This window comes from Zosterops lateralis (assembly GCF_965231275.1).
Source record: "Zosterops lateralis genome assembly, chromosome: 2".
Classification (NCBI taxonomy): Eukaryota; Metazoa; Chordata; class Aves; order Passeriformes; family Zosteropidae; genus Zosterops; species Zosterops lateralis.
In genome coordinates, this window is record NC_139763.1 from 92,076,490 (window position 1) to 92,220,668 (window position 144,179).

The 144,179-nt window shown below is 43.4% G+C and overlaps 3 protein-coding genes across 4 annotated transcripts; 1 reads left to right on the forward strand and 2 right to left on the reverse strand.

Annotated features, from left to right (window-relative positions):
- Positions 1–6,531: 6,531 nt before the first annotated feature.
- On the reverse strand, positions 6,532–23,049 carry MAB21L3 (mab-21 like 3). Its single transcript, XM_083854641.1, has 6 exons — positions 22,392–23,049; positions 17,946–18,086; positions 13,062–13,353; positions 10,532–10,713; positions 9,572–9,766; positions 6,532–6,832 (listed from the first exon to the last, which is right to left on the reverse strand). Exons 1-6 carry the CDS (start codon positions 22,437–22,439, stop codon positions 6,599–6,601), a joined length of 1,092 nt encoding a protein of 363 aa, XP_083710767.1. The 5' UTR covers positions 22,440–23,049; the 3' UTR covers positions 6,532–6,598.
- Positions 23,050–30,864: 7,815 nt separating this feature from the next.
- Positions 30,865–68,880, reverse strand: SLC22A15 (solute carrier family 22 member 15; the record flags this gene model as incomplete). 2 transcript variants are annotated; one of them, XM_083854639.1, is made up of 12 exons in its annotated part: positions 30,865–39,101; positions 42,092–42,280; positions 44,820–44,892; positions 45,774–45,894; positions 46,775–46,860; positions 47,610–47,750; positions 49,092–49,307; positions 50,998–51,127; positions 52,167–52,331; positions 53,370–53,502; positions 56,621–56,833; positions 68,794–68,880. In XM_083854639.1, 12 exons carry the CDS (start codon positions 68,878–68,880, stop codon positions 39,015–39,017), a joined length of 1,641 nt encoding a protein of 546 aa, XP_083710765.1. In that variant the 3' UTR covers positions 30,865–39,014. The 2 variants fall into 2 exon arrangements, with proteins under 2 accessions (XP_083710765.1, XP_083710766.1); XM_083854640.1 differs by lacking the exon at positions 30,865–39,101 and having other exon boundaries at positions 42,222–42,280; positions 44,804–44,892.
- A 48,139-nt stretch (positions 68,881–117,019) lies between these two features.
- On the forward strand, positions 117,020–118,419 carry NHLH2 (nescient helix-loop-helix 2). The gene has a single exon (XM_083881691.1). It carries the CDS (start codon positions 117,103–117,105, stop codon positions 117,532–117,534), a length of 432 nt encoding a protein of 143 aa, XP_083737817.1. The 5' UTR covers positions 117,020–117,102; the 3' UTR covers positions 117,535–118,419.
- Positions 118,420–144,179: the final 25,760 nt, after the last annotated feature.

Genomic DNA, 144,179 nt, shown 5'->3' on the forward strand with positions numbered 1-144,179 from the left:
TAAAACCCTTCTGCTCAAAACTGAGCAGGGAGACATGAAACAAATCCCCTCAGGCTCGAGCCTCCACAATCACTTTTAACCCTCCTGACCACCCCAAGCAGAGGCAACTCTGCACTGTCACACAAAATTAAACTTTCTCTTTATTCTCCAGTCTAATCTCTGTCTCTACAATATGATCCTGAGGTTTAATCTGATTATGATCCTTCATATCACACTCTAACAAATGGCCCCAGCTGCAAAGCTAAGCAGTTTAATGAGATACTGTGTTGGTTATCAAATGAAAGGCAGAAGAGACACTGTAGACGAAGGCATTGCCTGCTCAGTCCCATGCCCAGGATGTGGGCACGGGCTACAAGGAAACACTCATGCAATTAATGTTGTGTCTGTTCTCTAAGAGGAGGAGACCTGGCTTTCTGCAAGAGTTTTGATGGAGAACTGTGCTCTATCAGGCAGGGTGGCAGATGCTCCATGACTGGCAGCTGTGAGATGTGTTCGCAATGTTTTCTGGCCATGAGGGTCTGAGTACGAGATAGACCAAGTTTGTCTTTGGTCAGATGTTATTACATTTGATCTAAACATAAAAGCCCAAGATGTATCACATGGCAAATCAATATAGTTGTTTGTTAATCCAAATGCAATCAGGCATCTTTTTTCTTCCTGCTTAGATAAGACCCACCCTTCCCCCTCAGAACTGCAGCCAAAACATAATTCCCTCTCTGTGGCTAATGGCATTCATAAATTATGCTCAAGATCCATTGTTCATTTAATCCTTTTTGCTGTTATTAGCTCTGGTCACTGGTCTGTTGCCTCTCCAGTCCATGGCATTTTAATGACACAGCTAGAAAACAGCCAAACTCTTCAGCTTAGTGGTAAAAGCTGGATATGTGTTACAAGGAAGAATGGTGTCTACCATTAACTCAAGGGGAAGAAGTGTGGGAGAATTACAGGCCAGAGCTGATTGTTGCCTGGGGAAGGCAGGAAGGAACAGGCTGGAGCAGACTCATTGATTTTGGCCTGAGCTCAAGTCTTATGGAAATGATGAAGCTGTTGGCCCATGGCCTCAGGAATATGGTTCACTTCCAAGCCAACCAGACCATGGTGAGCCATTCAACCAGCCTAACCTGGTTTGCCAAGGAAATCATTGATGATAGTTGCTCCTCCTTTGAAGCTGCAGTTGTTTTTTAAGGGAACTTGACCTCTGTGCGTTCTTTCCTCTTCCATACTACTGCATGGATTAGTATCATCAATGTGACATGCCATTACAGGAGATACTGATGAGAGTCCACCTGAAAGGCTGCAAACCAGCCTGGTTATCTGTGCAGAGATGAATTACACTCAGTGTAGATCAAGACTAGAACAGAGGTTTTATCAGAGAAAAAGAGTTTGGCACATCTAGTCACACTCAGCTAAAGGCAAGGGAGCTTATGATTACCCTTGTGATGGTTGCACAGACAGCAAACCCCATGGAGGGTGAGCAGCAGCTTGCTCTGGTACAAACCAGACTGCACTGGCTGTGAACATATCTAGGCTGAAAGTTCAAATAAAGCTCCTAATGATCTTTGTGGGTCTGAAATAATCTGCCTGCCTCGGGAGCCAGGGGAAAAGTATCTACCTACCTTTGAAACAGCTCTTGGTTAATTTGGGAAAGGACCAAGAAGAGCAGCAGATGGATTCAGTGGATGATGACATTCCTCCCAGCTATGTGTCATGACCCTTTAAAAATGGGATCCCAGGTATTTGATGTTCATTTCCTTAGTAATTTTTACCAGGATTTTTAAAAAATTTCTCTGAGCTGCATTTTTGTTTTGGTTCACTACTAACTTGAAAGCAGACTTTCTTAAGCTCTCCTGAATTAACCAAACTTTCCCCCTGGAATGCATTAGCTAACCTCCAGGAGCTGCAGTGCATGCAGCCTTGCCCTTCAGGTCCCCCAGCTGTGTTGGTGACAGCACAGTCACCCGAAGGGGCTCTGGCCTGCCCTCTGCTGCTGGGATGTGCTGCAGAAGCAAATGGGTGTAAGGTTGCCTGAGGTTGTGGCAGAAGAGGTTTGGCTGTTAAAGTTGCTGCATGACTCGATGGTACCCATTTCCTCCAAGGCAACAGGAAAAATGTGCTGGGTCAGATGCAACTGAGCCATGGCTTGGGATCAGGCTCTGGACCACCCTGCATGTAAAGTGGTGCCCTCCCAGGCTGAAGCAGACTCAGTTCATGCTTCTCAGAGCTGCTGGCCTGTGTTGCTGCCGATTCCAAGAGTGGCTTCTCTAAGAATGGAAACGAAAAGATATTAAGATTTTTGGTCCAGAAATCTTTAAGTGGCACAAGCCACAGTTGTGCAGCTGGTAATTACCACTACCCAGGGGAGCCTAGGAAGATGCCATTTTTTTTTTTTTTTCTAATTACTACAAAGCCTTTCAATCTGATTAATTCTTTCCTTAATGCATTTCCTTGTAATTCGTATTTGTGAAAATGTTAATGGTAAATTAGACAATCTTTCCTGTGAAAAATACATTCTGCACTCTCCATAGGCTTGGTGTCTGGTGGTATCTGTGCATTCTTCATCATCCATCCAGGAGATGCTTTCAAAGCCAGGTGCTGGTCCTGTCCTTTCTTTCAGTTTGAAGATGTTGCTTGGAGCAGAACTGACAGATACATGTAACATAATGAAAGTGTTGTCCACTTCTTTGTGCTGCAGTGGTCTGGGTCAGAACAGGCTAAAACACATTTAGCTGTTTAATTTTCTTTGAAATTGTGCATATTATTCCAGCCAGTCAGACCTCAAAGGGGTGAAGGGCACCACAGTCTCTTACAGTAATGGCAGAGGTTGGCCTGACAGGGTGAGTGGGATCTCTTACCATGATGTGAGCCTTGGCTGCTTTGTCACTATCTCATGTGACATTGCAATCCCTCAGATGAGTGTTGGGGGTGGGGTATATAATAACAAAAAATATGTTTCTCCTCAAAACCAGAAGTCCTAGCCTTGGTAAGCAGAAAAATATTTAGTGTGAAGGCAGAACTATCCTACCTATCACTGTCCATGTCCAAGCTTTGCCCAGAGAGACCAGGCTGCACCCACTGGGAACGTAGTTTGCAAGATGATCTAACTTCATTGCTGGGCACCATTTCAAACTAAAGATGGAATGTGAGGGTGAGTAGATGGTCTGTAATGGCCTCTGTGTACATCTCGGTCCCATGAACTAAAAGAGAGTTGTTGTGCACTGAAAAATGACTATTCCCACAAGAGCCAAAGGGGTGGCTTGTTCCAAGAATTATTTTTTTTTTTCCCTGGAGGAGGGAGAAAAAAAAGAGGGAGACACAGGAGCCTGAGGGGTAGGAACACATAAGAGTCATGGCCTAGCCCCATGGAGAGAGGGCAGGACCCTAATGGAGCAGGGGAATGGGTATTCCTGCAACTTCTCTCCTTCCCAGAACCCTGTTTGCACTTTTTGCTTGTTGGTGCTTTCCCAATCGAAGGCTGTTGGGAATTACTGCAAGACCATCAGAAACAATAAATCCATATTCTGGCTCTTAGAGTGGTTTCCAGAATTTAGAGGCTTTTTACCCAAGTCTTGCTATTTATTAGAAAGCTCTCCCGTGGTCTCTTCTCTCCTTTTTGGCAACAGAATTCAGCATTAAATTAATCGAGCTCATTTGTATCAGCTCGATGATAGTAACAAGATGCTGATTTTAAGAGCAAGATCCTGGATCGGTGTCTGTGCTTCAGAGAAACAATGCCCTCTAGTGACTAGAAGGCAGGCTGCGTAAAAATACTAAAAAACTTCATGAGTTTTGTACAGTTTTATATGGCGGAGCAACATATTCCATTGAAATTTCTGACAGATAGAGCAATGCTGACTGCAGTGAGGACTGAGAATAGAGCAAATACTCATGAAAGCAATGAAAAAGAGGGAGAGAAAATGGTCATCACATTCCTTCCAGATGTTCTGAACATTTGAGTAAACCTATTTCAAGAAAGTCTGTATTTGTCCAGATGGTCACTTTTAAAAAAGAAAAATTATAAATATAAAACATAAAACTTACTGTGTAGCCAAAACACAATGTGGTATATCTTTTTGGATGAAAATCTTGGGGTCAGACCATGATTTTGTAGCCAAGCTTGGTGTATAACTGAAAAGCTATGTGCAGAGAGTTTACTGTAGTAAGAAATGTGATAAATATATTTGGCAAGTTTGCTTTTTTAATAAGAGACCTCCTGCACAACTCTCCCACAACCACAAAAAAAACTGCCTCGCAACAAAACCCCACACACCCAAGCAGACCTGCATGAGATGCTGTAAGATAATGTCTCAAATATGTCTCTGAAAGGAATTAATTCTTATATTCAACTGCTTCCATGAACACGTTAGTCTTTGCCAGTGGCCAGCTGTGTCACATCTTGCTGTTCTGGAGAAAAAGCTGTGGGATGGTTCCTGTGTCTTTGTGGTCAATGGTAACGTACCTTCCATGTTATAGTGGTGACAAGGATACTTTCTGCAGCAGCATATGCTAGCTGATGCATTTGTGTAAACAAGAAGGTAATAGGGCAAAAACTGATCAGACTTGGCTCAAAGCAGGGGTCCATCATTCTGTGCTTATTTCCTGGCTTTGCTGAGTCATTCCTGGCTGTAAGAGGCTGCCACTCTGGCAGAGCAGCGGAACGTTCCAAGTCATGGCTGTGCAGCACACAGTGTATGCCCATGGTTTCACTTCACAGCAGGCTGTGAACCCCAGCAGCTGAGGACTCTGATACACAGCTGCATTCAAGTTAAGGTATCACCACCAAAACATTTTTTTTCACCCAGCTATAAAGAGAGATAAATTCTTCAACAGCCACAACTAAATCCCAAAAGGATCATACATCAGAGCAGTAAAATATCAAATATGGGATTAACAGCTCTGAATGTTTTGCACTGCCCATGAACAGTTTGAACTGTTTTTGCCCTCCTCTAACTTCAGAAGCCAGCTCTCCAACCACAAGACAAAATCAAGATGAAACAGGAGATACTACTTCATTGCAACAGCTGTCTGACTCTGCCTGGCAGACTGGCATCTCCTTGCACTTTACTGAAACAGCTCAGCTCACAGGAAACAGAAAAGCCAAACTTGAACAGGAGGTGTCATCATGAAACTGACACTTGTGCCCCATTTGGGGAGCCTGGAGAACAAAAGTTTAGCAAGAGAAGTTAACTGATCAAAACAGCTCCACACAACACACTGCGGAAAGGCGACTTGGAGAGTATTCTGAGGATCTGAGCAAAGAGGGTGCCAGCTGACATGGTTGGATCGGGTCTATACGCCGTGAGATCTGATGCAGGAGACACAGGACTACAGCCAGACCAGGACCACACAGCTGGATCCTTGCTGACCCGTATCTACTCAGCTCAAAACCTGCAGCAGACAGGCTGCTCCAGGGGCGGAGGCTGCGCTGGAGACGTGGCTGTACCGCAGTCTGCCACGACGGGGAGACGCCGCACCACGGATGTGCCCTCCTGCAGCTCCCTGGAGCGCCGGATGCAAATCCCACCTCCCTTGGCAAAGGACTGACTTACTTTCCTGCACAGATGTGACAAAAAACCCCCCACCAAACCAAACTCCAAATCCCCCCTTATCTTGGTTTAGCCTCAGCAATTAAGTAACATGAAACCCTGCATTCTTTATGTTAATTCTAAAGCTCTGTTCTTTTGAAATACTAAAATCCATTTTCTTTTGAAACATCCACAAAATTAAAAGCACTGGGGGTCTTGGAGCTAAGAGCCTTTGAAGAATATTCTCCTTCGGCACTGCACAAAAAAATACGTGGGTGCTAACAACTAGGAAAAGACCTGCTCCTCGTCCAGCCTGCTGGATAGAGCCAGGGATGGGAGTGAAATCTGCCCTGCCAAAGCCCCCTGACTGTACAGCACTAACACAACTGGCAAAGGCAAACATGAAAAAGACATACTTAAAGAATTTGGAAGAAAAATATAAGTGGAGGAGAGAAAAATGAAGAGACAAAACCCACTGTTCCTCTTCTTGCTTCTATTGAGCTCTTCAACACCAGTAGCATGGTTAAATTCCTACTGGATCCTACTGGAGCAGGATCTCACTGAGCTGAATTTCCTCTGAGAAAGCTTCCAGCTTCAGAACACCTCGGGAATGTTCCTCTGCCCCTCTGCAGAGCTGGCCTGTGAGGTAAACAGGCAATTAAACCTGCTGTCCTTGTGAGAAAGGCAATTGCAGCAACAATACAAGTGCTAGGTTACAGAGGCAGCCGAGCGAGACTCCTTTGCACTGCCTTTCAGCTTAGGTGCCACAAGACTGGAGACACAGAACAAGGCAGTTGCCTGCTCTGACTGACACACAAAGTTGGGCTTCACTGGCTGTGGCTTCCAGGCAGGCTGTCACTGTTGAAAGCAAATTAGATCAGCTGGGCATCAAGTGATACCTCCCATCAGTTTTCACCGCCCACCGCTGCCAGCTCGACACTTCTCTTTCGCGCTGCATGTGCCAACTGTCTCACAGAGCCAGCTGCAACATCTACTGGAAGGACACAGAGAGCAACCACAGGTGGGGAGAGGAGCTGGGGGATTGACTCAGGGCTGGGGAGAGACCTTTGCCTGCCTTAGTCCAGGCAGAAAACGGGGTTCTCCAAAAAGACTGCGAGCTTGCTGGCCACCAGGTCCAGGTCACTGGTGTTGGCATATTTGAGCAGATTGGTGTTCTTGAGAAAGTAGTGCTTGAGGAAGTGCTGGCTTACACACTTGTGCAGCTTCTGTACCAGCCTCAGAAAGGCTTCAGGGAAGCAGCGCCAATCCTTGGTGCGTGGGTATTTTTCACACGTCCAGAATAGCACTGTCTGCAAGAAGCAGATGGGAGAGAAGATGTGTTAGAGGTTCTGTCGAGGGCTCACACAGCTTACTAAGGCACTTTGAGTGCTGGTGAATGGCTGACAGCCTTGGAAATCACAGAGACTCACACTGCTACCTCCCTGTGTTAATGTTTCAATGGAGGGATCCCAGCTAAAGTCTGCTCTGGGCACCAGGAAGAGCAGCTCGGAGGTGCCTGGTTAGGATCTCTCCCCAGAAGAGCCACTCTCCCCTGACTGAGCCAGGAGCCCAAGGAAAATGATCTTGCTAAAATAATCTTGGCCTATTTGCCATCCTCCAGCAGGAGCCTCTGTAGAAATGCCAGGCATTTTAGGCCTGTTGTGCAAGGGTAGAAGCCAGAAGATGCAAAGAGGGACAGAGCATAATGAGATTAACATAATTATTTGTTAGCTTCAGCTGTATTTGTGCTGAAGATACACACAAAGATCTGCATCCTAAACAGACTGAGATTCCAAGAAGCTATTGCAGGTGCAAGGCTTGCTCTCTGGTCAAATGCTGCCTGTTTTTTTCTGACATGTGATACTGCATGTCTTATGTTCTATTCATCAAACATTTTTTAATGCAATTTAACATTTGAAAAATACATAGTTAAAATAACAAAATGCATATGATTATTGCTCTTACAGTATTATTTTTACACTGCCCATGCTGCATTTTCTCAGACTTTCCCATGACTGAGAAGAATTTTCTCGGGAAACTTAGACTTACTGTACCAAAAAACCACTCCTGACTGCCTTGGTCAGCCTGAAATAACTTTTTAAAGTACAAAATCACCTATCCTGTGTTCAATAATTCTGCTAAGTCCCTTAGTGTCCTCTGAATCCCAATTTTATTTTTCAAATTTGGCTACCCAAAAAGAGACTCAAAGACATTGTGAGAGTTGGCAGAACCACAGCCTTCAACTGGTCTGTTTCTACAGAGGTAGAATTTCATCTCTAGTTGTACTGCTGACAAATTTCTCCTCAAACAGTTTTTTAAATGTGATTTTTTTTTGTTCATAGCTGCAATAACCACGAACCCTTTTCTTGAATGTCACCAGGGAACAAAGACATAGTGAGGAATTCAAGCTATAACTCTCTGAGAGCTGCTTCTTGAAGATTTGCAGAGCAGCTACCTTCTGACAGACTAAAACTACTTCAGCAGGCAGCAGTTGCAATGAAGTTTCTGGAGGCAAGGAAAACAGTGCTGCTTTTTCAGTCAGGTGCCCAAATAAGTGGTCTATCCCCAGCATTTATGTCCCTAACTGCCAGTTCTCTACCAACAGCACAGAGATGGCTTTCAGAATGTACCTAGATTTTGTTGAAATTCCAGATATCAAACTCCATTCCTATGCAGGTAAGCCAAAGAAGGGCAGTTCTGTGGTCCCCTCTGGCTTTCAGAGCTTCTGGGATGCAGATTTCCTCTGTCACAGAGGGTCTTGTTTAATCCTAATTGTTGGATACCTCTAACAGGGGGAACCTGAGAATGTGAAGCAACTGCCAGTTCAACTGCTGGTTTATTCACTGACTGTTTCTCTCATTTTTCTTTTTATTCCCCTGTTTTTCTTTTTAATGTGAGCAATTTTGAAAAGTTCTTTTGGTCTGGTAAACCAACCCTCTCTTGCCGTAAAATCAAGAAGTACAGTTACAGTAAAGAACTGAAGAGCTTCTAAATAGTTTCTTACTTTGGTCAAGAGTCCATGCAACAGCACTTCTGGCACATCTGCTCCTTGAGCCAGGGAAAAACATTGTTCCTAATGGTTTAAATGGTTTTCCACTTTGTCTTATGTATGATAGTTTTCCTACCATGTTGTTCTTACAGGCACTGAGGAGTTTTGCATTCAGCTAAGCTATAATCAGCCTCATCAATATTTTTTTTACTCCATCTTGACTTAGAATAGTCCCATGACTGTAGCAGCATTTGATGGTCACCAGATTTTTCTTTGGGAGAAATCTTAGCATTGCATCTGGTTTTGGACACCAAAAGATCAGTAACTATTGTAGGAACCTAATGGCTTGAGGCTTCAAGGTGGGAAAAGTACAGCCTCTCCCTGGCAACTACAGGAGGATGGAATCCCAGAAAACAGGATTTTTAATCTATAATGTAACAAATGGCCCATTGGTATCTGCAGCTGTCAGATGTGAGGGCACAGTCATAGCAGAGTCTTCTCTCTCTTCTTCATAGATCTTGTTTGAAGCCATCTTGAACTCTGAAATAGGTGCCGGGAGGATGCCACCACCCTTTTAACTCTTTCTTCTTTTCCTACTCCAGGTGAAACACCACCAGAACTGTAGTTTGCACCTGATCCATTAATAATGCTCACCTAAGACAGTTTTGTTTGGTGCATATCCACAAAGAAAAAAAGCACCATCTTCCACCAAAGAGACAGATGGATATAGATGGCTGGGACAGTCAAGAAGCAGGAAGTTAAGGTGCAAGTACAATCAACAGTACAATGTGAAGTCAAAACAGAGCAGGGACCTTGACTCTATTTATGTTGCTGCAATCACAACATTCCTACAGGCCTTAGTTTCTTATTGACGTTTGGAATACATATTTAGTGAACTCCTTGCCACCATAAAGCAATGAAAAGGTACAAGAGTTTTGACAGTTACCTTAGAGGTTACGTAGATGCTGCACTGATTTACACCATGACATTCTGACATTACTGGATGGAAGCCACTGCAACAGATCCCATGACTGTGCGTTGGTATCAGGGTGATGCCTACCTGAAGGTGATAAGCTGTGATGACAGGCTTATTTCCAGCACACCAGACATCTTCCTTCATCTGCCTCATGACCCTGAAGCACTTCATGCGACAGCCACCATCTTCATCAAGTCCCTCCATGAGGATGTGCTCGGCACGGGAGAAGCACAGCTGCCAGTGATAATTAGAGCGGGCCAGGAGGTCGAAACCCAGCGACTGTGAACAACAGGGGAAGTGTGACAGCACATCAGAGGCAAACTTCTCCCAGCAATGCAGAGAGAGGTTACAAAAGCATGTGTGACATCCCTCGAAGCCTGTTCTAAACAGGGTTAGCAGAGGCAGCGAACATTTGGAGTGCTCCCATTTTAATTCTTAGCTGAATAAACATGCTTTTTGCATTGTTTCCTTATGTGCTGGTATCAGTTACTGCAGGGAGATCCTGTTCTAGATCCATCAGGCACAGTACCAGCAATGCCACTGAAGCAGAGGTGCAGCTCTGCAGGCACTCTGCTGTGGAGCAGGAGGTTGTGCATTAGAGGGGAGCAGGACTGGAAGGTGGATGGGACCTGCAGGAACGTGGCAGCTGGGGCTGAGCTGAAGTGCCAGAATCTAGCCTTGAGTGCTGTAGGGAAAGGTGGGATTGAGTTGGAGGGAAAACTGCAAGACAGCAGCCCATTTGCTGAAGTCTTACATGAGGCAGAGCAAGAATGATGCACATCAAAGCTGTGGGATGCAGCAAGAGAGACACACAATAAAAAGTTAACTCAGATTTTTTTCTATAGAATTCACCACTGTAAGGAGGGGAAAAACAAAATCCAAAATGAAATGACAGAATATTTTGAAACATTGCTTCTCTCTTTAGAGAATACATCATCTAACCCTACTGCCACCATCATGCAGCTCTTCTTTTGGGAAAACGCTGTCAGACAACTGAGAGGTAAATTCCATCCCAGAATTATGGGTGCTTTTTGCACTGTTTACCTTGATGCATTGCACTTTTTCCTGAGAAGGCCAACGCTTAAGGCAACGAGGCCACCGGGCTTTCTCAGGCCAGCAAGTTGGAATCTCCACAGCAGGAACCAGCTCCACCTCAACTTGGGATTCTGATGTCTCCACAGCCACCCGGACCACTGAGCTGAAGCTCTCCAGCACTGTCACTTTACCTGTGAAAGAAGAACAAGAGAAGAAAATATAGATTAAAAGGTCCTTTTCCACAAGCCAAGCAAGAGGCTGTCTAGAACCCTGCAGTTCTAATGGTCTGTCTTAACACTTTCTCTTCAATAACACATGAAGAATAGAAGAAAAATCTAAATCTATAGAGGTCTATCCTGGAGAACGAGAACAGGAAGACGAAAGAACAAAGTTCTTAACTTTACACTCAATTATCCTGCTGTTTTTTGTTTTTTTCTTTGTGGGTCCTCTTAAATCCTAGGATCAGCTTCTTAAAAATAAAGCCAGACAAGTGATGCAACCTAACATTTCTAGTGGTACACTACAAGATCACTGCAAATTGGAGGGACCAGATGAACCACTTCCTATCTAAAGATGTTCTTCTTTCTTCAGAGAACCTGAGATCAGACCCTTGCCAGATCACACTCACTGCCAGTTATTCAGAATGTTTTGTGAGGTTTGTTTGTAAGGTTTGTTTCTGGAGATGCACAGAAGACAATACCAGAATTTATGGTATATTATGCAGAGCAGTCACACAGAAAAGGCTAACAGCTACATCACTGCAAGTCCGGAGTGCTAAGAAGAGTTAATTCCAAGGTGATGTGGAGGAAAGAAGTTTCCTCAGTGTTAAAGAAGAGTGGCTTGTCTCCAGGAACAAGATTGAAGAGTACAGAAAGGAAAGAAAGCTGCAATTAATGGATTTTGTGGGATGTTTCCTATTGGTGCAGTTGAGTTCATGGAAGAAGTTTCTGTCCTGGTCACTCTGGCAGGATCACTGTCCCTTCAGTTCTGCCATCTGAGCCAATTGCATGTTCATCTTCTGACCCACTGAAGTGAAAGTTTGAGCAGATATAACATAAGCAGTTTAATGAGCAGTGTGTTATCCCACCTCATTTTGATTGGCATGGGCTAAGGTGTAATTCATGGGGTAAATTACCTTGCAAAGAGTAGAGTTCATCCCAACCAGAACTTCATAAACCTCAGAAAATCTATGTGCTATTTCCCTGCTGAGCCAAGCCTGGCATTAAAACATGAACTGTTCTGTTCCCAAGCTCTCAACAAGGACCCCTAGCAGTCCAGAAGTGTTAGAGCAACCACTGTGTCAGCTGTAAATATGTTCATGGCATTTCCAAAAGCATTACAATGCTTCTAACTATTTTTCCACTAAGGAAAAGAGAGACGCCTCAAAAACTGATCTTGCTGGTGATGAAATAATTAAAAAACAGGGAAGCAAAATAATCAGTGAAGTTTTCCAGCCATACTGTGGGATGAAGGAATTCCATCCTTCACAGAAACAAACAAAGATGGTAATTGCTTCTCCTGACTTCATCTTAGCTCATCTCCTTCCAGCAGACCTTACAAAAAAGGCATCAGAATCATCAACCCAAACATCACTCTCTGGGGTCCTTGCAAGCACCTTTCCTGCAACACTCAACTTTCACTCAAAAACTTGATGTGACTGCTGCCCAACACAATAACTTTCACAAAAGTAAAGCCTCAGAAGCAAGCCCCTTGCAGCTGGTCTTTCTTGTGAGCCTCAATGGTGAAATTTCATTCCTATCCACATTTCCATTCCTATGATAACAAGTATTTCCTGAAAAAAATGCCATTATCTATCAGAGTTTAAACTTTAACATGTTTGTTTTTTTTTCCTGTGACTCCAATTTAATAGTGCAGACAGATGAGTGGAAATAGCCTCTATTGCTCTGAAATACAGAAGACTCATTAGGCTACTGATGAGTAAAGTCATCCTGGAAACATGCTATGGAAGAGGGACCACAGGATGGCCTGGACACTGGGGAAAAGAGCACTAGTCCAACATTGCTTCAGTAGAAGTCCCTCTACTTAGTTCCCACCATCTCATGCTGGAAAACTGTGGGCAGCTAAGGTTTCCCCAGAGCATTATCTGCCCTATAAATATCTTCAAACACATTCTCCTCAGACTTTCTCATCTTTCTGACATTCTGAATTTTCCTATACTACCTTCCTTGATAATCCAAATTTTCCCATACTACCTTCCTTGATAATCCAAACATATTGCAGGTGCTGTAGTAAAGATTTTTTTCCCCAGACAAATTCCTTAATGTTCTAAAAATCTGGGCTGCCTCTTACTGAACTGTGAGGGTGATGTTGCTAGAGACTCTACCCAAATTCCTAAGAAAGGAGTAACATCTTGGGTACAAGAACTACTGAATTCTATCCTCAATGCAGGTCTGTGCATGTCACTACAATCACTTGAAGGCTTCCTGGTTTTGGAGGGTTTTGTTCAGCCTCTGACCACACCAGCCAAACACTCTGTGTGTGTGATGGTTGCCTTTACACCTGTCCCCACCAAACTCACTGGAGAGGTTACAGGAGACGATCGACTTCTCCACCAGCTCCCGGAACACGATAAGGACTTTGGCTGGAACCAGATCACCTTCGATGTTCACATCGTTTTCGTGCCACTGCTGAAGGGTTTTTGAGAACTGCTCCACCTCCAGCCACTGATGCAATTCCTCAGGGTCTCGCACGGAGGAGAGGAGCTTGGCTCCATTCACGGTGTAGTAGCGCCAGTGCCGTACCTGGCATTCCCTGTAACCCGTCAGGCCACGCAGAGGAACTGTGATGAGGAACTGGCTGGGTGCTAAGACCTAGGAGAGTTCAGAGAGATTGAGAGAGGAGACAAGGGCAGATCCATGAGCTAAAATAAGAAAAACAGGGTTGAGGAAGTACTAGGTAAAAATGGGGGCTTTGAAAAGAAGGAAAAACCATGGTATGATGGGACTAACTGAACAAAGCCAGGACCTGTCTAAGGGTTATCTTGGAGGCATGCAGACTAAAAGGAAATTGTCTTAGAAGGTGTCTGATGTGAAGCTCTTAGAAAATAAGAGCTCATGGGTTGATTTGCCACCATACCTGCCATGCTTTCTGCCTTTTCTTGTTATTTCTACTCTGCAATTGCATGAGATGTAATAACCAGCAGCTTCCAAGGAGCAGGAAGGCATGAGAGAATATGGTTTGAGATCCAGCCAAGGGAAACCCGAATAGTGCTAGTTATTATCTCAGGATTGTTACTTGAGATAAGCCCAGAGTTCAATACTAGTAATAATTGTGGCAGAATGTGCACCTTTCTGATCTCTTTCAAAGTCCACTACAGACATTATTAGCAAAAAAAAGGCTATGGCCCATTAATTTTACAAGTGTTTCACTCTGACCGGCCTTTAAAGAGACAGGGACATAAGGCAAGTGACATCCCTGAGCCTACAGAGGCAGTGTCACTCTCAGAAATAAGTCCAGGTCTTGGCCAGCTGTAATGTATGGGACTGCATCTCCTGATGAGCATGACAGAAACTGTGTAAGGAAGGAGGCAGCAGCCAATGGACAAGGAAGCCTAAAACAGGCTTGCTTGCAAGCCAGTTAATTTACTTCACTTGGGGAACAATCATTTTCCAATAAAACCAGTTCTGAAGTAGTATTTACAAGGAAAGAATAAGGTGACTCAAATACCACAAAACATCATCTGTCTGGCCCAGGGCATAGCCAGACATGTCCAAGTGCTACTTTGGAAGCATCTGGCAGTTTTGGCTCCAGAAAGGGTGTTCAAATTCCTTCAGATTTTTACCATGTTGGCTCAGGAGCTTTTCAAGTCCACTTGCTACCAAGCCTAACTTACAGTGGCATAAGTAAGGTGAAGCTGCTGCATGAGCAGGATGTGAAGTGACAGCCACTGCTGTGAGGTGTTTACACCCATGGTGAATGAAACACGCTTGTCACTCTCCTGTAATAATCCAAAATACCAATCCCGGTAGCCTTCCTCAGCTCAGCTCAGCTCAGCTCAGCTCAGCTCAGCTCAGCTCAGCTCAGCTCAGCTGATTTAAAGTATTACCACAGAGGTGCCAGGGCCCTGAGGGCACTAACAGGCTTTATTGTCCCTAAGCAGCCTTTCTGGGACTTCTACCCACACTTTCTGCTCATGGGTCTGGGAGCCCCATTTCAGGTTAGCCCTGGGCTCCAGTGAGTGGGGGAGTGGCTTGACCTCAGACCTGACTTAACAGCAGACTTTCCTGATGATCCAGACTCTTGGCTGACCCAGCTGCCCTCCTTGTGTCTGTCTCACTCAGGGGCCATAGGGCAGGGGCTGCCTTGCTGCGCTCACCTCCTGTCTCTCTCTCTCTCTCTCTCTGTCACACACACAGAGGGAGCAGCTGGTCTTCTCTGCTCCCTAGCAAGAGATTTGGAAAACAAAAGATGGCCAGCCAGAAGCACAGAAATAGCAAAGAAAACACCAGGAAGCTGCTCTTTTGTTAAATACCATAAAGACAGGAGGACATTGAAAGAATGACATTGCAGATCAAGCTGACCTGCGCACATCAGGTTTGCTGGGGCTGAGAAATCCTGTGGGCAGCTCAGAAACCGAGTAGTAGGCTCCATAAGGAAAAAATACAATGGCTGTCATGCAGTTGCTGCTCCTTTCACTGCCTCAGCCACATTTGTAGGTAAACAACCATTCCCTCCCATACCAAAATGTTGGTTTGTATGCACTGGCACTGAATAGATTGTAAAAGGAGGAGCTCCTCATGTTATGTGAGTGCCTGCAAATGCAAATCACACAGGTCCTCCACCTGGGGCTTACCAGAAACCAACAGAATACAGAAGGCCTTGGAATAGCACTGTAAAGCTGGGCAGTTGGTGTCTTTTTGGCCTAAACAAATCCCAGTCCCACACCTATGCTCTGTCACACAATATCCATGGTCTCACATGCTATGTGCAGGCCATAGGCCCCAGAAAGCCCAGGGTTGAGCAAAGGTCTCCAGTTCTGGGGGGTGTAACTTGTGGCCAGTTCTGTTGTATTAAAATCTTGTCTAGAATATGCTGGGCAAGTTAAATACAATCTCATTTTTGTGAACATGGCCAGGCTGTTCTAGGGAGGCAGAAACATTAGGCTAGAAAGAAAATAATTATGCTTTGAGGAAAAGAAAAAAAAAGCAAATCTCTTGTGCAGGGGACAAAACAGTCATGGAAAGATCAGTTTGGTGGGTGAAGTTGTCTGGAGAAGAGGGTGTGCAAGGAGGAAGCAGGCACAGGGATTGTCAGGCACCAGGAAGGCTTTGTACCTGGATGGATGGGTGGAATGGGCGCTTCCTCCGAAGCATAGCTGACCACTTGGCCAGTAAAGCTGGCTGATCCTGAGAGAAGCAGAAAGGAAGACAAGAAGTATACAGAACAGAGAGAAAGCATGTGCTAGGTCATTCATTCACAGAGCAAAGCTGCAAGCTTCCTTGAATGCTTAGAGTTTGTTAAAGGAAAATCCTCCCATTTCCCCCATCTTGAATAATCACTTGGCAATGCCATTGGGCAGTGCAGTACCAGTGATTGGTCTGGACCTCTTCATTATAACCTTACTGAAGCCTCTACAGCTTTTGCATCAGCCCTGCACAGTTGACAGCTCCAAAAATGGTGGACCACAACAAAAACTAACACTTAGAACTTTTAAAAATTAAATAATCTGTTTTGTTAATGTGAACTTCAATTCAGTTTTTTCATTAAAGCATGACTTTTTGCTGTGTGGGTCACAGGAAAATACTGAATACCTAAAGACTTTCCTTAACTATTGTCCACTCAGCCTTTCATATTTAGAAGGGAGCTTGAGGCTTCTCAACAAACCTAGATCTCTCACCATGTTAAATTGATTCCTTTTAGCCAGAAGCTGGAAGTTCTGAAAAATCACTGTAGATTTAACTGTCAGGAAAAAAATTTTGTGAAATTAAACATGGAATAATGAATACATTGACTTTCCCTGGACACAAGTCTCCTCTATGTTGAAGTAGGTCAGCAACAGTATTAAAGTTTCCAATTTTTGGAAGTAGACAGCCCAAACCAAAATATTTTCTCATCAACCCACTCTTTGCTCCCCCATATGTAGAGGACAGTTAGTCAGGTCCTCCTAGTGTTACTTCCATGGATTTGTAACACTGGTTCCAGTTAAGCATGAACAACAGATCTGCCACTTCTAAGGAAACAGATTTTGAGGATTTCTTTCAAGCAGAATTTGTTCAGATCTGCATACTGTAACACCAAGTTACTGGTCATAATAGATTGCCTTGGTGGTTTGGTTCTGCTTTGCTTTCCAGAGCAACAATTTTACCCTGACCCTGGTCCTGTCAGGCCTCATTAGCCAAGCAGGTTTGCTCCAGCACAAGAGGTGGCTGGCAGAACCAGGATGTGGCACTGTTTTACATCACTGTGGCCATACTTATTGACAAGACCACATGCTCTGGGATACACAAAATTCAAGAAGAGCTGTGAATCTGAATGTCTTTGTCCCCAGAGCAACAGCCACATTTCAGACTGGGTGATTATATTTTGCCTCCACCTCCATACCCTTCCAGCAGCTTCATAGAAAAACTTCTTCCCCTTCAGTCCCTGAGAGCTGAAAAAGTTGCCTCATGCTTTCATGTATTTGCTGTGTTTTGATCTGTAAATGGCTGTGGTTTAGTACCATGGTTGACATTAGTATTTCAACTTGTTCGGTTGAAAAAGATTGTTTTCATCTGATGTTGCCATTGCTGGGGTTGTTTGTTATGTCTTTGCTAGTTACTTTTGTGTAATGAAGTCACAAGAAATAAGTAGCTTTCTTCTGTCACAGCTGGGACAGGGCATTATTATTTTCTGAAGGTCTAAAATGGGGAGGTATTTCACTTCTCCCACTAATAAGCACTTTTTTCCCAATAAAAAAGAACTTACGATCCATGACAAAGAAAAAATATATTTTTCAGAAGGAGCTTTCTAATGTTCATAGCAGAAGAAGGACTTTTAATTTTTTTTTCTTTCTTTCAAGTAAGTTGACAGCTTTTCCACCTGTGAAAAATATGAGTCATAGCTCATGAAGGCATGAGCATTTTTTTCTTACGTTACTGCTGCATAAGTTTTTCTTTCTGTCTCCCAAAGAGCTTTGGCTTCTGCTTGTGGGTTGACAGCTCTGGCAAAAGATGCTCTTTGTAAACACAGCAGCTGTAAGAAGAGGCTCTGCCTGATTTACCCATCTCTTTTTGATACTCCTCTGGCTGTGAGGTGTCATGAGTGAGTGCCAATGACCCAGTCACTAGAACTCCACAGTGAAGTGTCAGCAGAGTCTGTGGTGTTTGGGTGAGGTACCTGCCCATACAAACACTTACGTAACAGAGAAATCACTTTCTGGTTGCCCACAGGCTGCCAGAGAGTGCATTAGAGCTCTTGTTCATACCTTAATGTTCTCATTGTGAATGCCAGAGTTGGAGATAGCCTGGAATCGCACGGCCTTGTAGCTGATTTCTGCAGTCAGCTGCTGGATGATTTTCTGCACCTCCTCCACTGCTTTGGAAACCAGGTAATGCCGCCGTTCCACCTGTCAGTTCCAGGAAGGACACTTCATGTCACAGGTAATTGCAGTCTTTGTCTCCAGTGGGAAGCAGACAAATCAGCTTAAAGCATCCCGAAACATTTGTGCCTGTGCTGCACTGGGAATAAAAATTGTTCCCTGTGTATTGCAACCAATTTACCATGAGACAGAACTGTGAACACCACAGGGTCAATATTCAAGGCTATTGAGCATTAATTGATATTTCCATGCCAACACCACTGGATGGAAGGAAAGGAGTTCATTACACGGATAAATTTGTCATCAACTACAGCTACAGTCTCAATTCTTTATCCATTTGATGTAGAATACCAGCTACTCCCCTGAAAACAGTAGCCATTCTCAAAGCCAGGATATGTTTCATTCCAAGAACTGACAGGACATCAAGAGTTACAGATCTGTCCATTAGTCAGATGGTAGATTTATGTGGCATCATTTAGATGCCTACCTTATACACTGAAAGTGTCCACTGTCCTTATGGTTGAAGTACAGATGAGACTCTACTCCTAGATAGTGTGAAAGCATCTTTCCAAAGCTGGTCCCATTGGGAACTGGGTGTTTGTGTGACTTAAAGGGTAGTTCTTCAGTTCAAGAAGTAGTAGCATAATGAATTATTGAAAATTATTTCAGCAAAATGTCTGAATCTTGGAAAGACTGAGGTGAGGGGTGGACAACTCAGAAAAATAAAAGATGAACCTTCACTTATGACTGAAAATGAAGGGAGCACAGGGGACTATCACAATCTGAACAAGAAGATTCAACAGAAGGAACATAAAGGAACCATGTTGGTGAAGGGCATTTAATATTTTCCAAGTATCCTTACACATTTACCAAAGTGAGGAGATTCGCCCACTGTTAATTATTTATTGCTTACTATTCAGCTACTTATAATTACTTATAGTAACTTAATTTGTTCATGACTTATACTACCAGAATTACTTATGAAGAGTGAAATATTAAGACTGTTTACTGTTCTTTCTTTGGTCCAATGCTTCATCTCATTTGGTTGTAGCTTTTTTCCTCACAACTTTCTATTAAATCTTATTGTTTGCGGGCAAGGAAAAAAATCAGAAACAGAGTTCGTCACTTGGCTAAAGTGAATGATAAAGCATAATTGCCACAGTCAAACCTAATTGCCACAGTCTTTTGTTGTTATCAAAGACCAAAAGGAAACAAAAGCATAAGTTAAAAATAAGTTAAGTACTGTGAGGATGGTGAGGCCCTGGCACTGGCTGCCCAGAGAAGCTGTAGATACCCCATCCCTGGAAGTGGTCAAGGCCAGGCTGGAGGGGGCTTTGAGCGCAGGTCTAGTGGAAGGTGCCACAGTCCAAGGCAGGGAAATTGCACTATATGATTTTTAAAGTGCTTTCTGACCCAAACCAACCTCTGGCTTTCTAAAACTCCTGTGTCCTATTTACTCAGCATCTTCTTCAGCATCTAAACAATGCTCCTTTTTCTTTTAAAAGAAGTATCACTGACAAGTACTTCTTTAAAAGTCTTTTTGGATATTTTTGTGTTGAATGTTGAACTATCAGCCAAACACACTCAAGTGTGTTGAAATGTGTCCCCAGGTCCTGGAAGGGGACAAATAGTTTCACTTCTTCACAACAAGGGACCATTAAATGGACTAAAGTGGACAGTGCTTGCCTCATATCCATTAACCAATGAATAAAGCAATTGACTAATACTGAACTTGAAGATCAGCAGAGTTTGAATATTTTCCTCCCTCAGACAACAAAGTTAATAGTACTTTTACTAAGTCTGAATAGCAATTGGAAGTGGGAAATATGTCAGACAGCAGCACCAAATTCCCTTCACTGGGCTCTCATTCACCCTGGACACCCTGTTTCTTTGCTATCTTAACACCACATTGTCCTTTATGTTTATATAATGCCCTTTAATTTCCCTGGTAATTCACCCTCCTCCTCATTCCAATTCATCCTTTTCTCTAAGAGCAGTTTTAGCTACTTACATCTACTTTAAAAAAAATCCCACACTGAGAGATTTTACTCCATGTTCATTTTCACCACCTCCTCTCAGCTTTCATTTATGGCACTTCTCCATCTGTATCTATACTGTATCTATTTTCTCCACCTTATTTTTGTTCATCGAGAACAACTCCTTAGAACAGTCCAATAAGCTTGTCTTGCTCAACAAGATACCTAATGGTTTCTCCAGCAAGCGAATGGTGAGCAGCAGAGAAAGTTGTCCATCTGTAAGAGCTTTTAGACAAAAAAATGGACTTTTAAAAACTGAAAAGTATAAAAAAGTATACAATCTCACAGTGGGTCAGCTCAACAGAGACCCAGAGTGCCCTCTGTATGCATTGCCCATGCTCTGTTCTCTCTAAGGAGCACCTGCTGGAAACATTTTTTGCCACCTCCAGTATCCAGGGAGAATCCATTCAACCCAGCCTGGCCTCATTTAATTCTGCCTTCATCACCTACTGGCTAGGCTACAGCAGTTGTTATGAATTCTTTATAAGAGTACACATTCAAAAAAACAGTTGAGGGAGTACCACTAAACATCTCTTTCAATGTGTACTCCTCATCACTGGAGCAGGGATAAAAAAACAATGGGCATGTGACTGACAGAGTGTGCTCACTATAATTAGCTAACCATAATTAGCTCCCTAATCATCCTGTTGGAAGATACAACCTTCCTACAGAAGGGAGGGCAAAAAATCAGGAAACAGAATGTGAGTCTGAAGAGCCAAAGCATTTATCTCAGATACTTCTAGTACCAGCACAGACAAACTGGGAGAAGAGATATCATAAGGCCTTTGCTGGACAGTCACTTCAGGAACCAACTGGCATTCCCCTTACCAAGTCTTAACTTGGGGAATTGTGCCAAAACAAATGCACAAAACCTGAATAACAAGGTTGATTAAGGTATCTTAAGGGGGAAGGAAGCAAGATTGGGATTTATTAGGAACTGTTAAGAACATATGGGTTTTCTCTTATTTAGCCAGCATCCTAATTTTTCCTTTGATGAGTGGCTTAAGGATGAAATCTCTGGTATTATAGAGATTCATTGCACCAGGTGATTGACCTATTTCCAAAAACAGGCAGCATTTGACAAGCTTAAATGCCTGAAGGTTAGGCAGCATCTCTTGGACATCTCTCAGGAGCAGGCAGAAACTAAGAATCCATCAGAGCTGGAGGGCTGCTAGAAAACACACTTTCAGTATAACCTAAAATACTGGCAACTATGAGCCTCACTTCACTACAGTCTGCTTCTGTTCCTTGTACTTATGGCTGTCATATGAGCATCTTCCTGTGCATGGCTTCCCTCTGTTCCCTCCTTTGTAGCTCTGCTTTTTAAATCTTCAGAGAAAGCATTCACTGTTATAGCTCACTGAACAGATTCTCATGGAATGATTTTCCTGTGCACAACACTGCATGCCTGAAGAAGGTATATTTCTGCGAGAACTTTCATACTTGCCACCAAAACATTTCCATAGAGAAAACAAATAGAGAAGGGGCTTTCTTACCAGCACCTTCATTGTACTAGAATATGTCATCCTTTACAGAAAATAAAACCTCACATTTTCTGATTTTGAAATTATTTGTCACTTTGGTATCTTGCATTTTGTTGGGTAAAGTAGACTATAAAGCAGGATCTTGCTAAGTACTGCCATGAAACATGTCAGCTTTAAAAAATGTTATGGCTCACTTAGAGCTTTTATTAAACAGTATTGTTTCACAGAGGATTTTATTCTGTTTTATTTCATTTCATAATGAGGGAAAAATTGAGTGCTGGAATATCTTGTAACATAGAAAATGAGATTCCAGTCTGCATGTGCTAATGAGACATGTTATTTTAATCATGGTATATAGAGAAATATCCTAAGCTGAGGTGACAGACTGATGACTGAATTCTGACAATATTGGTCTGTCTCTGCAGTTCCTACATCTTTCTTAGAGGCAATGCCTGGTGTTGGTCTTGTTTTGGTCAAGCCAAGACCACCAGACAGAGAGATAGGCAAGAACGTTTCCTTAGATTTAAATGCTGGCAATTACAGCTAGTGTCACATCTGGAATTCCAGATCAGGAACAAAATTCAGGATACCCAGGAGAAGAGGACAAGCACCTTGAAAAATTAGGCTACCAGCAGATAAGATTCTGCAACAGAAACCTAGAAATCTCATTAGAAATACAGTTCTCATGAAACTTCACCCAATCTTGTCTCAGAAATGAAGACAGCAGGCGAGCAACTAACTGTCAAATTTGGCACCCTTCAGAATCAACACCTACTGTGGGAGACAGAAAATCTGGTCAGATAAAGTCTTACCTTGCTCTGGATGTAGATTTCTACTTCTTCATCTGTGAATGGTTTCATGGCAAGATGGTCTTCGCTGCTCTTTAAAGTGTGAATTCACTCTTCTCTCCTTCACCTGCCTCTGGAAGTAGAGGAACATTCAGAGAGAGCTGCTCAGAGCCTTCTTGCCCTGTGAAGCTCAGGTCACCTAATACCTCTGTGGATGAATAAGAGGAGAGAGAAGCAAAGAAGTATGCCTATTTCTAATAATTTCCTTTTTCTGGTCTGAGCTACAATGGTGACAACCAGCTCATTCAGAAAACTAGCTCCAAATATTATTCCCTAAGTTCAATTGCTATTATTCATCTTACTACTTTTAAATGGTGGATCTTGCATGCAGGCATACACAAAAATATCCCAGGAACTGCTCTGTCTCAGGGCAGATCTGGAAGTGTTTTTCAGATTGCAGTGCAGCTTCAGTACATTCATGCACAGCATTATTACTCTGCATGCCACTAGTACATCCCTGCCTCGCTAGACCGTCACTACACAATTCTTAAATGCTCTCAGTTATTCCTTGTTGACTAATCCACTCTCTTTCCATCTGAAAAAGCATGGGTATTTTTACACTCAGATCTTTCACTGGGGTTGCAGTCTGCAGCCCCTGCTCCCCTCTCCTCCCCTCTCCTTATATCTCCTCTCTCTCTCCAGCTGTATTGACAGTAAATACTGTGCAGGCTGTCCCCTCCTGTAGCTTGCTTTGCTTTCTTTACAGTAAACAGACAGAACGCTGCCTCTCGTTTTCTGCCAGCAGCTCAGCTAACAACCCCATATGGATGATTCAGAGGCAAAACCAATTGATCAGGCCTCATTGATCCAGTGAAGCTTGGTGGCTTTTAGAAAGAAGGGTACATTAGCACATGGAAGGGAGTGACAGAGTACAGAGATAAGATCCCACGCTGCTAAGCATTCCTTATTAAGGAAGGCGCACTCCGCTTTTGAGTAAAATCACTATTTCCCCCCGGAAAATGAACTTTGACATCCCTTGACCCATTTACTGCCTCTACAGCAGCTGGCAAAAAGGCAGCACTTGGCTGGGCACTGGGTGCTACCTAGGACAGGCACTGTTGTTGCTTGTTATCCTTCATTATGTCCTTCATTAAATCACATACTAAGTGCATTTATTTAAGTAATTAATTGGAGCACAAATACCTGCAGGACATCTGCTTCCCCAGCACCTACAAAGCAAACTTTTCTCTGCCAAACAGCTGCCATTGTCTTTTTGCTGAGGGACTTGAGGACTCCTTCACAAAGACATGTTGGCATTTACTTCCCAAACCAGCTTCCACTAGAATTGGGCACTGAAAAAGATTTTCTTGGTTCCCCAGTGTTTAGGGACTCATACCACATTCTTTCTCACTTCAAGACTTACTGGCTATCTTTCCTCTGAGGGGCCAGCAGTTTATGTGAGCTCTGCTAAGGAAGCCAGATAAAAGGCAGGGTCTGAAAGAAGGCAAATGGAACAATAGCTTGGAATGGAACTTGTAGGGGGGCAGGTGGGATGGGATTATATCCAGGCAGAGTGTACAAAAGAATTAGCCTTTTAAATGGTCAGATTCCATTAAAAGCATGCCCCTAAAACATCAAGTCCCTTGTGCTCCCTCAGACAGTCAGCTGCACACACAGTAGACAACTTCCTTAACACTCTTGACACCACCACACATTACTTTAATACTCAGAACCTCAGACATGTATTATGAAGCAAGGAGAGATTAAGAGTCTCATTCTTGCACCTAAGGTCTCTCCTCATGACAGCTGTCCAGAGACATGGTGCTGGCAGAGAGATGAAGTGTTTTTGGTTGTTTTGCTTTTATACACTAGCATACCTTATGCTCATAATCCTTATTATTATAATCCATCCATTTTTCCATCCAATTCATTAGCACATATTATGCTACTTATGGGATTGGAAGAGTGCTATTTGGCTGACAGTAAATACTACAACTGATAAAGGCCTTTACACCACTAGCAAAATATAGATTAGAGTGGTATGGGAGGCAGCAGCCAGTCTTGAGCTCACAAAAACTTGTGTTTGTCACATGAGGACTACATAGCACAGAACACAGCAGAAAAGCAGACAGATAATGGCCATGTGTGGAGAGGGAATGTTACTGTGGGAAAAACCTGCATTGAAAGGAAAGGGTAAAGATAAGGGCAGTACAGAAATCAGAACATCTGCGTAGATAAGAGGATGTAGACACAAAGTGGGAAGAATCCAGGTTTCTCCAGTGAGGTCTACTGAGCTGATGTAGTGTTATTGCAGAGAAACCTCCATCAGATGGTCCTTTTCAGGAACCTCCTACCATGACAGTGCTTGTATAAAGTAAGACTAAGGTGGAGAAAATCTGAGATGGATCCAAGCTCCAAAGGCTGATTAACACAATCTCCTGAGAAAATACTTCCTCTAAACCTACAACAACTTAATTCCCCAGGCACATCAGCAAGAGGGAGTGAAGAATGGCTATTTATTTTTCCTTACTCTTCACGAAGGACAGAAGGAAAGAAAGGCATCAAAAGGATGAAGCCAGGCTCTTCTCAGTGGTTTCAAGCATCAGGATAAGAGAGAATGGGCAGAAATTGATGCACAGGAAGTTCCACCTGAATATGAGAAAGAACTTCTTGAATGTGGGGCTGATCGAGCATTGGAACGGGTTGCCCTGAGAGGTTGTGGAGTCTCCCTCACTGGAAACATTCCACAACTGTCTGTATGCGATCCTGTGCCATGTGCTCTGGGATGACCCTGCTTGAGCAGGGAGGTTGGACCAGATGACCCATTCTTTTGTGAAAAGCTCACAACAGCTCCAGAAAAAAAGCACTCTGCTGAAGCCAGGCAACCATGTGAAGATAAAACCACAAAAGGTCTCTTCAGTTCTAGTTAGCTCACAATCCATCAGATATCATGGACATAAGCACTGTTGAGAGCTTTTGAACTTGATTAATTTGGCAAGTTAAACTCCCAAGTATATTTGTTTCTAAGCAGATTCCCATCCACACTGAGAATGGCTATCTTTTTGACACCTCTGAATCCCTTTCTTTTTAGTGATTGTTACAAGAGTGCCTTAAAGCCCCCGTTGGGGTCTGGGCATATTTTTGAGAAACAGTTTCTCCAGACAGTTCTTGCTGAAGCACTGCAACCATTCTTTCCTCTTTGATGGTGTTCCTGAGAAGGTTTTCAGCATCACATACTTAATTAGCCAACCACAGACACCCAAATTCTGCTTGATGAGCATCCATTGATTTACACAGTTACTTTCAAGCATTTTCAAGCCACACTTCAATACTTTGGTCTTCTCAAGTCTCAGTTCCCTGCCTGCTGATCTGCATAAGTTCATATGAAATGACTCAGCTATATTACATCACGCCATTTATATTATTTCAGTTCCCACTTCATAGTACCTTGTCATGGAGTTCAGATTGTGGCTAATTTCCTTTGTACCTGCATCTCCATTTACATATCAGTAACTCTTTGGAGAGGATTTAGAATTTTCCTAGTATCTGCAAAAACACTGAATCTGTGGTATATAATTTTCATTCATGCTGTTGGCAATATGCAGGATTGAATATGATTTTGGATCTGTGAAACCCTTGTAAAAGTATTCTGCGAATATATGCCTTGAATGGTATTAGATTGGCTCTTGTATCTTTTAAAGATGCCAATTACTGATGCTTTCCATGCTTGCTTGGCTTTCCTTTCTTCACTCTTCAGTTTCACAGATATGACAAAGACATTTCAAACCTACAATCAAAAGTAATCTGAACTGTGAACTGCACAACAATAAAGAAATCACCAACATCTTGTAAATAAGAGCAGTAGTATTAACTGCACAGGGTTGTCCAATATTGTGCCTTTTTCTGTTGGGCAACTATTTAGAAAAACTATTCATACGGAACAGTGAGCATGTATTAAAAAGCCTCTGCTAAATCACACAAATGAGTCAGTCCAATGTACCACTTGTGACTCACAGATGATCTGCAGTGGCAACAAATAAGCCTCGTTGAAGATGCTGCCTTCCAGATGAAATACAACTCTGAATTTCTAGTTGCTAATGATGACCCATCTCTTCTTGCTCTAATTACCGGAGGCATTAAGTCTGTTGCATTAGCTGAAGCATGTACTTGGGTCAAGACAGACTACTAAACCAAATGATCCCAACAGATTTAATAATCTCTGACAGTTCTCTTGCCTTCTTAAACTGTTGTCCCATTTCTCCCCATTAGTGGATTAAGTGACTGTGCAAAATGAGTAATTGTAGCTTGAATCCCCTATAACATTTATGCTTTGACAGTCGTTAGTACTGTTCAGCCTCCATTCAGAGGATAGCAGCATAACATAATCAGGCTTTTTGGGGGCAAAAGTTCTGGGAATTTACTTGGGTTTTTTTCCACTTTGTCTTTTAACAAGTTGATATGAGCAAAGGGGATACTTCAATGACAAAAGCCTGGGATGGACTACAGGGAAAAGAAAGTCCTGCTAATTCACTGTGACAGCACCAGAATCACATATGGGTGCCAAATTGAAATGCTTCTCCACTCATTCCCTCCTGTTACCAATCAATACTTGGCAGGCTCAGAAATGCTCCGAATGCCTATGCTGCTTGTTTTCACTGCCACACGTTCTCACATTAGCCTTGGGCCTGCACTTCATATCATGCAAGTTAAAGGTTTATATCCTTTCCAAACTAAGCACAGCACTGGATCAGGTCCAGTGGTTTATAAAACCACTGGTATCTTTTTTCCATTCGTGGTCATACTAGACACGTCAGAAAAAGGCAGATAGCTTTTGTTAGAAATGAGCTCTCTTAACCTGGGAAGAGTTTTGAAACCCAAACTTATTTACAATCTGAATCTTTTCAGTCTGCAGTGCAGTATTTCCAAAGCAAGTGATCACTCCAGGATCACCAGCTGAGGATGAGGGAAATTCTGAAAAAGGCTGAGATTATAATGCTGCTACCCACCACCAACCAGCCTCAACTAGGAAATTCATCAAAATCCAGTCCATTTTGCAGCTGCTGTTAAGCATCAAGCCACTGGGCAGCAAACATAAATCATACAGCAGTGCTTCCAGTATTGCCAACATCACTGGGACCCAGTGTGGTGATGTGTTCAGGGCCTGGAAATTTCCACATTTAAAATGGTCAGCTCAGAAGATGGCAGGAGAGGCAGGAAGCGGGGAGTCCTGCCTACATCCGTTATGAGGCTTCCAGGAGACTTTCCTGAGATGTTGGGCAGGAAAACTGGCATTTTGAGTTCTGAATCCATGTACTGTCCTCTCAAAGTTCACTGAAATAGTGTGAGTTCAGTGCATCATAGTTTAAACATAAAATTTGCAGACCATTTCCAAGCACTTCTAAGGATATTTTTCCTCGTTTTATCCATCACTAAACTACAACTACTGTTTCTACTGTTTCAGTCAGGATGTCCCACCATCTTGAAAATCTACCTGCAGCCAACATCCACAAAAATGAGAGCCTTCCAGCACTTTTATTTATATGCCTTGGTAAATAGCCTGCATGCCAAAAAGGAAATACTTGATACCACTGATTTAAACACATGGTTAGAAAAACAGCATCTGGAAAAAACGCTTTTGGCAGAGCACAGTGCAACTGGGAAAGCTTTTAGCACTGGAAGTCTTTTCAGGTGAGAAAAAGCTGCCTCACTTTTGATCTCAGCACAGGTTTGTTGGTACTTTTCAGTTGTCAAGAAAAGGACTTTAAATCTAGAGGCACAGTAACTTGGGACAGACAGATCAAGCCCAAGATTTAAAAGAGCCAAATCAAGAAGTATGCCTGCAATGATGCTCTGTCAACAAGAGGGGCTGAATGAGACTTGATCACTGCATTTCCAGGAGCTGGTATTTTTTTCATGACTGCTCTCAGAGCACAATGTTAGCTTGTATTATTTTTACACTTTGCTGTTGTGTCCAAATTGACCCAATTCAGAACTTATTGCTTGAGTCCACGGCAGTTTGAAGCAAATTGAGTAAATTACCAGTGCTAAGTGAGAATAGTCACTCCAACACAAATTCACTTGGGAGAGAGAAGACTCAGACTGGCATCCCTGTTTATGTGCTTCATCCAGTCACTGACTAATAAAAAATGTGCAAGAGTTCACTGGAGCCAGAGCTAGAAACTAGGTCTTATATATCACAGGCCAATAACAGTTACATACCCTTAACATCTATTGCCTTCTCTTGATCAAAATACAAGTACTGCAGAACAAACAGGTCAGCTTAAGCAAGGAAACTGAGAAGGGTCCCCAGCCCCAAAAAAGCCTGGGCCCCAGGAGCTGTTTTAGACTGCTGGAAGAAATAATTGTGCAGGAGGAGAGTGAGATTAAAAAAAAAGCTAAACCAAACAAACAAAACAACAAAAAAATCCCAACAACAACAACAAAAAGAAGCAAAAAACCCCCATCCCCTCCCACCCAAAACAAACAAAAATCCACAAAAAGCCCCCAACAGAGTGAAGACAGCTGACAACCACATTCTGTCTGAACTACATGAAAAGCAGATGTGGTTTTGTATGATCTTGGTTAGCAGTATTGTCAATCTAGTATAAAAGCTGTCTGATCAAACTCCTCAGCTTCCCACCCTATGCACAAAGGTCAGAGACACCAAACTTCCCAGGTGATCCCTTAGAATATATCAACGTGGACACTGTGTTGTGTCCTGGGGCTAACATGGCACTGCAGAGAGGTTGGAAAGGAGAAGCTGAAGAAGCAATCAGGATTAAAGGAAGATTTTCCCAATACACCTGTAGAAGTGCCCCAAGAAAGCACAGGGGAAGGCCCAGACAACTACATGCTTTGTGTGGCAAGAAAGCAGGGGAGGAGAGTCACTATGACTCTGCAATGCATGGGCCCAGAGGGAAACAACTGCCATGAGGGAACAATTACTGTACAACGAGAGCACTAGCAGAAGTGAGAAATAATTTGCTTTTTATTAGAAGTATGATGTGTGTACCACAAAGCAGACCAAGATAATCAGCAAACTAGTGAGAACAAGCTTTGTGAGAATCTCTAAAAAGGCTTCAGTTAAGTCTTTTCAGAGAATTTCTAGACAGGTCAGATAATGACCTGCATAGCTACACACTCCAGCTTCAGTCACTGGAAGATGAGCTAACAGCCTCCAGTCCAAGTCTGGCTAATAAATATGCTACCCTTTTAGTCTACAACTTCTGAAAATTTGTCATCCTCAAGAGCAGGCAGCAGGAGAAAGAAATAAAGCAAGCAATTTCATTCTTAAGCACTTCCTCCTTCATCTCATAAAACTATACAGCGTTGAGCCAATTCCCATAATCAGCTGCCCAGCCCTTTCCATTTTATTGGCTGTTTTGTGCAGTCAGAGCCAAACTGCCAAAGGGAGAGGGTCAATCGTTTGTGCTGCATCTGCTCCAGGCAGTGACCGGCCACGGGACACATATCCAGGGCTAGAACTAGTTAAATGCAGATTAAGGCCACTGAAAATGGGAGTGGGGGAGGAGAAACAATAGTGGAATAAAACCACTGGGAATATGCACAGCAAGTTGCTTGGCCAAGCTAGTGCATGAGGGAGCATCTCTCTGCTCCTTGGGTTTTCATGGAGGGAGAGAAACAGGCAGATGAGCTTCAAATGGAAAATGAGGTGAATAATGCTACCAGTCATCTGGTGGGAGAGGGACAGTTTGGGTCAGGAGGGAAGAACAGCATTCACAGAAGCACAGGGTTATTCAGTTTCTGCTACTCCATGAACTGCTCTCAATCAAAGCAAAGGCTGGCAGAGAAAACAATTAAATGGCAGTTTAGAACAGAGCACTGATCGCTATTCCCCCACAGTCACTTTTTCCAGATTCTGACAATATTTTCTTTGCCACTGGATAAGAGACAGGAAATGCAGTCAAGCCGTTTATTACCTCACTGCCAGGTAATGAAGACAAATGTCCAAATTCTGCCATTCCCTGACAAGGTGTTTTGGCAGGAGCACTGAGGACAGGGACTATGGCCTTGTGCATTTGCATCCCAATTTAAGAAGGGGTGCTTAAGAGACAACTACAGCTCATGGGAACTCCCCCAGTACATGTTAGTAACACCACCACAGACATTTTGCTATGCTAAACCCCCCAAAGTGTTTCCAGTCTTTCAACATCAATCAGCACAACTGAAGCCAGTAGTAAATTGATTCTCACATTCCACTGGTGCCAGTTTTTGTTAGAAATGATTTGTGATAGATATGGTGGAATATATTGATTAGTACTGACAGTCCCAGTTTCCCAGGCGCTTTGTAGCGCTGCCTTTCCAAAATGACCTGCTTTCCACCTTGTCAATTTTCTTCTGCAGAGTCCATTAGAAATATCTATTTTATTCTGAGAGCTTCGTGTCCCTCCAGAAAACAAAACAAAAGGGTCAGGCAAGTAAAAAGAAAAAAATCAGTGCAATAAAATAGATTTGTGGTGTTGCAAAATAACTTGTTTTTATTGAGACATTTTGTGTCAGGGAAGAAAAGGCACAAAATAAGTTACAAAGACATTGGATGAACCGTATGAGTCAGAGGCAGTATCAGAGCTGTTACAAATCATCTAAAAGTTGGCTTACTAACATAGGTTAGCCTCTACAAAATTCTTAAAAGATGTATTTAAAATTATTGAAGTAATTCAGAAATTAAAAGAGAAAGTAAAGACCACAAATATTAACTTTTGACTAAATTCACCTGGGTTTACCCATCATCACCCTCTCTTAGCAGACAGAGATCACTTGAAAATATTTAGTATTACAGAATTATTTAAAAAACTCATTAACATGTTGTAAATTAAGAACCTGATATTTACTTTTCGTACCTCCTGTGAAGTACAATACACACAGGTAAGGCAGTATGCATAGGAAATACATTAAGAAAACACAATAGATAAGTGCAATTATTCTGAATATTTCAACATTTGTTATGGCCCCTCACCTATGGCAAAGAACATCTTAAAAAGATGGATCCAACAGCTGTTCACAGAACATATGAATATATCACCATAAAAGGTCTACTGTGGAAATGCTGTCTTCAGTTGTGACTTCTCAGATGAAGTATTCTACAAAGACTCTCCAGCAGTACAGCTCTGAGTTAACAACAGCACACTAATACAGTTAAAGAAGAGAAAGTACTTCTGAGATATATCAGTCCTCATTTTAACAAGGGAAGGCTCGTAACACTCAGTATTCCATAAATCCAAATTAAATATTCAACAGTACACACATCAACTATATACAACTTCATTTTTGTACTGAATCTGCTCCTCCTGCCCCCGTTACCAGTTTCCTGTTACTCAGCTCTCAACTGGCAAGGACTTTTGATTGTTAGTTCAAATCAAACAGGAATGAGAAAACAATGCAGATGTCTACAGGATACAGAGACTACACAAAGATTTGCTTTCATGATGATGAAAGGTGGAGCAGCAAAAAAAAAAAAGTTTACCCCTTTGGCTGGTCCTCTGGTCAAGAGGAGGTTCAAGTTCTGTCTTCAGAAATCAGCAAGGATGTAAATGCACACAGACACAGAGCTTGGCTATAAATGTCTGCTTATGTCTTTAGGAGTTTCAGTTACTTGACCTAAGACAGGGCTGTAAATGCCAAGAAAAAGACATTACAGCGCTGCAACAGGATGAGGAAAAAGGAAAAGCCCATGCCAGCACAAGAGAAACTGAGAGACAGCTGAGCAGGAGAAACACCAAAGGAAGATCAGCCTGAGCAGAGGCTGAGAGGAGACTCAAAGGAGCTACAACTCTAAAGGGACTGTGGCTGGTGATGAAACCCACAAGAGAGCAGCAGAACAAGAAACAAAGAGGAGTGAATAAACAGAAGCACAACAGACTGATCCCAATCTCCTGTGCTGCCTGTTGCCTTGCTGAAAGGACTGAGCATGACAGGCAGCCAAGGAATTGGACAACGGCATGGAGAGAGAGAAGGAAGATTCGTGTCTGGAGAAAAGCAGCAGTATTTTCCTTAAGTGTTTTCATTATTTTTATTTCCAATACCAAAGCAGTAACAAAAAACTCTAACTGGCAATAAATTAAATTGATTAAAGCCCCCCAACTCAAAACTTACTACCCCTGAAAAGTCATGTCTTCAGCTGACATTAGTATAAAATTAAGGGCTTTCTGTCCCTTTTAAAGGCAAACAATATATACAGAAAAGCCATGTTCTAACTGTGTAACTATGATGCTCCTTGGAAGTTTTAAGTCTTTTAACTAAATTTAAAAGGCCTTTGACAAAACCTTTAAAGGAGAAGGATGACTTGAGAACTTTAAGTCATGGATTCCCACACAAATAAAAAAATGAAATATTTTAAAAATCAATTAAATACAAAAATGAAAAAAAAAAAAAAGCTCAACATAAAAGAGGTAGCTTAAAAAATCAAAATAATATTTGATTCAGGAAGCAAAGGTAGTGCAATAAAAGTATCCATATGGAAAATGTACTTTCCATTTCCACATTACTCAAATTTTAACAAGAGCAAAATAAAATTTGGATTGGATTTCGAAGAGTGAAAGTGATCAAACACTAGAAACCAGTATTTTAGAGGCATACACAACTCTCACCACAAATCACCTAGCTGTTGTTTGTTCTATAACAAATTTCAAAAGTCTCTGGCAAAACTGATTTTTCCTACAGACTAACATCAGAAATGCCTATCTCCTAATCAGGCTTCCAAAATTTAAAAACATTTTGTCTGAAAACAGATGTAACAGATAATGTACCAGATACCTCTCCCATGATATTTTTAAGTAAATTCAACTTTCAATGCTGGCAAAGCTTTTCTTACCACCATACTTCTTGCCTGGCTCCTGACAAAGTAGGTAGAATATGAGCACCTCAGATGCCTTGGTGGGAAGCAGTAACAAGCATGACAAAAACAAATTTCCTCTAGAAACCTTTAGTGAATGAGGGCAGCCAAGTATTTAAACATACTCCATCCTACAATCTTGCTCTATACACCCCATGGTCCCCCTTTATTCTGTACACATAGCAGAGAATGGCTTGAAAGAAATAATTTTTCTTCTGGGCCCAATCAGCCCTTGCTGCACCAAGTTTTATCCACCTGCTTTTCTTGCTGACAGACATGCAGCCATGACAAGGCTGACTTGCAGTGAGTATTAGTTGTAATAGGGATTTAAAATCCATACATTATTATTTAGCAATGCCTCAAACAGAGTGTGTATTTTATAAAAATCTGCTAGAGCTCATGAAGTTCCAGGCATACTGTTTACCGGCAATGCTAATTTGTAAGACTGATGAATGAACTAAAAAATTCCATTGTGCAGTTTTTAACCAGGTTTAATCAGTCTTAGAATAAACTTTGATATTTGCAACTCAGAATCAGATATGTTCTGCAATTTCTCTGTAATGGCTACATGTGATAAATTCTGAATGTTCTACAAAAAGAACACTAATCTTTCATTTCTTTGGTTTCTCAGAGACAAAAGCTACTTAAGTAAACTGAGCAATGGAAGACAAGCAAACAAAGGTAACTCTCTGTCCCTATAGTTTCAGGGATGCTTGTAAATACCAGTTCTGGCAGGCTGCATGGATAAATTCTAAATGAAGGCAGCTAGAACTAGTTTTGGACTATTGCTTTCCAGAAAAAACTGTCTTTGGCACTTACATGATCCAATTCTATGATGCTACTTTACACATAGTCCCATATAAAACTGACTGAGCAAATTAAAGACTACTTTTATAAAACTGGCACTTCAAAATAGAACAAAAAAAATCTGTTACCCATTAGGCAATACAGAAGCACTTTCCAGAACAAGAGAAACAGAGAATAGTGCAGTCAAACCAAAATCAAGATGAGAAAGTTCAGCGAATTCAGACTATCTGGGTAAAAGCTTTACCCAGCTCTACTATCCTTAAATAACAGTAGCACCTGGAAAATCTGAAGGCTACAACAGACTTGACAAAATTAAAATACATTAAAATACATTAAAATACACAGCATGGAAAAATTATGTAAAAATTGGTTCACCCTCCAATTCTACATTTAGATCTGCCAGAGTGGTTTTCTTATGTACGTGTCCTTCTACCACGTATCTTGCAGTAAGATACAATGAATGAGACTCAAAGTACAGCTATACCCTAAATCTCCTGTTTGGTAAACAGCTGAATAGAGACATTTCTGACACAAACATTGTGTCAGGCCAGACTAACTTCCCCCATCAAATGACAGCACTGCTCTTGGGCTTTTCTGACATCCTTACTGCAAGGCTCACAGTTTGCAGTCACAGATTCAGCTGTGTCAAAGACGATGTACCAGAGAAGCTCTCACAGGGTGGGAAAAGGCATCAACAGCACACCAACCTTCAGCTGAAACAAAATGCTGCTAAACCCAATCTGCATTCAGTGACTATTATCTGCTTTCAGAAGACTCAGGAACAAGAGTTTTAGCTCCTTTAACACACTCCAGGAAAACTTCCTCACTTCCCCCTTTTCCTCAGTACAAGAAAAACATTCTCTCACAAACTGCTTTTATATGCTTAGGTGAAATACGTTGTAAAATGTATGGCTCAGCTGCATTCCCCATGGTTCTGTAAGCAATATCCTACTAACCTCAGAACATCCACACAGTTGGGAAAAGCTGGCATGGATTGCACATTTTGAGCTGATGAGCATGTGGCTCCCATCCTTAAAGCCTTGACTGTAACTGCAGTGGAAACAAGTTACAACCTGCTCCATGTTAGTGAGGGGTCTCTGGACAGGTTCTTTACTCAGGATCCTGACCTGAACACAGAGTCATCTCTGGCTCTCCTTTAACACAGAGCTTCTAAGTTTCTGGTACATCAGGGGCCTCTGAACAGCACTTTTCAATTCCTAGATAGAGAGCACTAGCTTTGTTTTCAGAAGAAATTAAAAAAAATCCAACTCGTCTAATCACTTTTGTACTGTATTCTCTTCAGCCTACCAAAAGAAGCCAGGTAGTAAAATTCTTTTAGATGGCTGAAGTACAATTTCACAAGAGGTTGTATGACAAACACAACAAATAATTCTAACATTCCTGTCCTGAAGGCAAGCTGGCAAATTAAGCCATAATGACCAGTTATATAGCAGTCTCCAGAAGAGGGCTTTCCAATTTTAATTATTTTGGTGCAAAGCCATTCCATAAAGAAGCTGAGTCCAAAGGAAAAAAGACAGGCCACATTTTATTTTGATCCGAAGAAATGTTTCATCACTGAAGAGGCAGTGCTGGACACAGCAGGCATTAAAAAGGAAATCACGAAACTGATACCCCCAATGACATCCTGGAACCAACACTAGCTCTGAAATCAGAAGCTTCAAGTCAAGACAAGGAGCAAGAAGGGCATTTCTACCCAACAGCTGCTATTTTGTGCTTTCACATACTCTTGCCCTAAGGTGTTTAAGTTGAATCCTCCAATTTTTTTATTTCTTTTTACTTCTTCCAGCTCATTTTCCTCCATGCTCCCCCACATGACCTGTCACTCTCCTTCACTCTCAGCTGTATTCACTTATCACTTGTGAGCTCCCCAGGTAGGTGAGGTATGTTTGGGATTCTGCTGAGACCTGACTGATCAGCACCATGGGAAAGGCTCTCTTCTCTCTAGCATAATCCCACTAAGGAAAAAAAAAATCACAGCCAAAGGAATGCAGAGAAGAAATTCCATCTTGGGAAAAGTGGGATCTTAGTGCCTGCACAACACGAAAATAGCCAACAAAAACACGGCAGAAGATTATCCTACTGCACTAAACTATAGCAAGAACCTTGGTCTCAGACTCCCAGCACTACAACATGCAGGAAACTGATGTATCCAGTGCTGCATCACCCTCTGCTTTCCAGTAGCTCCTCATGGCAAACTTACTACCTAGACACTGAGATACAACTATCTCAGTATTATAAAGCATTATATATCATGGGTAAAAAGAAAAGTGATCCTACAGGTTTCTGTACCGGAAGGCCAGCTCATACTAAAAATGAACAGCCTCAGAAAAGAAATTTAATGCACCTAATGGATTTGAACTTCAGAACAAAAAGCTGGAGAGCAAAGTCTGATGCTACATAGCTGAGCTCCTCCTGCAGGAATTCTGTCCTCTAAACTTTCTGAATTAACTGATATTGGAAAGTAAATGGAAGATTTAAAATTCCTTTTTAAATATTCCCTTCAAAATTCCAAAGGTGAAAACATGGAAGAGATATAAGGTTACAAAAAGGCTAATTTTGTCTTCCCTCCTGTTTTTTGCTATTTTACATATGTATACCAATGGTATAAAAGTGCATGAGTGGAGAGGTAAATTTGATTTTTAGTTGAAGACTCACTAATCTAGGTCAGGTCCTGCAAAGAGTACTCTTCTCCACTGGAACCATTACAGCATCCTACTGCTAATGAAAATTCTGTTGAGGGTCTGTGGCATTACACAGGGTTGCCAGGAGCAGATAATGACAGTTCCTGACTTATTCCATCCAACACCCAAAGAGGGACAGAGGCAACAAACACTGAAAAACAACGGTTGGCTCTTGGCAACACGTTAATACTGCCAGGCTTACTGCTTTTTCCCATCAGCAATAAAAAGCCATTTTCCCAGCTGTCCATAAATTAAAGTGTGAGTAAAAAATTTAAAAATATTTCAATAGATTCAACTTTTCCAACTATTTCTGAGTACCTTACTTGGTGAAATTTTCTTATACACAAAAGGGCCAAATAAGGCAGAAAGACTACCCACTGGAGTTTAAAAGTGCCACATCTAAAACAACTACTTAATAGTCTAGGGCGAGGGGGAAACAGTGAAGTCCATGACTGAGAATACTTCCAGTGGCACTCACAATACAGGCAAAAATCACTACAATATTGATAGACTGTCCATAGGGACTGAAGTTCCCAAATTTGCTCACAGTCAACACCTGGATCAGACCTAACTGCAATGCTGCATGTGTGAAACTGCAGACTCTGGGCTGCCCTCTGCACCAACCAGGGCAGTTGCACTTTGCTCAGCGTTACAGTTCCCAGTGAACAAAGTTCAAGCAGCTAGCTGCAAACTTCAGATGCTGTTTACTTTCACTTCTTTGCAGAGTAAAGGAACTTCCCAGTTTAACCAGGAAATATTCAGCAGCTTTTCTGGTATTTTTAGACCCACCTTTTTAAATTCTAAATCTGCAAAAATGGCTTGTGAGCCTGAAAATATATTTGCTGCCATTGTGTGGCACTTTGCTAGGAACTCAAAGTAGGAGACTAACGTGTTATGGAAATCAATCTTAACAAAGAGAAAGCCACAAATTAGAGGATGAAGATGACAATGTCATCAAGAAAACTGAATCTTTGTAAGGCCTCAATTTTGTAGTTGGAACATTTCACATGTTTCATTTTTCAGGATTCCATATCTCTCTAATGAAGCACTTAGAGAAAGGTCAGTGAAAACGGGAAAGTGAAGTTCTTTTTCTTAATAAGGTCAAATAACCAAGTGCTTGAGCAAGCACTGGTTAAAAAACAGCAAGTAACAAAAAAGGTCCAAAGAGATTTGCTTTCTTTTTAAATGAAAACCTTAGTTACACACAACATTTTAAAACAGACACTACCAGCTTCCTGACAGTAATACCCAAAATATAACAGCACCCCACAGTTCCTCTTACCACTTCAGAGTTAAGCCTTTTCCAGAAATAAAGACCCAGATAGGTCCACAAAAGTGAGCTATACATTCTAACACACCACACACACGGTATGTGATAAACACCTCACCTTTGTTGCACCCAGGAAATGAGATCCATCACAGAATTATTTCACTCCACAGACAAGTTGCTGAGCTTCAATAGTTATGGCAAAGTGAGGACAAGTAAGGCAAAGTGAGGCTGTAAACAGCCATGCTGGGGAATATGTGGCAAACATATGCACAAGAAAGACCAAGAAAAAGATTTGTGTATGAGAAGAAGGAAAAAAGTTAGTAATGTTCCTTATGTTCACAGGCTTTGTGGCTGCTCCGTTGTGTAGTCCTTCCTCTCAGCCTTCCATTATCAGTAAGTTAAAGCCCAGCTCATGAGTAACCAGCTACACCTGTAACTCTGCACAGGTGTGCACACAGAGAAACCTTTTGTTCACAGCTGCCTCTCCTCTACTGAATATACAAAAGCCATTTTAACAGACAATTTCAGCAATTTGTTCCCATTGGAGTAGCACACAGCACATTCTCTGACCACTTTCAGTCTTACAGAAAAATATAGCAGTTGTTTCCAAGTTTACCAATTTGTACTGAAACAAAATCCACCACCTTGAAAATAAAATACTAACACACGTGCACTGATGATCTGTCCAAATCTGTCTGAGCCTAGGTTATTTCCTGGGCTTCTGAAATACATCATCCCACTCTTGCTGTCTCACCTGGCTTCAAATGCAGTCCATGCACTGTCAGTCTGAACCACAAGAATTGCAATGGCTGCCCCATATGGAGAGCATCAGTGATGTCATCAATCTGAACAGTACTCAAATCCCTCTCCTAGTAAGGAAAAACACAGGCACTTGCCCTGGCAAGCAAGGCCTGGCTTGCCACATTGTCTGGCAAGCAAGGTCCCCAGTACTTGTCATACAGCTGGACTGACTGGGCAAGAAGAGGCACAGAATAGGCCAGCGTTTCTTCTTTTCATTACTTGATCATGTGGGTCTCTTCATCGGCGTCATAGAACTCCTCATCTTCACTTCCACTCCCTGCAGAGCTGTCTTTGTCTCCAGACTAGAAGCAAAAAGGAAATCATTAGTCAGACTGAAGCCACTAAATCAACCTCAACATACATTAATGAGCACAAACTTCTATGGAATGGTGGTAGAGAGAAAGTAAGAAAACACAGGTCAAACCACTGTATTAAAACTTTGTAAAAGACATTGTGTGAATTCAGATTTAAATCCTTGATTCTTCAAAGTATCTTTAAAAGACATGGGGTTGTAGTGGATGGACTTTCCTGGCTCCACCAGTACACTAGAGAATATATGCAGGAGAGACTGGCTGGAGTGGTTCTGAAGTGGTAATCTACCAAACTTTCTTAAATTTATTCTAGGGTGCCTATGCTGTGGAGAGCTACTGGAAACATAGTAGCTCACCACAGCTCAGAACACCCATATTACTTGTTTAGGTCAAGCTTCTCTGTCCAGAATTAACACTTTTCCTTGGGTAGCACAGACATTTCACTGTGCAAGTTGAATTTAAAAAAATCCCCCTGCAATACTAAATTAAATTGTTGTGGCAAAGGGAAAAACCATTACCATGCTGTATGTTCAGAAGGTAAAATCCCTATTATAGGCATACCTACTCCAGTCAGAGTCCTTTCCACAACATAATTTATACACATACCCAAAATAAAGTCAGCTATTACAGCTAATTGATTTTTATTTGGCCAGTGTAGCATTTTTCCATGGAACTGACACAAATGATTCCAGTCAAAAAGGTTCTCCTGCTAGTATAAACTCCATCTAGTTTGATTATTTAGGATTTTTTCCCCAGTATGCATGCATCCATCCTAAGACCTCTGCCTGCCTAGTCATATGCTAAGAACTGTGAGAGTGAGGGTGAAAAACAGAAATGGAAATAGTGCTCCTGACTGACAGCACCATGCAAGCAAAATCTGTAGCTTTAGATCTCTCTTCAGAGGAGCTCTGCTACAGCAATGTGCGTTAACTGCAAAGGAATTTCAAGCAGTTTGAGCACTACGACCTGTCAGAAGATGTAAAGGAAATCATGCTAGGCTTTTTTTTTCCTAGACTTCTAAAACTATTTGAGGAAAGTCAGGCTATCATTGGATGCTGTCCAACTTGAATATCACATTCATGTATGTTAACAGGAACAAAACCTCCGTTGTGGGCAATCAGAACACACGTTATGTTGAAAATGGTACAAAAGGACAATGGATTCCACAGGGGGAATTCAGGGTATGCCAAATAAATTCTAAATCTTTCTCACAACAGCTTCATAAGACCTCTCATGGCCTTGTCAAACAGGGTTAATGTTTAACAGCTTTCTATTTTATCAGCACTTTCTTTGTGAGCTTTAAAATAAATCCCTAATGTGTCACAGACATTCCAGATATAAATTCACTGAAGTTACAGGATTAGTTAAGGCCTGAACCAATGACTTTCTCATTCAGATTCAGTAATTTTAATCCATCTGGGCAAAATGTTCCTGAAGAACATTTGGAACCACACCCCCTTTTGTGGGTCCTGTTCACGATTTTTAAGAAGCCTTCAGAAGCGCAAATAAGATTTAAACCTGAGACGACTGACTGACACAAGTGAACCAATTTGTGGGAACACTAACAAGACAATACTTGTCATCTCAAAGGGTAATACAGACTGTAGTTGGTTAAAGAAGAAAATAAAATGTGACTTCCCACCTCTAAGCTCTAACACCTGCACTGCTTACCGAAATCGCTTTCGTTGGTAAACCATCTGCACAATTAAGACGTAATAATAATGTAATTACCAAAATAACAGCTGATGTAAACATATATGATGGATTTGCGTAGTCAGCAAGAATATGATGCCATAACGCATTATCCAGTATGGTTGAAAATGTTTATAAATTAAGCATGTAGAGTAGCTGAAGTATAAAAGTAATGGTTACAGGGCTGCCTTTTTCAGCCTTTCTTCAAGGGTGCTTTTGTCACTGTGCTGTCCTGTCAAGAAGTACTGCAGTTAAACTTGATAAACAAGGCAGCATACTGAAGTTTCTGATAGGAAGCAAATGTCCCTACTCTACAAGTATGTGATTTCTATGAAAGTAAGTATGGCTACCTGTGAATCTCGTGTGCTCGACCAACAACTATTCAAATGAAAGTAAAGGTGATAAAAGGATCCTGTCTCATCTCACCTAATGGGGCAACTAACATTTTTTCTTTTAAGTTTCCCCTCAAGTACCTTGATACTTGAAGTTTTGGGACCAGAATTTAAAACTTTATCCAAATTCAAACACCCACTCTCAGTTCTCTAGCTACTTCTTTCTAATCCCACTTCATTCACAAAAAAAGTAACTATGTCAAAAAACCTTCACGTGACTGGAAGATGAAGACACCTAGAGAGGTGTCCAGGAGTTTAACAAAATAAAGTCATATGAAAAATACAATTCAAGGAAACCTCATTAAAAAAAAAACATCCTGCTGCCACATTTATTTATGCTTATACCTGGGAGTTTTCAATGAGTTAGTTCCAATGTTTTCAATGAATCTCATTTCCCAGAGTAAATAGTGGGAGAGATAGCAGAGGTTAGTCTGGCTTTAACCCGTTCAGAGCCTATCTAGGACAGACCTGGTAAAACTGGCACTGCAGAACAGCTGAAGCAGGTCAGAAGTGGTGTGCTGCCATTGAGAGCAGCCCTTCACAAACAGGCTTCTGGTTTTGTTAACATCTAAGGCTTCTCAAGCTTCAGTGTCCAGCTCTGGCTGAAGCACACTGCAGCAATCAGTCTTAGAGATTAGAGATGCACAGACATCACTTTATCCCAAAGCGAAATGTTTTAAGCTTGTGACCTTGAAGGGATGAATTAATCCAGCTATATTTCAGCCTGCATTTCCAGAAAACATCTCAGATGTGATGCTAGGGTTGTTACACTATCTTCTCCGTAGGGCCTATCCTCCAGAGGCCAAGAATCACTATCCTAATCTATTTAGAGTGGCAGATTCAAGCTGACAGCTGAAATAAACACAACAGAAAAGTACTAGAAAAGAATTAGTATACCTGTGAGCCATCTAGGGCTTGTAGTGACATGGCTTCATCACCCAGCCTCCAGTAGGAGCACACCTGCAGGTCTGAAATAGTTTCTAGCAAAGGGCTGTTTAAGGTCTCTGGCAACAATAAGCTTAAGAGTCCAGACAACAGACCAGTTGCTCCAAACACAATGTAAGGCAGAGACCACTGTACAGATTTCTGAAAAAAAAAATAACAGAATTAGGTTTAGATTGGTTCCTTGTAGTTCATGTTGCATATTAAAGGACCTAGCCTTTACATTCCCTCTGGCAATGTTTGTCTTTCTATTTAGCACAGAAATCACCAATCCTTCTGCTGTGGTTTCTTCTGGTGGTTGGTTGGATTTTTTACCAGTACTGTCAATTGTCTCTTGTCAATACTATTAGAACCCCACAGATTTTGTCATGAACTTTAAAAGAAGCCCCTGCTGAATTTGAACTCAATGCTTGTCTCTAATATACATACTTTTTAACAAATGCAACATCCCTTTGTAGTAGGGAATAGATACTCCAGAAACACAGACACACTGCTTAGAGATCTCGAGATCATCTAGGCCAACCACCTACTCTAAGCACAATTACAGCCTCAATTAGATCAGGTCAATCAATGCTTATTATCAAAAAGACTCCAAGGATGGAGATTTCTCCTCCAAGTAGATTGTTCCAGGCTACATTAAGCCTCTCAAAACCATTATTTTCCCAATTTCCTATCTAACCTCCAAACCAAAACTTGTGATAAACCTATGCTAATAATGTGCAATAGTGTCAAGAGCCTTACAAAAGCCTTCCCTGCTCTCTTCCCTTTCCTCATCCATATTGCCTTCCAAGATGAAATGGCTGACTACGAAATCAAGCTGGCTGAGAAGGAATTGCCTTTAATAAATCCACGTTCACTGATGCCAATTACCTTTCCTGCCTCCACATGCTTATAAACAGACTCTGGGAGGTCATGTCTCAATCCCCCCAGAGAACTAAGTTAGAGGTGCTCAGCCTGTAATACCCAGGTTCCACTTTCTGATACTGAGGACACACACAGGATTAGCTTTTTTCCTCCCACAGCTACCAGTGATCCTTCACTACAACAGTGGTTTATAACAGATGATGAACACTTGCTCCACTATCACAACCATTCTTATTGGAATCTTACCCCACGGAATGGAAAGCTTTCAGCTCTAAGTGTTCTTGAACCTATTGCTCCTCCTACTGTTTGCTGGCCTTCTGCTTCCACAGCTGTGCTGACAGGCAGAGTATTGGAGTCAAACTTTGTCTCTCAAGACTGAAGCATTTCAGCTTATTCCATGTCACCCACCAATGGGATGCCCACCCCATTCATCAACAGGCATCTGCACTGAATTTCCTTTAGCTGACAGAATCCCTATTTATGCTCCTTGCTAGTTTTAGCTTCAACTGAGCTTTGGCACTCCTGGCATCACCTGTGACAGCCCAAGCAATGTTTATACTCCTCCTCTGATGCCTGTCCCTGTTTTCACATTAAAGAAAGCTTATTTTTAAAAGGGAAAGAGTTTAGCTGTATCTTCAAAAACTCACGTTATACAAAGCAATTCTAAATTGAGGAAAATAACAGGCTGTGATCAAATAAATGTCCAATATTTCATCGCTTATCTCAGCAGTTAACTTCTCCTATTTTTACTATAATGAGTTCTCCAGACAAAAGACACTGAAAATGCATTAAAATACTGGAAGAAATTATGAAACACAAAAATAATTGATTATTTTTTCAAATCAGGGTTCATTTGTTATTTAACCAGAACAACTTTCATTTTCATGGAACCCCTTCAAACATTATGATCCAAGATTTCTGTCTCATGCAGTATCAAACCTCTGGCAGACAGAGCATAATGGATGCCCCAACTGCTACATAAAAGCTGCCTATTAAATCCACCTGGTAGACTGGCAGCAGTCTTGGCTTTGCCTATTGTTCCCAGAGGAGCTCACGTTCTCACCTGCCCAGTGCTTCGTTCTGCAGATTAAAAGGCTCCCTGTGCTCACCTGCTCTTTTGCTAACCTTCTGCCTCACATGTAAAATGGCAAATGGAAGAGAGGAAAATTACCTGAGATGAAATCTGTCACATTAAAGGAATTGTCACTGGGCCTCAGCAAACAGCTGGGAGAAACTGCCACACTTTTTACTTGCATACACCTAACACTCTAAGCACAGGAAAGTAACAGTATCATCCCTGTGTTTTGGTCTTCAGAATCTTTCTTTGCCTTGCCAGTGTATCAGACCTCCACATCATCTTCATTTACTGAGAGATGAACTGCTTTGCTGATATTTATAAACCATGGATATTTAATGAAATGCACTGACAGTAAAACAAACTTCTCAGAAATATGAGTTATGCTGAATTTTGATGCAGTAGTTCTCTTAATCATATGGCTCTTTTGCTATTGCTTGTGCAGGGTTTAAAATTTGGTAACACCATCTTGGTGATTTGAAATCATTATATTTTAAGGTCCACTAGATAGGTCCCAAAATTCCTACAGAGCTAAAATAGCTTCTAAATTAAATAATGCTGAGGTTTTGTCTAATCACACAGATGATAATGCAATGCCTTTGGCCTACCATGATACTGTTGAGCTAGGCAATTTATGTATCTTGATTTATATACAATATTTATCCCAAACATTCCCATCTCTGAAAGCCTTTGGTACATCAGAGCCACAAAACAAAAATATATGTAACAGAAGTTCAGACAAACCAATGAAGGGACAAAAGGCGCAATGATTCCACCAACACGGGAAAACATGGAGCAGGCACCCATTCCAACATTCCTATGAAAAAACCAAACATAATTAATCTTTGGAAAAGTGTTATTAAGCAAGGAAAAAGACTCATCAGTCATGACCCTGAGCACATTAACTGGCAAAAAAATCTAACTGAAAGCATCCAAAGACAGGAATGAAACATGTTTTTGTGATTAAAACTAAGCAAAAATTCCCTTTATATTCAGAATTTTTAACACACATACACAGGCAAAACAAGTGTGATTCCAGTTTGTGCATCCTGCCTCTGTCTGAAACTGTGGCTGAATTAATTTATTCAACTCCTACTTCTCATCAGATATACCCACTCATAAAAACCACCACAGTATAGTTTCACTGGGGGCTGACCATCATATACACCCATGTGGCAGAAGCTTCTGTCTGCTCTGTCAGCACAAGCAGCACTGGGGGTTTTGCCCCTGTTGAGTGAAATCTCAACTGTTCCTCACACACAGGCTGTGAAGCATCAAGTTACTTTGACAAAGCTTACAGACCAGTCATCTTCCATGTTCCTGGTTAGGCATGTATGATGAAAGAGTTGTCTGGTTTTATAAAGCACTCATTAAAAGAAATATCAGCAGTGCTATAGTTATCCTCATTAGTAGAAGAGGAGTTGAAAGCAGGCCAAGCAGCTAAAGGTCTATTTTACTGTTACATAAAAATGTGGTTAGTCTGAAGAGAACACTGCAAATTTGAAGGAAGAGGGAGTAAGAAGATGTTAAGGGAAGAAAAATTCAGATGTAAAACTACATCTAATGTAACTGTATACTAACTATGTGTAACTGAAAAATTCAAATAAAAAACTACAGTAATAGGGAAAAAAAAAAGAAATAAAAGATGATCATGTAAGAGAACCTGAAAAATGAAGACTTAAAATTAATTTGTGTTACCTGATGACTGTGGGATAGAGTTCTGATGTGTAGATGTAGACAATGTTAAAAGCTGCACTGATTGTCAGTTTTCCCAGCAAAGACAGAGAGCGACTGTTCACCACTGCAAACACTCCAGTATCTGAGAGAGAAAATATGACTCTTGTAAGGCTTTTGAGCATGCCAATACACCTCTAATCATTTCAATTACACAACAGTGTGGTGTGAAAAGGAATCTAGTAAAGAATCTAAAAGCTGAAGCTACAAAACAGCATTTTTGGTCTACCACTAATTAAATACTAAATTAGTTCTATCAGAAAGTTGAAGAAGAGTATAACGGATACATTTTCCAATAGTGAGCACCCTTTTTTTTAAACAAGAAACCTATTCATTGTCATTTCTATAGTATGATAGTATTCTTCTAACATTATTGCTTTGAAAGGAAGATGCTGTAAAGAATCATACCAAATTTCCCATCCAGCTTAGTTTGTCAGAACAGCCAGTACTAATTTGCTTTTAACAGGCAAATCAGAGCTCATGCCCAGTGAGGACAGGTGCCTCCTTCTGGCCAGTGAGCCTTTTCACTTCCCAAGGCACTTCATCCTTGCCTGACTCAGTTCAGTACACAGATGATTTCCTGGGGACACTGATCTTCCACTTGGAGAGATACATCCAGGTTGCATAGGTACTACTTACACTAACCTATCATCTAGCTATTGGAGATACCACAAGAAATATCACTCATTGGGATTAAGTCAGAAACACTGGAAAGGAGCAGGGAACAGAAGTAAAGGGCAGGATTCAAAGGCAAAAATTCAAATCCAAACCTTACTAACAAGTTTTCTCTAAGGTCTTAAGGAGGTTATTGCTTATTCTTTTATTGAATTGGCTTCTCTGGCTTCAAAAATTGACACTCACATGTGGTATGAGCCTAATCTTCCAGCAGCCATCAAATTGTTACACTGTAGGATGCTGCTTTTACCAATTCTTACCACATACTCCAGAAACAAAAAAATACTTACCTCTCTTCTTAGGCAGAAACATGACAATAAGACAAGCCAATCCTCCCAGGAACAGAAATGCACTCAATGTTCGCTTCCGACCAAACCTGATACGCAAAGATAACAAAGGTTTATACCCTGCATTAGGTTTGTGGGTTGCAAAGTAATGAATCCTCTGAATTCACACGGACTCTTTATTTGCAGTTGGCAATTCTGAATATCATCTTCCACCAAGGCTTCCTCTCACACTGTTTTCAAACAAGCTTCAGCTGCACACTTAAAAAAATGAGCGCCAGCTTTGTACAGCGACCAGCAATTTTCAGGATTTGGAGTTGCTTCCTGCCACGCATGACATTTGTAAACCTCCTCAGGAGACACAGAGCAGAGACTGGGAGGAAATTCTACAAAAACTGGCAGACATTGTCCAGAGTATCGTGGCTCAGGAAAAGGCTGAATATCTGCTCTCCTCACACAATAGCTCACACAGGTACTGCTATTGCAGGAGACCACAGGACAGCCCCAGCAGAGTGGAGCCGGGATAGCCCTGTCCCAGCAGGGAGGAGGGAGCACGGGGCAGAGGCGGGAAGAACGCTCTCTAGCGTCAGCCTGCAGGCAGCGGCAGCTCCCTCCGAGCTGCATCAACCCCACCTGAGCCAGAGGGACGGCTCACCATTAGGTGAGCGACTGTAAACGTGTTAAACTGCTATTTGAAGTAGAGATAAATCAATGGCACTTTCACACTGAAGTGGGAAGCCCCGCATAACAGATATAAGCTCGGAGATGTAATACACAGAAAACCTATCTTCGAGAAAAGTTCTGAGGAAACCCTGAGTGGCTTAATAAATTCCATACTTACCATTTTTGGTTAATCAAGTAAATACAGATTGGGTATGCTGGGATTTCTATCAAGCCTGACAGGGCTAAATTGGCATAAACACTTCCACCTAAGTCACCCACATTAAGGGTAAGACCGTAGTAAACCAAGCTGCACACAAACCTGCAAAAGACAGGAGAGAAAAAAAAAGTGAAATCAGAGCTGACACTTTGCCTGCCAAATTGAAGCACTGGTCTGGCAGAATACACTATAAACTATATTTAGTGTTTCAGTAGATAGGTCTAAAATGTTTCTCTGAAAGCATATGATGCCTTCTAGGCAAATAAATCTTTTTATCACAGCAAAGACCCAATTCCTGACTTACTACTGAGTGAAGCTTAAGACCACACTTACAAACAATGTGCATAAGCCAGTATAAAGTTAAAATACAATCATGACTCTACTAACTTCAGAAATGTCTTTGTCCCTTTTTGTTTTCATCAGGTTACACTGTCATCCACTCTTTTTCCAACTGTGTGTAAACCAAATTTCTCAAGCAGTTCAAACAACACTTCGACCTTGTTTTAATTTGTACATCCTGGTCCAGTTTTATCCACTCATTCTCCAACTCTGTTTAACTTTTCTTTTGTAACCCTATTGTCATGTTTACCCCTGTAAAGGGAGCTGTCTTTACAGAGAGGAAAGAAACTGGTCATTAATTCATTCTGCAGCAAATCAGCAATTCTCATTTAAGGAACAGAACAATAAACTATTCATTCTGCAGTAAGCACTTAGAAAAGCAACAGAAAAACAGCTCAGTGCTGTATGCTGACAAAACCATTTGTTTTACTCTGAATTGATACATCTTTCCCAAATATATGCATTATAAAAGCAACTATATGAGCAGTAATGCCTGAGGACCTGCATACCATGTCACACGTAAAGTTTTTTTTTAAAGTAGAAACAAAAGACCTCAGGGCTAGCGAGGTATCTGAAAAAAACCAGGCACTTCTGGTGTTAAATTTCTGCTAGTGATTAGACAGAGCATCACAGGCTACTGCTCCTCAGTACAGCAACAGCCAGCACTTTCTTAAACAACTGTTGCCTACGATGTCTACTCATTAGACAAGGTAGGCCACCCACCTGCTAATGGGCTCCTCATACACAAAACAAGGAATAAATCATGTGAAGAGATACTGACAGCTCTGGGCCAAAGAGGAGGACACTGTGACTGATCTCAGCAGCCTTGTGGGTCAGAACAGAAGGGGTAGTTCTCAACTACTTTGAGACTCAAAACATGAGACAGAAATGCAGAGATAAAACACCTCAGAACTGGACTGTAAAATTGGCTTTGTGTTAGAAATGCACTAAGGAAATACTGTAATAGATACTTCAATACTATAAAAGATCCTTTCTAGGTACAGTGTCCCTAACAATCTGCAGGACAATTCTCAGCACCATATTCTCTCCAAGACTTAAAGAGGTCACAGCAGCACAGCTGGGCCTACAAAGTATTTCCAGTACCATGTGAACATCATGATCAAGGTGCGTCCCAGAAGAATCCTGTATCGGAAGAGGTCCAGAAAGCTGCCGGCCTCTCTGGAGCTCCTCTCAGCCGGGAGTTTTAATGAAAAAGTGCATTTCTGCTTGCGGTTCCTCTTTGCAATGAGGTAGAGGGCATCTTCTGCCTCGTTCAGACGGCCCTGGGAATAGAGCCAGCGCGGGGACTCGGGAATGAATCTGAAACACACACACACACACACCCCTTTAGGGATTCTCTTCTCTGTGATGCTGGACTTGTCTAAAGGAATAAGGCTGAAATGCACTTCAGTATAATAAAGAGTTTTCAAACAACCCTTCAGGTATAAAACTCATTCATCAAAGCAGAAACAAAGCATGCTGAAAGGAAAGGTAAGCCATATATAATTTAGACACCAAGAAATTACACTAAGTGTATACATATATACATACATGGAAAGAACAACATTACAAGTTACACTATGATTAAGATCCTGTCTTTGGAGAACTCAGAATTAAGGAGGCACACATTACTACAGGTAACACAGGATGCTTTTTTAAGACCCACTAGCTCCATTTCTCATTTTCCACAAGATCAACTTCCACTTCCAATTTTTCAGCTTTTTGCCAAATTCTCTTTTGTAGATAAGAAGGCAGAAACTGCGCAAAGGTCATGCTCCTCATGTGTACTGTTCACTTGACAGGTCTGTAACTCCAACATCGTCTACTACACAAATCTATTATTTTCAGGCTTCCAGAACTAATTTAAACTTTAGCCTTTTGGCAGAAACTTTTTAAGACTTTTGCCTCAGACCAAAAATTATATTTTTCCTCTAAGTTTAAAAGAATGTGATTCTATGTTTTCACAAAAAAAAATGCTTAGAAAGGAACATATTCTCTTCCCTAGGATAAAAATCTGATAGTGTTTTCTACACTGAGTAATTTTTAAGCAATGTGGCAGGGAGGCAGTGTGAAATTTTGAATTAAAAAAAACCCTTTTCTTACAGGAAAGATAGGCTTCTGAGCACAGCTCTGCACTAACAAGCATAACTCACTTAAAAAAGTTGTACCTACCAATCTGAAAGTTTGGTTGTTTTTTTTTTCCCAAGGGTCTCTATCACCACAAGATTTTGAAATGAACAGCCTCAAAGACCGTTCCCTGAGTTCTGATGCTTCCTTTGAAAGGGGGTGTGAATTTTCTGAGGTGCAAAAGCTTTATTCAAAGAGTTACTGAAGTGAAATAGATGTTGGAAAGGTAAAGTCCTCTAGTTTAAACAGCAGCTAAAGTAATTTCACTCTTTTAGTTACTGAGATTTAGATGTCAGAAAGCATGTAAGAAAAGAACACCACACTGCATCAAAGAGCTTTCAGTGCTGAAATTCACAAAGCCCCAACTAGCTCCAAAAAGATCGCATTTGAAAAATTAAAGAGAGCTGCCCATTTTTTCTTTTGCATGTCACTTTTAAGACTGCACAGGAAAGCAATTTCGATGCTGTTCCTTCTGTAAACACAAGAGAAGCATCATGTTATTACATAAATATGAAACTATTCCTATATCTTTTAACATGTATTTATAGTGCCTCACAGCACAGCAGTTTAGGTCATCTGCACACACCAGCTGAAGAACAGGATGTGCTTCTCTACCACCCTAGAGACTGTTCCCATCCACAGTAATACTGCACACACAATGGAGACTTACTGGCTCAAATATTGCAGCACTATTTGAAGAAACCACAGACCATGTGGGGGGAGAGGGTGCACAACTTGAAATACCTTATTTACACCATTTCATGCCATCCTAGAAAGGCAACTTGACTTAGTAGTTTGAGTACTTGGTTTGTTGGATTTTTTTTTTTTTTTTTTTTTTTTTTTACATCTTTCTTTATGAAACTCTGTTTGAAAAACAACTTACAGAGAGAGGAGAAAGACGACTGCTCCTTCCAGATTAACCACAATGGCCAGAGTCCTCCAGGAACGAATGAAGTACCCTAATAAAGCATACTGGGCAATTCCCACAGCAAAGAACAAGCCACCAATAGAACCTAACACACAGTCAAAAACAAAACAAAACAAAACAAAACATTATCACTTCTGTAAGAAACATTAGTAAATCTCAACAAATGGGATCAGACTAACTAACTAGTTAGAACTGACTCTTCATTAACAAAAATTCATTCAGCAACTCCAGCAGAAACATAGCTCTTTGATCAAAGAACACGCTGTCCTTTATTTACACAGAGCAGAAGTATTACATCTAATTGCAAAGATTAAAAAAAGCCCCAAAAGCATTCTTCTACATCCTCCACACTCAACAAAGCCCTGTGAACAATGAAGTCCTCTAATTCCAAATATAAGTATGTGTATGTATACAGCATAAGTACGCACCTTTCTATGTGTAAAAATAAATACTACAAAACATTGAAAAATTGGTAATTTCAGAAGTATGTAGTATTCATTTGTAGCTCCCATGATCTGTAAGAGACCCTATTTTAAAACTGTCTCTGCATAGCACTTCTTGGGCTTTTTAAGTGAGGCCCTAGAGCTATAGCAGTACAGGTTACACACATTTCTGAAGGACAGGTCCAACATCAGCAATCAAAACAGTTAAGAGTGTCTGTATCTTCTAAATTCTAAAGGTAATTACTACATGGGACAACTTGTTTTAGTAACATATAAGCAAAAGTTTTCTCATCCTCCTATGATATAAAACCACTTTTGATTTCTTTTTAAGAACTGCCAGGAAGGAAAGAATTATCTTTAGCATACAAACACTTGGCTCTGTTTAGCGGAGTCCAACATTCTGATTAATAGAGCTCACTTGGGACAAACCCTGGATGAGTATTTAGCTGGTAACATTTATGGGAGATGTTTCAGCTGGATCATTGTCAACTTGAGTGATGTAGAGACCTGAATGGCCCCAAGTAATCTACCCTGCTTGTCCAAGGCTCATATTAAACAAGCAGAATTCAAAGACTGTGATCACGGATATGCTCAAGTGGAGCTAAATTTGCGACTGCTTTGTGTGCCTCAAGTGGTGTGTGAGATTGAAATCTATGAATTCTGACAATAAAGGCAGTTTACCTGCTAATGCCCAGTAGGCTGTACCCACACACTCATTCAGTAGAACAAAGGCTACCAGTGACATCCCACCATTCATCATCCCTACCAAGAACCGGGAAACGGCAAAGAATTCATACGTGGGTGAGAATCCGTTTGCAATGGCAAACAAGATGTCAAGAGCAAAACCTGGAAAACAAGGCAAGAAGTGTCATTTTAGAAAGGTACCCAAAGAAATAGAAGCATTTACTGGTATCTTTGCTTGATGCCCACTGGCATCTGTCCTAAGACATCACAGTCAACACCACCACCACCACCAGCGGTTTGGAAAGAAATTTAAATACCTAGAGTCAATATCAAAAAAGAATGGACACAAAAGAAGTGGGTTTTTGATAAAAAGTTTGCAGTTAGAACCTTTAAATTCAGTTCATAGCAGACAATTTTTTTTAGACACTCAGAACTATGGTCTGACTCCTGTTAAAGACAGCTTTATATTTATCCCTGATACAGAAGCCACAGGTTAAATATATGACCAAATATCTCTCCTCATTTTTAGAGAGCAGTGTATAGAAACCAGAGAAGAGAAACATTTGCCAGGGGAAAATACATGGTGGGTTTGCATGCAGAGCAGGCCCACTTTTATATGCTTTGAATGAGTGCTGTTCCTTAAAAGAAAAACAAAAAAGCACAAAACATTTCTTTAAACTCTACATGCTCATCCACTGACACACAACTTTATACATACACAAAAGATGCAGTTTCAAATGTTGTTTGATCCAGGGACAGTTAGAAAGCTTATGAGCTTCAAAACAGGATGAGGACCACAAATACATAAAAATTAAATCATGCAGACAGAGGATAAAAGCTGCAACGAATTCCTAACAGGTTATATACATGTAAGAATGCTGTTACAAAACTATGAAAAATACTAATTGCAACTTGCAGAGATCTCATGAGCACAATATTACATGAGTGAAAGCCTTTAATGGTACGACTCACAAACCCAGAACACCTCACAGAAATTCAAGTGGTGACTGAACAGTGAAATATTAATTCCTTGTCTCAACTTCTACAGCACAAGTATATTGGAATGCCAAAACAAATAAACAAACAAAATCACAGCACATGATTTACAGCTGCATATCAAACTCTCAGCAGAAACTGGGCTGCTGTCACTGATCCTCAGGAACACGACACCTTCAAGTCATTATTCTGTCGAGGGGTTACCTGTGAGATAAACTTTCTTCCTCCCGAAGCGATCAGACAGCTGCCCAAAGGAGATGGCTCCAATAAACACACCACTGAAGTAGAAAGAACTGGCAGCACTGACTTTGTACGATGCATTGCCAATTAAAAACCACTGGATGGAGGGGGAAGAAAAAAACAGAAACAACAAACCAGCAAAAAGGTAAATTAATCAGAACCCAAACAGTTCACTAACAGCTAATAGCCGGAAGGGATGTTACATATTTTACAGAAGATCAAACTCTTTATAAATCTCCCAAGGATCATATTCAGTAAATCACCAGTCCCCACTGCTGTCTCCCAAACTTACCACAGAATACTAACAATTGCAGTTCTCCCAAATCAAATGCAGTCTTTGATTCTGAAATCAAGAACAGATTCCTTGCAATATTCTAATTTTTGGCAGCTTTCTCCCACTTTCTCTTTTTCTGCCTTCTTTCACGTAAAGCTGTTAACCTAAATAGACTCAGTTGAACCTACTGACACGTGTCACTGCAGTGTGTAGAACACAAACTGTGAAGAAATATTTGTGGTTTATGTCTGAAGATACTCCTGCACATGCTCCTCTTTATGAACTGTCTTGTCCCTGAGCAATACTTTGGTAGCATTACAGAGGTTAGTCAAGTTTTCTACACACACTCATCTTTTTTAGGGTGTACTTCTTCATTTCCAGTTCTTTTCAATTCCAAATAAAAAGCTGATCTTGAAATGTTTGATTCTTACAGACTTACAGTCTCAAGTTGAACCTGACAAAATTCTTTGCCCCACAGAAGTGCAGAATGAAAATATGCCATGCTCTCAATGTTCAAAAGTTATTTCTTTTTGTATTCTAAACACTCCACATCTTCTGTTCTTTTCTTTTTCCATTCCTCTTGCACCTTGAGATAATGTTTCCTTTTAGCGACAAACAACTCTTCTTCCTGTGCTGGTAAGCTGGTGATTATGTCATTATCCCTGCAATAACTCTCTAATCTTCTCCTCATAATCTCCTCTTCCTCTACCAAAATCTCATTAAATATCCTTTCTAGCAAAGCTTATATTATTTCAAAGCTCAGTTATAAACTACCTCATCATGAGAACAGAGCCATGCAATTAAACCTCACAAAGATTAGGATGCGAACAAAACATCATTCATAAGCTCCAAGAAAATAACTTGCCTACTTTCTATATCTGCTTCATTTTGAATTGTTACTTTAACAGGGAGGTGGTTACTGATAATAGTAGGAAATGCACTCATAAAGTGCCAAGACTGACAAAATTCAACTGAAACCAAGCATATGATCATAAATCAGCTTTTGAAGCTTCCACAGACTTTAAAAACAATTCCCAGAAAAATACATTTGTAGAATAATTGCATATGAGATTAATTTTATCCTGAAATAACATGGTCAGTTTGTTTTATAACGGCTACAAGAACCATGCAATAACTTTTGGTATAAAAATTTAAAAAGCTGCCAACATGAAAATTGTTGACATGAGATGCTTTCTGAATCATTCAGGGATTAAGGGATAACTTGGCTGCAAAGCAAATTTTGTTCTCAAAATTTATCTTAATGTCCAAGCCCTTTAGAGAGCTCAAGGCTTTTCTCTTATACATAAAAACATTCTACATATATGCTTATTCACAAATTAAGCTTTTTACATCAGAATATTTTTTAGAGTAAATTTGTAATGGTCATATTATCAGTGATGCCACAAGGTTAAGCACTGACATATCCTCTTTAAATACATAGAAAAAACTTCTTTAAAATCAATTGTGAAATTAGATTAATAATGAATTAGTGGTGGAACATTCTTCAGATGTATATGTTCTCTCTCAAAATGTTTGTGCTTAGCACATAACCTCCAAATATACCAAATATTCAGCTAACGAATTCATAAAAACTGTATTTTAATAGAGGGAAACAGAAAAGCTAAAAAGATTTTATTCAAATGGGCCTCTACTGAAACATATGCTAAAGAATTCAGAAAGCAGAATCTAGACAAGTTGCCTTGGGGTAAGGGCTTTTCATTTGTTTTGGTTGGGGAGTTTTTTTAGGGTTTTTTATTGCTCAAGCAGGCTTTGTTCTTTACCTGCATTTCTTATTTATGCAACCTAAATGTATAAAGATCTGTATAAAATCTATGTCATATGCTAGGCAATACAAGCATGTCTGACTTGTCAAGTTTAAGAGAGTAAAAGATTCTTGGGGAAGTTAAAAAAAAAAACAAAAAAAACCCAGAGAAAATTCAGAAACCTTAGTGAGTTTTAAATAATGCTTAAGAAATCCACCATCCCTTAAATTTTTAATTTAAATGGTATCATAAGTACTCATATCCTCTTTATTGCCAGAATAAGAAGCAATGCCTTTTGCACACAGTGGCTTGGTACTATTCCAAAGCTGGCAATTTTTATTAATATGCTCCTAACCAATAAACTGCTTTACAGAAGTAATTTGTATAGCATTAATACCTCTATTCAATAGCCACAAACTTTCAAATGGTGCTACACTTGAGTCCACAGTTCAGCTCTACATTCAGGTCTTGTAACCAATGCACTCAGGGCTCTTGTAAGAACAATTTGACATGAACAGATACTGACAGACCCAGGAAGGGCAGGTGTTGCACACATCAATGCAGAGCTTCAAATCATTCCTGAAGGGACTGTGGCTAGACCATGAGAGAAATCACCGAAAAAACACAGAGGCCATGCCAACAAAGCCAAAGCTTGTTTTGGAATAGAATGTGGGGGAGCTGCTTTGTCCACCTGACTCCCCACTTCCCATGGCCTTGTATCTGGAGTTACAAAGACTGCAGGAGCCACCTCCTCTCCAGTTCCTCCAGTGCTTGCTAAGTGCATGATGGATGCACTACATGCACTGCAGCTCAGCAAGGGGATGACCAGAAACAGCTCAGAGTCCATAAATGATTTTGAGTAAATTAGTAAAATGAATGCTGTGATTCAAATGTGGAACCAGGCTGCAGGATGCAATATGTAACCTCCACAGGGAAAAGGTGGGAAGTTTTGGAGCAGAACATTGGTCAAGATCTGCATAGCAATATAAAGCTAGATTTTGTTGCCAGTAAAAACATAAGCACATTACCTGTGCTCTAACTGGAAGGTAGCACGTTTCATTTGCTAATCAAAACATGCATTAGTATGCAGGAAAAAAAGCAGTAAAAAGAGACCCCCAAAACAATCGCAGTAAGATTTGCTACTCACACGAGGCTGCAAAAACACATTTCAGACTTACCTCAGAGACTATGGATGTGAAGCTGCTGCCAAAGCGTATGTGCTCATGCACCTCGCTGCCATTGGCAGTCAGGAGCCATTCCCCAAAAGCTCTCTGCTCGCTTGCTGAATGGTTGCCATGGCTCTGATTAGCTGAGAGCCCTTGGAGATCCCAGTGGTAGGGAGGAGTTGCACCCACCAATGCGATGAGGATGGCTTCAGTGGCCACATAGAGCTGGCATGAAAGACAAAAAACATCAGAGATGCTCAGCTTGAATCCAAGCAATGTCTCCTCCACAGCTGGACTGAATCAGTATTAAAAATATTCCTATTTTTATATTTGCCTTCTGCCACTATGAGATGTCATGTCACAGCACACACTGAAGAACCACAACTTTACCAAATTGGTTCTTACACTTTTTATGTGTCGGATATTTGAGAGAAAAGAAGTTCCTCTCCTGGCATCTTTCCCTCAGTCAGACAGCCCCAAATTCCCACCCATAGCAGGCACAGACCATGGATGGAGGGAGAGTTATTAGACATACTAAGGAGGAGAAAACCTCTATTCTTTAATGCAAGTATATTACTCTAATATCCTCTCCTTCCACCTGTGTTGTTCACTCCTCTAATTTGGTATTTGGACTAGATCTCCTCCTCATGGTTTCACATCTAATCTTTCCCAGTTTTGACAAAATAAATTCTTTGCTGGCTTTCTATCTTCTGTGGACCTGTTTTACTCTTAGAAGAGACAGAGACAACCATGTAAACACACACATGCATTTTTTATATACCAACACATTTACAGATACACACAAGGTCTAAACAGTGATCAACAGCTGCTTCTGTTTAGGAAAGAATAAACGAAACTGCTGGAAACCCAGACATTTCAGGCCTGGTCTAGAGCTGCTTTACTGCTGCTTGCTCAGAAGAACTTTCACAGGTCACATTACAACTACAGCTTAAACCCCGTGGCTTGAGACCTGTCTGAACATAGAAGTGGCACAAATTCTGTAGGAGATGGACCATAAAGTCTTCAGAGAGACAAAAGGCATTGCTAGTAACAACCCCACATACCCTCCAAATAAAACTGCTTCATCTCAAGCCCTCACTGAGGAACTGTAACTTGGCACAGTGGTTCCTGAAAAAACAAACAAAACCTTTCCTCCATAAAACCCCTCATTCATGCCTTTCCCTTCTTCAAACTCTACTTAGGTACCTCCTGAAGAGTCCTTGCTCTGCTCCCAGCATGTCCTCCCCATGTTCTCAGGAAGAAAGTACCCACAGGAAGCCCCCACAGTTCTCTGGGAAAGCTGCTTCACAAATAATTCGTAAAACTGGGAGAACCATGGGTACAAAAAAAGCAGCCTGAAGATCTCTGAATTCTGATGCAAGCAACACCAGATAATACTGCTCCATTCTGTACAACAGCTGAGCAGCTGGAGTTACACCCAGGTCTAAATGAGAATTATTGCTAAACTAAAACAGAGCCCTAAGTTATTACCTGAAAGCAATTTTTCCCATCAGCTCCTCTTTGTATTCTACATGGTCAACTGCTACTTTAGTGGCAGGAGGTAGATAAATATTTTTTAAAATAATTCTCTTTTCATTTTCCATTAAAATGATTAAATATCAGAAGAAATTAGGAAAAATACAGTTAATTGTTATTATTTAAGCTAAAGAACAACTTCCAGATCGACAGCAATGAAAAGTAGAAGAACTCACCAGGGAAAGAAGGCAATGACTAAGATCACATGGGAAAAGAGGTTTTAAAAAGCTGAGTGGCCATGTTGCTAGGGATATGTGGATACAGTACTCTCAAAAACAGCTTGAAATTACTGAGAAATGAGAATTACAGGTCATGATGTGTGGTGCATCCCTCTACTCTGACTCATTCAGACAATTCTGTGTCAGGACTAAGTGATAACATCCTTGCTTTTGTCTTGTGAAATAAACATATTTTTGAAATAGATCAAGAAACAAAATTGTCAAGGCGTTTGGTTTCAAGGAGGAAACATAACACTTCATTTTTGCACTAGGTGAAACCAGGTACAGAAAAGTGAATAGAAAAATATGTGATTGCAGGCACATGGAGAAACACTACATGGTTTTTTCAATTAAAAAAAACCCAACAATCAGCTTTTAGCAACCTAGTGGATGCAGCAACCAAGGATATCACAAAGATAGAAACACTTTCAATTGATCTGTGCAATCAGCAAACCATATGAAGATGGAGAAGTGTTTTTATATTATCAAATAGTATTGTTCCATACTCAAGTTCACTGGGCCACTGCTGACACAAAACTCCTTCCTAGTGAGCACCTGCCTTGTATTTTGCGTAAGAGGTACAGTAAACACTATTAATTTTATTGAGGAAACAAAACAAAGCTCACAAAACACTCCCCCAAATTCACTGACAATTCTGAAGCTCAGAAATTTTCTAGCAGTGATTTTAAAAACATGACAAAGGAAACTCTAGACTTACTCACAAAATAAAATTTTCATTTAAACAAGAGTTGTGTTAATGAAGCTGAAGATTCCTCCCTTAAGAATTCTAAATGCTTGCACTTAACAGTAACAGTTTTGCAGACTGGTGAACAACATAAAACAGTAACAAATCAAGTAGAAATGTTATATAACAACTGTATTAAATGGCTACATTATATGCACTGTGGCAAACAAAGTGCTTCATTTTTCATTTTTTCTATAACCCAAGTCAAGTCAAATATATGTCATTTAGTGTACAGTTCCAGTTCATAAAACATTTTAATTGGCTCTATATGGATGTTAACAGTTCCCTACCAAATTCCCTGCACTGATCTGTATTAATCAAGATGAACACCAAGAACAGAGGAACATGGCACCAGCTCCCAGTCACTGATAATGAGATGCTCAGAGTTCTGCTAGTTGAGGTTTCTCCTGTTTGTTAATATTCTCTTTAGGTTAAAATTTTATAGTCTGCCTAAATTAGAAGACTGTGGTGTAAGGGAATTTATTAAAAGGCAATGCCCTAATAACCTGTAAACTTTCACATTCCCTGCTAAGTAGAAGGGATTTTGGTTAGCCAGTTAAAGCTATTTCACCCACAGATTTTAAAATTAAATTAAAATTAATAGAAGTGCCTGCATGTCTTGACCAGCTTTCCGGATAATCATTTTCATAATAAATTACATCCTAGAAAGATGAAGAACCTCTAACAATACTACCAAGGAAAGGAGAGAGTGAATTTAAAGTTTAATTTGTGTATAGTCAAAATGAACACAAAAATAATCTAAGAAACTTTTCTAGACCTCATAATTTACCCATTATGAAGCACAAATGAAAAAAAACAAAAGCAAGACTTCAATTCTAGAAAGAGGAGCTTTCAACCTTGTTTTAGTCAGTTTATCAGCAGTTCCCAACTAGCCTGATCATTCTAGACAAGGATCAGCTGAAGCACTCGTTGCTGAACAAAATAATGAGTAACACTAACTTCTGACCTTTCAAATACAGAGACATTAAAACTACACCCTGAGGAAAGACAGAAATTAAGGAAGAACAATGAATGACCTTGCTCTGGTAGAGGTTTTTGATAAAGAGATGGTTACAGTTCAGGATTAGAGTAATTTCTTCTGAAGCCATGACAAGCAGCTGAAAAGCTGGAGGGCAACCTAATTTTTGAAAATATGATGATCTCATCTGCTCCAAGTCATCTCCAAAGGGTGATTTGGCTTTAAATTCACATTATTTTTTCTCCTTAATAATTCCTATGCAGAAAAGCCCTACAATGTCTTCTGGCTGCATTATTATTACTTGCTGCTGACAACACATTCCTCTATGAAAGTATCCTTCCCTTCCTGGTGGCACAGTAAGGGGGAGAACACCACAAGACAGAAGGAAAAGCTGTTGTAGTTAAAGAGAAGAATCACCATGTGTAGAAGGGAATGACATCTCAGTTACTTACCAAGCCCAGACCCACTCTGACAAGAAATACTTCTCATGCAGAATGTAACCACTGTTAGTTATTACCTGTCTTGGTTATTACCAAGGACAGACCAGACACGTATTTTGAAAGAATTTAGGGTTTCTGCAGAGAAACAGAGAAAACCTACACAGTTTTGAGTTTTTAAGCCTGAAACTGCTGGTCTCCAGTATCCACAGCAAAAAGTCCAAAATCTGACCCAAACCTTACCTAACTTCATTCTAGAAATTCTTTATCAACAATGAAGGCAAACACTGCACAGCAGACCACAACTCCTAGAGCCTCGCCTCCTACAGGTTTGTGGAAAATGCCCCTCTAGCTTCCCCCTCCTGTTCCCAATATCCAAACACACACCTCTCAGCTCTTTTTCATGCTCAGTGTTATTTTGGTGGGCAGTGGCAGCAGCAGGGTTTGTTGCCCTTGCTCAGCCTGGGTGCCCATGAGTCAGGTGCCTGCTGCCATGCTCAGGCAAGGGCTGCTTTACCCTCCACAGCGAACACCTTCATTGGCACCTGAAGAGCAAACACCTTAACTGGACAAGCTTTCTGCAACATCCATCCAAGTGACTCCTGTGTACACACCTGTGTCTGACAGGGCCACGGGAACACAGCACCCTCACTCACACTGCAGTTTGACGGGTCTCTGAATATGAATCATGGAGTTGGAAGTGTTATTTTTCTGCCTTTAAAAACACAGGGCAAAAAGAAAGCTCGTGGACTGATAAGTTAAAGAACCAAGGCAATACACATGAACTAAATTTACAAAAAGCACTATTAATACTACCCCTGCTTCAATAGGAATATTCAAGGAAGTGAAACTACATGAATGTGCAATCAAGTGCTACAACTCCTCAGTCAAACACCAGCTACATACTTTCACCAATATCACATCAGAAGTGCCACTCTACTCTTCTTATGAGGAAAAGGACTTGGAAAAGAATAAAGCAAAGAAGTGCTGTAAGTTCCTATTCCAGTTCACTAATACAATGCAAAGCAGCCCAGGAGTGGACCATTCCAATGGTATTATAGGGTAACATGAAAAAAAGCCAGCAACTGCTGACAAAAAAAAAGCAGGACTGTGGACTGACAAGTATCAGGCAGGGTTTAGTCCGGCTTCTATACACATGATTATTCTTTTGTCTGTGTTTCGTGTTTGCCCCTTTCTCTCCGTACTTTCCAGCCTGTGTTTGGCTATAAACCTATCTGAGTCACAGGCAGTATTTTAAGAGATCAAAGTCCTCACCTTTGCATGACATTTTGGGACACTGCCAAGGAATACTGGGTGAGCATCTTGGTCTCAAAGAGGCAGTTTTGCTAAGAATATAAGAAAAGCATATTCTTAGCTAAAGCATTTAACTTATTTACTGATTTAATTTACTGATTACTTCCAAAGTTTTTGTTTAAGTACCCACACTAAAAGACAATGCTGACATTTGTATAAGCTACTTTCATTTATTTATTCATTCTAAGGACCTGTCTGAGGGTAAGCAATTAGATCTACTTGTGTTTTGTTTATGGAGTTTTTCAAACTGAAAAAATGTCTTCTGTTTACTATTATTTCAGAGCGATATGATGCTCCAGAACTGAAAAAATATGTTTTGCCAGTTTCATCGTGGAACTTGCTAAACCACTGATTTTCAGCTTACAGCCTACAGGTCTCAGAATTCCCTGAATTATTTCTTAAAAGTGCTTAGAAAAATAATTAAGATTTACAAAACTGTTTCAGCACTCTTAAATTTACTGTAAAAGGGCATAACCTCTTCAAGAAGAAGTCTGTCAGGGCTCTACAAATTGAAAGATATTAAAAAAACTCTGGTATTTATATATTTTTAAGACACCAGTAACACCACAAAGTTTTGTAAGCTGTACACACAACTCTCTCCATCTTTCTTTATATGAGGATCTCAAAACCTTCATGGAGGCTTCCCAGGCAAATTCTTAACACCCTCTCACCCTGAGCCCACCACGATTAGGAAAATGACCCGGTGAACAGAATGTTTAACCAGGTTAAACTGCAAACTTAGTCAGAGATCATACTGTAAACAGACAAGACCTAGAAAACAGGTGTTATTGCTCCAGAGGGACTCCAGTCTCGCTGGGCTAACACTTGGAAAAAGCAAACAGGTTTTGCTTAATGCAAACAATACACAAGAAGCACTACCATAAAGAAGTAGTTATGGTAACTACTCCAGATAAAATAACAAAGACATTTGAGAACATAAAACTTTATCTATATCAGAAATAAAGAGCAACTCTCTCATGCAAGTGGAAAACAACTATTCTGAGTTCAATTACACACCTACTAATTCTCTCATCCAAGAGGAAAGGAATTTAGAGCCTGTAAAATGGAGACATGTCAGTGAGGAGTGCCTTGATATTGCTAGTGGAAAAAACCAGGCAATTTATTGCCTACAAAACATGGGAAGTTAAGAGACTGCGTGTACACAGGAGCAGGAAAGAAGGAAGGGGAGATAATGTGTCATAATACAAATATTTTTAACCCATAGTGTTTGCTACCCAGTAGAATTATGGCTGTTAACTCACAGGCTGCTCTTCAAGGGTGCTCAGAGGACAGACTGGCTAGATGGATTGTTGTTTGCCAGGCTGAAAGGCAAACAGCAGAAGATGGGATTGCTTCAGCTCCCATCGAGTCCAAACATCATCCCATTGCACCAAATATTCTATGTAATGACGACTTTATTATTAATAATCTGAAAACATCTCCCCATATGTTTTACCCAGAGCCCATACAAAGATGACAATCACTGTTGACACAGTGCCTGCAGGCACCTTCCATTCCCCGTTGTTAAAAAGACTGCAAAAATCAAGACATTCAGCCACAGCTCCAGCAAAGAGCCCCAGAGCAAATTCCTTCTGACAACTTCACTCTACACACTATGTAGCCACCTTTCTTTTCTTTTTTTAAAAAAGCAAAGTTAGAGTTTGGTTTGCTTTTGGAGTTGGTTTGTTGGATTTTTTTAACAGGCAGAATACTCTGCTACCTTCCCGCTCTGTTGGTAAATCTTCAGAATGTCTGCTCTGTGCCTCTCCCAAAACTCATACTTCTTGCACTAAATCTGAGAGTTAAGGACCCCAGCTGCTAATAAGGCATGTCCCAGCCCAGCACTGTTGTTTCAGGTTTTCTGCAGAAAATACCACAATGTCTGCATCAGCTGCATTCATGTTTTTAAGGCTATAAATGTAATATCATTAAAGGCAGGTGATTGTCTCTCTTGAGGAAGTTAGATATGGATCTGAAAGAAGTACTAGCAGACCAAGGATTGTTGGTTAGCACCACTGAAATCAAATGTCACACGTGAACAAAGAACTATTTTTTTTCTTGAAAGATGTCCCCCACCCAACTGAAGTAAATGGTAGGATTTGTCTTCACTTAGAAGTTCCATGAACTTTCAGATGAAAATATTCTTAGCTAAATGAATAGGAGCACATCTTTATGCATCAGTAACTTAAATACCCATACCCACCTCATTTATTTGTCCTCCCAAACAGGAGTATGCTATACCAGAACAAGGATTTATATTCAGTGATGCAAGTACTCTAAAAGCCTTCATCATATTTACATGGAAAGCAACACCATCCTTCAGCATAAGCATGCTCTGAGTAAGACACAATGCACAAAAAGATGTTTGCATTCATGCCACATTTGAAATCTCTCCTCCACAAAAGTGGCTGCACGTCTGACACGCATTCCTCAGAGAGACTTAAAACTCATACTTCTCCCACATACAGAAAAAAACCCAAATATTGAGGTAATTAAACTCAAAAAAGATTACACAGAAGTTCTGAAAATCCTTTTTATATCTACCACTTTGCTCACTTATCTTACAGACACTCGTACTTGAGCTGTGCCTAAGTTACAGTGCAAGTAACTTTGGGTAAACACCATATCTGTCATGATGCCCCTGGAACAACTGCAGCACATTATACCAGAGTTGTAATGCAATTTGTGAAATATCCCTCCCCTTTCTTAATTTTAAATTGTTCATTACATTTCCAATTTGTTTTGCTCTTCCTATTCAGATAAAGTCCATCAAGGACTGGGAATAAGTTGTTCAATGTATGATCAATTCTGGCTGGTTCAAAGAAAAGTTTAAAAGATTCAAGTAAGTACTGAAAGAAGAATCACTGACAAATTATTTCATTACTGTCATTGCAACTACAGAGTGATGTCTCATGCCATTAAAAGAGGTAGAATATGTACAGGGCATAGATAAGAAATGTCAAGGAACAGTTAAGCAAGGCTACATAGGGGATCACATCTGCATCCTGTCTGAAGACAGACACTATTTCCTCTGAATTTTTTCTAGAGATTTGCAATGAGTCTGCCTTACTTAAGCCATGTGCCCCAGAATGTGCTTTTCCCTCAAAACATTTGTGCAGATGGGATGATTAAATACCATCTTTCTGCACTGGGATACTGTAATGACAGAAGTCATACATGATATTGTTGTCAACAGTATTGTTAGCAACACCACTCATTGCAGCTGCACTGCATCACAAACAGTTTAAGGCAAAGGTATAATTCAAGCAACTTGATGTAACTATCTTAACTGTTTTTACATCCTTCTTTCAGTTAGTAAGGAGTTCCTAAGATGGATGGGAACAACCACCCTTGGTAATTACCCATATTACTCTGCAATGCACATTACTCATCTTAAGGCAAAGCCTTTTTCAGCTGTGCAAACAACAGCTCCCTTTTAAGTTTTACCACGTTTTTTAAAGCCTTTCAGTAGAGACACAGTAAGAGCACATTTCCATTCTCAGTTTGGGCTTGGGCAATCCTGTAGCTCCAATTCACTGGCACAGGCCAGACTTGTTCAACCACATACGTTGAACCACAAGACACAAAGAAACTTTTTATTTTTAAGTATGTTTGTATGCTTTCAAGCATCTGATCAAGGTGTGGGACTTTGTCTCATGTTACTACACATACTAAACAAACACCAAAAACTATTCTTTAATAATACTTCTGTATAATGTTTTTAAAAGGCTGAGACAACCTTTTCAGTAATTAACAGGTATCAAGTACTTACTTTTAGCTCAAAATAAAGTCCTAAGTATTTTAAGAGTTATCAGCTCCCTTTCATTCTTCCTAATTTTCTTAACAATGTATTAGAAATGCAAGATTAATCCAACCCTTATCTCACATCATTAGTCAATCTTCACATTCTTCAGGTAAGTCTGGTCTTTCTGTAATTCCATGTCATTTGTAAAAACATTTTTCTATATTAGTTGTAGTCAGTACATTATGAAGTTAGCAACCAGAACACACCTAAAAATCTTCCAAATTCCTATTAACTTGGTAGTGAATAGGCCAGGCATACCTAACATACAGTAACAGCTCTGCAGGTTAATGAATAACAGCAGCAGGTAGCAGAGGAATAATAGAAATCAGGGAAGATGAAATAAGGAGCCCACAAGACTTACACTTAATCTAGTTTTACACTGATAACACAGAAAAACATTTTTCTAATTACAAGCAACCTGGAGGTCTTTGCCAGAACGTCAGTAAGTTCATTCCACAGATCAAGTACCTGAAAATTGACTCATGTGGAAAGTCTCACCACTACAGACAGAAGTGTTTGGTAGAGCTTGACTCTGAGAAGGTCTGTGAGCTAAACTATGTAACTAGAATTCAGAGACCAGACACACTGGTGTATCACTAAGGCTACATGGTGGAAGTAGCTTACTGTAGAAATTTGTATTTAAAAAAAACAACAACACTAGAATGAAGGGAAGTACTTATAAAGTATGAAACTCAGAGATTAGTAACATGCAGAGATGAAAAAGCATAAAAGCCTACAAGGAAAGAAAGGGCACCTGCTGGGAATCTTACTAGGAAGGGAAAGCACAGAGTCTAAGCTCTGGATATTGGCAACAAAGAGGAAGGGACTTGACACAGCAGACAAACGTTTTTCACACATTGGGTATTCCTACCTTCAAGAATGTAGAAATATTTTTTATACCAACACAAAAATATAGGCCAGCTGAGGGAGCACATGGAAAGGGACAGGGAAACTAGCAATAAAAGGGAATAATCATGGCACAGCCAATGATAGAGACTACCAGGAGCTCTTATTCTGCTGCCATAGGCTGCATCTAATCCACTACGGGAGCCCACAATTACCCAGATCTACATTCTACATCACACACACAAGACACATTACTTACCTTTGGGTCCATCCTCCAAAGGTTGATGACAAACCAGACAAAAGACTAACACCAGTCGTGGAACCTGCCTTCAGTCTCGCTCTCGCACATCCCAGTGACACATTATGTAACTTGGCACCAATAAAGGAACACAAAAAGCAATCAACCACCCAAGCAGGAACCAGCTGAGTAAGTCCACATCTACTCATGAACTGAAAGACAAGCTTCACATCTAAACTCCTTAAAGTCTCCTGTGCCTGCATGATCTGAAGTAAAGAAAACCTACCAGTCAGAGGATGATACTCATTGGTACAGCTCAAGAATTAAAGATAACATGAAAAGAAAAAAAGCAGACCTGCAAACCTGCTATCATTTCTTCTTTAGTTATTCTGAATTAGTTCCAGGATGTGCAAAGATCCTTCTGTTTACTTCTCCCATGAGAAATGCACGTTAATCCATTAAAAACAAAACAAACGAACACAAACATTACAGAACAGATGACCCATACTGGAAGTTCTGGAAACACAGAGCACTTGCCAGGGTTTGCAGCTCATTCCAGAACATGAGCAGCACTGGAAGAAGAAGAAACTATTGCTTCCTTAATTCTTTCTCTTCAGTGAACATATACATTTTCTAGCCAACTGACCAGCAGAACAACCAATGTCGAATTTTAAGGAATTAATCAGATAAATCAGTATAAAAAGAAAGAGGAAAAATAAAACACTACAAGGAAATAGAAACCTACAAAGCTTTTACTGTTTTTCATCATAACTTTGCAACAAAGTATAGAGTTCCCATCCAACAGGACTAGGCATCTGAACTTTCTTTGGTCATGTCATAAAGCTTCTTAATATTTCAGTCAGTCTTAATATTTCAGTCAGGTAGGGGTTACCAGGAGAAGACATCTTCAGTCTCACAGCTCATGACTGGAAGTTCTTGATTAGTACAAAATACGGGTCAGCAGAGGAGGGAGGACATCTAAGTTCTCCTCTTCCTTCCTTCAACTGTTAAAATTTCCACAGTGGAAGTAACCCAGCACTTGTCAGTCTAGATGAATTCATGACAATGAAGTTTTTGATGCCAGCATGGGGTAAATCAGACTTCTGTCACATTGAAACCACACTTCAGTCCTACGCCTGACTGTGACAGTACACGTATTATTCTTGTCTTCCTCACAGGAATATGCACAAAGATGAAGCAAAATCGAAAAGCGACAAAACGTGGCTGCAGAGCACGTCACTTGCTCATGCAGTCTGAAACTCTCTCTCCACAGAGTCTGTCTCTTCTAGAACACTAGTAGTCTTCTTCTATCACTCTACAGTTATTTTGGACTCTACTTTTATCACAAAACTTAAGAGAGTTCCAGTTTTGGATCTCACAAACCTGACTACCCAAAATTGTAGGGCCTGATCCAAATAACTAATGGAGAGACACTGCCCCTGTATTCTACGAGATAAGTCGGGGCAAATCAAAGCACCATGAGCAATCTTCACCTGTCAGCTGGTTCCATGAAAGCTTCTGCACACAGAGCTATCAGTGGCCACCTGTCACCTTATCAGTGACAATCAAGCCACACTCAACCTGGAAATTCCCAGTCTAGCCCATTAACTCCAGGTGGTGCAGGACTCCCAGCACAGCCTCTTACAGAAGTCCACGTCTTCCAGCCCAGGTCACGGAAACCTCAGTTTAACCTCAGCCAGCCCTTCACCTGACCAGCTCCTGATGTGCTCCACGAGTGGCACGAGGTGTAATTGCTCAGGCAACGCGGCACAGGGAGCATCAGCTGCTTGCCCCAAATTCACTCTGCAGAACTGAGCGCTGCCTTTGGGCAGAGGTCACCTGTGTCCCAGGAGCGCAGCACGCTGCTGGCAGGTCAGACCCCGAGGGGAAGCCTTTCTAGTGCCATCAGCAGAAGCTCTCCCACGGCAGCCTTCGCCCCGGGCTGCATCACCCGCAGGAACATCACCCAGCACTTTGGGAACAGCTGTCCCGCCGCGCCCAGAGCATCCCCTCCCGGCACTGCCTCCCCCCTGGAGACAAGAGCGGGCGGGAAGGGCGGCCTCTCACCTGGAGGAGCACGGCCAGCAGGACGCACAGGTACACCTGGTAAGGGCCCATCTGCCCCACCAGCGGGAACGCCTCCTCCACCTCCATCCCGCTCCCCGCCCGCCGCGCAGCTCCCACCGGCGGCCGCCGAGCAGCGCATCCCCGGGGCGGGGCGGGGCGGGGCCGGGAGCGGCGGCCGGGCCCTCGCTGAGCGGGAGCAGGAGGAGGAGAAGGAGAGGGAGAGAGGAGGAGGAGGGAAGGGCGGGAGGCGCGATGCGGAGCTCTTGCGCAGGCTCCGGGGAGAGCAGCCGGGATGCGGCCGCCGGGGAACCGGAAACGCGCTCGGGCTCAGCGCAGGCGCAGGGCTGGGATTGCATGGTTTGGGATGGGGCGTGTGGGGCGCGGTGCGGGGCTCGGGGTAGTGCGAGGGGGAGTGTGAGGGCTGTGTGAGGGGCTGTGCGAGGGGCTGTGCGAGGGGCAGTGCGAGGGCTGTGTGAGGGGCAGTGTGAGGGGCTGTGTGAGGGGCAGTGCGAGGGGCAGTGTGAGGGGCAGTGCGAGGGGCAGTGCGAGGGGCAGTGCGAGGGGCAGTGCGAGGGGCTGTGCGGGGGGCAGTGCGAGGGGCTGTGCGGGGGGCAGTGCGAGGGGCTGTGCGAGGGGCTGTGCGAGGGGCAGTGCGAGGGGCAGTGTGAGGGGCTGTGCGGGGGGCAGTGCGAGGGCAGTGTGAGGGGCAGTGTGAGGGGCAGTGCGAGGGCTGTGTGAGGGGCAGTGCGAGGGGCAGTGCGAGGGGCAGTGCGAGGGGCTGTGCGGGGGGCAGTGCGAGGGGCTGTGCGAGGGGCTGTGCGAGGGGCTGTGTGAGGGGCTGTGTGAGGGGCTGTGTGAGGGCTGTGTGAGGGGCTGTGTGAGGGCTGTGTGAGGGCTGTGTGAGGGGCAGTGCGAGGGGCAGTGCGAGGGGCAGTGCGAGGGGCAGTGCGAGGGCTGTGCGAGGGCTGTGTGAGGGGCAGTGTGAGGGGCTGTGTGAGGGGCAGTGCGAGGGGCAGTGTGAGGGCTGTGCGAGGGGCAGTGCGAGGGGCAGTGTGAGGGCTGTGCGAGGGCTGTGTGAGGGGCAGTGTGAGGGGCAGTGCGAGGGGCTGTGCGGGGGGCAGTGCGAGGGGCAGTGCGAGGGGCAGTGTGAGGGGCAGTGCGAGGGGCAGTGCGAGGGCTGTGTGAAGGGCTGTGTGAAGGCGCTGTCCGCCGGGTAGTGCCGGGGTCCCTCACAGTGAGCGGGCTCGGCGATGGGGAAGAGGGTGTGACATGCAGGGGGGATGTGCCCCCTGAGGTCACACCTGGGCACAGCTCTTGGGAAGGGGAAAGGACACAGAGCTGTTGCCTCTGCACCCTTGGTTAGACCAGGGCAGCACGCTGGGCTGGGCGAGAAGGCTGCGCTGGATCCATCCTGGCGCTGTGGTCCGGGTTTTATGGCATTGTCCGGGCAGCAGCTGGGCTCCCATCCCCAGTGTCATCCAACAAAGCACAGGGGAGTCACTGTGCGCTCACTGGTTTGCACCGCACTGAACAGGGTGGGAAGCTGCACCTGCATCGTGCGCGCTCCTTAAGTTCCATCAGTTCACAGGGAACCCCAAAATGCTGGCACACCTCAGCTGGGGAATATTTTGTAATGATACTTCATAGCCTACCTGCCGATAGTTGGGGAGCAAAAAAAAAAAAAAAGGCAAGCCGAATCTGACATAAGGCTATTATTATGTAGGTGCCACTAGAGGTCAGTTCTGGACCCACACAAACCTTTCTGTTCTTGATTTAATGCCCGGTGAGGACATGCCTCTCTCCATTACACTAGTCTCCACAAAAGTGTGTGTATTTTATGAAAAGAATTTTCAGAGCATTCATTGTGAATGTGGGGTAGAAGTTCTCACTTAGAAGTAAGGGGATTGGTTTGGGAAGGAGCATGAACTCTAGTGCATAGAGAAAGGAAGGGAGATAAATACAAGTGAAATAGTCATCTTGCAGAACAGCAGTGAGCTTTTCATGGTCCATTTTCATTACACCTTTACAATAAAGCTCCAGGAACATGAAACAACTTAGATTGTTGAGACTTTTTTTTTTTTACCTAGTGGTACCGAGAAGCAGCAGCAACATCTTTATGCCTGTTGCTTTTATTGTATGGACAATGGAAAGGAAGAGAGTTGTTGTGAGCTGTGACCTTTAGGACCATGCCAGGAGCCTGAGAAATAGTACCATTTCTGTGCTGAAAAAAAATCTTGGCAAATCGACAATCATCAAAGCAATTTACTCTTAAAATTAAATTCACCTTTGCCCTAAGCACCTCTTTTCATATTTGAGGCTTAGTACAGATTGATTAAAGGCAAAACAGCAAAGGATTTCTGAAATGTCAGGACCTTTCTGCTGTTCACCCAACTGCACTTGTCTCATTTTATTGCTCAGCTAAGAGGAGGACATGTCCTTGTGTTTGGGAGCTCTGCACTCATCTCCCCTGCAGCCTTCCCTCTCACCGGTTCAGCCACACTCTGTGGCAACCACAGCTTTATTCCAGCTTGTCCAGCAACAGAGAACTTTACCATCAACACCCAGCTCCTCTGACTCTTGAGCAAAGGTGAACAGACCCTCGGGAAGGAGGTGGTGCGTGGCTCCCTGTCAGGGTTGTGCTGCCTCCCGGATTGCTGTGTGCACCCTGCATTCCCCAGGCACCTGTCTCATTTAGAACCTCCAGCACTCCTGCCTGGGGGTTTTCCTTCCTATGCTCTCCACTTGCTTACAGCCACCCAAGCTCCAGGCTCTGCCTGCTGTATGGGCAGCAATTAAGAACCGTCAGCTTTCTGTATTCACTTCCATGGGGTGCTGCCTTCCAGATGATGTTTCTGCTCTGCTCCTGCCACGCCTCTGATGAGATAATGCCTCTGACTCCCACAGCCTCCAGTCACGACCATGGTGAAGTTACAGCATTGGCTTACACATAACACTGTGCAACAATGCCCTGTGCCTGGGGAAAACAGCTGTCAGGGAGCTGGCTCCTCTGTGCTGCTTCCCAAACTGAGTCCAGGAGAGAACCATGGAGGTGATTAAGGGACTGGAACATCTGTTGTGTGAGGAAAGGCTAAGAGCTGGGACTGTCTAGCCTAAAGCTAAGAAGGATCAGAGAAGAACTTCACAATATGTGTAAATAACCTGATAGGAAAGAAGAGGAGGAGCCCAGGCTCTTCTCAGTGCTGCCTTCCAACAGGACAAGAGGCAATTGGGGACAAGTTAAAAAAAACCTCACTGGCAATGAAAAGCCATTGTCCCAGTGGCTTTGGAGGTCAATGTTTTTGGAGAGAATTGGATGCAATGTTTAGAGGTTTCAGTAAACAATAGCACTGCACTCCACTTAGCCAATGATTTGTCCTTGCCGGAGCCCTCAGATCTTCCCAGAGAATTACTGTCTGTGAAGTTCATTAATGTACAATTTGTCCCCTCCTCCCCCTTATTAATAACCATGTCAAATAAAAATACTCTTAATAATCCTGTCTGTGGGGATTTTTTCTTTTAATGAGAGCAATTCAGGCTTCTTACTCAGCCATAAATGTGGTGCCCCCTAGGTTTTTCCACATTGCTCCCAACCCTTGCTCTGTTCCTGCTGCTTCATGGGTTTGTTGCCATTAGAGGCTTACATATGAAATTCATCTGGGCAACCCAAAACTGAGACAGCTGCCTGGCTTCTTTTTCAGCCTTTCTGAAATAATAGTTCCAGATACATTCTGCCCTTTTCTGTCTGTATGTAATGATGACCCTGAGCATTCAAAGTACTGGATAAATGTAAGTGCAAAGGGATAACCCTAAGCTATGTTACTATCTGGGAAACAAACCAACAAAGCACCACAAACAAAAACAAAACAAAAACCCAAAAAAAAAAAAAAAAAAAAAAAAAAAAAAAAAAAAAAAAAAAAAAAGTGAAATCAGATATCTTAGAGCTTTAGAGCTATAAACTCATTCTGGTTCACTGATGTTGTGTTTTCAGATTTGCTATATTCATTTGTAGTTGATTCTGATAACGGCCAGTAATTTTTCTTTGGAAACACAAGCAATAGTAGTTTTTAAAAAGGCCTTAAAAGAACTTTTGATGTTCCTGCCTTCTGGCTGGGGATTTCTTACCTATTCAAAGGTCTCCACACAAATGGTTAAATGAGCAGTTGGCACAGATGAGATCTAAAGATGTTCTGTTCTTGATGGAGGAAGTTTCAGGTCATCCATGAGTGGATATTGTGAGTTAGATATGAAACTCTGTAGCCAGGCAGCTGTAAATGACAGAAGATAAGTGGGTTTAAGTGAAGGACCAAAGTCCGTCAGAGACAAATTGTTCCAAGCTGATATCTGAAGGAAATATTTGCCCTCTCTTGTGATACTCCTGAGTAGGCATTAGCTTTTGGCACAGCAAGAGATGGCATTTGGGCTAGAAAGGACATTTGCAGTCCTGTTACCCTTTTTGTGATCCTGCACTTCATCAGGTTCCCATCCCCTCGTGGCCTCCACCCTCCTACCTCAGAGGCAATATCCACCACATCAGCTGAGCTGAACACTGAACACTAAATGGCAAAAGGCTGAGGTCTGACTGTGGCAGTGAGAATGGCAGCTGTGGGAAGAGTGGTGGAAATCTCTTCCACAAGGATATAAAAGGGTTGTAGTTTATAAAACCTGTTACTATTAAACAAGCCCAGGGCTAAGAAGGGGTCCCTCCTTTAGGATGAAAATAAAGCAGAGGTTCTCTTGATCTCTTAACTTCATCTGGTCCACAGCATGATGACAGGAGCAGAGGGTTGACAGTATCTGCCAGAATGCTTGCCTTTGCTGGCCCCCTGTTACGGAAAATGAAGATTTTTTCCAACCAGACTAATCAGCTGCTCGTTGCAGCTGGCTTACCCCATAATACTATGCAAAGCTAGCATATGGCTCATTACAATATACCCTGACTAAGTGTGCAGCCAAACAATCCACCAAGGCATTTTTGCTTCTCTGATGTGTTGTTTGCACTTTTTGCAAACAAAGCAACAAACAATTCCTTTGGAGGCACTTTTCAATTTTAGATGAGGCTTGGGGATACTGAATTTCTGTCTGAACTGTGAATGATGTTAAAAGCTGATTCCCTATCCCTACCTAGATGGACAGTTGTCTGTTGCAAAACAGATCCAGTTCAGGTTCCTGGGAAATCTGAGCTTGCTCACATATCATGCATCCCTACCTAGATGGACAGTTGTCTGTTGCAAAACAGATCCAGTTCAGGTTCCTGGGAAATCTGAGCTTGCTCACATATCATGCATCTCTGGCAGTGGATAGTTGCTCTCAGGATGTCTCCCCTGGTCATACCCCAAAGTGCAGATCTGTGACCAACACCTTCTTGGCCAGCAGCCTCTGTAACTCTCAATCCTGCTCAGTTTCCCATCACTTGGACATTGCCTGCAGTGTCCTTCCCAGGGTGGGAGCTCTGCTTTAATCACAAACACCATCAGGGGTTTCAGGTTGAGCAAAGGAGTTTATGAAGCATACCTCTGTGCTTAAACATACTAAAATCTTAGACATTAAAAAGAAAAAAACAGGGTAGCCTTAAGAGGCAGGATTGTGGCCTCCCAGCAGCGACTGGGACAGAGATAACAATGTTGAACATAAAGGTGAATGCTTGTACCTCTAAATGGTTCTCTTGAACAGTTGAGCCACACTGCCTTTGAGAGAACCCATGTGTTCTCTGTAGGCTCTTTTCTTTCCAAGCAGTCGTCATTTGGCTGCAGTACTGCTCATAATCTTGACATTTACACCATTTATTCTCTGCCATATCACCAGCATGCAAAAGACTTGTTTGGACCATGTCTCTTGCTCTGGAGACAGGTGAAGATCCCACAGAAATAAGCAGAAGCACTTACAGGTGGTTTGTCTGGCAGAGGCAACAGCACTCTGGATTTGGAGGCAGAGGGGGCATTCGGCAAGTGATAGTTTTTTCACAATTTCCTCAAAATGCAAAAAGTAAGGATAACCTCCTGGATTTCAGCAGCTATTTCTATCCCAGGCATGCCATGTAGTGCAGTACTGGTATTCTGTTTAGTATGTTTGACACACCCCCCCCCCCCCGCCATTAAATTACTTAATCACCACTGCTGAGGTTTTCACGGGAGTAACTTATCTTTCAACAGCAACTTCAAACTGAAAAATAAGGCTTTTGTTCTTGTCCTGCTTTTGCAAAAGAAGTGTGATAATTTAGGAGACCCCTCAAAAAGGAAGATGTGAAGACAGCCCAACAACAGGCAAGTGCTGCTGAGTATGAGGTAGAAGCTCATAGTCAAAATTATCTGAAGCTTGGAGACCTAGGAGCACTGTGGCAGCACCATGGAAAGTCTGATGAGGCTGCTTTTTGGACCTGGTGGGTAGGCACAGACTGTGCTATATGGACTGCCAGGCTCTGGCTGGCACTAGCTCAGGGCTATCCAACATATGATCTAAGGAACTGTGTAGAGGTACCTTAAGCTTCTGCACAAAACAGAGAAAGCAGCCATGGATGATGGGATTCTGTATATTTAGCTCTAGACATGGGAAGTGAGAGATACTCATTATGTGGATAATCAGAATTCCACAAAGAGGTTTTTTGTTTCTCCAAAGAGCTGTAGTTCTCACAGTGATCATGTAGAGCATGTACAAAAGATGCCTGCATGGGAAGACCCTCACTCAATAATACCAGGAAGAGACAGTGACACAATCTGGGCTTTGCAGCAAAGAACACTTTTGAAACTTATGCAGCTAGACAGTGGAAAAAGAGAATCCCAGGTGCTTCCCAATACCCAAGGAAAAAGGAGGTTTAAAGTCATCCTTGTGTTCCCACATCACAGTTAATTTATGGGTTAAAAAAAGACACACAGGCCCCCGTTTCATAGCATCATAGAATTGTTAAGGTTGGAAAAGACCTCTGAGATCAATGAGTCCCTCCATTAGCCCAGCACTGCGATCTTCACCACAAAGCCATGTCCCCAAGTGCCACTTTTAGATGGTTTTGAGCACTTCCAGGTCCCTGGGCAGCCTGTTCCAATACCTGACCACCCTTTCATTGAATAAATTTTACCTAATATCTAATCTAAACCTACCCTGGTTCCACATTTCTCATATTTCTGCTGGGCACCCTCGGCAACTGGCCCTTAGGGGAAAAGAGCAGGGCGGAAAAAAAAAAGGCAAAAGCGAGCCCCTCTGCAGTCAGATGCTCCCTCCCGGCCCCCCAACCCAACGCGAGCGAAACAAACGGGAGGGCGGAACCCTTCCGCCCGACAGAAGGCAGGAAAGCGAGGAAGATGCCTAAATCTCTTTTCAGGACGGGACAAAACCCATCAATAAATGAACAGCTGGCGGAGGGAACAAAGAGCGGCCGCGGCGCCGGCGGGGGCCAGCAGGGGGCGGCCGAGCGCCGCGGGCGCTGCGCGGGGTTGGCATCGCCGCCAATTAGTTCCGCGCAAGCCGCTTGTGCCGGGCGGCGCTGGAGCATCAGCCCTCTTGGCGCCTCTCCTGAAGCGTAGGGCATGACAGCAACCTGCGCATCTTGCCGCTTAAATGTGCTATTTAAATAAGGCACGGCTGAAATCTGGGGTTGGATGCTGTTAGCCCGGATTAATCTTTGTCAGAACGTGAAAAGCGGTCTCGTCGGATGTTTCTGGCAAAAGATATGCAAATTTGCCATTCAGACTTGTAAAGATCTAGTTCTTAATTGCTGTGACTATTAGTCACCCGTGCCCATCACTACATCACACTGTACCAGCATGGAGCTGTAAAATACAACAAAAGCCAAAGAACATTTTCCTACCAGAGGTGAGAGCAGCAGCTGCTCTACAAAGGGTTGACTTCCTCAACATGGCAATGATAAGTACCGATCTTACCAGTGTATTGTCTCTTGGCCACGATGGTCACATTTTCCAGACTGCTGGGGTGTTTTAAATTGCTATAACAGGTAAGGAGTAGCTGCAAAATTTGTTTATGTTGGCAAAACCTAGGAGAAGGGCAGAATGAGACCCTTGCCAAGTCTAAATCACATAGTTGAATTCCTGGAGGTAAATGCATGTGGCAGTTTTATACATTTTTAAGTCTCTGGGCTACTGCACAGAAGCAAATTTGTCTTGAGTTAGCGTAGGCTGAATGGAAGAAATCTTTTAGAAAACTGAAATGGTAGAATCCAAGTCTTATGCAGCAAACTCAAAGACTTTTTAGAAAATCTGGATGATGCTAAAATCTGAGAGTCATCCTTGTCCTCCAAATAGAGAAGGATTTCTCTATATTAAAAATACATGATCTTCTGCATCAACTCATTCTAGAGGAATCCAAAGTACATTCAGCAAGAGGCAACCAGATCTTTCTGGATTTGTGTGATAAAGGAAAGGGAGATCTTATTTTCATTAGTCTTTCTATCCTGAAAAATTTTGGGTGATTCTCTGAACAAACTTGGTGACTCTGCTGCATTCATTCCAGAACAGTTTCTGTACTCTGTAGATCTGTTGGAAATGTGTATACCTCTCCAAAATGTCATGTTGCTGTTCTGTGTGGATTTCAGTAAAAGTTGTTACACAGCTCTGTGAGGGTGGGTTGGGATGTCTTCTTCAATCCAGAGTCAAAGGCCATGGATGTCTGCACTTCAGTTCCTATAAGTGTCTTATGGCCACAGGGAAAGCCCACCCTACCTGTGCTGGCCAGGGTGGGCTGTCTGACTTTGAAATGAGCTCATTCTAAGACCTGACTAGTCCCATTGACCCTTGCCAGTATCATTAGTACACACCTCATACAGAAGTAGCTGTAGTGTGTCTCAACAAAGATCAGTCCTGTCTCTACCACTGACGAGTTGCAGATATCAAGGGGAGACTATAGGCAAGGTGGAAAGTACATTCCAAGATTTCCCACGCCCCTTTCCCAGTCTTCTTGCAACGTGTGGCTGGTTCAGCCACAGCTGATTCCTTCATGGCTAGTAGGTCTGGATAGATTCTCTTCCATTGTCCAGTCCTCTTTGGAAGTCCTGCCCACTCTTCTGTTTGCTGTGTCTTGTAGCAAGGATTTTCCACTGTAACTGCATGTTCTTTGAAAGAGGATCTCCTGCTGTTATCCTGACACCCCCCACCTGCCAATGCCTTGTTCTTCATTTGGTGAAATTGGAGGAGATTTTGCAATCCCCCAATCATGGTCTTCCATTAGACCAGGGTACTCACAGCTTCACTCAACCTGACCTTGAAAACTTCCAGGGATGGGGCCTCCACAGCTTCTCTGGGCAAGCTGTTCCTATGCCTCACCACCCTGTGAGTAAAGAATTATTTCCTAATGTCCAATCTAAATCTCTCTTCTTTCAGTGTAAATCTTGGCTTTTCACTCCATGCCCTTGTGAAAAGTTCCTCTCTAGCTCTATTTTAGGCCCCCTTCATCAGGTACTGGAAGGTGCTCTAAGGTCTCCCCAAAGCATTTTTCCCTCCAGGATGAACAGCCCCAACTTGACTGTCTACTTTGTTACATCTGCTATTCTTTTGGGACATTGTACAGAGAAAGAACTACCTGGGAAAGCTCCTCAGCTGGAAATGCAGGGAGGAAGTACATAAAAGGTTCTCAGATGTGTGATTTTCTGTAACCAGCTCCCAAAGCACTTCTTTCAGTCCAGAGCTGGTCATTTGGAGCAATCTGATTTAGGACTGCTGATATAAATGAAGTAAAAGCTGGAGAGCACTTTGGCTGCCCAAGGTGGTGGTGGTGCTGAATTCAAGCTATGCAGAGCCTTCGTATCTACAGACTACTCAGAAAAGGTTGCAGGCAATGGTCCTGCTCCATTTTCTCCTTCTGTGGGAACTCTGGCCTGTGAGAACAATCCGTCCAGCTGAGTTTGGTCTCCCAGTTTAATTCTTTCCAGTAGTAACAAGCAGGCAGAGAAGGTAGAACACACATTCCTTCTCCCCAAAATCTGGTTATCCACAAGCTGTACTCGTCAGTTGGCCTCAGACTCTGCAATTATTGATGGAATTGCTCTGCTGATCCACCCCCAGACTGATCTCCAGGAGACTTATGTGGAGCTAAGGAAAGGAGTTTCCTGAGCAGGACACAGCTCACACAAGCAACTATATTAGATTCTGGTGGTAAACAACATCAGTAGAAACTGACATCAACTCCAAGCCCCAGTAGTGAGCAGTGATAGAGAACTTCCCTTCTTCAGTTTCCACCACTGACATTCAAGGCCTGAGGACTCCTCTTGGAGACTGGGTTCATTCTCCATCACTTAGCTCCTCTTTGACTCAAACTGCCAAGGAGGACATCTGGTAGCAAAGGGAGTTGATGCTTTTTCTGAGTTGGAAATACAGTGTCTTTATTAGCAGCTGCACTTAGACTTCTTACTAATTTCATCTAGGCCACTGAACAGTTGGAGAATGACAGCAACTCCACTGAGTTTTGAGGGTACAAGTGTACCTAAAGGCTTCAGCTGTATTAACATGTTTGGCTACTGTGTGACAGATCTGCCGTGGGGTATGAATTCAGGGATGGCATCCTAAGAGGAGCTGGCATTTCTGATCGGTTCGTTGGTCACAACACCTGAGGCAGGAGTTTGCATAAGTCTCAGACCCTATTTCCAACGCCTTTAATGATTGCAGTCACTGAAGTGCGTTGTGTCGAGGGGGCAAAGGCTCCATTTGGAGGGATAAAGGAAGCACAAGTGTGAACAGCTGCGTCACTCTGCACTGGGGCTGGGATATCCATCCTAACCCCAGGGTGGGCAAGAGAAAGGGCTCCAAGGTTCTCAGCAGAGATTAACTTCCTCACTGCCTCCCAGTTTGTTTTTTAAATCCTCATGTGTGAGTATGGGGAACCGGATCCCATCTTAAACTACCATATGCCCTACAGTGGAGCAAGAATTCAAAAGTCAGTTTTAGGAAATGGAGGCCATGAGCAAAGCTGATTTTTGTAAGCTCTGTGAGATGCACAGGGAGTCAGCAGCAGTGCTGGAAGATGTTATGAAATCTTTTTCCAGATACAGCTGTGAAATGGACTGCCACTATCCCAGGTCTTTTTGCAAAGATTGGGCTGGCAACATTCCTGCAAGGAGGGGACCAAAGGTAGAAAACTCGCAGTAAGGGTAGACACATTAGAACAACAGAGATCTAGGAGGATAAAATAAAGTCTCTACAAGGATTAGGCTCTTAAATAATTTGTGAGATGCACAGGGAGCCAGATGGATTTTAAACAAAGATTGTAGGGACAAGCTCATTTCTCAATCAAAGAGTACCCTGATCCTGTTGGTGCTTCAGATGTGTGCCACGTTTTTTATACCAAGTGGAAAAAGAAACCCAACTTCTTGGACTTTACTTGCTTTGCTTCCTATGAAATGTGTTTCTAAGGATCAGTTTGTGGAGCTGAAAGAGATGCACGGGACATGAATGGAACATGGTGCAGTGAAACTAATACACTGTAACATTTCCAGTACTCTGAATCAAGTATGGTGCAGAGTGGGCCTGGCAGTTCATTCAAAACCAGCTTACAACTCTTAGACTTGGTATGCACTTGCATAACAGACTCAGCCATTCTGGCCTTGCTAAGCAGGACTTCAATTGTTGTTTCTCTACTGAACATTTTTTCTCTGTCAAAAACTTCATGTCAGTTCAGCCCTGTTTCATTCAAGTTACAGTGCTGAGAGAGGGAAAGCTACCAATGTTTGCTTTCTGTACCAAGAACAATAATGTTGGAAGCACTAATGAAGAGTAGGAAGGGTGTTTTCATAGAAAACATGTTGCCTACGTTTCATCTGAGAATGCGAAAAAACTGTGGTTGCCAGCTCTAAACTTGACAGGTTGCTGCCAAAACAGAAGCATTGCCAATAAAAGCAAGGAAAGATTTGCTAAGAATACAGGCAGAGCTGCTTTTGCTCTTCATGAGTGGAGAACAGTTGGGAAGTGATTAGTCCACAGTGCCACTTGAAACAACTTTATCATATGTGCCATATGGACTTCAATACAAACTTCTCTATAGTTTAATACTTGCTAATAAAGAAATCAACAGAAAGAAGTTAAGTGAGAAAAGTTACGTCTATGTCTATGTAGACTGAAAGGGAAAAAGCAAAAATGGAAATTGAGATGGGGTTTTTTTTTGGCAGAGATGCACTGCTAAACCTACAAGCAAATAGTCAAGAGGTGAGAACCACAGATTTGCCCATGAGGAGGATAGGATACCTAACAATCAGCCAGCATGGATGAAACACCTTCCAGGAAAGGGAATACAACACTTGAGGTAAAATGCAACACCCCCTTCTTCAAAACTTGCTGTAACTTTAGTCATCTGACCAGAGTCCTATGTTCTCCTTTGTCACGTTCTGGCCCATCATGACTGTTTAAATTATATTACCAGTTACATTGTATATGATCAGTTAAGTTATATTCTTAATACCAAAAGAAGGAACCACACTTCATAATTCAGACAAGGATCTATATTTTCAGCTATTTGAAAGTCAATAAAGACTTGTCAATTGAGTCAATTGAGAGCTGTGATCAGAGGCAGGTCAATCTTATAAAGAAACCAAAACATTCAAGGAAGTCAGTTCCTAGACTTTAGGTCTGGGGATTCAGTTTTTCTCTAAACTGGGAAAATCTGGGACCAGATCTAAAATATTTTCACCCCACATGTAAGAACTTACCTTTTGCCAGCCCATCCATGCGTCCGTCCATCCGTCCATCCATCCATCCATCCATCCATCCATCCATCCATCCATCATTAATGCCTCTAAGCAAGAATATTGTATATACACTCACAAATTGCTGTTTTCTTTGGAGTTCCAGTTGAGATCATTTATGTTCCATTTCCAGTTATCTGTAAATAAAACATAACAGTTACAAAGACACCAAAGGAGGGGAAAGGCAGAAATGGAAGAGAGAATAGTCAAGAGAGATTTTTAGATTCAATTAAAAGAAATTTTTCCTTAATTCATGCTACACCAAATCCATATGAGACATTGGGATTTTTTTAGATTAAAAAGTTTATTGAAGCAATTTGAATTTGCATTTTGAAGTTTATCCCATTTCACATCAACTGAACATCCTCACGCCGTGCTCAGTACTTCTAAGATCTATGCATTTACCTAGTGTCAGTCTTAGATTGTCCAAGCTGCACTGGACAAGCCATTTCACCTCTGTGCCTCCATTCCTCCCCATATTCTCCAAGAGGAACCAGAGTATTTTTCTTGCCTACATGCCAGGATTTTCCAGAATCTGCATATTTCCTTATTTTGTCACTGATCTGAAAGCTACTTAAGGTCAATGCAAAGATTTCAACTGATTTCCTTGAGCTTTACCTGAGTTTATAAATTTACTCCCTATAAAATTGCACCATTGGTACTACTGTATCTTACACTGTCTTCTGTCCCTTCTTTAGCTGGCAATAGTCCCGCAGAAGACAGACTGAGTGAAAGCCAAGTGTCAAGCTCCAGATTTCACCCATTGTCTTCTAAAACAACTGAGTTGTAATGCAAATTGTTCTGCTTTGTTAGGAATGAAGTGCAGCAACTCAACAGAAGTGTTTATTCTCAGGGATATTTCTTGATAGACAAGCTGCATTGCACCCAGGCGGGGAGATTTAGCTTTTTGTTACATCCTCAGCGGTGCAAGCTGAAAGGGAGCTTCCCTAGTGAGCAGAAGTATCCATATTTCCTAAGCAGGGAAGGCAATGACAGTTTAAAGCCAAACTCCTGTCAGACAACAGGAAACCTCCCGTTAGCCTCAGAAGCGCCCAGATTTATCTAATGAATCGGCAGCACAGGCAGGGAACTGACCCAAAGCTCACATGAGCAAGAATAGCTCTGCAGATTGGCCCCATGACTCTGCTCCTTCTTTTAGCATTGTCTAAACTCCTTGCATTCATTTAGCCACGTTGATGAATGGTTGTCGACTTTCGCCATTCATCAGTGCTGAGGCTGGGAAACAGCGTGGAGGCGCTTCTGGCCTCTTCAGTCCCATTTGGTTTAACACTCATCTGCTGAGGTCTCTGTTTAGTGCTTAAGGCCCTGACAGGAATCTTTCTGTGGTGAAGATCCAGCACTAGTTAATACTGGAAAGGAATCCCGCCAGACAGAGAAATCCTGCAATGCTTCCTCGGTGTCTCCCAGGCTATAAGGGTTTACCTCTTAACAAGATCGCTGAGATGAACAGATGTGCCCTGACCTGAAAATTCTCAGCGTTTTGATCAGTGTATTAACACACAACACTTGGATTGTCAAAATCATTTACACCTCCAAACACATTCCTTTTGCCAGGCAGTTGGAAGAAGTGTGTTGAATGTTTAAACAAAGGCACTGACCTGTATGTGAGACTCAGCAAGCTCTTTGGATCGCTCACCCTGTAATATTGCTTGTCAAAGCAAGACAGAGGTAGGAGTTCCCAAGCCTGAATTGCCACTCTGGAGTCACACAATACACAGCAAACATTTATTTCTGGCCTAGAAGTGGTGTCACGCGCAGAGAATCCTCTGTAAGCACATGCAAGTGCACCGTGTCAGGTGGATAAGCAGGGAAGGTCAATCATGCCACTCCTCAAGGTGTTTCCCTGGGCTGGGCAAGAGGGGCAGCATTTATGGTCAGATAAAGGTCAGAAATCAATTGGGTTTAGGGCACATTTCTGTGATCTGTTAATAAGCAAGATCATCTTTAGATCCTTTTACAATAGTGTGTTGCGTTATCCTTCCTTGAGGGTTGAAGGGCAGAGATTGAAGATTTCAGTTTCTGTAGCCTGGGATATTTTGTAGAAGCTGCCAATGTCTTATTTCTGTCTGTCAAGTGATCTACCAAAGCCATCAGTTCATCTTGGAGAGGATCCAGAGAATAAGAAAGAAATGGGTAACAATAACTCATTATTAAACCTGGGCTGTTGACTCCTTCCACCAGTGAATAGTTTAGATATCAGGGATCAAAGGCATTGCTTCCAGCAGGAGGCATTTGCACACACATCTGTTTGGCACTAATAAAATAGCTGCTAGACAAAGTGGAGACTCCAGCCTTTGAAACCTATCCATCTGTTGTTTGGGGCTGAGGGCTCACAGTTCCTTGGGCAGCATTTGGAGTGATATTGAGGATCCAGCAAAAGACATGTTTTCTGATGTAGCAGTCTGTGTCAAAGTGGGAAGGAAATATTGGAGGAACTGCTAAGTCAGTTTGCACATGTATTTTAATGCTATTTGTAAAAAGACATCTTCATCCCTAAGGAGACTTCTTTTTTTTTTTTTTATAGCTGGAACCTTTCTGGTTCTTACCCAGTGAGCTTGTGGCAATATAGAAGAGGATGACTGCTTGCACTCCTGTAAGATCTACAGCAAGAATGAGACTACATGGAAAGAAAGCAACTTGCAGAAATGGTGCAGGGGTAGTCTGCTTCAAGTCTCAAAATTATGTGCCTTAGCCTGCAAGGAAGTATTCCTGCTTTGATTTTTTTAATCATCATTGGTTATGGGGCACATGGACATAGAAGTCAAAGCTATCCCTTACACATCTCACTGGAGTAAAAGGTTAAGTAGTGAGTAAGACACACTTGTTGTGGGTAAACCTACCCATATCCCCATGATTTGGGGAAGCCTGCAATGTGTTTGGTGAGTACAGTAACCCCAGTGCAGTAAGAGCTGAGAGAGCTGCTTTTAGGGAAGTTACAATGTATTGGTGCTTATACAAACATACCATGCGTAATAAACACGGGCAGAGAAGAAACATCAACAACAACAAAACTCTCAGTGAGCCTCACTAAAAATCCCTGCAAGTGATCCTACCTGTGGACTGACAGAACTCCAGCTTGCCCAAAGACACAAACTCATTGAAAACCCAGGGAAAGAGTAGCATGGGCTGCTGAACTGAACAAAAAGCACCATCAGAGCAATGGCTGATGTAGAAGAACATGTGTATTTGCCAGAGCTAACAGTTTTCATGAAGCAGGAAAGCCAAATAATAAATCATAATCCAGGACACATCCCACAGAAACAATTCAAGAGACAAGGTGGATAACATACAGGTCATGAGCAGGTGTGGAAGATGCTGGAGGAACAGCACCATTTCATTTCCCAGTGGGATCTCTTCTGCAGAAGGAAAGCACAGCTGTGTAATGGATGGTAAGGTACATGACACAGACTTCCAGTGCAAAGGATTTCTGTAGTGTGACAACAGAGCCAGGGAGATTCACATATGCGAGGCACATCTCTGAAGGCTGCCACTCAGCTGCCATTGTAGTAACTCTGCTCTGAGATCAATGACCAATTTGATTTCTGCTGGACTGCTGACCCAGCTGCCATGCAATACCAACAAAAATGATAAGCAGGAAAATGAGCTGGGAGAAATACATCCATGCGCTGATTATGTATTGGCCAGTAGGAAGGTAAATGCAATTCATAGTAGAAAATGCATTATTCTGTACAAGAAACAGCAACCTATTATGTGCCTGAAACAGCTAAACACATCCTGATCTCGGGAAAGATTCAAAGAAAGCAACTAACATGTTTTAGAAGACGCAAGAGCAGACCCACAACAGCAGGCGGAATTTCAGTACTAATGTGTGCAGTATACTAAAGCAAGGTTATCTGGGTGCCAACATCTACCTGAAGGGTACAGACATCATGACTTAATTGTCTGTCGAGATTGCCACAACAACGTTGGGCCATTTCTCCTGATAATGGCTGGAAAGCTGGCTGCTTTTTATTGCTATGGAGTTGACCAAACAGGATGTGCCTGGCAGCACTGACACAATACCTGTCCAGGAGCAGCATGATGGCTGCTCTCCTAAGGAGGGCAGCCAGGAAGCTGGGGGTGACCTCAAAATAGGCAGAACAGCACCTTCATCCACATGGTCACACAGTTCTGGAGCAGGGCAGAGCAATGACAGTCCACTGACTGTCCTAGACAAGATGAAGTGAGGTCAGAGAGCTCAATCAGAAGCTGTAGGAGATGGGAAGAGCAAGGACAAAGCTGGTTACAACACAGGTCTGGAAAACCAGCCAGTAAGGCAGGATGAGGGAGAGGTACAGCTCCATCTAGATCTGGGCATCTGTACCCTGAGCTTACCTTGGGACTGTGGTAGGCAGCCTAACAAAAGCTGTGTGAGATGCTCGTACTCAGTTTATTGTATGGGATCATGGTGGAGTGCCAGAACATCCTTGTCATATGTGAGGATGAAGAGGTTATTGTAGATCTTATCCAGCTCTATACCAAAATACTTCAAGAAGGTGAAGGCCCTTCAATACTAAGATAAAGTTAGATGGTAACCGCTTTGTGCCATCGGTGAGACTAATGAAGCTGAGTATTGCTGGCCTTGACTATAAAGCCAGAAAACAATGAAGAACATCTATAGATGTTTTTTGACAACATGAAGGGGAAAAGGCAGTGGCAATAAGATCCCTGGCTGTATAACAAAAAATGAAGTATGCAGTCAGTTACAATTCATGATCCTACACATCATTAAAATGATAATTTCTGCAAATGGCTGGACTCTTAGAAACAGAGATACATTAGGGATGTGATGGAAATCAAGGATCTTATGAGAAGATGCAAGAATCAGGCCTCGCACTGTCTTTCAAGGGCAAATCTGTGTATATAATTAAAATCAAACATAATTCATGTCATCAGTACAGACCCAAGTCTGCCTTCACTGTGGGCAATGGGAGATACAGTTTCCAGCCTGAGGCTGCCACCATGATTCACACCTACTATCACAGTGACACCACATGGACAGTGTTGGGCAGATAAGACCTCTGTTTGGTCCTTGAAGTGCCATACACCACAAGGGTCCTTGGTAATTGTGATCAGAGAAATCACAGGCTGGTGATGGACATGGAGAAGGGTGAAAGGAATGCACCACTTTGCAAAAACCTTTCAGTCTTTGCTCATTTCCCAAAATGGAAAACGCCATCAAAGGCAACATAAGAGAACCAGCAGACAGCACACCCAAAGAAACAAGAGCTATGACCAGAAATGGGTGAACCTGTAAATAGCCTCTGCCATCAGCTTATTTGATTGGGAGTTGGGAAGAAAAAGCTGTGGGAACAGCAAGAATGATCAGCTAAATGGATGCAGCAAGAGGAAGGAAAACATCCGTCTGAGAACAGGAACAGTGCAAACAATGAGTAGGAGAGGGATCCAAAGTCTGGCAGACTTGAAAGGCAGTAATAAATGTTGTTTCTAGATGGGGCTGTGTGTTGGTATCTGCAGGGTTTGGCAAGTCAGCAAACATTCAAACAAAACAGACCAACAAAAGCAGCTAAAAAGCAAGAAACAGCAAGTTGTGTGGGCCATGGAGCTGTGAGTGCAGGCTTGGAGGAGGCTGGGCTTTGGAGAACGCACTAGGAAGTCTGTCCAGCCACATGCAGACACAATGACTGCTGTAGCTGCAATGCCTCTAAAACAGCTGTTGTTGGTGAAGCACAGGTTTTGTCTTAGAAACATTGCACTTTTCTTTGCTGTGCATGAAGTCCTACTAAGCAGTGCATGAAGCCATACCTAAAGCTACACTCCAAGCTGAACACACTGCCAGTGGCCCCAGAGACCTGTAAGGCTCTTCTCCTGCTTTATACCCTGTCAGCTCCAGAACAGTGCATGTTTCTAGGAGAACCCCAGGTCCCAACCATACCAAGATCCCTGATTTTCCAATTGTTTTGGTGTTTAGGCTGCTGAGGGTGAGCAAAGTGGTGTGATAAGACGCACTGGAACATCTGACACGAAGCCCGTCTCCAATTCTTTCAAAACAAATAGCATGCAAAAAAGGAGCAGGTTTTAACCAGCCTTGGTTTGCAGCCAACACGGGCACATGGTTAGCTTTAGCAGGACTGGACAGCATATGGCACAGCGACCTGGCTTGTTGTGAATAATGGAGTATAATAAAACCTGTCAAACTGCTATTGGCAGCTAGGGTGAGGAAAAGTCTCAGTGCACAGACAGTTTGAGAAAACCTACTTGTCACTGCCATGCAAAATATTTTATGGCAGTAAATATACATCATGAAGTGTCTTTTAGCCCTGGGTGTTTTATCCTCAGTCCCTGAAGTTCTACAGGAGTCCAGCACAACTGTGGGGATAGCAAAGTGGGGAATGCTAACAGCTGGGGGGGAACAAAAAACAGGTGCATGAGAAGGTGAAGAAGATAAAGAGCCAAGGTCCAGAAGCAAGAACAGCAGGAGGAGTTAGAAGGGCTGGTAGGAAGGCAGAGGAGTGTCATGGCCACCAGCAGGTGTATTGGCTGGGAAACACAAGAAACCTGTTGGCCCGGATGGCAGAGGAGGAAATGGTGTGTACTCAGGGCAGGCAAAGGGAGGAGGAGGCAGGATCCTGTTGGAGAGGGCAGCACTGTCTGTCTCTGGGATGGAGGAGGACTTTGTGGCTGATGGGAGGGCTGCATTTTGTGTGCTAAAGCTTGAATGTGAGGAATCAACAGGGGAATTTCTTTGTTGTTCCATACACAAAGCCAGCAGGGAAATGTGGAATGGGGAAAATGCAGCTCTTTAACTATAAAAGTTCAGCCAGTGCCTGGCCACTGCAGCATCTCTGCAGAGCAGAGGGGGCCATGAACTAGGCTTGTAAGGGCAAATCCAGCTGACTTGCAAGGACTCCAAGTCCCAGTTCCATCCCCAGCCTTGGAAGACTGAAAAGAATTCTGCCAGAGCAACACAGGTCAGAATTAACCTTGAATTTTCGTGTCTTGAGTCATCAGCCTGAGCTTAATTTTACACAGCATCTCTGGAGAAAAGTGAGTATCGCAAGGCTTAAGGGCAGCTCAGCCTGGGCTTCTTTGTGCCCTGTAGTGCTGTTCTCCCTCTGGCCTTGGATTTGTCTGGTTTTTGGAATTGTCCTGCTCTGTAAGAGCATCACAGGGAAGTAGAAGCACTGCTTAGTCATTACGTCCTGCCATTTCAAGCATCAGTCTTGTTTTTGTTGTTTTTTTTTTTTTTAAAGAAAACACTGAAAGTACTTCCCTTATAGACTTAAATTACTTAAAATATTGCTGCTGCTGCTTGGGGTGCCTGGTTTGTAATATCAATGGCCTGCCTTAGCTGCACTAAATGCACTTACATGGGAGCAATAGCAACAATCTGGAATTCAGAAAGTCTACAAACAGGCAGGCCTGTTTTAATTAGTTGAGTACAGAGACTAATTAATATGCAAATGAGGAACTTACCAATATTAATCATCTGTTTTACTAGGCTGCTTTACTAAAGAGTTTCTAACGAATTTGCAGATGAAGTTTCCATGACATTAAAAGTCCTCTAAACACCTACCTGAGAAATAGTCTCCCACAATAAAAGGGAAAGAGAGAAAGGGAGAGTGATGCTTTGGTTTTTTGGAAGGAAAACATCAATGACTGAAACTAATTTTGTCTTTGGCAAGTGTCACATAGGCTGACTGAGGCAAGTGTTTCCAAACCCTAATTGAAAGCATTTCAGCAAGCTAGACACCAAAAGGCGCTTGGACAGTAGCAGCACACACATGTCCATGTGTGCATATTTCCTTCTGAGAATTGACTAAAAAATTGCATGAGTGACTAAAAAATTACTGTCTACCTTTGACATCTCTCAGTAGCTATCAGCACTGTGGAGCATAACCCCCAGGTAAGATCACACTGGCTTGTACCTTCTGTGTATTTTCCTATCTCCATTCCTGTTGCCAATGCCTTAGAACACTGTAACCAAAATCCTGCCCCTGAGCTACACCACTCTTTCCTCTGTTAGCTTTACATTTTGCACTTCACTGAGCTTCTGGGTGGGTTTGGTGGAGCTTCTTGTCAAATTCGGTCTCTGATTTTTTTATACTTTAGTTCAGTGCAATTGCATATGGGTTCCCTCACTGCCCCGGGGAATGCAGAAATCAAATAAAGAATGTTTTCATCTCTAACAAATCTGTCAAAGCATTTCTGTACCTCCTGGTTTTCTTTTCATGTACCTTTACTCCCGTTTCCTCTATTGAAAGCAGAACCTAAATTCTTGGTGTGATATGCCCCTTTAAATGACTGCAAACGTGAGAATGAGATTTGCAAATCTCTTCTTGAGTCACAGGTGAGACCAAAAATCCGCCAGCAAGATACCTCAAAAAAATTAAAGACAGCCTTTAAAATGAATCCAAATCCACTGGCTGATCTTCAGGGCCAGTGAATGGATCTTGGCGGGTGGTTTGGATTAAAGAGGTTCCTGAGGTTGCAGAGCTGGAAAATGGAAATATCTCAGCAGCACCTGCCATCACTCCTGAGACAGGCTTCTCCCTCCCAGCTGAAAATGTGGAAGATACACATTTCATTTATTCAGAAACAAGACTTGGGCTGAGGCTGCCCTTGCCCTCCATTCACTTCCACTGAAGTCACAGCCAGGGGTGTTTCCTTCTTGAACTGGGGATACTGAAATGAGAAGAGTAGCTGAGCCCCATCCTGACTCCCTCCTGAAAATTCCTGCTGCTGTTAATTGCTAACCAGTTTTCCTATAGCTGTCTGTATAATGGAAAATTGCTTTAATTTCAGTTTATGCATTTAATGTGGGAGAATTGCCCATTTTACATCCTAGCACCAATTCTTTTTATCACTCCTTCCATGATGCTTTTAGCACATGACTTCAGGAGCTCTTGATGCAGTGCAGTAGTGCCAGGAGAGCAGCACAGGTGGAGGTTCCACTGAGGTGTTGAAGGACCTTGCTGGGGACAGGACAGGGGCAAAGGAGAAAGGATGGACTATGAGTGTATTTCTGAGGGATTTTGTTGTGTCCAGGAGTAAATAAGGGAAGCAAAGATGGAGAAGTGAGGAATGGGAGATGTCATGTTAGTTTGGTAGGATCTACAGGCTTTAAATCCACCTCAGAATTAGGATTTAATACCAACTACCCCACCATTGTTTGTGCTTTAGCTCCAATAGTCCTCATTGTACTGACAATCCCCAATCTGGCTTTCATGGAAAGGATTGTGCACACCATGGAAAGATGCACGTTCTTGAAACACAGACACTTCCTGAATGGCTCCGATCCTTTAAAGGGGCTGGGGTATTAGCCAGGTGCACAATGTCTCTCTCTATACTCCATGCAGCACAAAGAGGTTTGTTTTCTTCTCTTTCTTCTTTAAAAATGTTTTTGGGTAAGGCTTCTCCTGTTTGCTCATGTGCCAGCATTGCTTGGAGAAGACCCTCTTCCTAAAGGCAGAGAATACTGGAGGGATTGTGCCCCTCTGCTCTCTCAGCCTACCCTGTCCCACTTTATACAAGCACTCTCCCTTGGTTAATGCCTTTCCCCTTCTCCAGTCAGAATCCCACCCTAGACCCCATCCCCATGCTCCCAGACACTTCCCACATGCTTGAAGGTCTGAGCTTCATTCTTTCAGGTGTTTGTGGCATGTCCCATCTCATCTCCCTGGATATACTCCCTACTTCTCCCTGCCTTCTGCCCTCCAGAGCTGGAAACACCAATCCTGGCCCTCACAAGTCCTGAGTCTCAGCTGGGGATGGAGCACACAGAGAGACACAGGGCTGGCAACCTCCCTGTGTGAGTTCAGGGTCCTCTTCTCCATGCATGGTGCCTCTGCAGGCACCTCAGCCTCAGCACTAAGGTGATAGAAGTGTCTCATTCTACAGAACTGCTGAATGCCATGGACTCACCTTTCCTAGAGAAATCCACCTTTGAGTGGTCATGAGAAACTGGCAGATTTTTTGCAGCCTCCAGAACAAACATTTTAGAAAGTTATGAGTGACTGAAGATTAGTGAACAGAACAAACTGTTTAGCTGACTTTAGCTGTAGCTGTCACTAGCACAACACCCACATCAGCAGGTGGAAAGGAAGTGAGTGCAGGAGATGGAGAGGTGTGATAGATACAGCTAAGTAGTTGAAAAAGCAAGACCTATCATTTTGTTGATACAAGCAATTTAAAGTAGCCTCAGAATTTAGGATCTGTGAAATGAGCTCTTTTCATGTTTAAGACTAATAGTACTATTCTCACAAGAGGGGAAAAGACCCCATTGATTGGAGAGAATTTTAACAGGAAATGTTTTTTCCCAGTAGTAGCAATGCAAATAAGAATGCTAGAGCTTGGTAATAGAAGGATGAAATCATGTAGAAACTGACTGAGAAAAAAGCAGAAAGCATGATTTTTTTTTTTCCTTTTTCCATGGAAAGGTAAGCAGAAGTGAATGAGATAAAAACCCAGGCAGGATGTTTCAGGCCATTTGATACAAGAAACTTCCATTGTGCCATTGGCCAAACTTCTCAGGTCCTTTTGTTTTGGGGAATTTTTAGGAAAACTTACAGTTTTTATATTATGTCCTTATTTCTACAGCATAGTAAAAGTTTCAGGGGAAAATGAGCAGTCTTACTGTTCTTTGAAGGGACCATAAGGACAGGAGAAAAGACAGAAAGAAAAGAACAAATTTGGATAAACTGAAGCAGTGGAATGTCTCATGTCTGATACAGAATCCTATAGAAAAGACCACTGAAATGGTCTCTCTAAGCCCTGATGCCCTATCTCTGTATAATCCCTTCAAAGTAGTGTAAACCTCAGTGATTATTAATATATTTTTGGTTGTTTGTATGAACCTTGAGGGGGAAAGGAAGCTTCTGCCATTTTAATTCCTTTGTTAATGTCTTTATGAATGCAATTAGCACTTCATTCACGCTTCTTTGTTTCTGGATCCCATTACGATATGGCTTATGCCAACTTCTCTCTCCCAGGAGAGGTGAGGCATCACGCAGAACTCCACTCAGCTGCCTGGCTGAGCACTGACAAACTCAATTTGCTGGAGGAGAGCCTGAGATGACATGGTGCAGTCGCTGCTGCTGTGAAATGGACAAATGGCCTCTTTTGTTCCAAGCAAGACGTCATCTGTCCTGAGGAAGTGCATCTGTGCACAGGTAAGTGAAAGAAAAATAAGGTTGATTTACCTGACAAGAAATTAACCTACTGCAGCTGGTTGTGAAATGGAAGTATCTAATTATTTAGTCCCTTTTTTACAATTGCCCCATGCCCATTCAAGTATCCATTCAGTTGTTTTTAATTTCTAAACACGATGCTAAAGTCATCCCTTATATAGCACCATCAGTCTCTACAGTCCTAAACCAGGGATGGATCTGACCCCTCAGTTTTTTTCCTGATTGCTCCAAATGGCTTTGATGTGAGCTCAATGCCCCAAGCTGCAGGACAGCTGAGGTTGCACAGCTGGACTCATAGAATCACAGAATCATATGAAGCAATCATGAGTTGGAAGGATCCCACAAGGGTCACTGAGTCTAATTTAAGGAAGCTGGACCTTTACATTACCAGAAGTTTGGGTTCATCTGGGGTTGATCCTGTCCTTAGTGTTCATCAGGAGTGGTTAAGAGGAAGCCCAATGAGATGAGTGGGCTTGTAGTGGTGTAAAGTTGAAGCCAGAAGGAACTGAAGCCTGTCATTCTGTGAGGGCAGCTCTCCAGTGCTACATGGGCATTTACTGATGTAGGGACTGTGACCATCAGGGGCTTGGGCAGCCTGTGGGCAGTGAGGAGCCTGTGTCTTTCTAAATATCCCACCAAGTACCAATTCACACCTAAATACTCTTGGAAATTCTTTTCAGGACTTCTCTGAGGCGAGGAGCCAGCCCTCAGTGTGTTAACTGAGCACAGCCAAGGAAATCCAGAGAGATTTGAGCCTGTGGGAGCCCAGCAATGCTCCCAGCTGCAGGCTGATGAAATTTTTGCCACCTCTGTCAGGGAGAGGATTGAGCTAGGTGCAGTTTACCCACAGGATTGATTCTTTAAAATGACTACAATATTCCATGAAGGGTGAAGAGTGTCTCTCCCCACACAGGGATGAAAGCAGTGAAGACTGTTTCTCCCACCAAAAATATCTGGTGAGGCAGACAGGGAAGTGCTGGTTTACAGTGTTTGTAGACTCTTTCTCCCTCTTTTTATGTTGATCCCATGCACTCTTTGCCTTACCCAGTGCAACCTGGCATACAAAACACATCAGCAGACACTGAAGTCCAGACACTCCCTATGGGCTCCAGGTCCCCTTTTACACCACCCCCACATCCCTAAGCAACCTACTGCCAGGTAAAGGGGATTGTTGTTTCCATCACAAGACAGAAGGGAGGGAAAAACTGTGGGCTGAAAGCCCAAGGAAAAGAGACAGGAATTCTTTATCGCTTATTAAATGTGCAATTCAAAACCTGGTGAATAGGGAGATGAAAAGCTCCTGCTGAGAAATGGAGAGAGAAATTGCATTTTGGCCTTGGGGAAACCTGTGCCTATAATATTAAAGATGTGCAAATAAATAAATAAAGGCAATAGCTCGATTTACGTGTCTAATATCCTTGCATGCCGTGATCAATGTCGATATTTTACTTTTTTATGAGGTTCTCCAAAAAATCTATGGCGCTTTCCTTTATTAATTGTTATCCTCATTGCAAAGGTCTTTCACATGTCTCCAGCAACTAGGTCTTAGCTGTCAACTCCATTAAATTCTATTATAATGTGGCATGATTGAATGCTCCAGTGGGATTGGCCAGCCAGTGTGTATTAATATATTATGGAGCATGCAGAGGCAGGCACCAGCACCTTGCTGCATTCACAAAGATGCTGTTGTGTTTACATTTTTTTCCCCTCTCTGTGCACGTCTGCTGTTTCAGTGGAAACTGGCTTTACCATAAATTATCCCTTGCAAAAAGAACAATGTAAACTGTGAGGGAGCTTTCCCTGGGACATGCAAGGCAGCAGTCTTCCCTCAAGTGAGCAGATTCTCGTTCTCTGCCTGGGATGTATTTGTACGACCTTAATTAGTTTGTGTTTGTACAGTATGAAAATCTAGGAGGCCCATGTTATTTAACATTAGGGAATATTGAAGAGCAGAGGATTTCCCACCCTGCTGATTATAAGCAGGGATGTTATGCTGCTGGGAGGGAGCAGAATCAGAATTCAAACAGGCATGATCATGGATTTAAAAAAAAAAAACAACAAAGGAGTTTGGCAGATCACACATAAACACAGTTTAAGACCTGTGCCTTTTGGGGGTGGTGCATGCACACTGGATAGAATGTCACCTGCAATGACACCCCTTAGACAACTTAATACCACCATCAGTGCCTGTCTGCAGCCTGTACTGAGCGACCCAACTTGGGCATCTTATGCTTCTACCCGGAAGGCAAAAAAGCAAAGCAAGACCATAGGCTCCAACTAAGTCAGTTTATTTCAGAACTGAGGAAGAGAAAAGTAAAGGCATATCCAGCTCTCTAACCCCTTGTCCAGGGATGCACTGATCTAATGTATTTCATAGTTAGCAGCATTAAGTGAGCACTTCTGGATCTCTGGAGAACTCTGATGGGTCACCAGCCTCTCAGCCCATCACAGCCGTGCTCATCTCTGCTATTATCTCCCTTTACAGGGGAGCCTGTGTTTACATTTGCCATTTCCAAAGCTCTGTGTGCCACCATGAGCAGGAACATGGCCAGGCAGCAGCTGCCCCAGCACTGCAATGGGTGAGCTTTGATGAGCACTAACGCCTTGGCTGCAGCCAGACAACAGAAGATGTAACCTGATTGCCTTTTGGGGGCCATGCTGAGGTCAGATCAAACACAAATTTGTGTTGCACCAGGCAGAATATGGCTATCAGGGAACCAGACAGGGTGTAACTTTGTGAAATTCTTGGATTCTTGAGGGGTATCTGCCACAATGAGATTGTTTGAAATGCAGCAGTATCCCTCTCCTCCCATGATTCATGCAGGTTCATATCCTGCACTGTGTGGTTTTAGTTCCCATGCTCCTGACACACTAATTGCCATGGTCAGAGATGTTGCCATGCCCAACTCAATCTGCTTTTAAAGACAACAAACTCACCTAATTCCATAATTCATCCTTAGGATCACACTCCACTTGCTCCCAAACACAGAATCATATACAGATTGATTGATCTCTTACAGCAAGACCTGAAGATGGTCTAGTGTTAGGGGCTTAGGCCAGGGAGAAAAAGATACTGCTCATACTAATAAACAGTAATTCTTTTCCCAGAGAATACCTGGGAAATTGCCTTTAGTCAATTCAAGAGACTAACCAATTTAGAAGAATAAAAATAATCATTACGGTTACAACAGTGACCAGGGGGGATAAAAAAAAAAGTAAAAAAAACCCCAAACCTTTCAGAGAAGCAGAAGGGGAAAGGGAAGGTTCTCCCAAAGATGTGGTTCACTTTTGTGCCTGTGCCATGCAGAAAGAAAAACAAGTCTGCTTTGTTCCTCCTCGAGCCAAGTCAAAGGGTGACAATGTAAAACAGAAGCACTGGCTACGTTTTCCTGGATCCAAGGAAGATGTAAATGCGTAAAATGTGATGGAAGAGCTTTGATTTTTATTCTTTCTTTTTTTTTCCTTTTTTTTTTTTTGTTCTTTTTTTTTTCATTTTTTTATTTATTTTATTATTTCTCTCAGGAATGGTCTGACAGCCCCAGGCTGGAGTATGTGTCTCTCCCAACTACTCTGTCACCCAGGTAACCATGGAGACCATGACGATCGATTAGATGCCATCTGATCTCAACCTCATAAAAAAAGCCCCACGTGCACCCGCGCGCGCGCATACGCGTCCGCACTCACACAAAAAGCAGCCCAGGCAGCAGATGGCAACCAGGCCACTAGACCTGTCTCCAGAGAGAGCGAGCCGGAGAGAGGGACTGAGAGACACAGGCGGAGGGAGAGCATGAGGGAACAGGGTAAAAAAAAAAAAAAAAAAAAAAAAAAAAAAAAAACAAAGGCAGAAAAAGTGGGGAGGAGGGAGACAAAGAAGTGAAGAGATCAGCAGAAAGAAAGGAAAGAGGGAGAGGTGAGAAGAGGGTCCACAGCTGCTGTGATTTCTGGGGGACTGCCTTGGGTGGAGCGGTGACCATTTACACTGCCTGCAAGTCTGTCTTGTTCTGAGGGTGGAGATTGAGGCTGAGAGATCAGGGAAGAGCAGTATAAAAATACCAGGCCAAATCCAAGGGAAAGCCCACGGAAGTGCAGTAAATGTGCCTTTGTGCCCTTCTGCCCCTGCAAAACCCCTCCTTGCAATCGGTCTGGCCAAACAAAGTCTCTCTGAAGGATGTGAGAAGGGCTCTAAACAGAGATCAGAGCTTCTCACCCCACCCCAGGCCAGAATGGGTACAATCTGAGAGCTCCAGCACCAGCTCCATGCCACCAAGAGGATTGCAGCTACCCTCTGGACATCCTATGGGGATGTGAGAGATGGAGCCAGAGGAGCTGCCTCACCTGCAGCTTACCTCTGAGGACCTGTGCATTGTCTGGACATTCTCACTAGCCTGGAGGTGACTGGCAGAAGCAAAACTGCTGAAATCCTTCACAGCAGGAACTCCTATGTCTGTACACCACTTAAAAAACCTGGGTCTCTCCATCTGCTAAAGGCCTCTGTGGAAATGCCAAATAACCGAGGAAATCACAAAGGGATCTTGGAATTGTAGGACAAACGATTGGATTAAGATCCCAACAACATCTCAGAAAAAAAATTGGTGTTTGGACGATGACTTTGGTGGGGAGATACTGATACCAAAATGAGACAGATTAGAGCCTCTTCTGAAATATTACAGCAAGGGTGTCCATTTTTTCTGCTGCTGTCAGTTGTAGAAGAAATGGAAATTCCTTTTTAATATGAACTGATTCAAAAATGAAGAGGTCCAGCATGGAGAAGCAAGGTGCAAGGTGCAGAATCTCAGCTCAGGAGAAAGCCAGACCTATGTATGGGACTTGCATGAGCCTCTTCTGGAAGCTGGGGGTGGGATTTATGCGATCAGTGCTGAGCATCTCCTTCCCCAGTCATCAGTCTGAACTAATCTTACTGGGGAGAAACAGATCCTTCTGGTGAGTATTTCACCTCCCTCTACCACAAACATCTAAAATAGGCAAGATGTGTCACATCATCATCGTGTCTTCTTTTCTCCAGTGAGTGTAAAGGGAGCCAGGAGGAACTATCTCAGATGAAGTGGGGACATAAGAAGTTAATGGAGATAAATCCCCCTCCAAGCATGGCAATGGCACCAAGACTCCTGCTAAATAGCTCATCTTTATCCTTCCATCATTCTTTTGCAGACACACATGAAATCACATCTCAGCAAATGGGAGTTGGTCCCTAGGGATCCCTTCCCAGGATGCTTGTCAAGAATGGTGAGGATGATGCACCTTCATTGTAAGGACATAGTCACGTGAGGAAAATGGCTTGTGGTCAAAGCATGGGGACTCAGGTGACCTTGAAAATTGCTCTCAGGAACAGTGGACAACTTGAAAATTTGGTAACTGCCAGCACCTGAAGTTAACCATATCTAGTTTAAATAGCAAAATGACAAACATCCTTTCCTAAATATGGTACTCGTCTGATGTTGGGGGAGGCAGGAGAGGGTAGGGGACTGATGGATATCTGAAGTGGGGCTTTTTAGAGACCAGCTCTCAAGAAGGTGTTAATCTGCCTCTACTTTAAGGAGTGGATAGAGAGGACCAGATCTGTAATCGTGCTCCATAAAGATTAGTCATGTGCATGATCTCTTTTTCCTGGAGTTTTGTGAAACATTCAGAACAGGATATTGACCCCACTGATACCTAACGTTACTTCATAGATTGACCCTTACTCTAGCTGACACAACAATCCAAACTTCAGTGAAGAAAAATAAAGATGAGGATTATCAAATTAGCAAATCCTGAAGATAGCCTACAGCCCAAATCCTTATTTTCAGAAATGTCAGATTTCCTGGTTTCTTCTTGGCATAAAGGCTTTTAAAAGAAAGGTTTATTTACTTATCCTCAAGGAACCATAGAAAGGAGGCAAATTAGAAAGCCAAGAAGATGCTGGAGAGGGTGAACTACAGTTCTGAAAGTATTTTTTTCTAGATGCCTTTAAGGAAGATGGAGGCACAAAGTCATCTTCTATTCTGAGCCACCCTTGTAAAAAGTCACACAGAATATTTCTGCAATGATAAAGTTGCTTTCATTTGCAATGAAGAAACTGAAAGGCAATATAAGAAGTCATCTCATGGCAGTCTGATCAGGTCTAATGTAATCGCCCTTGACCACACTGGTTATTCCTCTGAACCTTAGTCATTCACCAGGAATATCCTGCATCTCACTGAGTGTAAGCAGTGACACTGGGTTAGTGTCACTAGCTGAGGGACAAAATTGCCCTAAGAAGGCTGAGAGTCCAGTGGGACTGTTGAAATGAATGGGAACTGGATCACACATGCAAAAAGAGATGAGTTCCAGGACTGTTAGAGCAGTTTCATGTCTCAAGGCAAGTATTGTTTCAGATTAAATTTTTTCTATTTACTCAATTAAAAGCAGAATGTTCTATGACATTATATGACCAGAATGACAACCCTCCTAAACATCAGTGTCTCTGTCTACTTTTTGGTCTTCTTGTTTTCCTGCAAGAGTCTGAATATGTTTGGTGTTTAAATAAGTTTGGTACTTATGGCCCATTCCCATGACATTTTTTTCTAGGATAACAAGTCCAAAACTTATGACAGAATTGATGGTTCTGATTCTGTTAAAAGTCCACCAGAAGTTCATATCAAACTTCCTAGCTCTTCACTACCTTTCCCATATTGTGTCAACTGATGTAGCTTAAGGGAAGCACCACAGCTTTACTGACATTGATCATACAGTAAGAGATGGTTAAGGACTCTTCATCAGCAGCAAGAATAGATGTAAAATGTAAATGGGAAGCATAGCATCAGGTTGGGTGTAAGTTGGCAGAGTTCAGCATGTTCAAACATTTGCTAATTACCAATGCATCTATCTCCCAGCAGAACTGGGTATTTGTTATCCTCAGGGCTAGAGGGCAACATTATTACTGCAGTGTTTTCTCACTGGGCTATCACACCGAGAGGTGGCAACATGTGATATGGCATTTTTAAGCAAATGATCCTGAATCTCACTTGATTCATGAACAAATATAAAAATCGGCCCAACTCCACCTCAGAGATACTGCAAGAGGAACAGGAACTGGGCACTGGGCTGAATTTGGTCTGTTGGGTTGACAGTTTCTACTGCCTGCCAAAAGATTACTGAGGTGTCCTGTTTGGAGCAAATCACCAGAGCGTTACCCAGGGAATTTTCTGAAATACACAGTAATGGAAATCAATATCCCATAATGAGGTGACACAGGAGTACAAGAAAACTGGCATGTTTGGTGTCTGAGAGAAATTCTGAGTAGTTGATTTCTCTATTTTGGCTAAATTGCTGTGGATTGTGTGATCATATCCATAGGAACAGAGAACAGAACATCTTGGTTTGGGTGACCACAGTTAAGTTCCCAAAAATAGGGAAACAAATAGGGCCTTATCTTCAGAGCTCCTGTACATTCATAAAATGTCTAGCCTTAGCTGCTGTGTGAGATAAATGCTACTTTTATTTAGATATTAAGATCTGAGACAAATTTTATTCACTCATGTATAAAAATATGAGCCACAACGCTTGGATAGGTAATTAACAGTACTTGTGAGAATTCTTCTTGAAATAACACCCATGATGGCCCTCATCAAACAGAGCTCACTGTTCTTGCCCTTTAGATATTCTTTTCCCACTGGTTAAACTGGGAAAAGTAGCAGATTTCTGTCACAAGAAAGTACTTCCCTACAGCCTGTTATCTCCTGCCCTCATTTGCATGAGTCCTATCAGCCAGCCTGTAAGCCAAAAATCTTCCCCTTCCTTCAGTGGAGGTAATATACCTTCCACTTTTATTTTATTTTATTTTATTTTTTAATCTGAACTCAATATTTTCCTATAAATTTGCATCCTGAACTTGCAGCTCATTTTCTGTCTGCACACTTAGCCCACCTGCCTCAAGAGACTGTGGCCCACTCCAGCCTCTCCTATGCCAAGAACCACTGGCATATTCAAATTTCTCAGAGCTTTTCTAAGTCTTATTTAACCAACAAGTCAAGAAAAGTATTATTACTTCATCCTCTGGCTCTCAAACTCAAAAGCATTGGCTCACTAAGGAGTACAAGCACAGTTACAATTTAAATATATCCGAAATACCTTTTTTTCCCTAGTGAACTAATTGTAAATGCCTGATTTCCACAGACACAAGAGCAAACAACAAGGAGAAACTGAAGAACAGTAGAAATAACCCTAGATTTGGGTAGAACAGTTTTATTTTGAGCAAAGAGCATGGGAAGAGCAGCTCTTGGCAACAACCAAGAGCAGAAACAGTGATTATTCACAAGAGCAAGGAGACTATTGTGGGACTGCATTAAGGAGTAATGCAAGAAGACACTGGATAGGACATAGCAGAAGGAAAATGTGATCTGGACCTATAAAGACAGAGCTTGACAGTGAGCCTGTTGCCATTCCCACAGGCCTGAACCATGATGTGTGAAAGAGTGGTGAGCACAGTCCAATGCCAGTGAAGGACTCTGCTGGCCCATACAGCTTGGCGGCACAGTGTCACTCATGAGAAGTGTAGGAATCCATTAGCTTCCCGGGGAAACCACTCCTGCTAGTGTTTCCTGACAGTAAATGGTCACAGGGAATGGAATGGTACTAAAATGCTGCTAAGTGTCTGAGGGATGCCACAGGTTGATGTATCTCAAGTAGTGGCAAATTAGACAAGCTGTAGAACATGCATATCCTCTCTGGATCTGACCCAGGATGAGGTGATGGAGGAGGTCTCCTGAAGCACCTCTTGAGCATATGAGAGCTGCTGGTAGATGGAAAATCCTGTAGCTAGAGTATTTAAAACCAGGCAAAACAGTACAATCCTTTATAAGCACATGATGGGAGACAAAGGGAGCAGACAGGACCACATAAATCTTTTCCATCTCTAGTTTCATAATCCCATTTCCTATTTTGTATTACCCTATGCCTGCATGTCATATACATAAGGAACTCGGCAGAAGGATGACCCTACCAATATTCTTAAGATGTCACACCTGTGTCTGGTGTAAAGAATAATGACACCAGTGCTAGTAATAGTGTGCACTGGGGGCTCTGAGGACACCCAAACTCTGGGCCAGAAGAAGTGGGACATAGTACAATCATTATGAGTGAGAGTCTTTAGCTCAGACTGTCCTTCTGAAACGGGGAGGGCCACAAATGCTGGAGACTGAGTTTTGCTTTGGATGGCTGGGTGGCTTTGTGCCTTTGCTAATGAAGCTATTGAGACTTCTTTAGGTCTCTGAACTTCCTCAGCCACCCTGTTTTTACTACAGAAGGCCTTGGGCTAAAGAGCAAGAGAGCCACTCCCTTTCAGCTGCTCAGGATGAGGTAAATTCACCAATTTCAAGCCCTTCTAGGTTTGTTTGGCTATTGACTGGCCACAACTATTGAGAACAGCCATGAAACTTGTCATCAGAACCTAACTTTTCAATACCACAAGTCCTAAGTTTTGTTTCCATCTCAAGTCAAAGATCATGCAGAGTTCCTAAGTCTGAATAATTTACATTAGCGGATGGTATGGCAACCACTTAGATTAACACACTCAAATAAGAACCACCCTCAAGGACACTCAAAGCTCAACGTGACATGATCTTACTGCTAGAAACCTTTTTTATTTATTCCTGGATTTTTTTAGTAATTTCTCCTTCATATTTTCCTACTCCTTTCTTCTTTCCTTCCTTTTCGTACCTTTTCTTACCATTTACCTCCTTGCAGTACAGTCTCCTCTCCTTAGTACAAAGCCCTGTACAGAGCAGGATTCAGACAAGATGACCTGGAGTGGGCAGTCATGGCTACCAGGCCTATTTCAGACAGTGCTTAACCCAACAACTCTCTTCCTCATGCAGCTTTTTGTCAAGCCTTGCCCTGGATTTGATTCCCCCCAGCCTTCAGGACTGCATCCTGCCAGTTTGATATAGCGCAATGCCAATTATTTCAGCTGTGACATGTGAGGATAAAGTTGTGGGGGAGGAGGCTGAATAAGTCCCTGAGAAATCACAGTGGCCAGATCTTCAGGAGCTCTGAAGAAACTAATTCCCTTCAAAATCAATACTGCAATGCCATTGAGAAATCAAAGCAATGTACTTGAGTGAGACCGGAGCTGAATATACCCGAGAACAAGTGTCCTGATCACACAGACCACGGTGCCTGATCCCCTCTCCCTTGCAATATTGCAAGTCACAAAGAAATTAATTGCAGTCCACAGGGCGGTGCAATCTTAAAGCATGAGTAAATGAGTGGAGAATCAGGGCCGATAAAAATACACTCCCAGTGATTGAAACATTCTTTGCCAGCCCATTTTTTTCCGCATCCATTTTTTGTCTTCTTCTCTTCATGCTTAACTTCACTTCTCAGGCTTCCTTGCACTATGATTATTATTATCGCTATTATTATTATCATTGTTGCTTTGTGGGCTGAGAGTTGCAGATCTCAAAAATAAAGCAGATGTCAGCAGCTCTGAAGGATCCTATTCTATTACACAGCAGAACAAATGAGTATGTCAAGGAAGGGCTTTCCAATCTAACAAGAAAACAGCAGAAACAGACACTAAATAAATAAATAAATAAACCCTGCGGGGACAGGCAGACTAGTTCTGATTAGATATTATGCTAACATGATGCCTACTTTCTACGCTAACAGTGTTTTAATACATTTAAATGATACTGGGGAAATAAGTCATGAAATAGGAGAAGAAGTCTTCATGTCAGAAATGATTAAAATTATCCAAGGGGGCCAGACTGCCTCTCTCATGGAAACGTGGCTCATGGTGTGGGATTATGAATGTAGCCCAAACAGTATTTACATAGTGTGCCTGACTCCATCTCATTACCTTTGCCAATGATTGCTTTTCCTGGCTCCTGGAAGAGCAGTCCAGCTGGTGAGGGGGAGCCCAGCACCAATGTCTGCACCATGGCGAAGTCTCAGTCTGCTGAGGGTCTGGGATGCCTTACAGGGATATGCCACAGGGAAATGCCTGAGCAGCCATAAGAGGGACCAGAGCCAGCTGCCACATTGGTGCCCCTGCTTGATGCTTTCAGTGGGTGCAGGCCCACCTCCTGCTTTCCTGCAAATGGACCACGAGCCAGGCTGAGCTTTTGGGAAGACATGTTTCCAGAGCCAGACTACATTCCTTAAAGTAGTCTCCCTCCAAACTTTCTGAACAGGGGCAAAACCAAGTCTTGCCTGACTCAACCTGTAGACCTTAATCTTTCTCTCCTCCCCATCTACCTGCCCAATGCTCCCCATTTCACAAAAAGGGAGATTTCTTTTCTCTTGAGGGATTTGCATAAAGAGCCTGAATATACTTGTCAAGCTCCACAGAGCAAAATGTTAATTTTGCTTGTGAAACTGTAGCCTTGGAAGACCCTCCATCTCCTGAGTGTTTGCAGCCCTAGTAAATGGCCATTTATTAGCTGCAGTCCATAATTTGCTTCCTTCTGTGACCCATCCTGTAATTTTCCTTGAGATGACAAGCTCTGAATGAAAAGCGTACTCATTTTCCAGCTATAGCATATAAAATATGGATATGGTCATGAAATCTTGAATCCATCAAAAAATCAGAGACTCTTCCTTTCAGGACCTAAGGCTCTAAGGACCCAGGGCTGGGCTAGAGCCTCCATAGCCTGCAAGCTGCAGTCTGCTCAGGCACAGACCAGTGATACTGATCTCAATTATGAGTAACTTGATTCACTCTAGTGCTCCGACAGATGAGCTTTGATGAGCCCCATAGCAGCAGTTTAAGAACTTCCTGGTGACCCTCCTCCCATTACACCCTTTGCAGAATTGGCAGATGGGAATGTGCATCCTCCTGTGGCTCTGCCATGGCGAAGTTTGGTGCATTAGCTTAAAAGCACTGAGACACCAGATGATGAATTGAAACTGCTGAGACTTTCTGTCACAGGGGCAATAACTTGTGGCTGGTGGAGGAGGCAGGCAGCTGGATATGAAAGTAGCCTAAACTGCCACAAAAAGACTGACCAGCTCTTCTGCCAGCCCTAAGTGAGCAGTGAATCAAACTGCATTGGCTTCTGCTCAATACTGCAGAGCAGCAGCTGTCAGGAAGTTCATACCCACTACGCAGAGGGGGACAACTCCTCACAACCAAGTCCTCATTCTAAGAGATTCTGGAGAAAGTGAGCAGTGGAGAGACCTTGCCTAAGAAAACCAGAAAAGGACTTCAAGACAACCCAACATTTATTTCTTTATTTCTTTAAACCTGGGTCCTGAAAGCAAACTATGGTCAATAGTAAGCAAGAGTGTTTACAGTGTAAAACCAGCTTAGAGGTTTCATTTTTTCTGGAACCAAGGACTCAGAGATGCCATGCTTTGTAAATGACCCTATGGAGACTATAGCTACCACCAGTCTGTGGAATAATTCCCTTGGGAATGTTCTCCAAACACTGGGATCAGAGAATGACAGCATCAGCAGACTTGAGAGTGTGAGGTTATTTGATTTAGCAGAGCACCATTAGTTACTGGTCTATACTAAGCCACTTCATGGAGGTAGGCAGGGGACTGTTCCTCTGCATAAAGACTCCTGACATTTGAGTCTTGGTTAAGAATGGTTTGAATTGGCTCTAGAATCACAGAATGGTTTGGATTGGAAGGAACCTTAAAGATCTCCTTGTTCCAATGCTCCCACCATGGACAGGAGCACCTTCCACTAGACCAGGTTGCTCAAAGCCTCATCCATTCTGACCCTGAACATTTCCAGGGATGGGGCATCCACAATTCTCTGGGCAACCTGTGCCAGTGCCTCACCACTCTTAGAGTAAATAATTGCTTCCTAATGTCTAATCTAAACTTACCCTCTTTCATTCTGAAGCCATTTCCCTTTGCTCTGTCACAACACACCCTTGTAAAAAGTCATTCAATGAGAGTTTCTTGGGCCAACAGCCACAGCCCTGACAGGGATAAGAAAGACTGCTGAAGTGGAGCTACACAGAGCTGAACATTTAACTACAATACACAGAAATGGAAACATCTTCCATCCCACAGCCTTCAACATCAGGCACTCTTCACCTCCTAGAAATTCATACACTTGCTAAGCCATATGGGCTTTCAAGTGCTTTACAGCATCCTACTACATCTCTAGTCTTATTAAAAATCTTGTCAGTAACTGTGAACGATGAAAATGTGCCCCATCAAAATGATGCAAGATAGTTCATCTCTCATAGAATTTTGACCTCAGTACTCTTCATACACATTCATACTTCTCTGTGTCTGACACTCTCCAGGCACAGTTTCAAATTCATCTCAACACCATGAGGGCTAGAAGCACTTTTGTAAGGGGATGCTGTAATTTTACATAATCACGACTCCAGAAAAAAATCCAGACTCATATGTTTCATACTAACCCTGAAGAAATGAACACAGAGGCCACAGAAGAAGGAGTAAATTAGAACGTGAATTATAACATGAAATTTCCTAGATGTGCAATTGCTTTGCTTTTTTATTTCATCTTTAATTGTAGCCCTAAAATGGGCTTTTCTTGAGAAGACAAGCAGAAAATCTGGAACCTGAAAAGAATCTAAAGAAGCTGCCTTACAAATGTCTCTATCTGAATTTGTATATATATATGTGTGTATATATATATATATATATATAAGGAGTTACTGCCCTAGGATGTTTCAGTAGAGCTCCTATAAACATCAAGCACTGTCATAGGTACAAATAGAAATGATCTGAGTTCATGAGGCAATCCTGAAAAGATAACAGAGGTTATTTTATCCTCCAGGGAGGCTGTGTTCTTCACTTGGACTGAGTCCTGACCAGCCAGTCTTCTTGTTGAGACTTCTTCCCTTCAAACAAGGCTTCTCAACTAAGTAGTTTGAGAATAGTTTATGACGAACAATAACAATTAACAGCATGGGGAAACAAAAGAGAAAATAGGGGGTCCAGGCAGGAAGGATAACATTGTGTCCAGTGGACAAATTTCATACTGAGAAAGATATGAAGAAACATGTCCAACAAGAGGATACAAAACCAACTCTAGAGCCCACACCAGAAGACAGAGTTCAAAATTACGGGAATAGAAGGAGAGGAACATCCAGCAGTTAGTGACCTAGCTGGTTTAAGTTCAGAGAGAATCTCAAAAATCAGGACAGCTGTGCTACATAGCCTCAGTGAAATGGAGAAGGTGGTCAATGGAAATGACTGAAGACACAGAAGACCCAAGACCATCTTCCACATACTCAGGAATGGAGAACCAGAGGTCTGGAAGTTGAGGGAGAAGCAGTTTTTGGAGGATGTTAAGCCTGCACATGGATGGAGCCTAGGATATGGTGTACACCACTGTGGGAAAGGAATGGCTTTTCAGACACCTGATTGTATTCTCTGGAAATATTTTGATAGGAAAACCAATTTGTTAGGCCTGAATGACTTCTTGGAATAAATCAGTTTGCCTCCTCCTTTGCCAGGAATGACCACACAACTCACAGAAGCCAACATAAAGCCAGTTACAGCTGGCCAAAGATATACAAGTAGAAATAAAATGGTCTTGAACACTCCACATGCTAGTGAAAACCTTCCTGCTCATTCCAGGAGAGGCTGATACTGGCCATGGCTGGGGAAAAGACACTGAACTGGGCAGAGTTCCTGGTACCTCCTGTGAGGCCACTCTTACCCTGCATGTAAGTTAAGAAAATCATGGCAGCTTTTCTTCCCTGGTCAACTGGCCTAAGCAGTCCAGTAATGATGACTGGGTTTTGTTTTACAAGTTCTACTTCCTAGTGAAGAAAGGAACTCTGTGGGCTGGGGTGCTTGGCATCAATAGAAAGAGAAACATCTGCTTATGGAATGCAGGTGGCTGCAAAATCTCTTTTTTTTTTTCTTTTTCTATTTTTTTTTCTTTTTCATAGGAAAGAGCATTCCCCATGGCTACACACACAGACATCAGATTTAAAAATAGCCAAGTTCCACCTCGACTGTGGGTGAGTGAAAGACAGAAGACAGATGCATTGGCTGCCAGCTAGACTTGACATCTACTTTTTCTTTCCTCACCCTGGCAGCCAGCAGTTGCACACATGTGCACAGGTAAGGTCCTCAGTGGCAAAGCACACGGTGTCTGCCTCCCCCTCAATTCACTGACTGCTGCCTGCCAGCCGTGTGTGTCTGGGAGCCACATAAACCCACACTCCCCATTTAGTGCATCAGGCCTGTATAAAACCCACCAACTTCCTCCTGTTTGTCCTGCCTAATTCGCAAATTCCTCACTAGTCATTTGTGTGTGGGGATTGCTATCAAGTTCCTTGCAAAGGTTAACACATCTCTGTTTCTGGCTTGTTTTGTTAACTCCTTTAGTGCCTGATCCACATGGGCACTTTCCATGGCTCCAACCTATATAATGATTGTGTGTGCTTGTGCATCACTGGTCTCACTTTCAGGCCCTGGCTCAGTCAATTAAAGGTGATCAATTTCAAGGAACAGATCTTGGTCTTGCTTCCTTCCTCTTACCCGGAGTGCAGGAGATTCTTCCTCTTTTTCTTAACTGGCTTTAATCCACCCACTGTTTATGCTTCCAACCAAATGCATTAATTGAAAACATAAGGCACTACTGCCCACATACTCAATGCTACTCTTCATGTGCTCATCAGCAGTAGAAGCCACAGTAATTCAGCAAACTTGGCTATTTTATTTGCAAACATATTTACAAGCATCTCTTTATGCACTTACCTAAAACACATGGCTCACAGAGAAGTCCTTTCCATGGGAAATTATGGATGCTGAAAAGTCACATGCATTCAAACCGCAACTTGACAAATTCAGAAAAGGAAAATTCATCCAGTGCATTAAACTTTAATTAACTGGATGTCGGGGGAATATTTGAGGGCAGTATCACTGTAGATTTATGTAATTCTTACAGGTTTCGCTCTTTTGGTAATGCTGAAAACAAGATACCTTTGGTCTAACGCACTGTGAACATTCTTAGGTTTTTACACACGTTTTCCATAATTTTAGTGTGATATGATTTCCTAATAAACCCATTCCAGGAGCATCCAGGCTGCATTGGGGTCTTACAGACACACTACAGAGCACAGTAAGTATTTCTTGTTCTATATTCAGAGCTCGGCATGCTAAGCATCACATTTCTGGTCTAGGAAGATGGACAGGAAGAATGGAAAATATCCCATGATCAGAACAACCTGAGAACTAAAAAAGACTTGGTCTCTTCTGCATAATGACAAGGCATTGAATCCTGTTAGTTTAACAAAAAGAAGGCTGCAGAATTGATATGGCCACTACTGATGAATACTGACCTAGGAAGGACCAACAGATGTCTAGGTTTACTCAGGCATGTCTTCTCTTTCTGTCTGAAATGTTTGCCCAGGTGGAATTTTCTCATTTGTCCAAAATTTCCAGACATTTCACCTGAGCAGCAGCAATAGCTGTAACTGTGCTCTGCATGACCAGAAAGTCCAAGCTAATAACTGATGCATGCAGGCATATCAGCACACATGCATATACCTGTTTACAAAATCCCACCTAAACTTGATAACATAATAAAAGAGAACTCTTTATCCAGGGGGCAAGATACAAAACAATCCCACAGCTGGATGCTGAAGGTGTGCATACTCATTTTTCACATCAGTGTTTTCAACAGTGGAGAGAAACAACTGGTGGAGTAACTTGCCATCATTGGGAATCATTGGGAATCCTCCTCCACCATCCATGTTTAAACCATGAATGGGTATTTTTTCTGAAAAATGCTTATAAAGGAAATTAAGAGGGAAGTCCCGTGGCCTTCAGCCTGTGGGGAGATGCTCACAGTGGTCCCTTCTGCCTTTAAAAACTCATCATCATCCTCCATTTCTCAAAGTACCCTTCTCTCAGGAGAGCTGTGAATACTCACTGACATCACGGACAATCTTTGGAGAGGTCAAGACAATGTGGCAGTGAAAGGGCATGACCATCCCTCATAAGCACACCTGGCTCTTTACAGTGGCAGCTGGATCTTAATGCCATGTCTCCTCTAGTCCAACAAGCAAAGCAAAAGACTAGAAATGGAGACCAAGGTCCATAAGCCAAAGGCTGCAATCAGACAAAAAAGAATCAGGATTTTGTCCAAAAGCCATATATTTCAGCTGGAGACTACTGGTTTAAACATAGCAGCCACTCCCAGCAAAGCCACACTCATACTTGCAATGGAACAGCTGAGGGTCCTGCCTGTCCCACAAACACTGGCAGACCCCACCCAGGGTGAACTCACATCCAGACCTGGTGGCCCTAGTACTTCTTTTCATGGGACATTATTTTTTCCCCTTACCCAGCTGAAGGCTGTTCCTGCCAGCGCTCAAAGCTCCTGACCTGTTATTAGAACAGCCTCAGAGGAAGTAAACATGACCAACAGAAAAACAAAAAATACCACCCAAATGTCTAAGAAAACCATGAGCTACATCCAGCACAGATTTTTCAAAAGGACAAGGATTTTCATGGCTCAGCGTTCTAATTTGTTTGACCGTTTATTTCCAAGGAACACATCCAAGAGTGACAAGCTCCATTTATTTCAATGGGCAGCATATGCCAGCACCGTGAATGGCGTATGCTATAAAAGAGAATGGATGTTCTCAAGCATCCTGGAAAGCTGTCCTTTCAGCAGACAGAGGACATGAAGGTAATGGACGTGCAGCTCTGCTCTGACAAGCAACACCATAAAAGCAGCCTCGTGGATTCTCATGTTTGATGTCTCCCCACAGCAGACCTAAGAGATTTGCTCAAGCTGAAAGTGAAAAATTATTACCTAATACCTGGCCCAGTGCTGGAGAGAGTAGTTAGATTCTTTCATTATTCTACTTTTCCAGGCCAGAAGGACATCTCCTTGGGACATATCGCCACTTCAGGGGATTAGTGCTTCACCCTTTTAGACTTTTAGGGGCTACGCACCAACCCAGACTATTCTCACAAATGTCATCACCTTCAAATCATTGTGTGATGTGAATATGAGATGTTCACATGAGAAAGTGTCCTCTTTCCATAAAACACCATCACATGGCAGCACTGTTTTCAATCTTGTCTCTTTGTACTACATCCTGAAGACAATCCTCTTCTGAATCTTGCCTTTCCAAAGTCTGATCCCACTGAAGCCTGAAAAAACCCTGAATTGTGAGTCTCCATCACAAATTCAGTGCCACCTATGACTTGATATTGTTTGGTGGCCTGTGACACTTCACTGTAAGTCTCACAAGAGTGAGTGGGCAACTTGTATTGGCTATCATTAATGAATTAACTAGTATTATTTCTGTGTTAGGACTTACCTAAGGAGCAGTCTGGTTCATAAGATTTTATTGGCTTGTCAGCAAGCCCTGAAAGTCAAAATAGAATGATTTTTATCTTTCTTTTCAGTGAGATGACCCCAGCAAAGGTAGGGTGTGGCTTTGTTCATACTGAGTCTTTCTCTGGACTCCTTTCATTCTCATTAAACTTAAGAGGTCACTGGGAAGGAGCAGTGTGAGCTGCAATGCTGTCCACAGGAAACCACCTCCCCTTCTCCTGTACCTACACCCAGGCAACATCTCAAGCCAGGTAAAGAAGAAGAGATGTTTATGACTCCCTTCCAGCCCTCAGCATGGCAAAATGAAATCCCAAATTCTTCTTCAGGAGTTTCATGTCCATCTGTGCTGCAAGGCTCAGTATCCTGGATTTAGTCTACAGTAAGGCCACAGCCATACAATACCCCTGGATGCCCATTGTACAGACTGGAGACTCTACTTGTGCCACTATTTTTCCTATTCATTTTCTCTTCTGCAGGTGTATCTTGTAGGCTGCAGTTTCACTTTTTATGGAGAAGCCAAATCCATGCTGTACATGCCATTGAGGGCATCTTTGAAACTGTGTGGGAATCCTAGCTTGTCTTGATGCCAGTGAGGTGCCTGCTTAGTGAACAGGCCAAACAGAGAGTTATGGCTGGCCCTGTGAGTGTTTGGGGGTATAAATCATAAGGTGGCTTTGGCATCTATGAAGATTCTTTTGAGACCATACTGATTGCCAACATGCAGGTCTCCACTTGCTGTGAGCTATTTCCTACAGAAAAGACAAAAAGAGCTTGAGGGAGAGGTATAGTCATCCTTCCTTTGTCAAAGTGGAACTTGTAGTTTCCACCAAATGCACTTTTGTCCCTCAATTTCTGATTGTTTCTGGTGACTTCCATGCCTGGGCCAGTTGGCCCCATGTATGTTGAGCTCTCAAAACCAGCCTCTTGCTCCAGGTGTGAGTGGTGAGAGACAGGAGAGCTCTCTGCTGGGAGAATTTGGCCCTTCTTCTGGGCTTTGGGACTTTATTTGGTCAAAGAAGAGCCAGGCTGTCAGCTCCAGCATTTCTGACTTGCTTTTTATGTCTAAAGATACAGACACTACACTCTGTCTTGCAGTTGATGTGGGAAGGTTTGAGGTATTCCAGCAGAGAGGTTTGGGTAGACACCCCAGGCCTGGTATGCCCAGAGCAAACTGGGATCCTCTGGGATTTAACACATCTGGTCATGAAGCAGTGGGGTAATCAAATCCCAGGGGCAGTAACCAGTGCTTGATGAGGTATCAAAAATGTCCATCATAACTGAACAGCACTGTGAAGAAACTGTTTGGTCTTTTCCTGAAAATTAGAACTAAAAAGCAAGCCATATGATGACAGCATCTGTAGCAGAGAGCAGGGTGGCTTGCATGAATTAGCAGCTTCCTGGCTGTTATCTGTGGCAGCCTTAGCCAGCTACTTATTCCATCACCTGCAGCTTCTGTGGGCTGAGGCCTCAGACTTACACCTTGGGGAGCACTGCAAAGCCAAAGCCCCCAGCACTGAGCCACAGTCAAAAAAGAGCTGGAGAAGGTCTCCTCCATAGCTTTCTCATTGAAGTCTAGAATGCTGGTCATTTGATGGAACGGGATCTTGGGTCTTGGAATGTGGAGTACAGTGCTCTTGAACTGCTCAGATCCTGGTCTCCAAAGAGCACCTGTGAGGGTTATCAGTAAGGTGAGCTGAATGGGGATGTGCCACAGCCTCAGTGACTCGCACCTGAATCTTTCTGGCATGTCCCACTGCAGACAAGGATAGCTTAGACAAGCATCTCCAGAAGCCCTGCTGGGATCATGTTGGATATCCATGGAACCAGTGCCAGCAAGTGATAGCCTCCAGCTGCCTTGGAGACTTGTTATGGGTAGGGGAAGAGAGATAAATCCCCAAATTTCTCTGGGAGACGTGCTCATTAGGATCCACTTTCAGGCATTTCTTTCCCTAGTGGGCCAGGCGTCATGCAGGGGGATTAAATTCTTTGCAACAGTATCCACCATTAAAAAAAAAAAAAAAAAAAAAAAAATAGACAAACCCCAAAATTACTCAGGCATGCTACTCATTCTTGGTAAGGTTCTGTAAATCATATCAAGCGCAGAATCTCTCTCCTTTCAGAGATCTTCCAGCCTGTTGCATATGGATGACCCTCAGGGATCCCTGCAAGTGTCTTCCTGCCACCTCTCCCCCAAGCTTCCTGCTGATGGGACCCAGAACCACCCACTGAGCTGCTGCTGAGCAGCAGAATCAGTTCTGCTCCATCTTACCCACCCCTCCCGCTGTCCCTTTTTGGGGGCTCCAAAGGGAGCCTACCAGTACAGGCTCCTGGCAAAGAAAACTCCCCATGGAAGAAGACGATTACACCCAAAAAAGTGACTGTGGCACCCATTTGAAGGGATCTGCAGGGAGGGTAATGGGGATCAGAGCAGAGAAGGCACTGCCATCTGGCAGGGGCTGGAGCAGAGTGACAGCGAGAGGAGTCACTTTGGTCACAGGCATCCCCTGACTCAGGCACGAAGGAGCCTGCCTCCATCTAGTCTCTTGAGAGCAGCAAAGCCACAGACTCATGGCTGACTCCTTCGCCTCATTGTCTGTGCACTGGAGCAGGGAGGGCAGGAGGCAGAGGGAGTGGGGGAGACTCTCTGTCCCCCTGGCTCTGACAGGTCCATGCCTGCCACACACTGGGATTGGAGGTGGGTGGGAGACAGGGCAGGGGGACCGCCAAAATAAATGGACTAAGAAACCAGTCTGATGATTCTCCACAAGCTTGGTATACATGATGCAAATTGATGTTTAAAGCTTATTTATTAGCTTACATGTGAAATGCCAGCGGTGTTTTTCTAGATCAGTGGGTATCCGATATTTGGGCGGGGGGAGACGACGGCAGTGGGAGCGAGCATGGCTAGAGACTGTATATCCAGAGGCGAGGGTTTATATCATGGGCTGCTCTCGACTGTTATAATTTGTGGCACAGATTCAGCGAGAATCTGATCTGCTGAAAATATTTGGGCTGTGAAAACTCCCACACTGTGACAGATGTCAAGTCCAATTAAGTGACTCGTGTCCAGGTTTCTGTCCAATAGGCTTTCCCATTAAATACCAATTTAAGAGGGAAAAAATGCCGCCCCCTTTTCTCCGAGCCTTTATCTCTTCCGACCATCTCTAGGCGAAAGCCTTTGGTACCAGAAGTGGATCCACACGCATCTCCGCTCCGTCTGTCTGTCTCGCCCCTGCCACCTTCCGCACCCCTCCTTGGCTTCTCTGCCACTCCGGGAGGGGTGGGAGGAGGAACTGCACTTTCTTTTTGTGCATGTGAGCGTACCTTGTCCTGCACCGCCGTTATCTCTCGCAGCCGCTCCGAACCCGCGCCGAGATTTTCGTTTATTTCGTTTTGTTTTTCTTTTTTCAGCGTTCGCATATTTTCCTTTATTTTTTCACTCGAAAGATGCAGGAGGAGTTAGGAAGCTCAGGGACGGATGGGGGTTTCGTTTATCCTTTTTTTCCTCCCCTCGCCAGTTTTTGAAGGACCAGAAGAAGAACTAAACCAAACATTCATTTTCCGACGGCGCTCCTGCCCCTCTCCACCGGACCGGTGAATTAACAAAACCTCACTTTACAACCCCCTCACCCCCCCCCACCCCAAAAAAAAAAAAAAAAAAAAAAAAAAAAAGAAAAAAAAAAAAAAAAAAGAGAAGAAAGGAGGGAGCGACGCATTGTTACCCTGACCCGCGGCGTGGCTGTGCGTGGGGCCGCGGCGGAACAAAGCCGGCAGCGCCGCGCCGGGCTCCGGGCTCCGCGCCCCGGGCCCTGCCCGGCCCGGCCCGGCCCGAGAGCGGCGGGGCTGCCGCAGGGAAGGACAGGCTGAGGGGGCGGGAGACAGGGAACAATCCCGGACGGTGCCCGGTGCTGTCGCCGCATCCCTTTTGTTATTTATCGCGGTCGGGGAAGAGGAGGAAGAAAAGCGGGGGAGAGAGCACTTTGCTCCTCTAAAAGCGACCGCCGCTGCCCCGGACTTTGATGGGGAAACGCTTTTTCTCCCCTGATGCATCGTAAGTAACTTAAGTTGTTATTTATACTCCGCAAACAAACACGACAGTGTCACATCTCCCATCTCTGGAGCGCTGGAGGCCGCGGCGAGGGATGAGATCTGCCTTTCCCCATTCGAGCAGGACACTTTTTCGCTCGTAATTAATTTTATTTGATTTTGATATTTTTAATTTTTCCATGCGCCGCTCCTGGAGGGTCATTTGAACTGTAAAAGAATCGCCGAGGGGGCGAGGGGATCTGGAGAGAGAGGCTTTCCAAACGACTCCACCGAGGTAAGCTGCCTTAACAATATCTTTCCCTTTTGCAGGTAGCACGGGGCATGGGTTTAATAATAATAATAATAATAGTAAATAGAGGAAGGGGCGGGGGGGAAGCCTCTTTCTGGATCAGGTCGTCAACCCCACCAAAAAAAAAAAAAAAAAAAATCCAAATCGAAGCGAAAAATTCAACACACACCTTAAAGAAACCTCTAAGCAACTTTCTTCAGGAACCGCTGCTTTAATTGCCCGTTTTCGTACAACCGCCCTGCAAATCCTGCCTCTCTATGGTGCTTTTTGCATAAGCCCCCTCGCTTGCAGGCCAGTTGAAAGGTGATTTCAAACCTTTCCTCTCTATCTTTTTGCCCCACGAGATCACTGATACCTGACTCGACCGCTAATGGTTTTTTTCCCCTACCTCTGCCTTGTGGGCCTGATTAACGCTCCTTATTAAAAATCGAAGAGGAAGCGTTTCCGACGGCCCTGGCCAGGGGCGGCCCCTTCGCCGGGGAAGGAAGAGCTCTTCTCTCCCTCTCCCCAGTCCCGGCTCCCTGCGCGCCCCGGGAGCGCTGAGCTCGGCCCCGAGTGGAGCCCCCTCTGCCCCGCCAGGCTGGGGGAGGCTTGGCTTGGCTCTAGCCCTGCCTGGGGAGAATTTCCCCTGCCCGTTTGGTTATTGTTATTATTATTAACAGCAACGATAATAATAATACTTTATTTTTCCCAACCGGGTCTGGGACTTTCCCTGGAAACTTTATGTGAAAATACTTTGCAATCTTAATTCAAGGGAAGGGAGGATGCGATGTTCCCTCCTCGACACCCCAGCTGCACACACACAACACACACACACACACATTTGTGTCCAAGGTTATTCACTAGTTGCCTGATGTATTGTTTTATTACATGCCGGCATGTCCACGGACGCGCTCGGATTTGTATTGCTGTCTACATGACAGATGGTGCTCTGTGAGGCCGCAAGAAGATACGATTCAATTTTCTTTTGAAAGGCACGTCCGCATTTATTTATTTATTTATTTAGCCTCCCCCCTCTTTTCGCGCAGGGAGGGGAGAGGAGGGAAAATTTAAAGGGATGGAAAAGTTCGGCCTCTGCTTTGGGGTTTTGTTTCTTTTTGAATCCCACGCTTAGGAAACGGAAACTCACCAAACATTCCCATTTGATCGCTAGCAAATCGCTATCTGCACGATTAGCAGCAGGAAAGAAAGAAAAAAAAAAAATAAAAAGAAAGAGCACAGAGAAAAGAGTGGAGGGAAGAGCCTAGCAGATGCGCCGGATCCCGTAGGGATTGGGGAAAGAAATCTCCCCACTGGCCTTGGTGTATTTGTGGAGCCTTGAGCTGTGTATTTAAAAGTATCATGTCTGTAGCCTGGATCCCATGGAGCGTTGCCGAAGGAGAAACGGTTAAGCAGAAACTGGCAGCCCAGAATGGACAATATTAAAATTGGGGGCCTGGGCGGGGGTAGCGGGGAATCACCATAATATTGAAACACTGGATATTAGCTTGCTTGGGAGAAAAAAAATCCTCTATTGCTCTCTGGGCCTGTTTCAACATCCAAGGAAGCGCAGGGAATAACGGCAGGAAGTGTATATTCCGCTGGAGCTGCCGTCAAACGCTAGAGAGGGGATGGTTAAATGACGGGGTATCGTTTATCCCCGATATTGCTGTCATTAGCGCTCCCTGAAGGAGCCGGGGCTCGTCCGCCCGGCTCTCCCCCCGCCCCGGTCGGGCGGTACCGGCGCCGGGGGCAGGGCGCGGGGCCGGCATGTCCCTCGTGTCCCTGCCCGTGTCCCCGCACCCCGGGGCCGGGGCTCTGACCCGCTCTCTCTGCTTCTCTGTCTCGGGAAGGCTCCTCCGCCCCCTCCAAGATGATGCTTAGCCCGGACCAAGCTGCCGACTCCGACCACCCCTCCTCGGCGCCCTCGGACCCGGAGTCCCTGGGCGGCGCGGACGCCCAGGCGCTCGGCTGCTGCGTCTCGGACCCGGAGCCGGCCGAGGGCGGCGGCGGCGAGGGCCGGGGCGGCGGCGGCGGCGGGGAGGGCCGCGGCGGGGGCCGGCCCGGGCTGCACCCGCCGCCGCTGAGCCGGGAGGAGAAGCGCCGGCGGCGCCGCGCCACGGCCAAGTACCGCTCGGCCCACGCCACCCGGGAGCGCATCCGCGTGGAGGCCTTCAACCTGGCCTTCGCCGAGCTGCGCAAGCTGCTGCCCACCCTGCCCCCCGACAAGAAGCTCTCCAAGATCGAGATCCTGCGCCTCGCCATCTGCTACATCTCCTATCTCAACCACGTGCTGGACGTGTAGCGCCCCGGAGACGCCCGGAGCCCCGGGACCCCCCAGTCCGGGCAGCGCCTTCCCCGGGGCGGGCGGGGGGTCCCCGCTGGCTGTGCTCCCCCCCGGAGGGCTCCCGACCGATGGAGAGCCCGCTTTCCGAAGAGAAGTGTAAAACCGGATTGTCTCTTCAGGCTGTCAAGTGCCCCTTTATATATATCCAAAAACATCTACTTGTGACCTTAAACGTGTGACCCATGGGTGCAGTTAAAAATAACTATTTTTTATTTATGGTAGAAGGAGTTGACAATTTATTTTTTTCAAGATTTATTTATTTTTCAGAGTGGTGGCAATTTTACTTTGGATACTTCGTGCCAATTGGTTTCTATAGTCGGGTGTTTACACTTTCTCCTGTGGAATATTATGTTTGACTTTATGAGTGTTTGTTGGGATCAATACAGTGTTCGTTTTATTTTCTTTTTAATTTATTTTCCCCCTCCAATTATATTGCACTTGTGTACCACAAACCTCCCCTCCCTTCCTGTTTATAAGTATATTTTATATATATCAAGGCATTTGCTCTTGACCTTTTTTTCTTTCTTTCTTTCCTTGTGTGGGATCAACAACCACTAGCACTTAACTAGGAGAGGTTTTGTTTTTGTTTTTTTTTTTAAACTTGTTGTTATTCTGATCTATAGTTGCGTCTGAAAAGTACTTTGCAAATCGTTTATAAGGGAAGTAGTTTCTTTGTGGGTGTTTACGTGTGTGTGCTATACATGCATGTGTGTGGGAGTGAGCGTGGGTGTGTATGTGTGTGGTATATTTTTAGGAAAGGACATTTTTTTCCTAAAAAAAAAAAAGAAGAAAAAAAAAAAAAAAAAAAAAAAAAAAAAAAAAAAAAAAAAAAAGAAAAGTAAATCCAGGACTGCTTTCCTTTGTGACAACCAAAAAAATTCTATAACCTGAAAATGTTTCATGTTCTTTGCTGTGAATCTCTTAAAACAAGAAGCGCATTCTAGGGACGAAAGAGAAAAAGAAGAAAAACCACATCTGCTATCCAAAGATTTTAGTCTTTTTCAGGGTTTTTTTGTGTGTCTATGTTGCTTTATATAATGCAATATTTTGTAGTGAAAATAGATAAATCTGGTTTCTATCTGATGCGTTTTTCATATCTCTCATGAATGGTGAGCTGTTTTGCATATAAATAAAAGTATCAAATAAAAGCTGTTTTTTCCTAATTATTTTTCCCTGTTGGTCCTTCTGTAAGACAGACACGAGATGTCTTTATGAATAAGGATTGCAAAGGCTTCTCGAGTCATGCATGGGAAGCTTCAACAGGTTACCTGCCTCTTCCTAGGGAGACTTGGACTGCAGGTCCTCCACCACAGCTCCCCTGCCCCAGCCGTTCTCAGCTGGCTGCCCTGCCTAAATGCAAAGGACACACAGGATCCTTGCTGTCACTTTGTCCCTGTCTCATCACGACTGGCATCTGGTCACATGTCCCAAAGTTCAAAATGTACAATCCAATCTGATCCTTGCAAGCACCTGTTTTGCTACCTCACTCTTGGAAATGTCTGGCTCTGCCACCCAAATGTATGTGTTTCGTACTGCCTGAGTGCATTGAGTTTTCTTTCTCTTGTTTAAGTTCAGCTTTGATCCCTCTCTGGCCAGGTTTTATTCTACTGAAACTAAGGAAAAATCTTGTGCCCTTTCCCTACTTTAGAAAACCTCAACCATAATCTTTTATATAAGGCTTCATTGCCAAATCTTGTCATTTGAAATATGGAACAGATACAGAGTCAATGGCAGACAGGTTATTACCCCAGTAATGTAAGACTATCTCATTTATTAAACCCTTTTCTCCTTTACCACAAGGGGTTAACTTTACCTATAATTTGAATACTGCCATTGACTCTGGTGGCTTGGTCATCCATTCTTACTTGCTGCAGAGATAAAACCCTCCCCTCCACCCCATTTTTATGGCTGACACTTTGCACAGTGATTTAATTAAGTGTGGTCTTGACCAGCTGAAAAGCTCCATGCAGAAAACCTGTCAGAGAGACTGTTAATTCCATTTCCTACAAATACACGCTTACCATGTCCCAAGGGAGCACACACACTGGTTTGGTAGTTCAATGCACAGGTATCAAATCCTGCATTTCAGGGATGAAATAACTCCAACTTTGGAGCTGGCTTCCTTTGGGACGGTTTTGTTTCTTAGGTTCAATATCAGGGCGCTGTGTTGAGTTTGATGTAATTGCGTGAGTGATATTAAAAATCCTGCCATTCAAAAAGCCTTCATGTTACCAGCATTTGGGAGGACTTAGTTAATAAAAAGATAAACATATTGTTTCCTTCTTGACCATTGGGAATGCATGTTTTAGGAGAAGAGAGTGCTCTGCAACACCCGACTGCAAAGTATGATGGCTGTAGGCACTGGCAGTTGCAGGTGAGAACCCCACATTCCCCCTGGCCTCACTTCCCCTTCTGGGGGTATCACACATGTGTCAGAGACACAGATTGAGATAATGCTCGAGCCTCAGGTTCCCAGCCATGTGATCCTGTGCCCAAATGATAAGCCAGAAAGGCTTCTATGTTGTGAGCAAAGAAGAGTACAGCATGGAGACGTGTGGGAATAGGCGCAGAAAGTCAGAAAATCTTGTGGGCTATTCCGTTCTTTCCATCCCTGAGAAAAGAGCCTGTCTGCACTCAGATGCAGAGCAGCAAGGGCTTTGCTTTTAGTGGTATCCAAAGGATCAAATCTCAAGTTTAACCCACAAGAGTCAGGGCACTTGACCTGAAGAGATGTCCTTCTCTTCCCAAATTTTATCTGATGGAAGAAATTACTTCTTCCTACAAGTCCTGTCTCACCTCCATACACTCACCACCTTGTTCAAATCCTGTCGCCACAATAACAGCACTCCAAGTATTTCTATTTTTTCTGCTGGCACCAAGAAGGAAACTCATTCTCATCTAGCAGTTGATGAGCATTGAAAACAGAATTGCTCTCACATTTCACACTATTTTTTTATTCTTAAGGAGCTGAGTAGAATGCACAAGCCACAAGGCCTAGGCAAAAAAAAAAAAAAAAAAAAAAAAAAAAGGCTGCATGGCTAAGGGCTCTGAAGTTTGGATTTATGAAGAATGAGTAAACAAATTTAACTCCATCTCATTGCAAGTCTGGGTTGATAGCAATAAAATCTAATTATATAATCAAATTTTGCCTATGTCTATATTCCCTCAGCAATAAAGGAATGAATGACCTTGAATGACAATACTATAGGAGGAATGGGGTTGGAAGTTCTGAGTGGAAGTTTATATCACACCATTACAACCCTGGGCAGGGAAGAGACACAGTTAATATTTCCTGGTATTTTAGGTACATTCAGATACCTTTCTTTCACAAATGAAGAGGAGCTCATGCTACAAACTACGAAAGAAAGTGCCCTCAAAGACAGAGAAAGCAAAGCACTACCTCTGGACCTGTAACTGACTCAAAAAGAGAGACTTTAGGCCTGAACTCAATACAATATATAAAACACTTAAAACATTATATAAAATATATAAAACATTGAATGGACACCTCCAGCATTCACAGAGAGCAAATACTTCTAATGGATAAACCTAGAATATCCCAGCACAAGGGATATCCACTGCATGCTAACATCAGGTTATAACACCTATTAAGACACATTTTCAGGCCTGTATGGACTCACAGGGACACGGTGCAATACACACTCACATGGTATCATTAGGAAGCAGAGCAGCTAATGCATTCATCTGAACCCTGGAAACAGATCCTGACCCTGATACAGCAAACGAGGACAGACAGCAAGCCAAAAGTAACTCCTCCAAATAAACAAAATGGTTTTGACAGGACTGTACAGCTAAGGGGGAGCTGTATCTGAGTATCATACCGTTTCCTAAGAGATTAAAAGATCTTGAACACAAAATATTCCAAAATATAGACTTGAATTTATGCTGCTATTACACATGCACATACAAAAGGAAGGATTTCTAGGCATAGACCATCACTGTCCAGCAAAGTGCGTGGTACTCTGCATTCAGGATCACGTTACTCCCCAGCCACAAATGTCTTATCGTTTGTGTTAAAAAGTGTGTGAGCCAGGTAGGATATGACCACTAATACTTACAGCAGAAAAAATCTGAGGGTCTTGGATGTGATTTGATATCTTTGCTGTATTTCTAGCAAAGGGAGTGTGTGTGTGTTTGAGAGAGATGGGGGAGGCAAGCTGAAGAGGATGTTGTATATGAAACTCAACAAAGAAATGGATCTTTTCCATTATATAGCTGTGAAGAAATAGCAGAGACATTCTATCTATCTCTCCACATATTTATCCATCTAGCCATCCTGTAACCCAATTAACCCAGTTCTTTTAGGGTGAATAAATGTGTTCTAATATCAGCCATTATTTTTCTGTACTCTCAGTTTATTCTCCAGGGTGGGACAGATCAATAACCACAATAGCAACCGACCCAAAAGGAAAAGGCAATCTCCTGGCGCTTCTTATTTATTTCTTCAGAGCTGATTTCGTTTTTCCTGCCTCTTCCCCTGGTGACGGATTTTGCCTTTCCTGCCCAGAATGGCCGTGTTGTTTTATCCTGGGCTCTATTTGCATGTGAGCTTCAGATTCATCTTTGGCTCCTTGCACGGTTTGGGATGAGACCCTCCTGTCCCCAGAGAGGGGGGCAGGTGTTGCTCCAGTCGAGCGAATGGAACCAAATTACAGGACCGTCTGTCGCCTCCTCTGGGAGCCGGCAGAGGGAGGGGAGGAAGGGGAGGGGAGCGGGATGCCGTATGACAGAAAAGAAAAGCAGAACATCATACTGATGCCGATAAGAGCTTGAAAACACGAGTCGCCCCAGCCCACAGCCCCACCCAAAACCATGCAGCAGCCACCTGAAAGAGAAATGTCAGGAGCAGAGACAGAAATAAATTGAGTCACTGGGCTGGAATAACTCAGGCTCAAAATGAAAGAGAGCTCAGACTCTGTCCACTTTCAGACACAAGTGCAGGCACAAAGTTGCTGTTTTTCTCAGCTTACGACTGTGCTCTTTGATGTCTCCTCCTCTGTCCTTTCAGAGCAGGCTCCTCTGCCCACCACTGCTCTCCACCAAGTCCTCACAGCCCAGCTTTCACAGCAGCTCCTGCACCCCTCCCTCCAGCTCCTCCTTCTGGCCTTCTCACAGCCATCCTGCCCTTCAAGGTCCCCGAGAGTGGCACAACTGTGCAGAGGTGGTTCTGCTCCTCTGCCAGCCACCAGCCCATGCCCTACAGTGCAGCCAGTCCTTGCTCTCACAGGGAGCTGCCTGGTGCTCCAGCTCAGGGCTGGTGTCTCACTTCCCATCTTCTACTCAACTGATCTGAGAGAGGTAATGTTACAGAACTTACACTTCTCAAACCCATTTATTTGCTTAAGGCATTCTTAGCAAATTAATAAAGGACCTCCAACTACCCCACCCCACCCTCCACCTTGTTTTTCCTGTTTTTTTCCTCCCGAACTTTCCTAGATATGAGTGCACACACACACTGATGTATGCAATGATTGGTACAATCACTTGGAAAGCAACAGGTAACAGTTGTTCTGCTGTTTCTCACTACAACAAGAAGATGATCAGAGAAGAAATCTGTGGAGAATTCAGAGGAGATTTGGAAGAAGGCATGAAAAAAGGTGCCACTAGGAGTGCTTAAATCAAAGCAAAAGCAGCATGGAGTGAATGAATGGCAGAAGAAGGCAGGTCACACAGGTAGAGGGGCCTCATCAATCAGCGACTGGGCATAACATGAAGGGTTTTCCATGAGGGTGGTGGGGTGTACATATGAACCTGGAGTCTACACTGGGGCATAATGAGGAACAAAAGGCATCTGAAAAGGCAGGCAGCAAACACAGGAAAAGATGGCAGCAGGAAATGTGAGGAAGGAGAAGGATATGAGCGGCTGGGTAGAGCTCCTGGTACGGGAGGATGGGGAGAAGATGCTCTGGAAAGTCAGAAATATCAGCTTGCTCGGGGGTTAAAAGCGAGTTCAGTCCAGGAACAGACAGGAAAACCAGGCAGAAAGGGAACTGGAAGGAGTTGTTAACTAAACATTCAAAACTACTCAGGAGAGATCACCACAACTTTAGTCATGGCCAGAGGGATGGACTGGCACAGTAACATTTTTTCAAGGATCAAAAGACAAGGGGTTTGTCATATAACATCTATCCTCCAAGAGAAATTCTCTGTCTCCTTGCTCAAAATGATTCTGTGCATAGAAGTGGCAGAAAGATTTGCAAACCCTAGGGCTAGAGCTCAGCAAGGGCTCACAGACAAGGTAAAAACAAAGAAAGAAAGAAAGAAAAGAAATGCACAACAGAGCAGAGCAGAAGAAAGCAGAATTCCACTGTGTGCAGTCACAGCATTCAAAGACAACTCTTTCCCACATATGAGACCCAATATCGCCAATACCAAGGGTCTTCTGACCATTTAAGCAATTTCTATATTCAAGACAGGCTTCAAGACTATCCCAGAAATGATCCCTACAGGATAGAGCCACAAAGCTGTATTGGACTTTTGTTATTCAAGATAATAAAGACAAGGACTGACCATGAAAAATTGCAGAAGGACTGTGTGAGACTGATAAAATAGCACAAGAAATTCAATCTAAATAAAGTGATAAGGTGATGCATGCAGGGAAGAACATCTCTAACTTCACATATAACTGATGGGTCCTAAGCCAAGCACAGAAGCAAGATCTTGTAGCTATGATATATTGCTTCATGATAACATCAGCTCGGGTCTTTGTGTCATGGGAAAAGAAAATGAAATGTAAGATATTACTATCACCATTGAAAGAATAGAACAGGACAGGTAGAGAGCAAGGCAGAAAGCATCATTATGCCATTGCATAAAACCAAAGTAAGTCTGTATCCTGAATTCCATGTGCAGCTCTATTCAGTCTTAATAAGAACAAAGTAAAAGTCCAAAAGCACCTGAGAATGGCAGCAAGGGTAATACAAAGCATGGAATAGCTTCCATACAGCAAATTACTAAGTGAAAAGGACTGAACCAGCAGTGATTTTACAGAAATCCATCATATCCCGGTTAACAAGGGGATGGTGGAGAGGGATCAGTTGTTCCCTGTCTCATCCAATACAATTTGATACCAGGAGGCGTCAAACGAAACTGTTGGATGCCAGGCTCAAAACAGACAAAAGGAGGTGTCTTGTCACACCATGCGCAGTAAAACTGTGGAACTCCTTCCTCAGCATGTTGTGAAAGCAAAAATAGTATACAAGTTCAAGGACAAAAGCTCACAAAATAGAAATCTGCTGAGGATTTTTAAATGTGTAGAAGTTCCTCCCAACTAGGCTGTCCTCAAACCACAAATGGCTGAAGGGCAGCAGACCTTTAGCAGGAACCATCATATATACACCTCTGCTATTGTGATATTCCCCAGGCATCTGCTTTGGCTCCCATTTGCACTGGGAGGCTGGGATGGATGGATTTTCAGTCTGGCTCAGTCTACACCTTCATGATCTGAAGGAAATAGATCTATGACAGATGCCAACATCTTTCAAGCTTTGGTGTCTTTGGACCTGAACACAAAAGCTGTCCACAAAAGTTCTCTGTAAGATGAGTCCTCAGTGGGTTAATGTGACAAGATAAATATGATCTTTTAGATAGAGAGGGAGAAGGACTTGTTCCCTGGAGCAATAAGCATAACAAATATGGTTTTCCTGAAAATCAAAGGTTGGAATTTGATGTCAAACACATAAAGGTAAGCTTACAGCAGTTCCGTGATCTCAAAGGAGTTACTTGATTGCCACCAGAGTAAGAATCCTAAGAAGGATCCTGAAGATAATCATGGTATGATAGGATGGTCAAATGTAGGATGGGGCCTGCCTTGAATTTGGCCCCAGTCTCCTTGTCCTGACATATTTTTCAAACTTTATTTTGACAGGACTGCCTTCTGAACAGATAAGTCCTATTAGTCAGGGTCACAACTTCTTATCTTGCTTGAATTGCCTCAAAAAGATCTAAGCTCTGGAGACCTTAAATAATATTGATCCAGCAAACTGTTTGAAAGAAGAAAGGACTGCTGAGAGATTTGAAGAGTTTAGATTCAGCCATTGCGGTCATCAAAACCTAGTAAATTTTGACATGCTTAAAATTCAAGCCTCAAAGATAAGGAAGAAACAAGGAAAATGAAGGAGAATTTAAACAAAGAGAGAAGGAGTGGAAATAGTGGATTACGTGAACTGTGGGGGGAATGAACAGTTATCTAAACTCATCCCACTGGGGCTGTTTTCGGTGATCAAAGGCGTCTCAGACAAATAACCAGTCTCACACCCCATATGTAGGAAATCCCAGTATAGACCAGCTTAAATCTTGTGGCCAGAGGCCACCTCCAGTACGAGCCAGGTCTTGCTGACCAGCTAGGAATGGAGTCTTCAAAAGTGGTTTGGAGGCACTCACCCCATTTTCTTGATGGGGACACAAAACACAAAAAGGATCCAGAGATTCAGAAATTATCTTTAAACACTAAAGTTACTTTGCTGTACCTAACCACATGACTGTTTCAAAGGCTATACTCTCTAGTTCAGGCTCTATCACACAAGGTTCATCTATGCCAAAGGATTTCTAAGGGAGACCTCCCAGCTTTCTTGACCCATGAAGTATTTTCCGACAATGTGCAAAGTAAATTAGCACAAAACTTTCCTATTCCATTTGCCATGTAACAGTATCTGAGATTTTAACCGATTTGAACCTTACTCTGTAAAGATGAATTTGCCTCACTTGACCTTTTCTTGAATCATTCTTAAAGCACCTCTCAGTGGTGCATTTACAGTGCATGCTTGAACTACAGACACTCATAATACCTCCTCTGTATCATTTCAAGACATCCAGGACTCTTGCTACCACACAATTTGCTTCTCAGTAGCATCCAAAAGGTGAAAGTACAACATGAAATGGGATTCAGAGTACATATTTAACAAGCTCCCAGAATACAGAGTGTTGTATGAGGCCAAGACCAGGGTCAAATCTTGTAAGTTGCATAGAGATTCTAGCACAAGGCTGCACTGTAGAGCCAAAGGGCAGGACCCTTGTATCTTTCTTTAAACATGCAGATATTATCAGCAGTCTCTTAAATGCCCCCATCAGAAAGAGAAGTTCAGGTGAGAGCTGACATAGGATGAACTATTGAGGCAGATTGTAGTGGGACAAATATTTTGAAATCTCAGAATCTGAAACCCAAGGAGCACTAATCACCAAAGTCACTTCATGAACCAAGGACCAAATGCATGGTGAAGCTTGCACATGGCCTAGCACACAGATTCTCTAGGGTAGGGTTAAACCATGCTGGTGGGATGGCACAGAGAAACCTGCATTGCTTGCTAGCATAAACAAGCTGTAATAGCATTCCCTGCCTGTCTAGTCAGACAAACCGCATTTAATTACCGTGCGTCCAACTTACAGTAATCTGGATGCAGATAGATCTGAAATAAATTGAAAGGAAATGGATTTTATGTTACAATGTAGAAAGGAAAAGCACATTAAGATAAAGACGATTAGGTGGATTGGAGGAACCTTGTGAAAGATAATTGTGTTCAAAACAACAGCATCTTCAGGAGGGGAATTTCTGTCATGTGGAAGTTATACTACTGTCACACTCAGGAGAAGTGTCCACACCAGATTGGCTCCTTCTTCCTTTGCATGGTGGCTCCTCGAGTTTCTCTAAGAGTTGCAGCTTCTGGCTTGACTGACACCAGCAAAGCCATTTCTCTACATCTCTGAATCTCACAGCCAGTCTGGTATTTCTCTGTGTCTCACATCCTCCTGGGAGACAACATATGCTTCCCTTTTCCACCCTTTACGTGTTTAGACTGCAAATGCTCTGTCAGCACTATAAGGACCTGACCCACACAGCAGCAGAATTTGCAACCTGCCCAGTCCCACCCTGCCTGTGAAGCTGACCAGTCCCATCTAGCTTCATCCCACCATGAGAAGTATCTAAATCCTTGGCTAACACAGGTGCTCTCTCAGTGCTATGAAGTGACTGAGCCACTCTGGTACATGCCTCTGGAGAAACAAGACCTGCTCTTACTGATTGAGGGTGGTCACATGGGGATTTAATCACTGTTCCTAGCAGTGACATCTGAAAGAGATAAAAAAGGAAGCTGAGCAGCCTGTGTATGCCCATCTGCAGTCAGCCAGTTTGTCAAAGCATTAGATTCATCCACCAAACTAGGAGCCAGCTTTCAAACAGATCAACATCCCAGGCTGTTTTGATCCAGAGCTGTGGGTTAGCCTTGCTTTATTGCTGGCTACTGCTTTATGAGAGCAGAAACTGTCTCTAATTATGGAGTGTGAGTAAAAGGTTGCACCCTTCAGCAAGCACTCAGAAGAAAGGAGGTTACCATCATTTTCTCCTGGAGGGACTGGTACAGCATGACCTTAGTCTCCATATGTGCTGCACCACAGCTGATTGTCACAAAAGCCAGTTACTGATGTGCTTCACCATATAATGGGATCCCTGCTTGACATCCTCGCAGCACAGAACTTTGAAAAAAAAATCCCTACAAAAAGCAGAAATATCCAGTGAGCCTCTGGATTAGCTGATTCAACAATGCTGAGTCTATTGTGTCTTAATGTCTCCTTTGAGAGGGCAATGGCATGGCTGGCAAACAGCAGTAAGCCTACTTGTGGTCACATAACATCACCTGTCTCCTCATGATCCTGCTTCTTTGATTGAGGCCCTTCCAGAATAGAGAGCACATTCATTCCAGCTTCATTTTCACTTGTGTTGTGAGAAGCTGCTCCTTATTTCTTCATTGGATGTATTTACCCGTCTTCCATAGTAACAGGGCTAAACTCACCATTTGCAACTTTACCTCTGATCACAAGGATGTATAATAGCAACTCCTGGGTCCATGAATCATATATTACTTTTTTAATCTTGGCTTTTTCTATGTTAGACTCACCAGGGATTCTGATTCCCAGTGCTCTTGTCACGATTTTTCTTGTTCTTCAGTTTCCTACAGACCATGTGACAACCACACTGTTGAGATAATACTCTGAACTGTAGCAGTGTTAATCATCTGTCTGAATTTGGGTCTGTGTCCATCCTCAGTAAGTACTTTAGTACCCAGGCTGATAGATTGTGGAATACAGATACTTTGGTATCAGGTATTTTGTATCCAAGAAAAATTGCTTCCATGCATTTGGAACCCTCTTGCTGGCTGACAATTACCTGGTTTTGGAATGGGTCCCTTATACTTTTTCTGAGTCAGCAGAATCTATGGGAGCAGATTTTGCTTCACAGTCTTGTTCACTTCAGCCTCCATAAACCCAAGGCACAGCTGGCAGACAACATCTCTGTTTTCTGATTTTGAGCATCTCATGGTTACTTGCCTGCCTTCCTTTTGGGATAATGGGAAGAGCAATGGCACATTCAATGTGCTGCAACCTTGCCACCATCCTCCTGTTTATCAGAGCCAGTACCTGCTGAGAAATTGTCTGTGCTGGGGCCCTATCCAGGCCTGACATAAACAACATCTTCCTCAGTGTCTACGGTTTGGTTGCTGAAGTCATGCCCTTGATGCTCAATACAGACTAGCCTAACAACTCTTGCTCTACTTTTTACTTCTTATGGTTCCACATAAACTAGTACTTTTGTTCATGTTTCATTTAATCTTACTATTTCACTCATGGTGACCCTACTATTTCTGTTACTTATCCCTAGATATTTGACAAGCTTCATCAGCTTCCTTGGTGCCACTGACCCTCTGAGGCCAGCATGAAAATTCTTTGGTTCCTCTCTTTAATTTTTTCAGTTCCTAAACACCTTTGATGTAATTCTTCCAACATATTTTTCTTGCCTACCTGGCTCAATTAACTTCTCTTTTGGGCACACCATTTTCATCATAAGAAATGAACAGTTTTGCTAGTTCATCTGTAACCTCCAGCTTTTTCTGAAGTTACTGCAAGTCACTAGTCATGCTATTAATATGATCCTTCCCATATCCAGATACCACCTCTGCAGACCTAAGTATCTTAATATTACCAATCTTGCTGTTATTTTCCTAGGAAGCAGGCTAAGATATGAAACACAACCTGAATGTCAGCAGAAGGAAATGATGTTTCCTAGAAAGGGTGTTGAACACATTGCCAACAAACACTCCTTTTTTCTAACGGCTTGTGCCGGAAGCCTGCTGATACATCCAGGGAATGTATTTGAGGATAACAAAAAATGTCTCTGATGGCCTGCAGTGAAAAACATTCCCCTTAGTTTATTTGTTTCACATCAGGAACTAATGGAAGAATTTTATCTATTTCATCTATTACAGGAAATATCTACTTCATTGACTTTTCTCCTTACTCAGGGATTCATGGTGCTCTAAGTCCCTCTAGCTACACCTTTAGCTATTGGTAAAATGCAAAATAAACTTTTGCACCTCTCAGCTGTATTCCCACAGTCTGCACTTGTGGTACCCATCACCAAAGCAGTCCCACACAGTTAAGTGCATTCCAAGGAAAACGCAGCTCAGGGCTGTGCTCCGCAGAGTGGGGTCAGGCCCTGTGGTCACACATGCCAAGGATGGACTGGCAGTTCAGCTGTTAAACTCTGGCAAAACTCTGTTGCCAAGTGCCAGTGAGACTTAATCTGGTTTTCTTTGGAGACTCACAATCTGGCCAAATTAGGACAGTTTTTCAGGGAATGACAGAAGTCATATCCCCTGCAGTGGAGCTCCTTTCAAGCCAAATTTCTAATCTCCGCTCCACAGAAACTTTAGATCTTCTCAAAGAAAGGCACTGCTAGTCAATTTTAAAATACAGATACATCTGTTTCTTTTTCTCTAACCTCTTTCCAAGATTAAACTCAGCTCCCTCAACCCAAACCACCAGAGACATCCACCATGGTGGATCTCAGCCCCCACAGCTACATTCGGCTGGGTTGTAAGACTGGAAACAGACTCTTAAAACCAGCCTTGCAGAAAGCATTGTCAAAAACTCCTTTTTCTTGTTTTCTACCAATAACTATAGCAGAAAGCAAATACAAGAGCTGAAAGCAACAACCTATTGATCTGTACCTATCTGCAATGCTAAGGACCCTATTTCTGCCACATTCATTTCTCTGTTTTCTCAGTAAGCCAGCTACTACCATGAACCTTTCCTCTTTCAACCTCTGCATGCACCCACCAGCACATTAATCCGCAGAAATCACTTCTTGCGGTTGCTTGATGGATGAATTCAGCAGAGGCCTGTCCTGCAATACATCAGTGGTGCACAGTTAGGCCAGGCTCAAGGGTCTGCTTTCTAATGATAGACATGAGGGCAGCCGCAGTGTGCAACCTACGTGTGAGACGGATGCCCTGTGAGAAGAGGTGTAGAGATGAGAGGGGATGTGCTGCTTATGTAAATTTTCTACATTAGATTAGCTGCCAGCATCAATGCACAGGAGCAGGTTGCTCCCATTTGCTAGGATTCCAAAGAAAAGGGACACAAAGGAACAGTGCTAGATGGTCCTATGATCCCTTCACCTTGTTTAATCCCTCCCTGGAGAAGAATAACTGATGACTGCTGAAACCGAACAGCTCCTGTCTGAAAGGAACATATACCTGCCTCCCTTGGAGTAGGCGATGTCAACAAGGGAGGATTTCATCCCTAAGGAAACAGCTCCACCTGTGTGATTGAAATAAGATATGAGACACTCAGAAAGATTTCTAAGGCTTGCATGAGCACAACCGCTGCTTGTATTGCTTTTCCAATTTATTTATTTGCATTTCTCGTAGTGTGAACAGATCAGATTCAGCTTGTTCATTGGTTTTGATATGTTTCATTTTTTCTGGCTCCCTTTCTTTGAGACAGTGCACCCTGGAGTTAGGCACCCACATACACATCAATAAACTTGCTGGATGTGTAGGGGATGATGGACCCGTTCGGTGGGATTTGTTGTGTGCCGCTTCTGAAAATGAGGCAAAGACACAATGCTAGAAATCTCACTTGAAATGACTCCTTCTGAAAATCTTGGACAGGATCAGGTCTTGTGTTTTGCAAAACTCTCCTCTGCCTCCAGACTGATTATGTTACTTTGGTGTATTTATTACAACCTAGGTGCAATCAGTTCTCATGATGAATAATATCCCTTTAGCCGCCCTATACCAATTACTCATGTGCTACCTGCTCAGTGGAAAAGAACCAGCGAATCTCATTTCTTCACTCGCCAAAGATTTCCCTGCCTCCTTTTCCATCGTTACATTTCTGGAAGCGCTTTTCCTCTTTTTTATTTTAGTCCTGGGTGTCCCCTGAGCTTGGTGATTGCATTTAAAACAGACACAACGACATTATGAAGCATTAAACTAATGGCATTTGAGACCATTTTTCTCCCGTAAACCATTATGACGTCCCTGGAACGGCTGGCAGAGGGCTGAACACCAGCGCCACCATCCAGGGCTGCATCCCTCTCTGCCACTCGGTACCCGCTCTGGGATCCGAGGTGCCATCTCCTGTGCTGCTCTCGCTGTAACAGCCCCCAAGAAAGCTGTTTTGATCTTCAGATGAGTTGTTTGGCACGACCATAATGACAAATATGTGAACGGGGGGTTAACCATGAATTGCAAAGTACCTATCAAATCCCCAAGGTGGAGAGGAATATATCTTCCTTCACACCCTTTTGATGTATAGTTAATTACACGAATCTGGAACTGTTACCATGTGCAAACAGAGTGAAAATTGACTTTCTAAGCCATCCCTGGCCCCTCTGCATATGTCACTCGCTCCAGCCCAGTATCATGCTCTGTCTGTACACACACAAATATATAATCAGTATGGGTTTAGACCCTTTTTTTGATAATCCAGCATTATAAAACGTTAGAGGGACGGAACGGAATGTAGCATCCTTCAGGCCTGATGCAGCTTTTCTAAAAAGAAGAAAAAAAATCCTTATTTTATATTGGTTGTTCTTTCTCTTGCCTGAATAAAAGCTTTAGCACAGCTTGAAAGGGTTGCATGTGCTGAAATGTAGCCCAAGGATATGTGTTATTATCCATCCCCTCTTGACCAGCAGGGTCTCAGCTCTCTCTCCCTTTCAGCCTTTTGTTTGAACAGATGGGATTGGGGAACGAAGGGAAAGAAAGGCAGTCTGTTCTCATTAACGCTCCCAGTACACAAACACAAACCTGAGCACAGGGGACCTACAGAACAGGACTGCTTCCACTCCACACATATCCACTGAGACCATATGTACCCGCACACAAAGGCAGACAGAAGACCCACATCGAGCCAGCTACTAGGCATTTACCAAAGATGACTCCTCACCAACTATTTAAAAATTATTTTTTAAAATAGAAGTCCTTACAGGTCATTCCTTTTTTTTTTTCCAGCCACCCAATTTAAAAAAATAACCTTCACTGATGTGGTGTTGATGTTGTTTTAAAAGAAAGATTGTCCTTAAATCAGCCAAACACCTGAGCTGAGAGCATTTGTTTTGTCTTGGTCTAATGTGAGCTATGGAAAGAGGTTTCATGCTGAACTTGCCAGACTAAGGACAAGGTTTGTGTAGCTCAGTCTCCTGGCATGGGCCTAGGCTGCCTTATCTGGAAAAGATGCTCAAAAACCTCCTGTCCTCCACGATGGACTACCTGTCCATTGAAAATATCTCATGAACACAGTGGCCAGGGTGGGCTGTAATGCTTCAAAGCTGGGTTCTTCCATTTCCCTCACGACTCATGCATATTTTTGCATATTTACTGATGGATCACTTGGAAGGCCCACTCAAATAAATATTTGATGCTTTTTTTGAATCGGGCATAGTCATTGGCCTCAGTGATCTCCTGTCACAGTGAATGCCTTCATGAGCAGTGTGTGAGGAAGTGTCCTTCCAGCAAAGCTTGACTCCTCACTTTGGAAAAGGGCAAGCAGCTCCAAGCTCTGCAGCCTGGTGGCTCACCACCCCATGGCAGCTGGGCAGAGATCTATGCCCACAGCCTGTGACAAACTCAAAGCCCACTTGAAACAGCAAAGATGGGGAGGTGAGATAGCTTCGTCAGCGCCCCACTGCACGCCACACATCCATCACACACAGATGGCTACCGCAGCGTGGCTGACATGTGGCAACTCATTAAGCTGCTGTACTGCAGCCACACACTGGCCTCAAACCATGCTTGGAGCTGCAGCAGAAGGGGTTGCTGTCTGAGCATGGCAGGCTCCTCCAGATACAGAGTTTCCTCTGCTCCTCTTTCTGTGTGGTGACCATCACTGCAGTGCAGAAAGCATTTCTGGGCAACTCAGGTCTCCCTGCCTCTTCCTTCCTCTGCAGGTCAGCTCTGGCTCAGCTTGTTCTCCCCGGCATTAAATGGGTCAGGCCTGAAAGGAAGATGTGCCAGACGTCGGCACCTGCCTAACAAGGGTCTCCTAGATCAGAAGCACGACACACACTGAGGTGGCTCTGAAACAAGCACTGGTGAAGTGAGTAGTCAGGAGCCAATTCCCCAAATAGGGTCCTTGGTTAAAGCCCCTGACTGATCTTTGTAGTTGATCATATTTCCCAAGGAGCCTCACTACACCCTAAAGAGCACCATATTTTTACTTTAGGTGTCTGGTAGCAAAGTGGAGCTGGAGAATGGCTCTCCTCCAGCTGCAGTAGGCTGCAGCAAGCTGGAGACATGGCAGGTTCTTTCCTCAAGTGTAAGAATGAAACACCCGTGTATTATGTCCAGCATCAGGTAGATCTATATTTCATTACAGCCCCGGGCATTTGACATGTAGTCTCAAGAAAAGAGAGCTGTCATTTTTTCCCCAGGTATTGTGAGCATAGGGAATGCAGAGCAGAAAATGAAGTGGTTTTCCCCGCAGGGCTGTTTGCAGAAGATCACAGGGGAGCCAAGGCAGAGGAGCATTAGTACCTCTGTTCACAGGCTCTCACACACTCTCTGGGCATGCAGAGGCAGGTTTCCATAGCCGCACACCTCCTTTGAACACCACTGCACACGCACGTGCTCTGCAGGTTACTGCCAGCAGAAGGGTGGTTGGCAAGGCACCCTCTCCGAGCTTTTTTCCATGATCAGTTGCCCAGTTTCCATAAATAACAGCAGCCGGGGGCAGAGCCCAAATGGAGCCCCCTGCTACCTGGCCACAGAACTGGCACAGAGCAAGCTAAAGGCTTGCAGGCAGTGGGTCCAGGTCGCACATGAGCTGCACCATGAAGGTGGAGGCCCTGCACCGAGCCCCACGGCACAGCACCTCAGGCCCAACTGCTCTCAGCAGCTGCAGCACAGCTTGTGTCCTGCAGCAGCATCACTTCAGCACGGTGCAGGGCACAGCTCTTGAACCTGGAGGGGCCCACACCAGCACTGAGCTCTCCTCAGTGATGGCAGCACGAATAGCATGGCAAAAGTAGCCAGGGCCAGGACACACCACTTGGAACAAAGCAATATTCAGGAAAACCCTAGACCTCGGCAGCACCCCTCCCAGTGCTCCCAGGCCAGGACTGGACTTCACATCAGCTCTAATTGCACTTTAGGCAGGCAATGGTTAGCAGGAGAGACCAAACCACCAAAAGCACCGTTTTCAGCAGGCTGTAAGAACAATTGTTATCTGGAGGCTGACACTTTGGCCATTAGCAATGTCTACATGGCATCATTTCTCAAAAATAGATTCTATTTCTAAAATACCAGTTAGCCAACTAAGAAACACAGGCCCCCAAGCTCTTCAAAGCAAAACACTTGAAGTTTGGGGTTGTCAAACATGACACAGCTCAGCAGCTTGCACTCTTCTTAGCAAGATTGGCAATGCTTTCACCCAGAACACTACAACAACAAACCCATGCCCCCAAACTTAACAGAAGGGTCAACTGAAGTCTAGGAGTATCAAGGTCCCATAGTTTTCCTCTGTCTCTTCGTCAGAGGCAACTTTAAAAATGCAACTCTTGTGTTCTACCCATACAAGAAAAGCAGCCTGGAATTTGAAATTATACATCTAGAAAAAAACTCTTTGCAGAGAAGTGAGTTTCAGATCCATGAAAACATTTTGCTTTGCCTTAAATAAAGCCTAAGAAAGAAGCTGCTTGAAAATGAACTATTAATACAGAACATTTCAATAACTTGGAGATGTTCCACCTTTAAATTACCTGTGAGGGCGCAAGTGTCTATGTACAATGAAAAGGGGCTCAGAGTGCCACTATAAAATCAGCAAATGTCTTGGGCTCTGAGTTATCCAGCTTCATTCAGGCTGTGTCATGGAAAGACTGATCAAACTCCTCTCTGTGGATATCTCCAAAATGCCCCAAAGCTACAAAGACAGGCCTGACAGTAATCCTCCTCCTGGTAGCTATACCTTTTCCCTACGCAGCTGCTGCTAGTCATGCTTGGAAACAGGATGCTGACAGACAGCTCTTTGCTCCAATAGAGTTGTCACAACATTGCATGTGATGTTTTGCTCCACCATGTACAAAAGAGTCTCTTTCAGACCATCTGTGCCTCAGAGCACAGGACAGTGCTGTGCTACCTGAGCTTGCAGTGCCTCGGGGAGAGGTCGGCGCCCCTGGTGCCACCAGACAAAGCACTGCTTGAGCTCCACCCTCTGACACTTGCTTGCATCAGTTCTCAGCAGCTGGATGCACCCTGCTGTTCCCCAAGCTCTCATATTGTCTCAGATTCCTGGAACAGGACACAGAAAAATGGCCAGGGTGACACCACCAATGGGACTCAGGGGGTCAAATCCCAAATGTCACCTAGACCCACGACTAGGAGCACTCCGTGGGCCTGTGTGATCTGTCTGTTTATACCCCACTGAAAAGGACAGGGGATTACAAGTGGAGGCCAAGGAGAGTGTTGTCATTGCAAATAATGCCATCCACATTCTAGACTACATCACGAGGAAGGGGGCCAGCAGAATGAGAGAAATTATCCTAGTCTGCTCCTAAGTGCTGGTGAGACTGTGCCTAGATATTCCGTTCTGTTTGGACCTCCCACGTTCCAGAAAGATGTTGAAAAACCTGGAAGAATCAATTGAGATGCTGAAGGGCCTGGAGCACATAACGTATGAGAAAAGGTTTTAGGAGTTGGACTTGTACTCTAGTGAAGAGAAGCTACCAAGCAATATAAGAGAAGCCTACACGTTTCAAAGGGAGCCCCAGAACTGATGGAGCCAAACTCTCATACAGTCCTAGTCACCCACAAGGTGTGGAGACAGTGGAGAGAGGCTGAAGGGAGAGCTCAGCGTGACAGCTCCTAAAAACAGGAGGAGCCATTCGGGAGCCAGAGCTGCTGCAGCCAGAATGCAACTGCCCTCTCTCTAAAGTTTTCCTGGGATCAATAACCAGAGGTCTCAGGTCAAGTCAAAGGTCAAGTGTTTTCATTGAGCTTCAGAAGTTGTGGTAACTCCTCTGTGCAATACACACTGCTCCAGAGATGTTTTTAAACTGGTCCTGGCTCTAGGACTTTTTGCATTATGTCCCTCATCTCCCCACATAATTCCTCTCCAAGTGAATGTGGAACATGACCATCCTAATTCATCTATGGTGTTTAGACTTGGATCACAGCTAATACAAAGGGGCTGGAGACAGCAAGTAAAACACCATCTGTTCATTAGCTTTGAAAATTGCATAAGTCCAACGCCAAAACTTCACTTCCTCTGAACTGTGTTAGAACTGTAGATATGGATGGAGATCTGAATCTTGTGTCTGGCTGATCCAAGTGCTCCTAAGTGGCAAGTGTTGGGGGAGGATGGGCTGGCTGCTGGACTGCAAGTGCTGGCTGCTGTCAGTTCCCAGCACTTTAATGCTGCCTGGCCTGACACTCGCTCTGTTCTCAGCGAAATAGCTGGAGCTGGGATGCTCAGCTGGAATAGATCTTCAGCTTTGCTGCTTGGACTGGTTTTTAACCGACAGCTCACTCTTGCTCCCAGTTACACACATATCCAAGGCACCCACTGACACGTACTGAGGTGCCAAACTGTGAAAGAAAAGGGAAACTGGGGTGGGTGAGGAGGCCCACTTGAAGATGGGCCCCACTATGCTCCTCTCTGCAGGACCCAGCTCTGTGTCATCAGTAGTCACAAGAGCTCAGCTCCCCACCAGCTGCCTCTTCATGTTCGTATTCAAGGCCTGTGTTCGAATGTGATTTATGGTCCTCAAGAAAAATTAGGGCCTTTGGTCCCTGACAGTGGGTGCACAGGGAGGACAGCAGAGAGAACAAGCCACCCCTCCTGCAATCCAAAATAAAATCAGAGGGATTGGCAGTGGCAAAACTGGCAGGAGGAGCAGTGGCCCCTCTGTGCTGTCTGGACTATTTCCCAGAAGGGACAGCAAGGCCTGTGTAATCAGGCTCAGCTGGTAATCAGACAAAGTCCAAACTAGCATAAAGACTAAATTATCCCTTAGTCCTTCCAGCTCAGGGGAAAGGATATTGATAGGGGAGGCGAGGATGGCTGCTGGACTGCAGCTGCCAGCAGCAGCCCATGCAGACAGAGAAATATCTGTCTATATATATACCTAACCTGCCCCTCGCCCCATTGTCATTTAAATAGCCGGCGCCTGGCGTGCAAAGGGCACATGCAAATCCCAGCGCCCTGCTCAGCCGCGCACCAGCATCGCTGCGGGCACCCCGCGGCCCTCGGGGGGAAATAACACCATCTGTGCCCGCCAGCACTCGCCGAGCGCTGCCTGGAGACCCCGCGGCTCCGCGCTGCGCCGTGTGCCCCGACCTGCCCCTCTCTCCCGTGTACAAAGAGGGAGACTGATGCCAGGCTGTCTGAATTGGTGTGAAAAGGGGCCCCAGCAGACAAGGCTAAACCTGAGCCCAACTGGCCGCGTAGCTTTGTTTCCATCAGTGCTGGAAAAACGTATAAAAAAAGCATCCCCACCGTGGAAAAGTTGGGGGTGTGCCCTGGGGCTGGATCCAGCCTTGGGAGAAGGGTTTATCACACCCCTAAAACGCAGCAGACCCATCCTTACCTGTTCAAAAATCGCGGCTGTAAAGTTACACGACCATTTAAAAATATTAAGATTTCATTTACATAAAGAGACTTTTATGCGTGCGTTTGGTTGGGAAGGAGTGAGCTTTTTTACATTTTGGTTTCTGACCCTTTAAAACCCTGCCATATGTCACGGCTTCAAGCTGCCCTCTGCAACTTTAGGGGCCAGGCAGAGGCTTAGAATTTAAAAGCAGAAAGCCAGGACCAGAATTTCACTCTAGCCATTACCTCCAAAGTCCTGTGACTCCCCGTCACTCCTTCTCACACTGAAGACACTCCGTCAGCTGCACAGACATTGTCCATGGGCACTCTGGAGCCCAGACCTCTGTATAGGGCCTGGTTAAAACACAGAATTACACAGTATGTAAGGCTGGAAGGGATCGCTGTAGATCATCCGGTGCAACCTCCCCACTCAAGCAGTGTGGGGAGGACACTGGACAGCATCGTGTCCAGACAGTTCTTGAATATTTCCATGGAAGGAGATACAGCATCCTCTCTGGGCAAGCTGTCCTAGTGCTCAGCAACCTGAACAGTAAAGTTCTTCCCCATGCTCAGGCAGAGCTTCCTGTGTTCTAGTTTCTGCCTGTTGCCCTTTGTCCTGTTGCTGGGCACTACCGACAGGAGTTCAGCTCCATCCTCTTGGCATCCTCCCTTTTGATACTCGAATACATTGACAACGTTCTCTCTGTCTTCTCTTCTTGAGGCTGAACAGGTGCGGCTCCCTCAGCCATTCTTCACAAGGCAGATGTTCCCAGTCCCTTAATCATCTAATCAACTTTCCATTGGACCTGCTGCAGGAGGTCCATGTCCCTCTTGTCCCCGTCCCTCGGGCTGTCCCCATCCCTCAGGCTGTCCTGGTCCCTGGGGCTGTCCCATGAAGGGCTGTTCCCCGTCCCTCGGGCTGTCCTCTGGTCCCCCGGGCTGTCCCCTGGTCCCCCGGGCTGTCCCCTCGTCCCCCGGGCTGTCCCCAGTCTCTCGGGCTGTCCCATCTCGGGCTGTCCCCCATGTCCCTCAGGCTGTCCCCATCCCTCGGGCTGTCCCCGGTCCCTCGGGCTGTCCCCATCCCTCGGGCTGTCCCCTCAGGCTGTCCCCGGTCCCTCAGGCTGTCCCGGTCCCTGGGGCTGTCCCCTGTCCCCTCAGGCTGTCCCCGTGCCCGTCCCCGTGCCCCCCCCGGCCGCCCCTCAGGGCCCGCGCGCGGTGTCGGGACAAGGCGGGAGCGGCGCGCGGCGCCACGCGCGGGGCGGCAGCGCCACCTGGCGGCTCCCCGTGAGGGCAGCGGCCCCGAATGAGGAGGCGGGAGAAAACAGGGACTGGCTGCGCGCAGGAATCTAAAGCTGAGGAAAAGATGAGGGTCTCAAAAACACGGCACTGGAATAGGTTGTCCAGAGAAGGTGTAGGGGGCCCATCTCTGGGAGTGCTCAAAGCCAGGCTGGATGGCGCTCTGAGAAAACTGGTCTAGTAGAAGGCGTTCCTGCCGCGGGGCAGGGAGTTTGGAACCAGGTGGTCCTTAAGGTCCTTTCCAACCCAAACTACTCTGTGATCCTGTGACATGTCTCTTCCCGCCATCAGCTTCAGCAGCAGTTTTCAGCCATGCCTAAGGAGAGAGGCAGGTCTCCAAGTTTCTGCTAAACTTCCACCTTATCATCCTACAGTTTGTGATTTTCAGATCCTTCTGTGGCTCTTCATGGCAGGTTTCATTGCCCAAGCATTTCCACTTTGTTTTTCAAACAGAGGTGCTTTAATAGAGAAGCTTTTCTCTCTTCTGTGACTGCAGGTAAAAGCTTGAGCAGGGGCACCCTAAAGCTGCCATGCTGGAGAAATATCATGAGCAAAGCGCTTCTCAGATCCCTAGAACTAGATGATCTTTAAGGTCCCTTCCAACCCAAAGCATTCTGTGATTCTATGGTTCAAGGGAACAGTCACCTCCTTTGCCTGTGTTGGAGGAGATGCAAAGAAAGATCATTCCTGTCTCCTGCCATGCCAGGCACCTCATGTTCATGGCATACAGGGGGCTATATCCCACCAGCAAGGAGACTCAAGAGACACCATCTCAGTCTGAAAACCTGGCCATCCTGCAGTAGCTGCTCTCAGTCTCCTGACAGCTCCTAGCTAAAGCAAAGTCACTTTTGAGCTTCAGAGTTTGGCTCTTAATTTAGACCTCGGCTTGTGGATGCTGGGTCTGCAAGGAGAGACAACCTTGATCAGCTACAAAAAGGCTGATCTCCCAGAGACATTGATAAGTAAAAATTATTAATGTGTTTATAGTTGGTAGTTTGTGAGAAACTGTTGATGGCTGGCTGCATACTTGTGTGCAGCCCAGCCTCCCCATCACAAATCAGCCACCAGCAGAAAAGAGAGTAGAATCCCATCACATTAATTGTTTCATATCATTTAAGAAGCTCTGTTTAGCTAAATCTTGAAGGGCCTTCAGGAGTTGGGCTCTGATCCAGGAAAACAGTGACCCACATACTTAACTTCTAGCACAAGGGCAGACCTAATGGGATGCAAAATTAAGCACAGGCCTAAGTGTTTTTGCTGGGTTCAGGGCCATCCAGACTAACACTTCAGAGAAGGTCAACATCTCACAGCCTGTCACTGTCAGTGGGGAGATAGATGGAGTGCTGCTTCCTAATTTTACTTATGCTAATAAATTCCCCACCTGTGTACAGTAATTTACAGGCCAAAAAAAAAAAAGCCAAGCTACTGTCACTGGATAGCTGTAAGACAGCAGCTGGTCAGAGTGTTTGGTTCACTAGAGTTTAGTAAGTGAAATCTCTCAGGGCTGGATAACTCTGGGCAGGTTTGGCCACTTCTGCAACCTCTTCCTGACTATCAGGCTCCCCAGGTTTCCTTTAAAATGTTTCCAGCAAATTTGTGTATGTGTGTGCGTGTGTGCACGTGTTAGGACCTGCTCCTCTCCCAGCTCTCATCTGAGACACAGTTTAGATACAGGAAGGGAATTTTGGAAAAAAATGAAAATATCGCAGTTCAAAACATCAGAAGACGTACTTTCACTCCAAACCATTCTGTTGAATTAAAACACACTTTTAAAGTCCTTTATGTTGCAAGATCTGTTATTTCTGTCACTGAAGAGTTTTAGCTGATTTTTTTTTCAATTAGCACCTCAATTAATGTCCTTGAAAGCCTGCCTGCGATGATTGCTGGGTAGTCTTCCCCTTTTCAGCATGTGCAGTTATTTTGGGTTGACACTGTCAGGATAAATGATGCTTTTCAGCCACACAGTTCTGTTTATGATCACAACACATGGAAGTCAAAAGGACCAACTTAAGCCTTAAATACTCAGGGTCTTAATCAGATTTGAAAAAAATTAAATGCATCAGTAACTCAGGCCCTGTTCTGATTAATTTAGCTACCTAAATCTCTCTTCTGTGGGTCTGATCTGGACAAAGAGCAATCAGAACAAACTCTAGGAGCAGAAAAAACATCCCAGTTTCACATCTTTGCAGGACTAGACTTAAGTATCTAATTGGCTGTTTAAACCCCAAAAATCTGCTACTTACAAATGAAATAATGATCCTGAAATGACTGCAGCTTGAAATTGGTCTTTAAAAGGGCATTGTGTTCTTAAATCTGCAGGCTTTAACTCTGGCAAAATAGTAATATAAGTAGTCCAGAAAACACCACTTTATAGTGAGGCAGGTATTTGTATCTTTGTCAAAACATCCCAGAGAGCATAACGAAAGCTCTGTAATCCTCCAGGAAATCTATCCCTCTATACTAGATTGAAATGGAAAGAAAGAAAAAAAATAACACATGCTAAAAAAAGGGAAATTAAAAAAACCCAACCAGAAAAATACATTGACCAAGGATGAACGGGTATCAGTTATATTCACTAAAATAAAGCTATCTTGGTTTCTGCTCCTGGCCAGTAAGAACTGAGCAGAAACTGCTGTGCTAGATCATTTTAGATCCTCTTTTTACATGTGACATTTGCCTGACTGCACTAACTACTCCAGCTCAAATTACTGCATCTCTGCCCCATATATCCCCACCTGCTAATCCAGGGCGCTTTGTAGGGGCTTAGTTGCAGCCGTCAGCGTGCGGGTGCCACACACGGCTGTGACGTGTGGCTCCTGAGAGGCGGAAGAGCTGAGCTGGCCATGCTGGTTCCTCACTCCATGCACGTGCTCTGAGACACAAGAGGATGAGAAACACCATCCGAGTTCAGCCTGACTTCTAAAACCTGTCACATCCTCCGAGCTGGCTTTTGTCTCCTGCCCATCAAAATATCCCTCAGTCAGGGGTCAGCATTCACTAGAACCACGGCACCCACCAAGGGACCTGTTGAGAGCAATGTCATGCTCTCAATGTCATGCTCTTGCTGCCAAGCCATGAGGAATGTCTGAATGTTGGCCACAGGCTGGCATCTGGTGGTCTGATCTTCTCTTTGGTACAATTCCATTTGGAGTGTACCATGGTACAGCTGGCAGCTCTAAGAGTCAGTCTGAAGCCATCTTTGATGAACTCAGAGAAGACGGGACCAAGCTGGAGTCATGCCTTAATTTTTTGTGATCCTACTAAAATACACCTGAAGAAGAAATCTCTACACCTGCCTGCAGACAGCCTGTCTCCCACAGGGATGTAGTAGTTCCCACTTCCCCTGGAGCACTAGAGAAAGACATATACCTACTTCCTAGGGTTTATACTAGAAACCAGGCACTCTATCTCCTGTGCACCCTCTTTCCTCCTGCTCTTTACCTCTCAAACCATTCTGCCATGCCCCTCAGCTAGCCACCCCAGGTCCCATCTGCCAGGGGGTGGGAGGCCCCTTGGCAGGCGGAGATGGAAACAGGAGCACAGGCTGTGGAATGACTCCCTGCTCCTGGGGGAGAGCTGACCTCTGCAAGCTGACACGCTGTGCCAGGGGCAAGCGTTATAAATATGAGTGAACCCAGCAGCCCTTTATGGAAACCATGGCCCAGGCTGCAGCTCAGGGGTGCTGCCAGGTGGTACTTAACTAGGAACCTCAGGTTAGAAAGAAAAGCCAAACCATGTTCTGGCATAACACCCTGCTAGCCCCAGGCTTGGACAGACACAGGTACTGCTTTTTCCTCCAGGAAAGCATTGGCTGCATGTTTTTAGGGTGTTGGGCTCCTTTTCTTTCTTTCTCAGCACAGAGCTGGTGCAGGAGGCTGCTGCTGAGGTATCTTCCTTCTAGCAGGGCTCCTCCTACTCAGGTGGAGCCTCTGCTTCCCAGCCTCCCACAGCAGACACAACCAACGGGCCAGTGCTCTGTCCCAGGATGAAGAGACTTCACCAAGGCAAGCCAATGTTTCTTCAAGAGTGGATGGCCATTTCTAAGGAGGGGGCAAAAAGGTTCAGAAGAAGCTGCAAAATGTTTCTGCTGCCCAAATGTTTCTGCTAACCACATGAATTGTGGGTAGTGGCTGATTTTCAGTACAGCAGAGACATTTCTTCAATAAGGCAGAGATTTTTTACAAGGCCATGTAGTGATAGGACAAAGGATAGTGGCTTTAAACTGAAGGAGAGTACATTTAAATTACATATTAGAAAGAAATTCTTTACTCTGAGGGTGGTGAGGTACTGGGACAGGTTGCCCAGAGAAGTTCTAGATACACAACCTCTGGAAGTGCTCAAAGCCAGGCTGGATGGGGCTCTGAGAAACCTGGTCTAGTAGAAAGTGTTCCTGCCCCAGGGCAGGGAGTTTGGAACCAGGTGGT

Coding starts and splice junctions, on each gene's coding strand:
- NHLH2 (XM_083881691.1), top strand. CDS start 117,103: ATGATGCTTAGCCCGGACCAAGCTGCCGACTCCGACCACCCCTCCTCG.
- MAB21L3 (XM_083854641.1), bottom strand. CDS start 22,439: ATGAAACCATTCACAGATGAAGAAGTAGAAATCTACATCCAGAGCAAG. Junction 10,714..13,061: donor CGTCTCCTGTAACCTCTCCA/GTGAGTTTGGTG, acceptor CTTCTTTCACAG/GTAAAGTGACAGTGCTGGAG. Junction 9,767..10,531: donor AAAAAGTGCAATGCATCAAG/GTAAACAGTGCA, acceptor TGTTGTTCACAG/TCGCTGGGTTTCGACCTCCT.